Source organism: Stegostoma tigrinum, chromosome 5 (assembly GCF_030684315.1).
Source record: "Stegostoma tigrinum isolate sSteTig4 chromosome 5, sSteTig4.hap1, whole genome shotgun sequence".
In the NCBI taxonomy this organism is placed as follows: domain Eukaryota; kingdom Metazoa; phylum Chordata; class Chondrichthyes; order Orectolobiformes; family Stegostomatidae; genus Stegostoma; species Stegostoma tigrinum.
This window is the reverse complement of record NC_081358.1, coordinates 101,383,776-101,517,041: the sequence shown is the minus strand read 5'-3', so window position 1 is coordinate 101,517,041 and position 133,266 is coordinate 101,383,776. Positions and strand designations below refer to the sequence as shown.

General features: G+C 40.2%; 1 protein-coding gene across 3 annotated transcripts; it reads right to left on the bottom strand.

Annotated features, from left to right (window-relative positions):
• Window positions 1–11,573: 11,573 nt before the first annotated feature.
• Window positions 11,574–116,228, bottom strand: LOC125451906 (DNA topoisomerase 1-like). Of its 3 annotated transcripts, XM_048529642.2 has the most exons (25): window positions 116,113–116,228; window positions 115,952–115,991; window positions 94,376–94,532; window positions 93,978–94,077; window positions 88,931–88,980; window positions 84,401–84,509; window positions 78,971–79,026; window positions 74,856–74,957; window positions 70,729–70,797; window positions 69,094–69,186; window positions 60,035–60,095; window positions 51,641–51,810; window positions 44,238–44,353; window positions 41,489–41,610; window positions 39,678–39,800; window positions 34,863–35,050; window positions 33,623–33,767; window positions 30,144–30,287; window positions 27,470–27,655; window positions 20,423–20,491; window positions 20,206–20,320; window positions 17,498–17,625; window positions 14,782–14,876; window positions 13,486–13,635; window positions 11,574–13,136 (listed from the first exon to the last, which is right to left on the bottom strand). In XM_048529642.2, exons 1-25 carry the CDS (start codon window positions 116,146–116,148, stop codon window positions 13,034–13,036), a joined length of 2,727 nt encoding a protein of 908 aa, XP_048385599.1. In that variant the 5' UTR covers window positions 116,149–116,228; the 3' UTR covers window positions 11,574–13,033. The 3 variants fall into 3 exon arrangements, with proteins under 3 accessions (XP_048385599.1, XP_048385600.1, XP_048385601.1); XM_048529643.1 differs by lacking the exons at window positions 51,641–51,810; window positions 60,035–60,095; window positions 69,094–69,186; ... (7 more) ...; window positions 115,952–115,991; window positions 116,113–116,228 and adding an exon at window positions 45,774–46,015 and having other exon boundaries at window positions 11,582–13,136; XM_048529644.2 differs by lacking the exons at window positions 51,641–51,810; window positions 60,035–60,095; window positions 69,094–69,186; ... (7 more) ...; window positions 115,952–115,991; window positions 116,113–116,228 and adding an exon at window positions 45,971–46,005 and having other exon boundaries at window positions 11,582–13,136.
• Between the last annotated feature and the right edge of the window lie 17,038 nt (window positions 116,229–133,266).

Below are 133,266 nucleotides of genomic sequence, written 5' to 3'. Positions count from 1 at the left end.
ATCAGTTGTATGAACCTGCCATAAAACCTAAAAGAAAGGAACAAAATCAGAAAGATCAACTGATCACTAGAAATGAAAAATGGCAAGCTCTGACCTGTTGAACCTGAAATGCCCTTTTTCCTCAGTTCCAAGGGCTTACGCCAAAATTGGGAGAGTCTAGTCAAATAATGTGTGATACAGTCACACTCATAGAATCATGCCTTTCTGATGAAACATCAAACATCACCATCACCATCCCTGGTTATCTCCCACAGTAAAATGATTTAAATGAAGTGGCAGAATGATGATTGATAAATTTGGCAACAGCACACAGATGAGTAGCACATTAAGTTATGAAGAGGACACCAGCAGATTACAAAAATGCATTGATACTTTAAGTAAATGGGCAAAGATATGGCAAATGGTGTATAATATGGGAAAATATGCCCATTTTGGAAGGAAGAATAAAAAAGCTACAGGGGTTCTGCTATAACTTATGTTCTGGCTAAGCAAATTGGTTATAATGTGATTGACAAATGGGGAAACACCATTTCTAAAATGCGAACTTGCGTTGGCTGTAATGTGGGATTCTATTGAGTACGTGTTGACATCGCATGCTTTGTCAAAGGGAATTTTTTTTATCTCTGTAAATGGTATAAATGCTCAGAGTAAGTCATAACGAGCTCATTCAAAAAAGGTAATTGGATTGAATGTCATAAACAAAAAATCACACAGAGAACAACAGTCTTATTCAGAAAATATGTGAAGTCATAGTTTAAAGAGTTTACGCTGAACACATTAAATGCAAAAAGTTTAAAATAAGCGCTGTTAAAACATGCACCTTTGTGTGTAGTAATATTTTTGCCTGGATTTTGTTACATATTTATCATGTACGAACTTTTGAACCAAATCAATGCCAAAAGTTGTATGTGCTATAACCCACTCTTTCCCAGCACTATTTTGAACACAATGTTACTCAGGTTTACAACACATTTTAATCCTACAATTAACTTCAATGCCAATGGGCTACATAGGAAAGAAAGGTCAGATTCCTCTGGTTCACTTGTCTGAAAATCTGCCCAGAAGCCTGTGCCGATGGAACGGCAGGTCAGATCTGCAATGGTCTAGGCTGTGATTCAAATAATGTTGCAGGTAAACAGATTTTATTTGATTATATGTGTTAAAGCTCACACAAGTGACGCGCATGGTGTCAGTACTTACAGGAGAGTGGCGAGGAAGAATTTTCAGTGATTTTGAGTGATTTTTTTGGGTGGTCTCCCCTAAACCCCGCTTTTCCCATAGGCCCTGTTATTTCTGCAGCAAGATTTTCTATAACATGTTGTTGCACAGGAATGCAACAATTGCATTATAGTAGAACCCCCTGTACATAAAATCTAAAAGGTGAAAAGATTGCTGAGCTCTGAGATTCACAGGGATCTGGGTATCCTTGTGCATGAATAGTACTGGTATGTTGGAACAGAAAATAGTTAGTAGAGCTAATAAAATGTTATCATTTTTCAAGAAGGGAAATGAATAGAAAGTAGGAAGGTTATGATTTATCTACACAGGGCACTCATGGGATCATATCTCGAGTACTGTGCACAGTATTGGTCACTTTATTTAATGAAGAATCGAAATATGCTGGAGGCAATTCAGAGAAAATTTGCTTGAGTAATAACCGGAATTGGCAGGTCATCAAAATTAGTGAAGGCTAAGTCTTTAAGTTTATTGAAGGCTAAGTGATTTTTGATAAGTACGGGAGTTAAGGCATATGGGGCTCAGATGGGAAAGTGCAGCTGAGACCACAACCAGATGAGCTATGATTTTATTAAATGATGAAGCAGGCTCAGAGAGCCATATGTGATGCTTCTGCTTCCAAGTCGTTTGTTCATATGGTGGAGACAGATTCAATTGTGGCTCTGAAAAGGGGAATTGGGTGACAATCTGAGGAAGAAGAATTGACAGGTCAAAGGGAAAGTCTGCATCACCGGTGATCACTGCATGGCTTTTTGGCCATGCTGTTCTATACAGTTGACAGCGTTAGCTGCAGATGTGTGGGAGGAGGCTAATGTGAAGTATAACCACTGGCACAGATTTATTGGGTTGAAGAATGGCTTGTTTATGTTTGTTACATTCTATGTCATTTATTATTAGAATGTAATAAACTCATCTTCATTTGATTAAGAGGAAGATCTGCAGCAACTAAGCACTTTATCCTTGAAAGGCAGTGTCTGAGAGGATAAATTTAAACTAGGATATTAAAGCAGCGAATGAAGTGAAGTGGGTAGTGAGTCCAGATAATGGTTGCTGGTGAGGGATTCAGCCCAGCTTAGGGGACAGCATGACCTTGTGGGGAAAGTCCAGGACTGTAACATTGAATTTTTAACTTATTTATTTATTTTCCCTTTTTGTACCAAAGTACCTTTGTACCTAAAATGGCACTGGAAGTGTTGACTTTGTACACCTTTCACTGTATTCCTGTACTTGATTACACATGACAATAAACCTAATTCGAATTCGAGTTCGAATCTGAAGTGTTGCTTCAGGATTTTGAGGACATGGAAATATGGATTAAAACTTGTGAAAAAGGAGTTTAGGCTTGACCCAAGGGTGCCCCAAGGAACTTTCAAACCACTGAAGTTTATTTTGAAACTAGTCATTGCTAATTGTGGGATCCTGCAAATTTACTACATAATGACCAAGCAATTTATTTTCAAAGAATTCATCGAGTATTTTGAGAATAGTACACCCACATCAATATGTTGTGGACCCAACCAGGAATCAGGCAATTTCACATCTGATAATGTGTAATGAGGCAGACTTAAGAGATGAGCTCACATAAAAGACCACCGGGGAACAGTGACCATAATATTATAGAATTTAGCATTTCTTTGAGAATTCGGTTGGAAACAACTGCTGAACTTAAATTAGGATATTACATGGGACTAAAGATAGAGGTGTCTGGGGTGGACTGCACTGGCAAAGATTTGAGCAGAAATGTTGAGGAACAGTGACAGACATTTAAGGAAACAGTTGACAGCTCACAGCAAAGAAATATCCAACTGAGGAAAAAGGATGCTCGGAAGAGGATAAACTGACAGTGGTTGACCAGCAAAGTTAAAGATAATATCAAATTGAAAGAAATTTGGCAAGGTCTATTAGTTAAAGCCAACAGAAGACGACAGAAAAGAAAGTGCAGAAACTAACCTAAATACTGCAATCTAGCAAGTACCATAAAAGTAGGCAGTAAGAGCTTCTTTAAATAGAGAAGAAAAAGGGTAGAGAGAGAGGGGCAACTGTGAGCATGGGGTCCTTAGAAAGAGTGTCTGAAGAAATAATAGTGGGGAGCTAGGAGATGACGGAAGAGCTAAAAAGTAATAACGTGTAGAGCTGCATGAAAACAGGAGGCCAAGCAGCATCATAGGAGCAGGAAGGCTGACGTTTCAGGCCTAGACCCTTCATCCGAAATGGTCTAGGTCCGAAACGTCAGCCTTCCTGTTCCTATAATGCTGCTTGGCCTGCTGTGTTCATCCAGCTCTACACCATCTTATCGCAGATTTTCCAGCATCTGCAGTTCCTATTATAGCTAAGAAGTAATCTTCACTGCAGCTGACACTGACAGCATTTCAAAATTACCAAATAATCGAGGAAGGGGGTGGAAATAAACATAATAACTATCACTAAAACAAAAACTAGGGAAATTAATGGGACAAAAAACATAAACATCCTTTGATCTGAAGGTTGCATCCTAGGAATTTAAACAACATAGCTGTAGAGATAGTGAATATGCTGGCAATAAAATAATCTTTAGATTCTGGAAAAATCCTGGATGATTTTCATAAGGCAAACAAGGCAGAACTTAGACAGGTAATCATAAGGATCTGAGCAGTGTTGTTGAATAGAGAGACATAGGGTTTCAGGTACAGAGTTCTTTGAAATTTGCGTCACAGGTAGACAGAATGATTAAGAAGGCATTTAGCACCCTTGCTTTCATTGCTCAGACCACTAAGTATAGGAGTTAGGTTGTTATGTTGTGATTGCTATGGTCACTTTTGGAGTACTGTGTACAGTTCTGGTTGCCCTGCCAAAGAAAGGATATTACTAAATTAGAGAGGGTGCAGAAACGATTTAGCAATGTGTTGTTGGGGCGGAAAGATTTAAGTATAAGGAGAAGCTGGGACTGTTTTCACTGGAGTGCAGCATAAGAGGTTGAGGTGCGACTTATTAGTTAAAGCCAACAGAAGACGACAGAAAAGAAGGTGCAGAAACTAACCTAATACTGCAATCTAGCAAGTACCATAAAAGTAGACAGTAAGAGCTTCTTTAAATAGAGAAGAAAAAGGGTAGAGAGATTTATAAAATCATGAGGAGTATAGAAAAGGTAAATAGCAAAGGCCTTTTATCTAGGTAGGGAAGTTCAAAACTAAAGAACACGGGCTTAAGGTGAGAGGGGAAACATTTAAAAATGACCTGAGGGGCAACTGTTTCACACAGAGGGTGGTTTGTACGTGCCAGAGGAAGTGGTAGATGCAGGCACAGTTACAACAGGTACATGAACAGACAGTGTTTAGAGGGATATGGGCCAAACACATGCAAATGGGACTAATTTAGTTTGGGAAACTTGGTTGGCAACAATGGTTTGGACCGAAGAATCTGTTTCCATGCTGTATGACTCCATGACTCTTATGAGGAAAGGTCAGACATGCTAGGCTTGTATCTACTGGAATATAAAAGAGCAACAGATGACTTGATTGAAACGTATAAAATCCAAGGCAGACATGGAGAGAATATTTCCTCTTACACATGAACCTACAGTACAGGTCACTGTTGGCAAATCAGGGCTTGCTCATTTAAAATCCAGAATCATTCGTCAAAACTTTTTCTGTCAGAGAATGTTGAGTCTTTGAAGCTCTCTTCCTGAAAAGGTGATGGAAGCAGTGTCCTTGAGTATTGTTAAGGCAGAGGTAGATAGATTCTTAATAAAAACCAAAAGAACTGTGGATGCAGTAAATCAGAAACTAAGGAAAGTTTCAGAAACAATGGGGAGAATTTCTCACACTTTTCAGCACATTTGCAGTTGCACAGTTAAATTTTGCAATGGGAAAATTGGGCAAAGCCATAATTTATACATTAATCATTCTCTTCATGTCTTACCATTGTTTGGTCATTCCTGGGATCCATCTGCTGAATCACAAATCTCCTCATTTGTATTGTTTTTCATTCTTTCATGCGATGTGGGTGGCGGTGCCGAGCCAGCATTGACTGCTCACCCTTAATTACCCTTCGGAAGGTGGCAGTGAACTACCATCGGGAAGTGCTACTGCCCAGGTGATGGAGGTACATCCACAACGGCGTTAGGGTGATTTTGACCCAGCACGGTGACAGGTGATTTTGTTCTAAATTGGAAAGGTGCACGGTTTGGAGTGGAACTTAGAAGCCATGGTGTTCCTGGGTGTCCTTCCAAGTGTAGTAGTAAAGAGTTTGGAAAGAAGGAGACATAATGAGGTACTGCATGTTGTATATTGCTACCACTGTGCACTGGTGGTGGGAGACATGAATATTAACTGTGTTTGATTAGACACCAATCAAGTAGGCTGCTTTATCCTGGATGATGCCAAGCTATTTGAGTATTTTAGAGACTGGAGCCATTCAGGCAGGTGGAGTGTATTCTATCAGACAAGAATTGTCCCTTGTAGAACATTAGATAGATTCTGGGGAATCAGGGGGGTGAGTTATTTGTTGTAGAATTCCTAGTCTCTGTTTTGTTCATATGTAATATTTATGATTTGCCCAGTTCAGGTTATGGTCAATGGTAACCCCACAAATCACAGTGGTAATAAAACGATGGTTCGCTTCTCTCTTGTTATACAAGCCTGTAGCTCGTATAGTGCAAATGTTGCTTGCTGCTAAACAGCTCAAGCCTGAATTCTTTTATCTCTTGCTGCTTCTGGACATGCAAATTTCAAAGTCTGATGCTGCTACCTAAGGGGGCCTATGCTCTGATGCCACTAATTCATCCTGTCACGTTACAGAATACCAAGTCTAATTTTCTTTGCAGGATGTGGCCATTACTGGCAAGTCCTGCATTTATTATCTAATTGCTCAGAGGGTAGTTAAGAATCAACCACATTGCTGTGGGTCTGGAGTCAAATGTAGACCAGACCCACAGCTTCCTTCCCTGACAAATAACAAGTTTCATGGTCATCATTAGGCTCTTAATTCCAGATTATTTTTAATATCAAAGTCAAATTTCACCGCATGTCATGGCAGGATTTGAACCTGAGTCTCCAGAACATTAAATAAAATCTGAAGAACTGCAGATGCTGTAACTCAGAAACAAAATTAGAAGTTACTGGAAAAGCTTGGCAGGTCTGGCCACATCTGTGAAGAGAACTCAGGGTTAGCGTTTTGGGTCCAGTGACCCTTCCTCACAACTCTGACTTCTCTTCACAGATGCTGCCAGACCACTGAGCTTTTCCAGCAACTTCTGTTTTTGTTTCTGGTACATTACATGAGTCTCTGGATTAATAGTCTAGAGACAATACCACTACGTCATCAACTTAACTACAGCTGGCTTTCTGGTGTAGAGCTGGATGAATGCAGCAGGCCAAGCAGCATCAGAGGAGCAGGAAAGCTGAGGTTTTGAGTTGGGGCCCTTCTCCAGAAGTTGAATTTGAATCAGAAATTGAAGTTGAATGCTTTGGTACCACTGAAGAGTCCAAGATGTCTTAAATTGTTGTCCTAGGTCTGGTTCATTGTTTGTTTTGAGCTAAGGCGTGAAGAGGATTTCTAACTGAACAATTGTTCCAGACAGCTATCTCCATGATTGTGTATTCCAGATCATAGTCTAGCTGCCTCAGAGATAATGGGAACTGCAGATGCTGGAGAATCCAAGATAACAAAGTGTGAAGCTGGCTGAACACAGCAGGCCAAGCAGCATCTCAGGAGCACAAAAGCTGACGTTTCGGGCCTAGACACTTCATCAGAGAGGCTCTGCTAATGTGTGACACCTCTCTGAGCACGATATCCATGTAATGCTCAGCCTCACGGATGTACAACTGTGCAGCTACTCCTGCATGTTGCTCATCTACGACACTGGTACGGTTCATGACTTCATACATATTGCAGGCCACTTATTCCATGCATCAACTTGTGCTGCAATGCCTTAAACGTAAACTTACTTACTTGTGTACTTACTCAGTCTTAAATGTATTTAGTTTCGCTTTCCTCTACTTCCCTAGCCCCACTTTGTCCCACTGTGCTAACTTATTCCAAGGCTCTCTGATGAAGGGTCTAGGCCCGAAACATCAGCTTTTGTGCTCCTGAGATGCTGCTTGGCCTGCTGTGTTCAGCCAGCTTCACACTTTATTATCATAGTCTAGCTGCCTTTTTGTTTTATAAGTTATGTTAAAAACACAAGATTTTTGATCCGGTATTCTAAATTACAGGGATTTTTGCTCACTCCTACAGGGAAAGCATCCAATTAAAGGGTTAAAAAAAAATAACATTATAGAGAAGTTATAGTTTGATTAGTTAGTAATTAGAAATGTGTATTTTTTTCAAAAGAAAACATTAATTAAGAAAGCAGAAATAAGAGAATGTCAGGGCCAAATAATATTGGAATAAGTTAGCAAAGTGGGGCTAGGGAAGTAGAGGAAAGCGAAACCAAATACGTTTAAGACTGAGTAAGTACACAAATAAGTAAGTTTACGTTTAAGGCATTGCAGCACAAGTTGATGCATGGAATAAGCGGCCTGCAATATGTATGAATTCATGAACCGTACCAGTGTCGTAGATGAGCAACAAGCAGGAGTAGCTGCACTGTTGTACATCCATGAGGCTGAGAATTACATGGATATCGTGTTCAGAGAGGTGTCACACATTAGCTTAAATGTCTGGAAGAAGGAACAGAATGGGGTGACCAGCACCAAGGGAAATAGACAAGTTTTTCAGGAATCTGCTACAGTCCTGCTCACAAAGCAGTTTTTCTGTTCTAGAAATTGATAAGGGCACAGGTTTGTCAAGGAAGTGCAGTCAGAACCATGTCTTTGACACTGAGTGGTCTAACTGCACAGCAGGGGAAAAAGAATAAAAGAGCAATTGTGATAGGTAGGGGAAGAGAGAGGCATTTCTGTGCTCGTCAACATGACTCCAGGATTTCTTGCTAAGATCAAATATACCAGAGAAGAGCTGCAGGATGTCTTCTGGGGAAGGGTATGCAGCCAGAATTTGTGGTCAATATTTGTCCTCACGACTTTAGTCCTGAAATCAGAATTTCGGGCACCAAATAGAAAATTTGAAAGCAGACATCGAAAGTAGTAATCAAGCAGTCAACATTTTTCATCAAAGGGATTACATTTAATTACATTAGCAGAATCCTTTAAGGAAGGACAAAATTAAATTATTACAGACCTTTGAGGAAGTACCAGACAAAATGGATAAATCAAACATATAGATGTGATATATTTGGATTTCCAAAGGGCAGTTGACAAGATACCATACCAAAGTTGATTACACAGTATCTCAGGCGTAGGGTGTAACATACTGGCATGGATAGATAATTTAACAGGAAAACAAACCATTGTCACAAATGGGACATTTTCCAGTTACTAAGATGTAACAAATGGAGTGACTCAGGGTCCACTGCTGGGTTCTCAATCATTAACAATCTGTATTCCAAAAGAAAACTTGTATAGTGGGAGCCTAAAATGTAACCGCTAAATTTGCTGTTGACAAAAGATGCTGTTAAGTTTTTAAAGGAGAATATTGGGAATCTGCAGGCTAGTAGGCAAAATTTTGGCAGATGTAGTAGTAGAAGTTGTCCATTTTGGGAAGAATAAAAAAAAATTTACTTTTAAAAGCAGGAGATCTGGATGTGTTTGTATATGGATCACAAAAAAGGTTTGTTCCAATTCTGCAGGGCATTGATAAGACTGCATTTTCGGTTTCCTTTATTCTAAAATAAAGTTAGTTGCATTTGGTGCAATACAGAAAAGACTAGTGCAACTGGTTTTTGAGATAAAGGGATTAGAATAGGAGGAAAAATTTGACAAGGTTAGCCTATAGCCACTGGTGTTTTGAAGAATGACACATGGCCGAATTGAGATGTACAAGATCCTGAGAAAATTTGACAGGATAGATGCTGAAATGATGTTTCTCTTTGCAAGACAGGCTACAGTTCAGGACATTGCTTAAAAAGTTGATCTAGATCAACATGGCAAAAGGAATAATACTTTCTCTCAATGCATCATAAATCTATGGATTCTTTTCTCCATAGGGCATTATACGAAGGGTCATTGGATACTTTTAAAGTTGATATTAACTTCTTGATTGACAATGGAGTCAAACGATGACGAGCACAGGGAGTGACCACAAACTGATCAGCCACAATCTTATCGAATAGCAGAGCAAAGTCAAGGAGTCCATTTGGCCTGCTCCTAATTGATATGTTCATACTTCTGTTTCCTTGCTTTTCCTCCAATTCCGCCATTAGTATTCCAATTTAAAGTACTGGTATGGAAACATGAAAAGCCTGTGGGGGAGTGCTTTACAGTGATGAAACCTGCAGACTGCTGCAGCTACGTCAGTAATAAAAATGCCTCCTAGTTGAATAGTGAGGATCTGCATCACAACCACACGCTTTTGTCCAATTCCTCGTCATTAACATCACCTTTTATGCTCAAAAAGTGTTGTGGGTGCTTTACACATTTAAAATTCACTTGTAAATAATTTAATTGCATTGATCTTATGTTATTAATATGCATCACTTATTTGTTGACAATATCTTAAAGCTAAATGCACTGGCAGACCTCTTGCCTGACATACAGTAATGATTATAGACATACAGAAGCCATTTTCATTATTGTGCAAAAAACGTTTGTTCCCGCTTCACTGAATGTTCATGTTAATGTAAAGTGTTGTATTTACCCTCTGTGGGACATGGCTGAACTGGCAGGCTCAGCTAACATTGTGCAGGACATTACTTATCTGAGGTAGTTTCAGCAAACTGTAGGTAATGTCAAAGCCTGCAAAGGACTTTGCCAACAAACAGATTGAGATGGACCTACACGTAGATGCTGATTTTTAGGTACCGTACTTTCTTACCTTAAACTGCTGTTACCGTATCCAGCGCTCTAGATCCTTCCCACTTCATTCCTCCATATTTACAATATTACCCTTTAGCTCGTCAGGTAGATCTCTTTTACTCCACAATTCTCCAATGTCATTGCACCACTAGTTATCCTTGTGTTACCTGAGCTTGCCTGCAAACCTCAATTGTACTGTGCCCCTGCCTTGCGTCAGAAATCTCAACAAGGAAAACCACTGATGCCATCTGGTCTACACTACCCCATAACAAATATAAGCCAGAGGGCTTTGAGGGAAGGAAACAAACACAAGTTGAGCTGGAAAAACAGCTGAGAAGAAAATACAAGTCAATGTTGAAGAGTGAATGGATATTTACACAAAGATTTGAACTTAAACAACACCTTTGACAATCTCAGAACATCCCAATGAAGTAATATTTGAAATATACTCTTGTAATATATGGAATATTACATGGAATATCCAGACTTAAGAGATTTACTCGAGGTTCATGAGGCCTTAGTGAATAGGTTTTTAAAAAGGACTCGTACAGAGCCATTAAAGATTTTAATTTACATAAAGTCAGATTCAGAACTCAATGCAATGAAATGAAATTCACAATTAATGCTAAACTGAGAAAAAGACAACGACGCAAGCAGAATTAATTGAATTAAAATAAGTAACCAGGAAAGTGGGTGCGATTAAATGCAAACATACTAAATATACAAGTATACTGAATATTGAAATAAACAAGTATAATAAAGGTCTTAGTATTAGGAAATACAATAAATAAACCAATGTGGATTAGTCATCCATTGGATGTCAAACTGTATAACCAAAACAGTTGTCAGTGGAGATAGTAATCAAACATTTTCAGACTCTTAAAAACCAAAAGAACTGCAGATGCTGTAAACCAGGAACAAAAACTAACAGTCCCCATTAACAACCGTTCACCCTCCCAGCCTCATCGTTAGCAATTCTTTGTTGGTCCAACTCTCTTTGGACTCTATTCTATTGTTTACTCCCTAGCACACCCAGGTCCCTATTTTCTGCATATAAACTGAGATTTCCCCAGCCACCATCAGTTCTGCGGAAGGGTCACCGGACCCAAAATGTTAACTCTTTTCTCCTCCACAGATGCTGCCAGAACTGCTGAGCATTTCCAGCAACTGTTTCTCGTACTCTTGCCAGATGACAGCTTGAACATAGCATCCAGTCCTGAATGAATGAATGATGAAACAAATGAGTTCCCTCCTCTCCAATGATTGTTAATCTGAATTATTTTAGGAATATGTGTGGTGAAATGTTGAAAACATTTGGTTGATGCTGATTGAGACAATTCTGAATTTATTTGTGGCTGGTCTGCCCTTTGAAGATTGCCATAACAGATTTGATTGCATCTATTAATTGAACTACATTTCATTGCCCTTAGTTAACTGCAATAGATGCTGGACCCAAAACCTTGTTTATACTTCTTAAGGGCACCTAGCTCATCCATGGTATGCTGGACTGAGTATCACATCCTTCTCGTGAAGCAAATTTGGTCAAATCACACCTAACAAACTCTGCACACAACTATTTCTTGGAGGCTCTATTGGATTTTTTTATTCATTCTATGGTGGAACATTTGTCATGCAAGCAACTATTACAGTACTACATTACAAGAGAGTAAAAAGTAAATTCAAGTAAGGGAAACAAACTTACAATGGAGAACAGATTGTAATGTCTATCAATAAATGAAAGAAATATGCCCTTGGCATTGTGGCCACGATGACAGGGTTGGAGAGATCAAGATTTGAGATTCATTTAGCTGCTTGCTGGCTTCTTTTTGCATAGGTCTAATATTTTCTTGTGTTAGTTCTTCAGATTTATCTGATACTTAGATGGTGTCGGGAAGAAGAATACACTTGTCATAAATTCTTATTCTAGGAACTAGATTTAGTATGAGGACAGACTTTTGATATTTTCTCTTTTGACTGTTGCCTTTCCCGTTAGCCCTTAAACGTGTTATTTCTTGTCCAGTCGAGTCCAACACTGGCACCTCCACAGCAAATGGAAAGATTCTGAGTACATGATTTTCTTTAAACAAGTAAGTTCGTCACGATATTTTCAAACATTCTCTTTTTGTTTCAAGTGACTTTATTACATAACATTACATATATAACACCATATATAAGCATAATATTTTTAGAATATTCTCCTGTGTACCATTCTTAATATACAATTAATTTGGTTCCCTTGGTCACTTTCTTAGGCCTAAAAAGATAAGGATTAATTGACCCTAATCCTTGACGAGTACTCATCTATAAACAACAGTGCTAGATGCTTGAATTTTCTAACCTTCTTTAAAGGGTATTGTTTCCTTACAATGTTTTGTAATGTTCACTTTGTTTTTGCTCTATGCTTTTCTCTCCTAATAGCTTGAGCTAGACAGATACTGCATTTTTTTTATTTAAGCGACATTCACCCACAATTGCAATGATTGTGTACTTTACAGGCAACTATCATCTCTTCTGGGCTTCGCTGAAAGTCCTGCGTTCCAACTCAGACCACACAAAGATCAACTGTACAAAACAAGGGACATACATTTAAACCAAACTGCCCACAACTTTTAAAACAAAAGTTTAGAGGGAACTTGCAGGTTAACATTAACAACTTTTAGATGATAACGAGATGTACTAAGGCACCATTTAATTGCATGCTTACTCTCAACTGGCCCATCACTTCCCAATATGTGCTTATCAAAGCATGCTGCGATACAGCACCATTATGCCAAAACTTTTACATATTTCAAAACTTTCATCTTAATTCTTTCCGATTTAACATTTTCTATCAACTGTGCAACATAGCAACTGAAAAAAATTTCAACATATTGAAAGGAACAAATTCAATGAAGTGTTTAAGTACAGATGATTTTTTTCCCCAATCCCTGAGATACTGTGCAATTGTTTTCTTCAATGAAGAATTTCTTTTAGAATTCAAAATTTTCATCAGTCATATCGATGGCCCAAGCAAATTTCTCTCGCTGTGTCTTATTGTAGATCTTCTCAATAGGAACATGCCATTTCTTGCACCTTCAAAGACAACATGTAAAGGGATATGCATATTACATTTAGCCAGCAATTCTATGGTCATTTCATAAGGAAAGCCTATTCAAATATTTAATACATTAACAAGAGTTAATTGGTTTTATTAAATTCTGGACGAGGTAACATGAAATATCAGGGTACACGGTAAAGGAAAGAAAGAATGGAAAAAAAAAAGTGTTCTCTCTAATGCTAACTGCTTGGCACACAATTATCATGCTTGAACAACTTAATTTCTTCTAGCTTAGATTATGCAGGATATTAAATTACGTCAATCCAAAACTCAACCGAGGTTCAGGTAATACTGAATGTTAAAAGCTGTCAGGTTCTTACTGACCAAGCAATGGTGATTCTGGGATCAAGATAGTTGAGCTTGGACGTGCCCAATGCAATCTGTTTATTCTCCTCTCTGTCTGTTGCTTGAACTTCCAATTTCATCAGTTGTTCTTCTATCCTCTGTAACAGCTTTTTCTTCTTCTCTACAATCCTGTATAAAGAAATTTCATTAGAGTTCTTTAAGAATAGGATATCCTAATGTGCTATTTTCCATTACTAGTCTCCTTGCTTCAACAGTACAAGTAGATCATTTCATGTTTCTTTAAGAAATAATAGCAAACTTAAGAGGTCTTAATTTCAGGCTAAACCTTAACCTCCGTTTTATCACCTCCATCTCAAGACATTTACTTTTTTAAACTGACAAGGACACAATTCATAACTTCTTTCCCTCCCCTTCATTACTGCCACAAAAAGGGAGGGTGACGGCCTAGCAGCATTATTACTGGACTATTAATCCAGATACCCAGGTAATATCCCAAGGATCTGGACTTGAATCCTGCCATGATGGAGTCTAATAATGACCATGAATCCATTGTCAGTGGTCAGTAAAAACCGATCAACTGGTTTACTAAGATCATTTAGGGAAGGACATCTGCCACCTTTATCTGGTCTGGCCTACAAGCAACTCCAGACCCACAGCTATGCAATTGACTTAAATTGCCCTCTGGACAATCAAGGAAGGGTAATAAATGCTGGCCCAGTCAGTGATCCCCTCCTCCCATGAATTTTTTTTAGAAACGGCTTTCATTCATCAATTGTTTTCACTCGAAATCTCATACAATAAAGAGAAGCTCAGTCAACGGAGGTAATTCAGATAATGGGGTATAATAAAAGAAACAGAGCTAGGACATTCAGGGATAATGGCAGGAATCATTCTTTTATGGGAAGGGTAATGGAAATTTAGAACTCTCATCTGGTGACAAGTGAAAATATCAAAACAGGGTGTGTTAGGGAAGACTATTGAGGGCTATGGGTGCAATGCTAGTAGATCTTGTTAAAATTTACATCAGTTACAGTTTCATTAAACAGAAGATCTGGATGGAGGGGGCTGAATGGGCTAGGAATCAAAGGTAGCCACTGATGCTGGGTCAGCTCTTTATTACATATTTAACCAACTGAGCAAAGTGCGTGAAACTTTTATATATTCACATATTGTGTTTTAAAGCAAACAACTATTTGCAGCCAGTTAAAACAACAAAACCTGACATTAACACATTTTATTCCATCCATTGAAGGTCATTGTTTTAACTAGTGGATACTTAATTAATTGGAGAGATCCTATTCAGGAAATACTCACTGTTTTGATTTTTCATCTTTTTTAACTTTGTAATCCACCTTGGCATTTTTCAAATCTTTCTTTGCTACTGCAAGTTGTTCCTTTTTCGTTTCAATCTACGAATTGAAAGTATAAATTCTTTAAAAAAAAAAATTTGTTATTGTTGCATTTAGAAACCACCATTCCCATCATTGATTCATATGTTTATCTGTCAGACAGGAATACCACAAACAGTCTCCCTTTCTGCTTCCAAAAGAACGTTCATCTTTAGCCACTCACAAATGAACATTTCCCTAGTGTGAGGCTTAATATATCAATCACCTTTAGTAACCTTCAACAAATTCTCATTAAATGCACTGGAGACTAGTCGGTGTCAGAATTCTGGCTAAGTGGCACTGAGGCAGATTACTGTATCCCACTGCTAATGCCAATGCTGGCAGCTAAAGCTGGAAGAGCATTCCAGTGCAGTTCCATATTATAGCAGTAGGTGGTGTTGAATCTCTTTGTTCAGAGATGAGACAGATCTTTGGAACAAGCAGGTCTTGAATGTGGGTTTCCTACAACTACCTGGGCTATACATGTCAACCACTGCATCCTGTGAAGACTCCATTCCATTTTCCCAGTTCTTCAGTCTCCGCTGCATATTTTCCGACAAGCCAACTTTGACAAGGGACCCTCTGAAATGTCCACCTTCTTCCTCAACTGAAGATTTCCCAGCAGGGTTGTCAACAGGAGCCTCATCAGGTATGACCCATCTCTTGCACTTCTGCCCTCACCCCCTCTCTTCCTGCCCGCAACAGCGACAATGTTCCCCTTGTCCATATGCACCATCCCACCAGTATCCATAATCAGAAAGTCATCAACCTCTATTTCTGCCACCTACAGCAAGATGCTACCACCAGACACGCATTCTCCTCCTCCTCCCATGTCCACTTACCACAGGCACCATTTCCTCCAGGAAACCCTGGTCCACACCCAACATTACAGCCCCATGGCACCTTCCCCTGCAGCCACCACAGGTGTAACACCTGCCCATTTACTTCCTCAGTATCTGTGGGCCCAACCATATCTTCCACATGAAGCAGCACTTCTTACAATCTTGTCTACTGCATTCATTGCGCACAATGTGGTCTTCTCCATGTTGGGGAAAACAAAGCATAGACTAGGTGACCAATTTGCAGAACATCACATTCTATCCATTTAAATAAAAAGACCCTGAGCTTCTATCAGCCTGACATTTTAACAAACAACTCTGTTCCACAAGCCAACACCTCTGCAGCAGGCCTGCTGCAGTGTTCCAGTGAAGCTCATTGCAAGCAGGAAAAATAACACCTTTATTTTCCGCTGGAGGCCCCTGCAGCTCTCTGGACTCAATGTCAAGTTGAATAATTTTAGTGCCTGAACTCTATGTCCTTGCCCCCTATTCCATACACCTGGCCTTGTTGTCACAGTTTGCCATTACACACAACTGTTAGCCACCAGAAGTCTCCATTAACAGCTATTCACCCTTCCAGCCAGATTGATATCTACTCCTTTGTCTGTCTAACTGCTGTTCTTTTTCGGGCTCTATCCCTGCCTATTGTTTACTCCTTACCCCTCACCCACCTGACCACCATCCTATCTTCTCCATTCAAACTGACGTCTTCCTAGCTACCACCAGTTCTGAGGAAGAGTCACTGGACCTGAAATGTTAACCATGATTACTCTTTACAGATGTTGCCAGCCTACTGAGCTTTTTCATCAACTTCTGTTTTGTTTCTGATTTACAGCATACGCATTTCTTGTTTTTATTTTGAAAATACTCAATTAAGGAGTAAAGCATGTTTCAAGTATCCAACATGCATCCAGTAACAGTTGAGTTGACTTTTATATTATTTTACTTCAAAACAAATATAGCTACATGCAGATAGTTACAAGTACCGTGTCATCCGAGCTGTAATCTGTGCAGGGCTCTCAATTAATTGTCGGGAAATGCGTTCTTAATTTTGTCATTGAATAATTCAAATCTTTCAACATATTTCTTTCTCCCAAAATACACAATTTGTGACCCATAACACCATGTCAAAAAAAGGAACAAATCTGCTAAGAATAGCAGGTAGTGGCACGTAGACTATAAGGGGCTCCAAAAAGTTATGGCACAATATCTCAAACTGAATCAAAAGCATCATGTTCAATTTAAGAGATGACTTAATTGATGTTCTAAGGAAAATGGGTTGTTCATTACAGTGAGACTTTGAATAAAAATTAATAACTAAATTAATAGTATTAATAAGATTATTTTCTCTGTAGAGAAGTTTGGTGAAATATTTCAAAAAAATATTGTGGAATGAGCAGTGGAAGGCCCTTCAACAAGATTGTAGAAATGGAATTCAAACAGTACAGTGGCTCAGCAGTTAGCATTGCTGCCTCACAGCTCTAGGGACCCGGGTTCAATTCCACTCTCAGATACTCATCTGTGCGAAGTCTGCACGCATCTCCCCATGGTTGTGCAGGTTTCCTCCTACAGTCCAAAGATGTACAGGTTAGGTGGACTGGCCCTGCCAAATTGCCATTGGTATCCAGGATGTGTTGCTAGATGGATTAGCCTTGGGAAATGCAGGATAACAGGGAAATGGTGGGGTGGCAGGTCTGGGTGGGATGATCTTTAGAGAGTTGGTGTGGGACCCCCATCCACATCCCCATTTCCACTGCAATGGAAATAAACATTTGTTTGGTTGTGTTTATTTCTGAAACTTACCTTGGCCTGAATGTTTTTCATGGCTTTCTCGTAAGTTTTTGGGGGTGTCCTCTGGTGGTTACAAAGAATAGCCACTGCTCTGTTAGCTCGATTGTAGGACAGGATTTTTTCTGCGATACTTTCTTCAGCTGAAAAGAAGAAAAAGTAGTAAGCAATCATTGTAAAACTAAGTTATTTCAGATAAGATTTTAAAAACACCAGCTATCACATAGCTATGTCACGTTGTGAAAAATCATGGATTACTCAGTCACTTGAGCATTCAATTACATCATGGCTGAATTGGGTCTCAAATCCACTTTTCCACATTTCATCTTGCCTGATACAGAAAATAGATTTTTGTTGGACTAATGCAAGTCTGGCAACATCTGTGAAGGAAAAAACAGAGTTAGCGTTTCGGGTCCGGTGACCCTTCCTCAAAACTGACCCGAAACATTAACTGTGATAACGGGAACTGCAGAAGCTGGAGAATCCAAGATAATAAAATGTGAGGCTGGATGAACACAGCAGGCCAAGCAGCATCTCAGGAGCACAAAAGCTGACGTTTCGGGCCTAGACCCTTCAGAGAGGGGGATGGGGAGAGGGAACTGGAATAAATAGGGAGAGAGGGGGAGGCGGACCGAAGATGGAGAGAAGAGAAGATAGGTAGCAGTGGGAGAGAGATTCCCTGACGTTGGTCCGGAGGGAGGAGGGTGACTTCTTCAGGTTAGGCATCCTTGGAAGAGGCTTCGCAGTGAGGTTAAAATTGTATCAATGATAATGGGAACTGCAGATGCTGGAGAATCCAAGATAACAAAGTGTGGATCTGAAACATTAACTGTTTTTGGCTTCACAGATGCTGCCAGACTTGCTGAGCTTTTCCAGCAACTTTGCTTTTGTTCCTGATTTACAGCATCCACAGTTCTTTTGGTTTTTAATTAAAAATCTACTTGCCCTGTCTTCAGAGCTTCAATTGTTTTCAGCATCCACAGTCTTTCAGTGGGGGGAAAACAGTTCCAGATTTACACTACACTTGGGAGATAAATTGCTTCTCAATTCCATTGCTTTAATTCTGCAATGTAATGATAACCAAAATTCTCTTTGGGATGTTGATGAAAGGATCAATAGAAGTCACAACAGAGGAAGCAAGTCCCCTGCTCCTTACTGAAAAAGCTCTTTTATGTCCCAGATGAACTGAAGCTCAGCTCAATGTTTCATCTGAAAGATAGGGCCTCAGAGTTACTCAGTACTTCACTAGAGTGTCAGCCAAAGCTTCAGTGCTCAAGCATTGCAATAAGAAATAGGACTATAACAACACTTCTCCATAGCATTATCACAGTCTATCACACCAAAATGAACAATTTATAAATGAATGAAGGTTTTGGAAAAGGAACACTGGACCAGAGGATTTCATTTTTGATGCTACAGGTTTAAAGAGAACTCACTTCCACTGTGGACACGGACATAAGCCCTACACGCCTAAAACGTTCACTTGCTTTAAGAATAGGCTGTGTTTGTTGACACTGCAGGCTACAGCAGACACTGAGGTTGCAGTGGTGGTCGTGTCACTGTCAGTGACAGAACACTATTTTTGATACCTGCCAATTGCTGCCCTGCTCTCAATCTCTCAGCCTCACTGGCCTACCTGCCACTCGCTGTCCCATCGGTCAACCCTCTTGTGAGCCAGCACCCAAACATTTGTGTCCTCTGAGTGAATGGTTGCACCACATGCAAACTTCCCTTGCTGCATTGAATGAGATGACAGCTACTAGGGCATGATGATAGCAGCTGCACACATTTGCTGCTCCAGTAAGATCGCAGGAAATGCAGAAATGGATCTTTTGAGCAGTGACTACCGAATTACTGCCATGTTTATAAAATCAATGACGTGCGGCACTCTGCATTTTATCAGATTCCTAAAAGCCCAATTTTCACAGTAAAGTCCACTGGGGGACTGTCACAGCAGGGATGAGAGTTTGTGGAAGAAATAACACATCGTTTCGTACTACATTCGCTGCCATACGGAAAACTTAAAAGGTCCCAGGTTTAATGTTATGAGAAAGATAGTTCAGGTTAGGGGAAAGCACATAGGTCATATTTCACGGTCAAGTATGTAGTCCAGATGTTAGACTAGGTTTTAATCTGCAATGTTTCATGGGTGGCTACCCAGATAAGTACTGTAGATCTATCTGAAGTCTCCGATTCTAGCTCCATCTGAGGCATTTGCAGAGGGTCACAGAACAGAGGAATTGCTCATGGGAAATTGAAACATTTGCACATATTGTCTAACAGGACCACTTTAAAGTCCCTGTGTGCATCTCCAGTTATAAGTCTGGTCTCAAGAGACCTGATCATTTGGCCCAAAATGTTTTAAATATAGATATTGTTATAATGCACTCAACATGGAAACCATCTCCCAGAAAAAGTGTTTTATGCTGTGATGTTCATTGTGGATAAGATTTGGCTAGTTCACTAGGGAGATTTCTCTTGATCTTCTTTGAAATGATGCCATGGAACGTTTTACACCCACCAGAGCAGTCAGATGGGACTCATTAGAAATTTGACAATGCTGCATTTCCTCAGTGCCATACTGGACTGTTATCCTTGGCATTTGGGTTGAAGCCACAGAATTGAATTTGAATTTGAAAATTTGAATTTCTAACTCAAGGGGTGACAGTGCTACCCACCCACGTGAACATAAAGGTTCACTGTTAGCATAACTATTCACTTACGATCAGTCAATTCAGCCAATTGTTCTTGCAACGTGATGGAAGCATTGTATGTTCGAAACACTTTGGCAGTGAGCCCCTCCATTAACTCCTGAAGGTGTTTGTTCAGATCAGAAGTCTAAAAGAAAATACATTACTTTCATATAGATATAGTGAAAAGTTGATGAAACTGCATATTTGTCAAACTCACTCAATGTAGATACATCTAAATACAACATACATTCAATCTGTCAAACAGATCATCTGTAGGATCCTTATTCTCCATGAACAATTTTAGATTCTTGAACACCTGGTTAGAAAGAAATACAAACAAACATCACTCTGGAATTGTATATATTGTACAAAAGAAAGAAATAAAGAATTTTACACAGAGCCTTTCATGAGTTCAGGGTGTCCCAAACATTTCACACCCAATAACAATTATTCCTGAATTGTACTCATGGTTACAATACAGGAAATGTGGAAGACAAATTATATACACAATTGATTCAAGTCAGCAATGAGATATACGGCCAAACAAATTTACCTAATTAAGACGGGTTGAGGATTAATGTCAGTCAAGACAGACAAGAACTCTATTGCTCTTTTTCAAGAATCCCACAGAATATTGTGTCCAGTTGATGCAACAGACAATCTCAATTTTAACATCTGATTTCACTGTCACAACCCTAAAACGCGCAGCCAAGGAAGTGTAAACGTGGACTCAGAATTCTAGAGAGTGGTTTGAACGCAATCTACTGACCAAGAAGGGGAAAATACCAACTAAGCCATGGCTGACATTGAGGTACAGCTGTAGTACTGCTGGGGCTATTCTATACAGCCAGCACGGACTCTAGATAGACTGAATAGCCACCTTCAACGCTGTAAATGACCCTAAAGTAGAAAGACAATGTGATCACGACTATTTCATCATAATTCAGGATTAGCAACACACAACTTTAAGCCTGCTATTCCATTCTGATCAAAATGCCAGTCACTCCTTAGATTTTAGTGAAGTTTAATGAAAAGGCAAATAAAAAGTTCAGTGTCTACTTGAAATACAATGAAGTATTCAGAATTGATATTTTCTTCCAAATTTAGGAGATGAATTTGGACAGTATGTCGTGGAGTCAACAAGAATGGTTATAATAGACATGTGCAATAAAATAGGATCGATGATGATCTTGGATTGAGCACACTGGGTACCAGCGACCACAATCTGGTTGAATTTCACAGTTTGAGGGAGAAAAAAAAATTGTGTCCAGGACTTGAACTTCCGTTAGGGCATGAAAACAGAACCAGATAAAGTGAACTGACAAAACAGGTCAAGATACAGGTCAGTGAAGATGCAGTGGCAAACATTTAAGGGATATTTTCCTCCTAATTCACACACTGGATACATTACATAGGGAAAGAAAAGTTCCAAGGAGAGGACTTATAATCTGGGGTTAGCTGCAAAGTTTACTATAGTACCAAATTTAAAGGGTGGCAAGTCAGAAGATTGGTTATAAGATTTAAAAAATGTACTAACAACAAAAAAAAACAAAGATTAGAGTATGGGAGTATATTATCTAGAAATTTAAAACAAATAGTAACAGTTTCTTTAGGTACAAGTAAGGAATTTCTCATCCAAAAATCTTGGAACTAACTGTCCTTCAGATGAAGGATACTTTTTTGGTTTTTGGACAGTTATCCTATCGGTCCATTTGAGTCCTTTGTAAAAAACAAAATTTTTAAAAAATCTCTTTGCCAGACCTGCAGACACCTGGAGTTCAGACCAGCTGAAAACACTTTGCTTTTTAGGTCGAATTGGTCCAAGTGAAGTTCTTTTCCAAACAGCGTAAAGTCAGCATGTCTACAGGTCTGTTCGGGTCCACTTTTGAAAAAGACCTTCAGTTGCTAGGTCTTTTTGATTTTTTGACACACGGGCAAAGAATACTCAAACTATATTTTAAACAAGTTAACAGAAAGAGCAGTGGTAAATAGTGGAGGATTAATAATAGAAAAAAAATGTCAAATGAATTGAACCAGTATTTTGCATCAGGTTTCACTAAAGAAAAGTAACATTATAGAAACAGCAGTAAATCAAGAAATGGAAGGGAGGGAGGAATTCAAGAACATTAGAATCACCCAGGGAAGAAGTAATCAGAATATTGTTGGTGCTGGAGCAGACCAGTCAATGGGTCCTGCTAGAATTCATCATAGGGGATTAAAAGAAACAGCTGAAAAATTTATGCATTGGTTTTAATTATTCTAAATTCTCCAGAAAAGCTGAATTAGAAGGAAAATAGTGAGTATAGCTTCTTTAAGGAGGGAGGGAGACATAAAGCAGGAAATTACAAGCCCTCTGTCAGAGGGAAAATATTAGACAGTATGAATATATGAAATGCAGCACTATAAGTAGGTCATTCAGCCTTGCAAACATGTTCCATCATTCAAAAAGCTCATGGTTGAGCCATTTATGATCTGCATTTCATATTCCCATTTATCCCCTCGCCTGACAAAAATCTAATTGCCTTTATTAAAAATATTCCATGACCCTATTGCCACTACCTTTTAGGAGAGGGAGCTCAAAAGTCACAAAATCTTGAAAGAAAAGACTGCCCAACTGTTCCACAAGAATAACCCATAATTTAAAAGGCATGTCTTTTAGTTCTGGACTTGCCCACAGCAGGGAAATATCATTGCATGCCTAGCTCAGTTTTCAAAATCTTTAAATCAACCCACTTGAATGATCCCTTGCTCTTCTCAACTCCACTGGAAACACTTTTAGCCTGTCTAATTTAGTCAAACAAGAATACCCACTCATTCCAGGTATCAGCACAGGAAATGTCCTCTGAATTACCTCCAATGCAGTTTTTTTTTTAAAAGAAAAGATATAAAGAGACCAATTTAAACATCCATTTTGAGATGTGCTCACCAATGCCATGTATAACCAAACCACAATATCTTCACTTTTATGTTCTGCCCAAATTGTAAGGATGGCATCCCATTATAGCCTTATCCATTGTGTTAAATCTGCATACTAACTTGCGACTCGTGCACTAAATCACAGATCCATCTGCACCTCAACAGTCTACAAATGAAAAATTTCAGGTAATATATGGAGGACCCTGATTTTAGAACATCTGATTTAGATACCTAGCAATGCAATTGCATCTAGGAGTGTAGTGTAATTTTAAATAAAAACACATGAACATTTCCTGTACTTAAGACTGACAACTTTATATTATCGTGCAGTGTTCTGACGTGTACTAATTGACTTATGAACAGACTCGGGTACAGAACCAATTCACAAATTCTATCAAAGTAAACAGCTTCACAATTTGCGACATTCTATTCCATCTGCCAGATGTTTGCTCACTGATTCAAGCTATCTATATCCATGCATACACAGTCAAATAACACAAATAGTCCAACCCGTCCATGCTGACCAGGTATGCCAAACTTAAATAGTCCCAATTTGCCTGCATTTGATTCCTCTAAACCATTCCTATTCACGCATGTGTTCATATGTCTTTTAAACGTTGTAATTGTACCAGTCTCTACCACTTCCTCTGGGAACTCATTCGATTTTTACACACAGGGTGGTGTGTATATGGAATGAGTTGCCAGAGGAAAAGTTGCCCCTTAGGTCCCTTCATAATCATTCCCCTTTCACTTTAAACCTATGCCCTCTAGTGTTTGACTTCCCTATTCTAGGGAAAAGACCTTGGGTGTACACGCTCTAAGCCCCTCATGATTTTATAAGTCTTTATAAAGACCACACAACTCAGCCTCTGACGCTCTAAGGAAAAAAGACCCAGCCTATCCAGCCACTCCGTACAACTCAAACCCTCCAGTCCAGCAAAATCCTTGTAAAGTAATTTCTAATACCTTTTTCAGTTTAACATCTTTCCTGGAGCAGAGCAACCAGATCGTATGCAGTATTCCACAAGTGCCCTCACCACTATCAACAGGATAGAGCTGAAAGAGAAAGACAGTTGGGCAGATAAAGGAGTTGGTAACGATAGCAACTCCTTTGTCTGTCCATCTGTCTCTCTCTCTCTCTCTTTGGGCTCAATTTTAATCGGTTACTCCTTACCCAACCCACCTCCCTACTTTCTCCACATAAACTGACGTTTTCAAAGCCACCAACAGTTCTGAGGAAGGGTCACCAGACCTGAAACATTAACTGCTTTTTCCTTCACAGATGCTGCCAGACCTGCTGAGATTCTCCAGCAACTTTGTTCTTGTGCAAAGATTAACTTCTGCTTACAACCAGTTAATTTTCGATCTGTGTTAACATGTTAACCCCTACATGAGCTTTTGATTTCCACAGTAACTGCTTTTTGTGACTGCTTATGAAATATCTAATGGAAGCGTAGAATATCTATAGGTTCACCTTTAATCATTACATGTTACTCCTTCAAAAAAAACTTGAATTATCTAGTTAAATTAGATTTCCCTTTCATGAAACCGTGCCCACTCTTGTGGATTACCTTGAGTTTTCTAAGTGTTTTAATGACTAATGCCAATACTTTACCCAGGCATCAAGCCAACTGGCCTACAGTAGTCTGCTTTCTTCCCTACTTGAATTAAATGCCTTATGTATGATACTTTCCAATCAGATTTCTGAATCTATGGAATTTTGGAAAATTAACATTAATGCATCCACCACCTCATTAACCACTTCTTTTAAGGCCCTAGGATAACAAGTGAACCTGGAGGCTTGTCAGCTCGTGGCTCTATCAGCTGTGATCTTATTAGGCCATAAAATACAGGAGCAGAATTAGGCCAGTCAGCCCATCGAGTCTGTTCTGCCATTTGAGCATGATTGATAGATTTCTCAATCCAGTTCTTCTGCCTTCTCCCCACAACCTTTGATCCCCTTGCTAATTAAGAACCTATCACTGTCTTAAACTTAATGACATGGCCTTTTATAGCAATGAGTTCCACACAATCACCACCCTCTGGCTGAAGAAATTCCTCATCTCAGATCGAAAGAGTTGTTCCTTCACTGCGACTGTTTCCCTCGATCCTTGTCTCAAATCTTCCCCATATCCTTCTAAACTCCATCAAGGACAGACCCAGCATCAACTGCTTCTCATATGACAAGATCTGCATCCTCAAGATCATTCTTGTGAATTGCCTCTGAATGCCCTCAAATTGCAATACATCTCTTTCTATATAGGACCCAAAACTGCTTACAATATTCTAAATATGTCCTAAGCAAAGCCTTCCACAACCTCAGAAGTACATCTCTGCTCTAGTTTTCTAGTTCTCTTGGAATGATTGCCAATATTGCATGTGTCCCTAATTGCCAAGTGAAGCTGCATGTTCACCTCAAGAGAATCCTGAACAAGGTCTCCCAAGTCACTGTCTACTTCAGATGCCTGAAGCCTTTTCCTCTTTGGTGGAGCATGTTGAAGGAGCTGAGTGACCTACTGCTGTTCCTAATTTCTATATTCATATTTTGAGGAAAATATTACTGAGATGCTGTTGGAAGTATCCTACAGTAGAAGCAGTTGATGAAATAAGAGCACCTTACCCAATGGCTCAGGGGATTTAACCAGGGTAGAAAACATACTTTTCTCTACAGTATAGCCTTGCACATTTCCCCTTCAGGTGAGGCAGCTGGCCACATTGCATTCAAGTCCTAACTGTAGGAATTGCACATGCTGGGAACCTGAGATAGCAAGGTGTAGAGCTGGATGAACACAGCAGGCCAAGCAGCATCAGAGGAGCAGGAAGACTGACGTTTTGGGCCTAGACCCTTCTTCAGAAAAATTATCCTTTTTCTGAAGAAGGGTCTAGGCTCGAAACATCAGCCTTCCTGCTCGGCCTGCTGTGTTCATCCAGCTCTACGCCTTGGTATCCCGACTGACATGCTGCTTTTTGGCTGCTGCTCATTCATTTAAGTGCTCAATCAGCATTCCAATTCTATTTTGCAGAAGTCTCTACAGATAACCCCAAGTTTCATGCACCCTAATTTGTGAACCACTATAGTCGAGAAATTAACACCACAGTGGTATAATCTAGGCTGTACTTTTGCTCATGCCTTATCGCAAGTTCATAATCTCATTTGTCATGAATGGCAGATGCTTGCTGCTTGAGTAGGTTAACTGTTGCAGCAACAAGTCACGCAGACCTGGAAGATCTTAGCTTTGAATTGTACTGTCAATTTAAGTAAATGCAATTGGAACAGCACAAGGAATTAAATGTTAGGATTTGAATCTTCGCATTTGGAGGAGCAAGAACACTATAATCCTGTAAATCAGGACCAAAAACAGAAGTTGCTGGAAGCTCAGCAGGTCTGAAAGCATCTGTGAAGAAAAAAAAAAAAATCAGTTAATGTTTCAGGTCCAGTGACCCTTCCTCAATCCTGCAAATGTCTTATTCGTAATCATTTTCCAGTGACTGTACATGCAGGATTTACTTTTGATTATTCCTTTCAAAATGTTCCCATGAACACCTGTGATACTTGGCAGTCTGGTTGTCGTATTCCACTGATCAAGGAACCAATGAGCAAAAACTGTCTCACGTGAATTCATGCTTATTAAAATGTGGTCACTGGTACATCATCTGCAATTCTTAATGCTCATCAATCCACGAAAACAGAGCCAGATTTTAACCATACCCATGAAAAGGACAGGAGCTGATAACATCTGAGTTAATGCGAGTAAATTATGAATTATTCAGCAACCTCATGGTAGTCCACTCAATTTGATTCCATATAGGGTGCAAGTTCTTTTAGAAGATTTGTTCATAGAATATGCATGTTCCTTGCTGGGCCAACATTTATCGCTATCCCTAATATCCCTTGAATGGAGTGGCTTTCTTGGTCATATCAGGGAACAGTTTTAACACATTGCTGAGGGTGTGAAATCAGATATATGTCACATCAGGTTTTTTTTTCCCCTCTAAAAGGGACACTAGTAAACCAGATGGGGTTTGTGAGGATTCATGATGTCACAATTAGGCTAGCTTTTTCTAATTAAATAGTTTTGTTCAATTCAAATTTTATTTGTCTTGGGTGGAATCTGAACCCATATACCCCAGAACATTCATCTTAACATCTGAATTACTAGTCTAGTGACATTAGCACTACGCTATTGCCTCTCCCATGCTTATCTGCATAACTTAGTATTACACTAGATCACTCAAAGAATTTGTAGAGATTTTAAGCTATCATACTTTAGACCAAACAATCATACTTAAGTAACTGAATCAAATCACATTAAAGCAAGTTAAAAATGATAGATATTATGTCATGCAGCGCATTGTTCACTGGAAATGAACTCTGTACCTGTTTTTCCACTGGAACCTTATTATAGTATCTAATAGAGTCCTTTCCAAGGAAGTCAAATTCTACCACACACTGCTGTCCATTATCATTTTCATGCAACTTAATGTGTTCAACACGGAGTGAGCAGCAACCAACTGTGTCAGCAGTCTCTCCTTCTTCCTTTTCATTCCCAGCTCTTAGTGCTAACTATAAAAGCATAAAAAATAAAACGTTATTTAATTAAAGGCACAATTTAAAGCAGCCATATACAGAGTTAAATTTTCTAAACATTGCAAGTACATTGCCATTTGAAGGAATTTCTCCAGTTTGCCATTAGTGTAATGACTATAGTTTGAATACTGCAGTTATAATGACTGTAGGATTGTTAATATTCACTATTACTGTGAAGCACAGAGAAATCTCTGTCATCTGTGTACATACAATTAAACAATCAAACCTCAAATAAACAGTGAAGAAGGATGACAACATCTGGATGACTCTAACACTACATGATAGCCAGAAACAGGAAGATGGTGCTGGCAAACTCAAGGCAGATGATTTTGTGATCCAGGAGGGAGGCTTGAGACACCTAGGATGCTTAGAAAGACCTGTACTAGCCAGGAAGATTGTGTGTGAACAGGGTGGTTACAAACGTACGTGCTAGATGGTTAATTACAGATCTTGCAAAGAGTTCAAACTAATTTGGATGGGCACCAAGACACAGCACTGGATAGAAAGACATGGTGTATAATCCAACAACCACTGAAGAATACGTAGGCAGTACAGGAAGTAAAATGGAGAAAAAGGTAAAGTGGGCTAGCATGATGTTGTAATACACATTGATATTAAGTTTAAACTAAGGATGAGGAGCTACAGGCGCAACTTAATCACAGATAGGTGAATTATTCCTCTATTAATGGCTATAAATATCTTAGAAGGTGCGGGACACAAAAAGAATGAAAGGAAAGGTGGTAGTAGTATTGATCAAATATTACAGTTCTACAGAAGAAAGTGAAAATGGCCAAGTGGAAGACATTTGATTTTAGTGATTTGCGATCAAGATGGGGTGGGTTATAAAGATTTCCAAGCAAAAAATGATCATTGGGAGACTTTTAAAGACAGTGTTGGCTTGTACATAGGCCAAATATATATCCATCAGGGCAAATAAGATAGGGCATTAAAAGCTACGGCTCCCTAGATGACAAAGCAAAGAGATATTAAAATAAATAAAGTAGGAGACAAACATCAGCTATAGAATATAGAGAAATGGGATGAAAATGGCAACAAGGAGAGCAAAGAGAATGAGAAAATATTAGAGAAACAAAAGGGGGGGGGGGACATCAAATATATTTAAAAACATAGAAAAGCAAAGATTGTTAAAGACCAGGTGGATCCACTCAGGCTAAAAACTAGAAATCTTTTGGAGGCAGTGGATGTAACAGAGGAAGTAGTAAAAGAAAAAAAAAAGGAAAGTTAAATCACCTGTGGAGAGATCCACATGTGCAACTATGGTATTAGATCAATCTTGTTACCTCTGTCATTAGAGACAGCAAGCCAAATTAAATCCACCTCACGAAGACGACATAGTGAAATTAAAATATTCAGTGACACTCAAACTTGCCCAATTGTTCCTAACTAGATATTATGATTAACAACCTCAGAAACTAAGTTTAAATTAAAATAAACAATTTATTGTTGATATTGGTAGTTCAGCAAAGCAAACTTAAACAATGTAACCTACTTAAGGTGCACCACTGAGGTCCAACTTTCTTTGTTTTTAAGCCCACTCATACAGACACAGTTAAGAGATAAATTAGGAGGAAATTTAGAAAAATTTGTAATTTGCCTGTTTGACAACTATTTCAACAATAAGTACCAGACCTTTATGTAATCATTGAACAATGCACTGTATTACACGCACATGGAGCTGCATCTTGCTTTAACTCTAAAGTCACAAGTTGATGCAATCAGCTTCCAGCAGGGTCCAAGGAATATTCACTTATTCCATACAAACAGAAATTTTTTTCTCAAAGCATTCAACAATTCTTTAACCACATATAAAACTACAGAGCTTAAAACTCAAAACACAGGTTTCCAGTCCAGTAGCTCCCAAGCACACAGTCTTCTCCCTCAAACAACCCACTCAAAACCAGTTCTAAATGTTTTCTTTCTTTTCCAAAATTCTCGGTTGTTAGTCGGCCGGCCCTGGATTTTCCTTGATTGACCAATGCAACGTCCAGCCTGCTCCCAGTTACTGATAAAATCACCAGAACTACACTCCAATGTTCTAAAGGAGGTAGCAAAGATATTGTGGAGGCATTGGTTGTGATCTTGGAACTACTGGAGGGTCCCAGACGAGTGCAAAATAACTAATGCAACACTCCAGTTTAAGAGAAGGAGGAAGATGTCGTCAGGAAAGTTTTCCTCCTCCCTGTGAGGGGGTTTTATCTATACATCCTTTTTTGTCTTTAAGTGCATCCTCGTGAAGACTGATGCCATGTACTCAATTCTTCAACTAAACCCTCTGCCTTTAATCAGAAGATAATTTTGCTGATTACTTACTTGTACATTCTTGGCATTTTGGTGGAATTCAAACCTATATCTCTTAACACAACAATAGCCTCTGTCTGATCTACACCACGGTCTCTCCCCACCATAAAACAGTGTAAAAAAATACATTATAAAAATATCATACCTTGTCAATGAAATATAGTGCCACTGCTCGTTGCCGTGTTTTCATTTCCCTCGATTTCCAGTCTACACGATATTGATTCCTGATTGCATCAATTTTTTCTTTCAGGCGTCGAGCGACTTCATACTTCTGCCAGTCCTTCTCACCCTGAGAGTATTAATAGACATAAATACAAAGTCTGTTCTGTTCATCAATTAATTGTTCGATACACCATTGCATTGTATTCCAGAGTAAAAGAAAATGAGCTCCGAGCACGTCACCCTCCATGCTTCAATGATGGTCGTGGGACAAAAACAAAAAGCAATTCTCAAACTGAATCTCAAATTGCACTGGAAATAGCTAATCTAAGTCATATTTCTGTGAGAATATTACAAATCAGAATGCCTAAGCCATACACATGAGGGGAATAGCCATTTTTTGAGGCTGTCAATAGATTCCTGCTTTGAAATATGCAGGTTTAAGGAATCATCAGGCTTAGATTTGATGCTACTTGGTCAAAAGCCTTATAAATAAATAGTTTAGATTCACACAAAAAGATTATTATCTGCACAAATCAATCCCATTCTCCATCAATTATGAATCGGTCCCTATAGAAGGTACCTGGTAGCACCTATTGCCCTCAAACTGTATGGCTACTTCACTTCCCAACATATTAAATTATGAGGGGAGAAAAGAATCTAAAATCTGAACAGGAGGATAGAAGTGCAGTTTGATTTCACAAAAAGAAAATCTGTCAAAAGGATGGTGAGGAAAATGTGACTATAACAATTTTGCAGTTCCAAAACTGCAATTTTTTTTTAAAAAGGATTGAACAAGTGAAGATTATATTCTTGCTTTAAAATCTGTGACTTAGAATGCCTTTAAGTTTTCAAAATCATTTCCAGTTGGACAATACATAAAACCACCCCAATGAATTAAATTGTGCTATCTAAGCAATCAATCACAAAGGGAGACATTTGGAATTTGGTCAAAGCAATGAGTTCTAAAAAAAGTATGAATTTAAAGATTCTAACAACACAAAAGACATGAAATGATATTAAAGAAATTAAGTCATTTGCACGGTGGAAGTCATTTGAAGTGAAAAAACCACCCTTTTGCTTAAGCAATAAAAGATACAGAATCCCTAGAGCAAAAAGAAAAACTTTCAAGTACAAGTCCAGACACAACCACTGACCTAGTGATGAAGAAACATTTCAAGTGCTCAAAACCTGCCGGGGTCGACCCATGTACATCAAAAATAAGAGGAGTCTTTCAGCATACCTTACCAGTAAGGTAGATCAAGGCTAATCCAATTATTCCATGGTACCACCTAGCCCGACTAAGAGTTTGGTCATCAACAATTGACTTCCTCTGCCTCAAATATATTCAAGGACCTTGCTTCCAATGCCTTGAGGAACAGGATTCTAACGACTCATGGGGAGAAAAAAATCCACCTCAGACTGAAACATGAAGTTTTATTTTAAAGGGACTTTAGTTCTAGATTCTCTCAACATGGTGCATATGTGCAATACATCTTCACAGATGCTGTCAGACCTACTGAGCATTCCCAGCAACTTGTGTTTTTATTCCTTTTACGGAGGAAACCTGTCATCCAATCTGGTCCTCTTAAGACTCCTTAGAATGTTTTATGTTTCAAAACAAACAATTTGCTGCTTTTTCTACTGAACTCCAACACATTCTGGGCCAGGAGCAATGGCCTAGTGGCATCATCACTAGAGAATTAATCCAGAGGCACAGGGGACTCCGGTTCGAATCCCGCCATGCCAAAATGGTGGAGTTTGGATTCAATAAAAATCTGGAATTAAGAGTTTAATGATGACCATTGCCAGCTGTCAGGAAAATCTCTGATTCAAAATTGTCCTTTCAGGGAAGGTAATTGCATTCTATCCCGGGCTGATCCACATGTCATTTCAGAATCCACAGCAATATGGTTGAGTATTAACTATTCTGGGCAATTAAGAGCTGGACAATAACAGATTGGATGTAGTTGTTGCTGGCTAGGCAATGAATTTAAAAAAACCTGGCCAGTCTACCCTTTCCTTATGGGCAGACCAATCATTCCTGGATATTCTTCCAGCAAACATTTTCTGATCTCCAACATACACGGTGCTCTCATTTTATTTGACTGTTTTCAGATATTGGCTTACTCTTGTCACAAAACCGTATGAAGTTTTCTGATATTTATTTACCTCAGTCTGAAAAAAACAGCAAATATTGTTCCATGGATGAGAAACATCAATTTGAGAGGCTCGGACTGTTCTCAGTGGGGAGAAACAAAGCAGAGATATGATGCAAGTTTTTAAAATCATAGCAGGCATGGATAGAGTAGATAGGGGGAAACTGTTCCTCCTTGAAAGGAGGATTGAGGACAAAGAAGCACAAATTTAAAGTGATTTGCAAATGTAGTGAGGGAAAACATTTTCATGAGTGGTCTGGAATGCACTATCTGAAAGTGTGGTGGAGGTAAAGTTATGAGGCTATCAAAAGGGCATTAGGTGATTATGTGAATAAAAACAAGGTGCAAAGGTAGGTGGATAAAGCAGGGGAATAGCAACATGTTATAATGGTCATTGGAGAGATGAAGCTGACACAAATGAGCTGAATGGCCTCCTTCTAAATGGTAGCAATTCTGTAATATTGAATTTTGCTTCTATGACAGTTCTTAATAAGGCAACAGGATTTTCTAAGCAACCTACAGTAAGATAAATTCTCTTATACTTGTTATTCTGTGTGCTTTACTCATTAACACCGCCCTGCCTATTCATCATACTACAAATTTTCAATCTGGTCCCAAACCACAAGATAGATTAAGTAAACAGTAGTTGGCTTTTTAAAATTGATTTACAGGAAGAGGGTGTCACCGTCTCGGCCAGCATTTATTGCCCACTGACAACTGCACACAGAGCAGTTGAGAGTGAAGCACATTGTTGTGGGTCTGGAGTCACAAGTAGACCAGACCAGGTTAGAATGGCAGGTTTCCTCCATAAAAGGAACGGAAACACAAGTTGCTGGGAATGCTCAGTCGATCTGGCAGCAGCTGTGAAGGAAAAAAAGTTAACATTTCAAATCTGGGTGATCCTTCCCCAGAACTGAAAGACCTAAAGGCCATTAGTGAACCAGATGAGGTTTTCCAGCAAGCTACTGAACTTGTTTTTGAAAACCTCGGAGATAGTAAGAACTGCGTTCACTGGGGTCAGAGAGAACACAGAGTGGAGGTGGAGGAACACAGCAGGCCAGGCAGCAGAGGAGTAGGAAAGCTGATGTTTCTTTCCTGCTCCTCCGATGCTGCCTGGCCTGCTGTGTTCCTCCAACTCTATATGGTGTTGTTTTTGAAAACCTCCTTGTGTCAGGAAAGCAAGATGAAGGGAAATGATTCTATGCATTTCTGGTCAAGAAAGAACCAGTTAAAGAACAAGATCGAGCAATAAATCTTGAGCCTTTTACATCAAGAAGAAACTGACAGACATTCAGGGAATACAGACCTTAAGTTTGGAGCTTGGATTGAGCATGATGTATTTAAGTAACCCCTGAACATTTTCTGTCCACGATGCCAACCAGGTCACTTTATTATCAAACCGTATTTCCTTCCAATGGTGATTTTCTGGAGGTTTTGGAACATTGGAATCTCTGAATAAGACAAGATAATAACAACAGTCAAAAAAGACACGTTGAGCAACTTGGCTCATTTAATTTGAGATAGTCTAAAACCCACAGTGAAAACTCGGCAAACCAGTTACTATGCAAAAAAGTGACAGATCACCTCCTGCAATGTAAATTGGAATTATGGGCAGAAGGTCATTCAGCTGTTTACATTTGCTCCATCACTCGATAAGATAACGGCTGAACGGACTGCGGTCTTAAATCCACTTTCCTGCCATAGCTAATAATCCTTGACTACCAAAAATCAAACTTAGTCTTAAATAAATTCAGTAACATTCCCCTTGTTTCTCTTTGCAGCAGAGAACTCCCCATGACTGAAAAAAATTCTCATGTCTTAAAAAAAAAATTTTTTAAATTTTACTTGCACCATATCCTGAGTTAAGATGTTTTAAAGTTGCAAATAATCGTTTAATACCAGGCTGCTTTGACATAGAACTATAAAACCGTTATCTAGGAAGCATGGATGAACTATGTATGTAATCACTGGTTCAGACAACACTCATGAACCCAGTATTTAGAGATATTAAGAACCAGTCTGTCCCAAGTTGCATTGAAATCCAGCTTCAAATTGCCCAGTAACCCCTATCAGAAGCTTTGCAGTTTGATTCCATATTCACTTTGGCAATAACATTAAACTAATGTGCAACAATTAGACTTGATCGTACCCTTTATAATTAACATTTTGGGAGCATATGGTGAGTTGAGTTACCTTAATAGAAGGAGAGAGAAGGAAACAAGAAAACTAGAGACTATAAATATGTCATTACATCAAGCTGAGCTAAAAATAAACCAGAATGAAGCAATGCAACCGAGTCCCAGAGTCCCACCAATTCCCAAAGTTTTTCTTTTAAATCACCATAAGCAGGTGACCAAGGTTAGGTTTTGCTTCAGCAGGAAGGTTCTTGATTATTGTTAAATGCAAGCAGTTATCCCAAGAAAAACAAACTCAAAATATACTGGGGAAGAAGAAAATGTAACAGATTTATGAGGGAAGCTAAAGGATAGAAACCAGATCTGTTCACTCTTGATATTTCATTTCATACATCACGTGCACTTGTTTACCTGCTGCAATTGATAATGACATCTTCAGGTATGATCCTTTTCTTTAGTTTTCCCATCTTCGGATGGTCGCCACGTCCACGAAACAGTCCTGGAGGCTCAATCTTGAAGTTTGCAATTCTTTCCCGATGGCCATCCATTATACAGTAGCCGTACATCTCAGTGATTGCATCTTGTTCTAATTTTAGTTTCTGCAGGAAAAGACTGAATTTTACTCGATAGTTCAAAGTTCCAAACACCCATTTTCTTCCATTCCCGTGCCCATATGGATACACAGGCAAAGCTCAGCGTTTCCGTTATGTATGTTGGAGTAAAGACAAGTACTTCCAGAGTATTTGGTTGTGGGTGTGTCTGGACTCAAAAGTTATCCATTTCAAGTAAGGCAGTATTCACAGCAAAGACCGTGGATATTTTTCACTTTTATAGTCCTGGGTTGTACAGATTAATTGTAGTTTCCCTATTGCAGCAAGGCTATAGGAGCCTTGTGCTGGATTGTAATTTTCTAATGAATTTTTACATTTGAATGAATGAATGAAGTGATGACGTTAATTTCTGCTTTGTCGCCTTCATCTGATGTACCATAAATCTGGTCTGCTTTTCTTCATCAGGTACCATACAGGTCTACAGCACAGAAAACAGCCCTTCTATCGATTCTGCACCAGTCCAAAAAAAGTTAAATAAACTTATCCCATTGCCAAGTTTGCATTTGCAGCTCAAGTGTACACCTGTATATTTCTTAAATGTTATGAAGGTTGTTGCATATTTCACTCTTACAAGTAGCGAGTTCCAGATTCCCACCACTCATCTGCTCAGTCTCCTGCTCCATACCTTAACTTGTGCCATCTGGTCATTGTCCACACCATCAAGGAGAACAATTTATTTGTTAGCTACCCTATGGCCCATCATAATTTTGTTCCAAGGAGGACAAGCCCAGTCTATCCAATATCTCTTCATTGGAAACTCTCCAGCCCAGCCAGCATCCTGGTAAATTTCTGCAGTCACATCTCTCCATGATGATTTCAGAAGTGCACACAAAACTCTACTTGTTGCCAAATCAACCTTTTCTATATAGCCTCCCTGCCCTAAATTCTACCCTTCAGCTAATAATGACAAGTATCTCATGCTTTTTTTAACCACTTTATTTACCTACCCTGCTACCTTACGGAACCAGTGAACATTTGAATAGAATCCCTAGTGGGGAAAGAGGCCGCTTGCTCATCAAATCCACACCAGCCCTCTGAACAGCATCTCACCCACACCCTATCCCATCCCTGTAAGCTGCATTTCCCATGGCTAACCCACCTAGGCTGCACATCCCTGATTACTATGGGCAATTTAGCATGGCCACTCCACATAACCTACACATCTTTTGACATGGGAGAAGCTTGGAGTACCTGAAGGACGCAGACACAGGGGAAAACGTGCAAACTTTGCACACGGTCACCAGAGGCTGCATGTGAACCGGGGTCTCCTGTCTGAGGCAGTAGTGCTGCAAACGAGATGAACTTCAGAAGGAAGGCAAGAAATGACCGCTTGGAATTTCAAGGCAGCCTTGTCCAAATATGGCATCAAGTAGCCCCAATGAGAATAGGTATAAGCTGCAGTTCTAATGACATTCAAGAGGCTCGACACAATTGCAGGACAAAGTAGCCGCTTAATCTGAACACCATCCACTGATGCACAGTAGCAGCAGCAATCTATACAAAGAACCGAACAACTCTAGATTCCTTTGACAGCACCTTCCAATCAACGATCTCCACTATCCAGAAGGTCAAATGCAGATGCATCTGAACAGCAGCTACAAGTTCCACTGCAAGCCACATACCATCTTGACTTGGAACTACGCCACCCTTACTATGGTGATTACCAATTGGCAATAAATACTGTCCTAGACACTATATCCACAACCACGAATGAACAAAAACCTAAAACTGCATTTCCACGATTACCATGGAGTTCCATTTGCTCTCAAGGAACAACTTCAAGTCACATAATTGTGTCAGCAAGAAATTCAATCATCTTTACAATTCTTTCATCTAACTCAACAACATCAGTAATAACCCAGCATAAATTGAAGTGTGGTTTTTGAGCTGAACAGCAATTATGGTGATCAAATGATTCTTTAGACACTAAGCACTCAAAGTGAAAAAGCGGATGTATAGCTTGTTCCAGTAAACAATACTACAAACAGATCCCCCAAGAACATCCTACTGAACAATCAGTGCATAATATATTTTAATACCAAGTGTGGTCTGTACAGACATTCAGTGATCTCATTTCTACAAACGACAACACATTCCATCAAGGTATCCCTGGCTTGCAAGGTGATCTTTCTGTAGAGGATTTTAGCTCCTCTGTGACAGGGGCAAGTGGATGCTGTCTAGGGCTATTTGGTCATGACAATAACTTCCATTAGTAAAATTAGATTGCATGAAGGTGTTAACTTTGTGACATCCTAAATTCCAGTCCTCTTTTTTTCTTTAAATGGTTTCAGTCACATTTTGAGCGTAAAAACCTCAAAACTCTGTATTGTTGGAAGTTTACCAGTGGAGATTATCTTCCAAATGAAGTAAAATTGAGACTGCTTGATGTATGAACAAAAGACTCGGTAATCCAGTTGCCTGTTACTTCAACACACCATCCTGTTATCTGGCCAACATCTGTCTCAGGCTTGCTGCAATGCTCCAGTGAAACTCAGCGTAAGCCGGAAGGACTTCTGAAACTTTACAACTTTAGGCTTGAGCTCTCTCATATTCTTATGATCGCCAAACAGTGGGCCTTATTATAGTCCGCTATCACACACAACCCATCTTTAGCCACTAACCGTCTCCAACAGTAACTATTCACCCTGCTAGCCAGATCATTATCCACTCCCTTGTCTATCCAACTGTTCTTCTCTCCCTTTGGGCTCTATCCCCACCTATTGTTTACTCCTTCCCCACTCCCCCCCCTCCTCCCAACTTCTCCTACCCCCCCCTCCCCCCACCACCACCTTCTATATACAAATCAACACTTTCCTAGCTACCATCAATTCTGAGGAAGGGTCAATTTCTCCCCACAGATACTGCCAGACCTGCTAAGCTTTTCCAGCAATTTCTATTGTTGCACCCAGTGTTAAACAATGACTTAGAATATTTCACAACAATTTGCAGAGCAAGGATTCCTTGGATCTGCATCTCAAAGCAACCCCTAAAACTGGTATGACATTTTGGCATTGCTTACGCCAATCATTCGCTCAGGGAAATTCCCCTCCATGGAACTGGTGAATAATACTTGACGCTTGTTACAGCTTGTGATGTCAGCCTATGAAAAGAAGAGAACTGGGCTGAGAATACGCAAGTCTGACAGACTTTTAAAAACAAAGTCAAAGTCAACTAGGTAAAAAAATGGAAAGTGGTCTCCATCTCGAAGAATCTCCAAAACAAGATACTGAAATCCAACGTTTCATTTGCTGAACACTGCACATTTTTCACCAGTTCTGCATTCAGTTTGCTGAAGTGCAGTTTACTGCACAAGTTGACAACAGCAAAAATTAAGTATTAGAAAACTCAACAGATCTGACAGCACTGGTGCAGACAGAAAAAGTTAACATTTTGAGTCAAAAGATAATTCACCTTTAGAACTGAAAGGCAGATTGGAAAAGATGACAAGTCACCATCATTGTTCTTATGTGGCTGGTAAAAAGAGAACAGAGGTAATGGTGACGCTGCCCAGAGAAGAAGATAAAAGGGAATGCTAATGGTAGTAAAAGACAGACTGAGATGAAAATTGATTGTTACTGGTTGTGAATAGTAGAAATTGGGATAGCTATACTGCAAAATATCCTTCAGTGTTGCCAGGACAAAATCCTGGAAATCTCTCCCTAACAGCATTATGGCTCTACCTAGACATGGACTGCACTGGTTCAAGAAGGTAGCTCAGTACCATCTTCAAGGTTCTTTATGGATAGGCAATAACATCCACCTCCCACAAGTGAATAAAAAAGAAAATCCTTAGCCACAGAAACAATGTAAATATTAACCAGCTGTGGTTATACATTGGCAAGGATGGAGCATGGGTAGTTTAGGAAGAAATGTTTATTCATTAAAACTATGTCTTGTACAATACTTACTCTGAAATGAAGGAAATTCCAGTTTCCAGGAGGAAGCTGCCCTTTGGGTTTCATTATGCATCAAACTGCTTCAAAATTAATCCCTAGGAATACTGTGGAATTAGGAATAGGGGTCCCATACAAGCTCATAACAATAGAAGCAGCCATTTCACCCAGTGCTGGATTCTGGCAGAGGAATTCAAATAGATCTTACTAACATACTCTGTCCCCTTGCCTCTAAAGAGTTTTCCCACAACTGATCTTTACTAGTTAGACTTCTTTCTCTTGCTGTCTCTTCCAAGGAAAAGGTGTAATGTTGGTTCTTTTCCAATCATGGCACAAGTTCCATGGAAATAAGACTTTTGTCTTTAAGATCTGGACACTTGCCATTTTTTGGCTTTTTTAATCATTTTTTTAAAAAAAATTCTGGTTTTATAACCAAGATAGTACCAAAGAATGGCAGCTTTGTCAACTTTTCACTGTACTTGTGTATTCCTATCCTTGAGTACATGTGACAGTGAAAACTAATTCCAGTTTTAACAAAGGGCCAGGTTTGTGCTTAAAATGTTATTGTGAATAGTTTCTTGGTATTCACTATCTCTACTCTCAAATAATGGTTGATGATTTTGTTGAGCCACTAGTACCTGTTAGATTGTACTCTAGCGTGCAATGATTCGCGGGGACAAGAAATCAATTTAAAAAACCTTCTATTTAAAATATTTGCTCACCTGTTTCTCCTCCTTGGGCAATGCTTTCTTGGTCTCCGCTTTTTCAGTGAAGTATTGATGCAGTTGTGTGAAATCGCATTTATTTAGGTCAGTGATTATCATTTTCTCTTGCTCATTCATTTCCTGTACCCAAGAGGAAGGCCGCAATAGTGAATGGGTTAAGTTATATTAACACAATATATCGCTCATAGCGGTTCACAAACTTCCATTTTTTAGTGATATCAGAACTTATACGAAGCTGTACTTTCACATCAAATTATTCTGCATATGGTGGCACACAAAATTAGAGCTGTCAGCGAAAAATCTGAATATTTTGATGACAATCATCTGGAAAGTCTCTCTCCAATCCTGTCAGCTAAGTAAAAACATGAGAGGAGTCCATATTGGTTGCAAACAAAACCTTTTATTTTACACATAGAACCACAGGACACTGGAGCAGAATAGGCCAATCAATCAGTCCTTTCAGTCTGCTCTGTTTTGGTAACTCTTAAATCCAATTCTGGCCTTTTCCCCTATAACTCTTGATTCCATTACTGACTAAAATCTGTCTATCACAACTGTGAATATATTTAAAAACCTAGCCTTAACTATCCTCTGCAGTTAAGAATTCCACAGATTCATTATGCTCAGATGGAATTTCTCCTCGCTTGGTCTTCAATTTGCGGTCCCTTATTTTGACATTAAGCCATCTTCCATCTTTCTACATCTAGTGGGAGCAGTTACCAACACTCATCCAGGACAAAACAGTTCAGGAGCTAATATTCAAAATCCTATCATGCTACAAGCATTGCAATTTGGGTAGAATAGGTGCTAAAAATGTTGCACTACAACAATTTCTTAATCTCAATTTGACAGCGTTTCAAACCCTCAAACTTTAACACCAAAACTGTCAAATCATGGGAATGAACCTACTTGTAAAGTCCCTCTAATTCATATACCATTCCCACCTTCATTACTAGGTCAAAATGATGTTCACCATGGACAGAGGAAAAGAAGCAGGCCATAGCACCCTTGAACTTGTTCTACTATTCAATGAGATCACAGTTGATCAGTGACTAAACTCCACAACGCTATCTTTTATAGGAGATACCTTGATGACTTCATCAATAAAACCTTAAATTATTCAATTAAACCTGAGGTTACCTAAAATTGCCATCTGCAGAAGTGAATTCCAAATTCTGCTATCGTCACCTATCATTTATTACAGGATTATGTGCAGTGGCTTAGGAAGGCCTATAACTGTACCTACTCAAGTTAACCAGGTATGGACAATGAAAGCAGCTTACAGCCTTGTCTATATCCTAATAATAAATGATTTAAAAAAGTGTAAATTACTATTCATATTGTGGTTTATGCTGGACCAGCTCAGATTCAGTTCAGGGAGTGCTAAAATACACACAAGATGCATCAGCACTTACAGAAATAACCACAGGTGCAAAGCGAGCTGTGCAAAGTTCTGCTCAAGTTTCTGAACCTGCAGTGTTAATTTGCCTTTTCACTAATGCAACAGACTTACAGGATTTTCTGTTTTAATGTCACATATGCATTTCTTTTTTGTTGAATTACATTCATCCTGTTAAAAAGTTGATATTCAAGGAAATCGACTGTCATCAAATTAAGAATATGTAAATCACTTAGTTATTTCCATTTGGACTTTAAACTGCTGAACTCTCTCTTCATTCTTCTCTACTACAGTCTTTTAAAGTCCGAATTTTGCAATACCTAATTAATAATTTGTAAGTTAGTCATTAAACTTGATTCTGCTCTTCAATTTTAGGTTTTATCCTTTCTAAATTAAAAGTAACACAAACCTTCTGCCAGTCATGAAAAAAGTTTTGCCTGAAGACTTCCTTTGTAGTGTACTCATGATCCAGCATCTTAGCGTAGAAGGTAGCCACTTCTTCCGCTGCCAGGCTTAACTTCATAGGATTACCTACACAAACAAACCAAATTTATCAAACAAGCTATCAAATATAGAGAGGGTAAAGAGAACCTACAGCAAACCAACAAATTTAAATAAAATTGGGCTGGCTGCGTATTTTCATCAACATCAAAATATGGAAAAGGAAAATGGGGGTTACTGTTTATAAAAACGTTGCCAACACTACAAATTGTTTTTAATTAAGTTTTAAATAACCAAATTGCTAGAAATATTCAGGAAGTCCAACTGCATCTGTGGTGTTACTGACAAAAGGGGGCTCTGGTTTCCTCCCATAATCCAAAGATGTGCAGGCTAGGTGGATTGGCCATGCTAGATTGCCTGTAGTTTTCAGGGGTGTGTGGAGTATAGGGCGTTGGGTCTGGGTGGGATGCTCCAAAGGGCAGTGTGGACTTGTTGGGCCGAAGGGCCTGTTTCCGCACTGTAGGGAATCTAATCTAATCTGGAAATGCCAATTCCTTTTCTCTCTCAAATTGAAAAATGATACCTGACTCGTGCAGCGTTTTAAATATTTCCTGTTTCAATCTCTAGTTTCTATGACCTACAGTAGCCTGTTCTTAAACAGTTAACTTCTCTTTTCACGGATAGTAGGAACTGCCGATGCTGGAGAATCTGAGATAACACTGTGAAGCAGGATGAACACAGCAGGCCAAGCAGCAGAGGAGCAAAAGTTTGACGTTTCAGGTCGAGACCCTTCTTCAAAAATTGGGGAGAAACATCTGGATAACAAAGATACCAACTACTGAAGTGCTATATTTTAAGATGAGAAGTTAAATGAAGCATCCCTACTTTGTTACAATCTCAGTAGATAAAAAGATAGATGAATTCCCAGTGACCTATTTAAAAGGAATCACAAAACACTATTTCAAGTTAAATCTTTTACTACAACAAACTAAATTCAATATTAACTGAACATTATTTAATAGGCAACTAATACTCTAAACGGCAGAAAAATTATCCCTTATCAGATACTTAAAATTCCATTCAACATTTATAGATTCATTATACCACGCTCTCAGCAGAAATATACCCATTTGTAAAGTCTCAAATACTCTCGGCATTTCACCAGACTGTCTTCTCCCTATTGCACTGGTGGGAATTTTCCAAACCAGCTTTAAAAACCGTTCATGGATTAACCAGGAGGTACATTGTCTACTGAAGACTTGAATGCTGCACACCTGGACAAGTGACACCAACATTAACAGGAAACCCAGATACAACCTTTGTAAGGCCATTAGAAATGCCAAGAACCAATACCAGACTAAGCTAGAGACCCAAACTATCCACACAGACACCTGCCATTTGTGTCAAGGCCGAGATGACCTAACGGGCTACGAAAGCAAGGAAAACAGAATAGCAGACAGCTAGGTACAGCAACTGCTCTGCCCAGGACCTTAAGAAACTACGAAGAGTTGATAACACTGCCCAGTCATCACACAAGCCAACCTTCCATCCACTGACTTCATCTATATTTCTCACGGCCTCAGGAAGGCAGCAAATATAATCAAAGATCCTCATACCAGAAGATACAAATGCACCAACAGATCCAAGTTCAGAGATAACAAGGTTTAGAGCGCGATGAACACATCAGGCCAAGCAGCATTAGAGGAGCAGGATTCTTCCCCACTTTTTGGATTTTTAAATGAACCTCTCATTTTAAATTAAATATTGATGTCACTGTGTGCTTTCTCTGCAGCCGTAACACACTATTCCTCCCTCTGCATTTTGTATGCTATGATCTGCCTGAACTGCATGCAAAACAAAAAAACACTTTTCATTTTACCGAGGCACAAGTGGCAATAATAAAATTAAATCAATTCCTTGCAATGAATCCTCCCTAACATAATCTACAAGGAACCGACTAACAACTAATGTTTATAAATTTCTGCAAAGGTCACCTCTTCATAATGGAAACCTGTTCCTGCCAGTGTTCTGCTTCCAAGCCCTAATTACACAGCATTTTGCATTCACACTATTATTTTTTTGACAGCTAGATTCAGAGATCCTCAGAAAACCTGTAAGTCTTTGCATTGTGAAGTCATCTTCCCTGTTCTAGTTAAAACTAGCACATGACCTTCCATAAAATTCAATTCTGGTACCATGTTCCAATGGTACCTCGGTCACATACACTTAGAAACAAAAACAGAAATTGCTGGAAAGAGCTCAGATCTGGAAGCACTTGTGGAGAGGAAGCAGAGTTAATGTTTTGGATCCAGTGAGCCTTCAGAATTGATCGTAACGAGGAAGAGATTGGCATGTGTGGCGAAGATCAAGTATAAATGAGAGGTGGAGAAGGAGCCCAGAGACAAAAAAGGGCAGTAGTGTGGCTCAGTGGTCAGCACTGCTGCCCCACAGCACCAGGGTTCTGGGTTGGACTCCACCTGCAGATGATTGTGGAGCTTGCACATTTTCCATGTCTGTGTGGGTTTTCGGTTTCCTCTCAGTCCGAAGATTGAGATTAAATGGCTGGTTCACCTGGAAGATGTGTCTGGTGCCTTGAATAGTGAGGAGGGAGGAATTAAACAGCAAGCGTTGCAACTTTATAACAAAAATGTTATAATTTCTGATAATTTCTAGAAACATTGGGAGAAAAAAAAAACAGTACCAACACTAATACTTACCATCGTAATAAAAATGAATACCATCAGGAAGTGGCTCATATTCAGGTGCAAACAGCGGACCTTGGTGTTCAAGAAACATCCATTTTACACCATCCTCATAGTGTTCTTCTTCCCACCTGGTGAAGTTAAAGGAAAAGCAAATACAGAAGAGATCGATGCAAAATATTTGATAATGACTGATATTTAAACAGAAAGAAAATACTACTGATACACATTGCATTCTTTAAATCAAAGGTATCCTTCAAGATACCAGGGCAAAGTTCGTATTTTTTGTAAATTTTTATCCAGTAAAAAAGGTCACAGGAAAAAATAATTTTATGTTTGCATGAAAGTGGTCAACAATTTAATTCTTATAATGTTGGATCATGTGACAAACCCTTCCCCAGCCATTTTAGATTATCTCAAGCACTCCATCTTCACATTGTCAACAGTTCAAACTTAAAGTGGGTCATTTCCAAACTTCAGTGAGTAGTGTGTCAACAGTTTGAGGAACTTTTGATGTTATTGCCATTCAAGTTGATTTTTTATCCTCTCATTCCCCTCCTCCTCCCCCACCCACCTATCCCTTATGCAGCTGGAATCAATGTTAATTGAATTGACTATTTTTACCTTCCCTTGTGGAAGCACTTTCGAGATAATAACTCTATCCTTAGAAAAAATTCTTTACCTGATGGATCTTTTGCCAATTATCTTAAAATATGCTCTCTTTGCAAGCTGATTCTTCTGTGGAAGAACTTTCTCACTGTGTATCCTACCAGAGAGCTCTATTTTAAGCACATTATTTCAGAATAAACCACAACGGTTACACAGTGTTGAAGTCTATTCAGCCCATCATGTCTGCACCAGGTCACCAAACTACTGTCCTACCTTCTTTGCCTCACGTTACACATTCTTCTTCAAAATAACTGCCTAACACCCTTCTGGAAGACTTGATTGAACATGCTTCCACCACACATTGCGGCAGCACAGGCTAGAACGTAAGCCTTGGTTCTGTATATTAAAACTCTCAATATCTGCTCATGAACAATCCACTCATCTCTAGTCTTTTTAAGTTTTAACATATTTATAAGCCTGCGATACAACCTTCATTCACCAGTGCTCTGACCAGTTTTCTGGAGAATCCAACTTCAGTTGTTCGATTGCTGATCTTGTGGAAAATGGAATTTTGTTTAATAGGTCCATAGTGCAATTAAAGTTGTTTTTGCTAACAACAGGCAGTTAATTAAATCTCCAGTATTTTTTAAACCTTGTTTTTAAATAGGGGAATGGTGAACTCTGATTCTAAATATCTCTTTACAATCCACCCTACACATTTTTAATTCCTGTCAATTAATCTCACGTAAAAGAAACGTAAAACCTATGATAACATTATATCACCTCAGACGAAATAAGACGGTGAGGGTTAACTAAAATGAAAAACTCAAAACATTATAAACACAAAAATTAGGAGATCATTTCCTTTGTGAAAGCAAGTCTCCTCTTTCCATGAATTCCTACCCTGTCTCAGCTTATTAAAAAATTAAGGTTGCAGCCTACCTCTTTCTTGCAAACCGTACCCTCTGAACAATAGGAATAGTGCATCTTAAAGTCCTAGCAACTGAATTGCTGCACTTCAAGTTCATATTGCTAAAGGCTATTTTTATCACAGTAGCCCCACATCTGAACATAACAAAATATGTGCCAGAGGGGAATTTGATTCAAAACATGTGACACTGAAAAAGAAACTGTCCTACACGAAAGACTTGATTCACTCATTTTTACTTCTTGAACTTTCAACCCGGTAACACTTCCTGTGGTCCTGCTAATTTCCCTTCCCACGGACAACAAACTTCTGTATGTGGGATATGATTCACATCAGCATAATCCTCATTTAAACCAGAGTGAGATATTCAATTTTTATTTGCAAGAGCAGAGGGAAAAGCAAATTAAGATAACAGAAAAGAGAATGGATAATCCTCACTTGTTAGTGATTATGTCAAAGTAGGAAAATACTTTTCAACTATGACAACTGGGTTAAATTGAGCATTTTTGTTCCTTTCTAAATCAGCTCACAGACAATTTCTTGCCAAAAAAAATCTAATTTGGCAAGAATTCAAGGCAATAATGTTAAATATGTTTTCTTTTTGAAGAACTGATACAAAATCATAAGATAATAAAGAGTGTGAAGCTGGATGAACACAGCAGGCCAAGCAGCATCTCAGGAGCACAAAAGCTGACGTTTCGGGCCTAGACCCTCTAGCTTTTGTGCTCCTGAGATGCTGCTTGGCCTGCTGTGTTCATCCAGCTTTACACTTTTTATTATCTTGGATTCTCCAGCATCTGCAGTCCCCATTATCACTGATACAAAATCAAAAGAACTTGATTAATATTTCAAAATATTAATATTAACAGGTCCAATGTTAGTGATATCATTGACTCAAGTTTATCAAATCAGAAACTGGCTGATGGAATTTTACACCAATTTTGATCATGAAGAGGGGTGTTTTTGCAGGGATATTTTCCCAGCGTCCTGCACAATATTTATTCTTTAATGTACAAATCTAGCCCAATAATCACCTCAACGTTTGTTTCACTTGTCTGTGGAATACTGCTGCACGCAAATTGGCTTGCTTTTTGGGTTTAAAACAGAACTGGCTAGAAAGTACTGTTGATCACCTTGATGTCATAAATGTAGTAGGATCCTCTTTTAAAGAGGGTCAAGTGTTGTATGGATGGTGATGTGCCACAGCAGAGGGTGTCATAATTGCAGGTAATAAATTGGAGCTAAGGCCCAGATTAGTTATGGGTTTTCACAGAACATACAGTTAAGATGAGGTCCTTTAGCCTATCAGGTATGTACCATCAAAAATACAATAAGTCAAAACTAATCCCACTTTCCAGCACATGCCTATAGCTTTGAACGTTATGACAGTTAAAATGCTCAAAGTGCTTTTAAAAGGCTTGAGGCTGGCCTCCTCAACTAGCCTCTCAGGCAGTCTGTTTCAGCCACCCACCGCACTCTGGGAGAAAAATATATTTCAAGTTCCCTCTAAACCTCTTACACTTTAACTTAAAATTACCCCCTTGTTATTGACTTTCAACAAAGGAGTCAGCTGTTTTCTGACTGGACCCTTATTATGTCTCTCATAATCTTATACATCTTTATCAGATCACCTCACCAATCAGCCTTCTGGGCTAAAGAAAACAATCCGAGTTTATCCATCCAATCTTCATAGCTATGATGCTCCATCCCAGGCAACATCCTGGGTGAATCTCCTCTGCAGTGAAATAACATTCTTCCTATAGGTCGTGATCAGAACTGCACTGAGTACTATGGCTGTGGCCTAAACAAAGTCCTGAACATCTCCAACGCAAGTTCCTTGCATTTATACTCAATGCCATGACTAAAAATCTTATTGCCTTCTTAACTACCCTATAATACCTGCCTTATCGCTCTCCAGGATCTGTGGACAATCACCCCAAGATCGCTCTGTTCACAAGAGGTTTCTAAAGCCATACTATTCATTGAATACTCCTTGGTCTTGTTACTTCATCCAAAGTACATTAGCCTAATTTCAGGATTAAATTCCATCTGCCACTGATCCGATCATCTCACCAATCTGTATATGTATTCCTGGAAGCCAAGGCCTTCTTTCTCATTGTGCATGACACAAAGATTGACAAACATACTTATTGTACCCCCCTGCCACATTCTCAACATGTATTTCACTTGTGGGATACTGCTGCCTGGAAAATAGCCTGCTTTTCTTAGATTTTAAAAGCATTAACTGGCTAGAAAGTACTTGGGATCACCTTGATGGTATGAAGGGGGTAGGACGTGAAATAACACCACAGAGACCAGTATCCCATCACAAGTCACCCTTTATTTACAAGTGGCAAGTCCTGGACACTGATCCAGCTTCCTCATGAGCCAGCTCTGAAAGAGAACAAGATGTCTGACACAACACAGTGTGCAGCTGGAGGAACACGGTAGGCTGGCAGCAGAGAGCAGGAAAGCTAAAGTTTCAGATCAGGACCCTTCTGAAGTTCTCAGACTCCAGAATCAGCAGTTCTTACTATCTCCAAGATGTCTAACACTCCTGCTTAGCTGTCAGATTAGTAGCCCCAATCAGGGACCCCATAATTGTGAGGTCCACCTGGCTGACCACGTTACATTAAAAGAGGCCTGGTGGTGGTTGTAAGGGTCAAGAGATGTAGGAGTGGCGATGGTGTGCCACAACAAGCTGTTGTCATGATTCCATTCTCATTCCCATTGTTTATATATAATATATCACAAGCAATACAGTACTGCTTCCTATGCTACACCATTAGAAACCAGCCCCCAGTCACAAAAACAGCTTTCAATCATCACCATTTCCCGTCACTATGCCACTACCACTGCCACTGGATGGCAAAGCAGGAGTGGCCTCTAGAGGTCAAAAGGCATACTTGGCACCTATTTCCACTGTTCTTAAACCAAAAACCTAATCAAAGATTGTTTAGAAGTCAGTTAGGAAAAAGAAGCAGGGAAGAGACAAAGAATGGAAATCTTATTATTCTCCCTCTCTACTTTTTCACACTTTAGCTTATTAAAATTCAAATATTAAAAATGCCCTCAACATATTATAAGGAGGTTCAGCTTTATTCATCAATTCCACTTATTTCTGAAGACTGCATATTGATGTAAATTTACAAAAAAAAAGGATTTGATTAAAAGAAATATAATTGTAAGAAAAAAGATAACATTATGGCTTTGGAAATCGTGTCTCACTTACTTAGTTACTTCTTCAAAAAAAACTCAGTTAAGTGGATTGATTAGGGCAGAGTGGTGGACATTATCTATGTGGCCTTCAGTAAGGTGTTCAACAAGGTTCCTTATGGTAGGCTGGTTAGCAAGGTTAGATCAGGAATACAGGGAGAACTAGCCATTTGGCTACAGAACTGGTTTGAACATAGAAGACAGAAGGTGGTGGTGGAGGGTTGCTTTTTAGTCCGGAAGCTTATGACCAGTGGTGTGCCACAAGGATCAGATGACACAAAAATTGTAGGGTGTAGTGAACAGTGAAGAAGGTTACCTCAGAATACAACAGGATCTCGATCATTTGGGCTGATGGGCCAGAGTGGCAGATGGAGTTTAATTCAGGTAAAAGTGAGGTGCTGCATTTTGGAAAGGCAAACCAGGGCAAGGCTTCATGAAAGGTCCTGGGAATGCTGCAGAACAAAGACTTCTGTGACCTTGGAGTGAAGGTTCATAGTTCCCCAAAAGTGGAATCGCAGGTAGATAGAATAGTGAAGGCGGCAATTGGTATTTCCACTCCGCCCTTACTTTTGCCTGGTCAATCTCGATTCCTCCCTCCCCCGACATCCTTGTTTCCATTTCTGGGGCCACACTGACTCCCATAGCTACCTGGACTATACATCCTCACACCCTGTTTCCTGTAAAGACTCCATCCCATTCTCTCAGTTCCTCCATCTCCGTCACATATGTTCAGATGAGGCCAACTTCGACAAGGAAACTTCAAATCTCCACCTTCTCCCTCAGAGTATTCCCCAGCACCGTAGACAACAGGGCCCTCAAACTGGGTTCAACCCATCTCCTGCACTTCCCTCACACCTTCTCTTCCCTCCCACAACAGCAATAGGGTTCCCCTTGTCCTTACCTACCATCATCCACATCAAGATGATCATCATTTCTGCCACCTCCAGCAGGATGCCACCACAAGACACATATTACCCTCCCCTCCCCTCCCTTGTTCGCCTTCTGTAGGGACTACTTCCTCTGGGACACCCTGGTCCACTCTTCCTTCACCTACCCACAGCCCCACAGCACCTACCCCTGCATCCAGTAAAGGTATATCACCTGTCCATTTACCTCCACGCTCCTCATCATCCAAGGGCCCAAACATACTTTCCCAGAATGTAGTCTACTGCATTCATAGCTCACAATGTGGTCTCCTCTACATCGGAGAAATGAAGTGTAGACTTGGTGACAAGTTTACAGAGCATTTACGTTTTGCTCGCAAAATAGACCCTGGGCTGTCTCTTACCTGCCACTTTAAGACACTACCCTGTTCCCTGGCCAACATCGGTGTCGGACTTGCTGCAGTGTTCCAGTAAAACTCAACACAAGCTGGAAGAACTACACCTCATTTTCTGTTTGGGGACCCTGAGCCCGCCAGACTCAATATATAGAGTTCAATAATCTTAGGGGCTAAAGTCTCCCATGTCCTAGCCCCCTACCAAACACACCAGGCCTGGTTATCATTATAGCCTGCATGACATACAACTTATTGTTAGTCACTAGCGGTCCCATTAACAACTATTCACCCTCCTAGCCAGGTTGTTGTCAACCTTTTTGTCTATCCAACTGCTCTTCTCTCTCTCTCTCTCTCTCTCTCTCTCTCTCTCTCTCTCTCTTTGGGCTCTACTCTTTCTTCCCCACACCACATAATCTGTGTACAAACTGACATTTTCCCAACTGCCATCAGTTCTGAGGAAGGGTCACCACATCCGAAATGTTAACTCTTGATATTTTCCTCAGACGCTGCTAGGCCTGCCGAGCTTCCAGCAACTTCTGTTTTTGTTCCTGATTTACAGCATCCACAGTTCTTTCAGTTCTTAGTAAGGCATTTGGTATGCTTGCCTTTATTGGATGTGCACTGAGTATAGGAGTTGCCTGTACAGGACATCAGTTATGCCACTTTTGGAATTCTGCATGTAATTCTAGCTATAGGTTACAGGCAAGATGCTGCAAAACTTGAAAGGGCTTAGAACAGATTTAATAGATGGGGCAAGGGTGGAGGGTTTGAGAGGCTAAAAAGGCTAGGGCTATTTCCCTGGAGCACTGAAGGCTGAGGGGCTACCTTATAGAAGTTCATAAAATCATGAGGGGCATGGATAAGGTAAATAGATAACGTCTTTTTCACCACAGTGGGGGAGTCCAAAACCAGAGGACATAGGTTTAAGGTGAGAGGGGCAAAATTTGAAAGAGACCTAAGGGGCAACTTTTTCACTCGAGAGGGTAGCGTGTGTGTGTATGAAAATGAGTTTCCAGAAGAAGTGGAGAGTGGTACAATTAAAACAGTTAAAAGACATTTAGATGGGTACATGAATAGGAAGTGTTTAGATGGACAGGAACCGAAAGAACTGTGGACGCTGTAAATGAGGAACAAAAGCAAACTTGCTGGACCAGAAATGTTAACTCTTTTTTTTTTCCTTCACAGATGCTGCCAGACCTGCTGAGCTTTTCCAGCAACTTCTGTTTTTGTTTAGATAGATAGGGGCTGGTAAATCAGAATAGATTTATTTCACAAATCTGGTTGGCACAGACGAGCTGGACCAAAGGGGCTGTTTCCGTTTCGTACATCTCTATGACTCTTTTATTAAGCAATGTTTATTCTCCATCCTAAAGCTATTAACCTCACCATTTCCATTTCTCTGCATCTTTTTTCTTCTCTTCCTCCTCCTTCAATTGAGTCTTGCTTTTTACCTCCTTCGTCAGTTTCTGTTTTCCCTCCTTTTCTTTGCTTGTGGTCTTTGATTTCTTCTTCAGGTTCTCAGAAGTACTTCTTGCTGCCTCACTTGCAGATGATGTCTGTTTTGAAATTAGAAGTATAAATGTTTCCTTGATTAAAACATTGAGCATGTCAGCACGTTATTCAAAAAAAAGTTACTGTTGCGCAATTTAGTTGGTTGCTTTTCCAGAAAGAAGTCGAAAAACTGCCGCAGCTAACTCCTGGCTGCTAAGAAGACATTTACGTTTTTTTTCCAAGGAAAGAATTATGGAAAGTGGATGTCAATCAGCAAAACTAATTTGTTTAGCCACCTAAGTCAAAAGCCTATTTCATAAAGTAATTTATTCAATATTCACACATAGAGTCTGCTTGTGGTATTGTGGTCGTGTCCCTACCATTGAACCAGAGCCTCCTGGTCGAAGTCCCACTTGCTCCAGAGGCATGCAAGAACATCTCAAAACAGGTTGATTAAAAATATTGAATGCTTATATGAACAGCCAGCCAGCACTAAGGGGCAGTTATTAAGAATGGCTTCATCAGCACTGCAGCAAGCAATAAACAGACCCTCACCATTTCATTCTAGTTTTAGCGCACTTATATTTAAAAGAAAGACAATAAGTCACAGGAGTAGAAGTAGGCCATTTGACCCATCAAGTATGATCCACCATTCAACAAGACCATGGTTGAATTGATAATCCTTAATTCCATTTTCCTGCCTTTTGCCTGTAACGTATGTAGTTGGGAGTTGTTGCCCTTCGAGAGCTAGTCAGGTGACTGGGAGGCGGAGTTTGGGTCTGGTCCAGAATCAGTTGTGGAGATGAGCTTCATAAATAAAATGTTCTTGTTCAGATTTACCATTTGCCTACCTGGTATATAATTCCTGGTTCCAAAGGAACATAACAATGCTTATACCCATTCATTTCCTTACTGATTACAAGTCTGCTTATTTTAACCTTAAATATACATAATGAACCAGCATCTCAACTCTATGTTAAAGTATGGCACACTCACTACCATCAAAATAAGCTCCTCCTCATCGGTCTTAAATGGTGAGCCCTCATTCTGAGGTTTATGCCCCCCCGAGCGTAGATGCTCTCAAAAGGTGAAACAGCTTCTGTTCCTCTATTCTTCCTGCCTAAGTTCATAATTTCCTATTTTCCAATATTCTATTGACCATTATTGTCCACTCACTTAAAATCAGTTTATATCCTTCCATAGACTTTGCATCATCTTTGCAGTAACCCTACAGTATTGGAAAGAGGCCATTTGGCACATTGGACAACCACTGACCCTTCGAAGTCCATCCAACCCAGACTCTTGCCCCTACCCTATAGTAGTGACCCTGCATTCACCCTAGGTAATCCACTTAGCCGACACATTCCTCAACATATAGGCAATTTAACACAGCCAATCCTACTAACCTACACGACACTGGACTAAGAGGGGAAACTTGAATATCTGGCAGAAACTCACATTGACAGGGAGAATGTGCAAACTCCACACATAGTCACCTGAGGTTGGAATTAAACCTGGATCCCTGGTGCTGAGAGGCGGTAGAGTTAGAGTTAAAGAGTTAGCAACTGTGCTGTGCCCCCACTTGCCTTCCTACTTATTTTTCAGTCATTTGCAAACTTGGCAGTGGTGCATTCTTTTCCATCATCTAAACATATATACTGTATTATTTTGACCCCAGCACTGATCTTTGTGGCATCCCACTACTTACTGGGTGCTATCCTGAAAATGTCCCTTTCTCCCAACTCTGTCTTCAATTAATTAGCCAAGCTTCAGATTATGTTATCATCCCAACACTTTGGATTCTTATTTTATTAAGCATGCTAATGTGCAGTATGTTATCAAACACCTTTTGGAAAATCTAAATATAACTTAACTGTTGGATGGCCTTTATTTATGCTGCTTGTTACCTCCTCAAAACGATTCTAACAAATCTGACAGGAATGATTTGGCCCTCATGAAACTAAGCTGACTCTACTTGTAAGAGGAAAATCAGGAATGGGCATTCAACCACAGTGGGCAGCTAGTGTGGGGGTGCTAGTGTGAAGGAGCGTGCAACTGGCATGATCTATCTCCTGTTTCTTATAGTCCTCACTCGATGATATTTCTAAATCTACCTTTTCTTTCAATATTTTTTGATCTAGCATTCATAGCTCTACGGGATAGAGAATTCTAAATGCCCCCTTATTTTGTAACTACATCGCCTTCTCAGATTATTTCACAAGTGAAAGCTGCTCAGCATTTACCTGGACAAGCTTCGTCAAGATCTTCCATATTTCAATAAAATCACCCTTAATCCAAGGTCTAGGGAATAAAGGGCTAACCTGCTTAGCTGTCTTTGGTAATTCAATCCCCTCATCTCAAGTGATTCAATGGGCTGATTCCTTTCAACTACCTCTAATGCTTCAACCCCTTTGCAATAAAATTTTAGTTGCTATAACTACTTTCTCCATCTACAGGCTAACTTTATGTTTCACGCAACAGAACATCTATATCCTTTAGCACTGCACTTTTTTGGAGTAAACTCCATTTAAATAAGAATATTCAAAAGGAAGATTCAGTATTGTTACGAACATACATGATCTCACATTTTCTGACATAAAACTCCAACTGTCAATTTCTGCCCTACTTAAGTTCAGGATTTTGACCCAGACAGCCAATCCAGTATTCACATTAATATATTATCCAATACCATCTTGTGGAGTGGCATTTTATGTGGCACCTTTTGAATGTCTTTTGGGATTCTAAATATGCGTTCCTTTCTAAAAACAAACCTGCTTGCTTGTTATAACCTCAAGAGTTCAAAAATGTGTTAAACATGATTTTCCTTTCACACAAACCATGCTGCCTCTGCTTAGTTCAGTTAGGATTTCTACTACTTCCTTAATAACAGATTCCAGCATTTTCCCCAATGGCATACATTAGGCCTCTAGTTTCCGGTTTTCTAAATTTGAAATATTGACTTCAGTGACAGACAGAGAAATGCCTATGGATGTGAATCGTATAGACTTCTAGAAGGTGTTTGATAAAGCCCTCATAAGACACCTAGAGTGATTGTGACAAGGTCAGCCAGATGGACCTCAGAATAGCAGCTAAGGTATTAGATCGCTCCCAATCACTAGGCCTGGCCTAGTAAGTAGAACTAATGCCACACAAGTGCTAGGCAAAACAAAAATTTTTAGTGACCAGTCTTTGAAATTCAATGCATTGTCAACAGTACCCCAGCTGCACATTCTGGGGAAATCACCATTGATCAGAAATTTGTCTCAAGCAACAAACAGATCACAGGCTAGGTGTTGACAGAGACTAACTCAGATTGCGACTTCCCAAAATATTTCCAAACTTAATGGCGTAAGTAAGGACTGTGATCACACATTCTCTATTTAATTGGATTAATGCAGCTCCAAACAACACAAAAGTACCTCAAAGAAATTTGTTATCAGATTCACTATTTCAAACATTCACTTCATCCACTAGCAATGGAATGTAGCTACATTTTAAAATAAAAACACTGCACCCACTGACCAAGGGTTCTTCAAAAGCACAGCCAAAATCCATAAGATCTAGAATCTAGAAGAACAAGGGGAACAAACACAAAAAGCACCACGACCCTCGATTACCCTTCCAAGAGATACACCATCCCGAGTATATTTCAAGAAATCTGGCCCCTCTCTTTACACTATGGCTATCCCATTCACTTTGAGAAAGTTTACATCCCCTAATTATCCTATTGTTGTTTTACACATTTCAATGTGTAGTCTACATATTACCTGGGGTTTGTTTGGGATCTATAATACTTTCAGTGCAATCTCGTGCAGGAGTCTTGTGTGAACTCCTAATCAAAACTCTCCCCCAGCTTATTAGATTTTCCAGCTCCATAAATAATTGTTCAAGATCGCAAATGCTCTCCGGTAATTTGTACTAGAAAACGTAAGTAAGTCAAAGGGTATACATAATAGCCTACAAATAAAATCTGTTTAATCATTCAGTGAACAACAGTATTAAGTACCTGTTCTTAATTACTCTCTTGAATGTGCAAGTCTGTTTCACTGAACTGTTGGAGCCTGGATAGTGAAGGCACTCTGCATTGAATAGGGAATCCTGGGACTGTGGCCAAATGATAAGGGAGTGCTGATAGTTATTCAAACATTTCCAAAAGGAATTGGGGTAGACATTGTATAAAATGGTTAGAGGGGTCAGGTTTCTTGAAATTTATCTGGGAGAGGTTTTGACATCAACATGTACAAGGACCAATAGAACACTACAGTGCTGGACCTAATCCTGGGTAACAAATTCAGACAGATATTTAAGGCGGGCAGTGAGAGATATTTAGTGATAGTATGTTTAGGCTTGTTACGGAAAAGGGAAAGATGATCCGCAAAAAGAAAAAAAAACCGCAGATTGGAGGAGAGCAGATTTTATTAAAATAAGGCAGGATTTGGCCAAAGCAGGCTGAATAGCTACTTCCAGGGTAACCTACAGAACAGTGGAGGGCATTCAAAATGGATTTGACAAGAGTACAGGCCAAACACACATTCTCTTTAGGGTGAAATATTGCAACAAATGACCACAGAACCCTAGATGTCTAGGATTATTCAGGGCTGGATAAGGAGGACAAGGGTGGGTTTTAACAGGTACAAATGGAACAATCAGCCAAGGATCTAGTGGGCTACAGAATGTGGAAGGGAGAACAGAAAAAAAAAAAAATCAACCAGAAAAGCAAAAAGGGGGGCATAAAAAACAAACAAACACAGGTGGGCCAGATTAGGGCAAATTCAAAAAGGTATCCTATGAGTACATCAAGGGGAAAAAGGATAACCAGGGAAAGAGTAGGGCTCATTAAGAACCTAGAGGGCAGTAGGTATGCGGAGCCAGAGGACATTTAAAAAGTACTTCACATCTGTCCTCATTGAGAGAAAGATGAAGGGTACAGAATTCAGGAAGAGGAACTGAGGTACTTGAGCAGCTTGATATAGGCAGTGCGAAGATATTGGATGTTTTTGGCAAGCTTATTAGCAGATAAATCCCTAGGTCTGGAAGAGTTGTAACCCAGGCTGCTGTTCAAGACGAAAGAGGAAATTACAGGGGTCTGATTCAAAATTTATAATTCCTCTCTGGCCTCAGAAGAGGTGCCAAGGGACTGGAGAACAGCTAATATGGGTCCACTTTTCAAGACTGGTGGTAGACATAAACAAGGGAAATAAAGATCAGTGAGTCTCATATCATAGACAGGGAAGCTGTTGGAGAAAATTCCAACGGAGAGGCAAAATTTATTGAGGGATTGGCAGCATTGCTTTGTCAGAGGACACCATGTGTAACAAATTTGGTTGAATTTTTTTTTGGAGGAGGCCACCAGATGTATAGATGAGAGTTGATGTGGTTCATGTGGATTTCAAAGGTTTGGCAAGGTCACGTGGGCTCCAGGGTAACTTGGAAATTTGGACCTAAAACTGGCTGTGTGATAGAAGACAGAGGGTGAAAGTAGAAGGATGTGTGTGACTGGAGGTGGGTGTCCTGTGGTATACCACAAGGCTCAGTACCAAGTCCCTTATTATTCGCGATACATATAAACGATACAGGAGAGGTTTTTTTGGGGGTGGAGGCAGGGGAAATCCCTTGAATGGCAGAACACTAGGAAGCTCAGAGGAACAAAGATCTTAGGATGCTTGCCCACAGATCCCTCCTGGTAGAAAGGGGACGTTCATGGGGTAGTTACCAAGTTCAAAATTAGGGAGCATATTTTTAAGGTGAAAGGAGGAAGCTTTCAAAGGACCTGAATGGCAAGATTTTCACACAGAGGATAGTTCGTACATGAAATGAACTGCCAGAGGAAGTGGTAGATGCAGGTACAGTTACAACATTTAAAAAGACACTTGGTCAAGTTCATGACTAGGAAAGCTTTAGAAGGATATGGGCCAAACACAGGTAAACGGGACTAGTTCAGTTTAGGAAAATTGCTCGGCACAGACAAATTGGACTGAAAGGTCTGCCTCCGTGTTGTATGACTCTATGACTTTATAGTTTTCAACAAAAGAATAAAAACTTACCTCAGCCCTTTGGAGAAGTAAGAGGTCCCATTTGGAGAGGTCCATGGGCAGCTTTGGAACACGTATATGTCAATGTGTGTTAAACACTGAATAAACTAATTGGAACAGTTGATGCATTCAACATCAAACTGTCATGGAATGTTTTTATAGCAAAAGATGGGTGGGGGGGCACAGGCAGGCATAAAATTGACTTATTGGCAATAAAAGCAAAAAATAATAAAAAAGTGTTGAGTAGAATAGGCTGACATGGACATGGCTGTGAGATGGCATGGAATAAAAGGTGTCAAAGATTGAGGAGGTGTGACAGTTGAGGGTTACAGACAAGGCACCATTTTTTTTTGCAAGTCCTGAAGCACTCAGACTGGCATTTTACACAACCACCTCTCTACCCAGTAACCACTGTGGCTGCCTCTATTCTTTTCAGGGAGCGATGGGCTGGCATCTATTAACAGCCACATCACCACACGCAAGAAAATCTGAATACATGGGGTAATTTCTCCCAAGTCAGGTTTGTGTAGTCAGAAATTTTGCAAAATTCAGGCCATAATCAGTCATGATTAATGACTGAAATCAGTCATTTAGGACTGAGATGAGTAAGAGTTTCTTCATTTGAGGAGTTGTCAATCTTTAAAATTCCATAAATCTATACCTAACAGGATAATGGATATTTAGCCAGGGTATTTTAAAGAAGGACCTGCATATGCTTAGGAAAGTAAAACCTCAGAACATCACAAAACATTTTACAGCTAATGAGGTGGTGTTTTTAAAAGGGCAGTCACTATTCTAACGTGAGAAATACAGCAGCCAATTTGCATACAACAATCCTTTTATAAAGTTGGAGATAAATACTGACCAGGACAAAGTAGCTTTTTCAAAATATGCCACGTTTCTCATATTTGCACTTGAGGGGACAGACAACATTGCTCTCACAGGACTGCATTAAATCGTCGGCTTTGACTTGAACACAAGTCCTGGAATATGACAAATCCACAATTTTCTGATTCAGAGATGAACGTTCTATTAACTGAGGTAAGGCTGAGATTGCTAAGGTTTTGAACTCAAATTTTATGAAAAAAAGTCAAGCGTCAAAATCAGGCAGGAAAGTGGAACTGAGATTGAAGATCACTATGACCTGAATGAATGGCAGAACAGGCTCCAAAAAGGGCTATAATCCTGCCCTACATATAGTCTTATGAGAATAGTAACATAGTTCAGGGTTACACAAGACTGACTAAAATAGGGAGCCACGTAAACGAGTTTAAAGTAGAAAATGTGAAGGAACATATTTTGATACGATAAATAAGACACAATGCATTCCAAACTAAACCATTTTGAAAGAAATGGAGAAATAGAGACCTGAGCATGGTTAAACAAATCTTTGAAAGCAGCTAAATTGAGAAGGCTGTTTATTTTGTTGCATTATTAGAGTTTGAGTTCAAAAACAAGGAGGTTATGCTAAACTTTCAGTACACACTGGCTATGCCCGAATATGGAGTATAATTACAGAAAAATGTTAAATTTTTAGACAGGAAGCAAAACAATAATAGAACTGTACTGGAGATGAGGAACTGTGGAGAAACTTGAAGCCAAGGTCATTCTTCTTATAAAAGAGGGTTAAGTAGAGATTTTTTTTGGGAGGTGTTCAAGAACATGAACAGTTCTGACAGAATAATGGGGTAATCATTTTGCATAGTAGATGGGTCAGGTGGATGATGCAATCAAGGAACCATAAGTGGTATTAATGCCAAATATATAATCAGCATTGTAATCAAGAAGGCATTGTTTGAAAGAGTGGTGGAAACTGATAACAGCATCTTTGAAAAGTAAACTGGAAAAATGTGTTGAAGGCAAAAAAAAATTCAAAATGACGGAGTGGAATTAATCAAATTGGCTTTTGTTAAAAACACAAAAAAAGCTAGCATAGACACACTGGTCCAACTTGGTCCTGCATCATTCCTTATTCCCCACTGAAGGCCAATAAATAAAATCTAGATGCAGTACTCATTAGGATCAGTTATTTCAAAACATACCTATATGATGGTCACCCAAATGGCATCTTTACCCAGAAACACCTTGTATTACATTGGAATGGTCCAAGCAGATTAACATCCTAGAAGTTGCATTATACAATAATAAATGGAGCTGCATGATTAGCCATGAGCAGAAAACAGACTAATGTAAAATTACATTTTTCTCAGATTACAAATGTGTGACTGGTAACAAATAGAAACCTATGAGGCCATACCTGAGGTAATTCGTCATCTTCACTTTTCTCTACTTTTGGTTTCTTGAGTTTTACATCTGAACTAAAAATAACAAAGAAGAAATGTATTTTCTAAAAATGTACATAGGTAATGACCAGAATATTTAAGCAATGTTGACCAATATTGTTGGAATCTAATCATTTAAATGCACAGGCATCTTCCATTTTGAGGTATCTAGATTCAACTCTACTTGACATTAATCCAGGAATCTGGTTCTAGTGGTTTAGTTAGATTTTAGACAAATGAATTATTTCATGACCTTAGATTTTGTTTTTATTATAACTTGATCACAATTTCCTTTTCATAAAGAAACTTCTGGTATTTTGATGTCTTTTGTTTAGCTGCTTAAATGTCTAAGTACTTTATGCACACCTAACCACTTTGAAGGAATATAAATAGGATGCTACAGTCATTTGCTGTTTATAGCATATTTCTATCTGCAAATGTGACAAATGCCCAATACATCTTTTTGCATCCAGCTATTCAAGTGTGCAATATTGACCAGACACTAAAACTGCGCATTCAAGTTGAGGCACTGAATCTTTAACATGCACCTCAAAAGGAGACAAGGGCCTGGTGTAACTCCCTCACTTTCTCAGTGTCAGAATGTTAACCTAGAATGAAGTTCAACTTAGAAATACCTATATTCAGAAGACAGAACTAAGCAAGCTGATACTTAGAACATACTCCTACAACATAGGTTAGTATCTGATCCCACAGCAACCAGGAGATTCCCACACAGGCAAAGCACAAGTTACTACATACACTACTGTGCAAAATAAATTTAAGGACAAGTTAGAATATTATCTTCAGTTTTGCTCCATGATCATAATGCAACAAAGTATTTTGTAAAAGTTCAATTGTAAGACCCCTATTCAAGTACACTGCTTATACAAAGAACGGTAAATTTTACTAGCATGCCTGGAATTTGCAGATGGAAAAACTTGCACTTACACAGTACTTTTAGCGAGTTGAAAAAAGGTGCCAGGCCAACTCACATAAACATTATAATTTGTTTTTAAAAAGTTACAGGAGGAGATAAAGGGAAGTTAGATTACCAAAAATTATACAGGGATTCCTTTAAAAAGGAGAAAGGAGAGTCAGAAGAGGATGGAAGGAATCAAGGGTGGTGGTGCAGGGAACTCCAGAGCTTAAACGTCTAAAGAACCGAGTGTATGGTAATCTTTTGTGGAGGGATCATAATCAGTGATACACATGAGGCCAGAATTAAAGGAGTGCAGAGAGAGATTACAGCGTAGAGGAGGGATTATCCATTACAGATTTGGAAAAATAAGGATGAGAATTTTAAAAATCAAGATGCTGCTTGACCAAGCACCAACATTGACTGGTGATTCAGAGCAATAATTAAACAGGATTTGGCATGATTTATAACGTGCAAATTTTTGGATCTCATGAAATTTATCATGATTTGAAAAGTGAACTAGCTAGGAATGCACTGGCATAGTCTACTCTGGAGGTAATAAATGCATGAATGAGGGCTTCAGCAGCAGATGAGCTGAAAACTGAGGTGATATCGGGTAACCGTCAGCCTTCCTGCTCCTAAGATGCTGCTTGGCCCGCTGTGTTGATCCAGCTCCACACCTTGTTATCATGGATTCTCCAGCATCTGCAGTTCTTATTATCTCTGATATCAGGTAATGTTATATTGATGGAAATTGGTGGTCTTTGTGATGGTATGAATACAGGGGGTCACAGTACATAGTCAAGAAATGACTCACCTTGTGTGAGAGACAAACTCAGATGTAAAAAGTTCAAAATCCTTATTTCACCCCCCCCACATCAATTGAACAAACCAACACCTTATTTTTGGTTTGAAAATCCTTCATGATCCACAGAAACATAGGAGGAGTAGGCCATTTAGCTTCTTAGTCTACTCCACCATTCAACATGCTCATGGCTGATCATCCAACTCAGTACCGCGTTCCCACTTTCTCCCCAAATGCTTTGATCCATTTTGCGCTAAAAACTATATCTGAATGCTTTCAAGGAGACATTAATGTTTCAGCCTCAACTGCTTTCTGCAGGAGACAGTTCCACAGTCTCACCACTCCCACCAAGGTAATTTCTCCTGATTTTAAATCCTTTAACTGTGTTCTTAAATTGTTAGCTGACAATCTGGGAAGGCTGGTCACTGCTGAATTCAGAACCATGGCCAGTAGCCAACGTCAGTTTAACGTTTAAGAACATTTGTAGCTCGGGTTGTGGAGGAAGTTGTACACATACCTACCGAGCCAGTGTGTTTTTGTTGCAGACATTTCATCACCCTGCTAGGTAATATGGGCAGTGCACCTCTGGCTTAGTCAGCAAGTCGCTAACCTCAGCTAATGTCAGTGTCAGCAGCTCCAAAAAACCCAATTTAGATTTTAATCTCCTGAAAGAATTACTTATGTAGATGTTAACCCCTTATTTTTGCCTAAAGACATGTATCAATGAATGTGGCTCTTACAACAGTATGTATGGTAAACGTCACCAAATTTGTAAACAAGGTTAAGGCTGGGACAGCAATGAAAGATAAAGCAAGAAGTTGAAAATATTAGCTTCAATGTGTCTGTCTAATAAAAGGAAATTTCTGCATATTCAATACTGGATGCCAATAAAACAGTCCAATAGTTTAGGACCAGCAGAGGGGTTGACACTAGTGATGTAGAGCTGGGTTATCTGGAGATGGCCGCGCAAATAACAGAAGTCTGAAAAGGTCCTGGATTCTAAAATCCAAGACTCCCAAGAGGTTTCAGCCACTGTTCAGGGTTTTCAGAAGCAAATCTTTAACTGGCAGAGATAATTTACCTAGATAATAAAATGTGAGGCTGGATGAACACAGCAGGCCAAGCAGCATCTCAGGAGCACAAAAGCTGACGTTTCGGGAAAACGTCAGCTTTTGTGCTCCTGAGATGCTGCTTGGCCTGCTGTGTTCATCCAGCCTCACATTTTATTATCTTGGAGTCTCCAGCATCTGCAGTTCCCATTATATCTGAGATAATTTACCTGTTTGATTTAGGACAGCAGACAGGTTTACAATTTGGGAGGCTCATTCTGAAATCTTTACCCAAGAGAGAGGAGCTATAGCCCACAGTAAATGGCAAGTAACTGAGAGAGTGTGCTACCACTCGTATCAACAATATAAAAATAAATGTTTGAACAATAAACAAAAAGATACACAGACCATTATTGAGGTTACCCATCCAGGGAGGCAAAGACAGCTGCGAGTTAGCCTAGAATAATGAATGATGCCTTCATTATTCTGCTTCCAGGTAGTTAAACTGTACCCTCATCCATCAGAGTTTTGTACCAGAGACCAACTAGAAAACCAAGGCTCCTAACAAACCTAACCGACTACCTTCCTTGTAGTGACAGGCAGCCCTACCACAAGATAAAAAGAAGAAAACACACTGGGTCAGGACATCTGTAGGCTGTTCTGGCTAAGTGAAGGCCTATAGTTCAGTCTGTTGTTGCAACTCAAGACCCACCTGCACATTTTTAAGGAACAGACAGCTGCTGTAATTGCAACTCAACATTCAATATCAATATAATAAAATCTGCCTAGAGCAGGACAGGTTCACTAACAATCCCCAATTGTACTTCAGGTCCTAAATTCATCAGATGCTCAATCTCAGGCATTTTCCTCAGAGAATGGCAGAGATTAGATAAAACATGCGATTAGCACATTCTGCAGCATTCCAATTTTTATTGTCCAGTCATTTCTGTACTCTTAACCATGACATCAGTATAAAATGGTCTTCATTATTACTACTTCAATAGTATTGAATTTCCTTTCTTCCATTTCAATGTTGATTTATGTATTTCTTTCTTAGCACCTACATCACTGTGAAATAAAGCACTTAACTAAGTTCTAAGCACCAAACGCTAAACCGCTTCATCCACTCTTGCCTCGGTTTCCTCCAAGTACATGTTGTGCACTCCAGTCATTCTGGAAGACTACTGGGTAAATTGCCAATGGAAACTGAAGTCAGATTCTCAAGTGTGACATCATTCAACCTCACAAAGAAGGGTTTGATTAAATCTTAAAAATTCTCAGGACTACTCTCCAAATTATTTAACGGAAAAGAAGCTGATGCAGGACCCAAATGGTTATGGTGCTGGATTGACAATACATGGGTCGCCAGTAAAAACTTACATAAAATTGTGAAAATGAAATCTAGAATCTAGTAGCAGGCAAAATGACTGCAAAGGCTAGAACCAACTGTCAACAGAAGCTTGAGCTGGTGTCAAATAGCTACTTATTGAAAATGAAATAAAAAAAAAATTCCAAGAACAAGAAGCACTGGGCTTTTGTGTACTTTTGTTACTCCAATATGATAAGGCAACAAAAGATTCAAACTATTTAACAACTTCACTTGGATACACTTAAATATAAAATGACGTGCATCAGGACTCAATCCGTTGCACAGGAGGCTGTATCTTCTGCTGTGAAGGCTTATGATAAGGCATCACACTGTGCAAATCAGTCCCCATGGAGGAATTGCACTTTTCTATGAGTGCACGTATTGAGGAGAGAAAGGAGAGTGGGGCAGGCAGTGTTTTTCTTTAAAAATGTTCATTCATAAGATGTAGATTCACTAGATGGGCCAGCGTTCATTACTCATCCCTAGTTACCCTTGTGAAGGAGATGGTGTGTTGCCTTCTTGAATCCTTATGTTTCATTCAAAATTGGGATATAGCAGTGCTGTTAGGGATGGAATTCTAGGATTTTAATCCAGAGATAAAAGGAACAGCAATATATTTAAAAGTCAGGATGGTGAGTAGCTAAGATAGAATCTTGCAAGTTCTAGTGCTCTTTGTGGATCTGCTGCACTTTTCCATACAGATGGTATGGGTGATAGGATTAGAAAGAGCTGTCTAAGAAGCTTTCATGATTTTTCGCAGAGTATTTTGTCTGTGTCAGTTATGGAGGGTGTGAACGTTTGTGGTTGTGGTATCAATCAAGAGGGCTGCTTTGTCTTGGATAGTGTCAAGCTTCTTCAGCGTTGTTACAGTTGCATTCATCCAGGCAAGTGGGGAGTATTCCTCAGAGTCCTGACCTATGCCTTGTATGGGTAGCGTCTGCGGAATCAGAAAGTGCAGAATTCCTGGAATCTGACCTGTTATTGTAGCCAAAGCATTAATTTGCCTAGCCCAGAACAGATTGTTTTGTGGTCAATGGTAATCCCCAGGATATTGAATAGATTGATTAGAAAACATCCCACTTGAAGAACTCTTGCACAGTGAAAAACAAATTTGAAGCATTTGCAATCACCTGTAGCGAGAGATGTCAAGTAGATGATCCATTTCTATCTCTGACTGAGGTGCCAAGATTTACTGGAGCTGAAATAATGGACCTCCAACAACCACAATGCTCTTTTTGTGCAAGGTATGACAACGACCAGGAGATAATCTTCCCTGATTCCGATGGATATCTTACAAAGCAGGGATCATTGAAACAATAAGGTCAAATGCAGCCATGATGTCACTCTCCCTTCCTCTCAAGAGATCTGATTTTTCGTCCATGTTTGACTGAAGGCTGTATGAGACATAAATTAAGTATTCACAGCACAACCCAAACTAAGAATCAGACAGCATGATATTGCTTCCATCCCTTGGGTGAAGAGTACACTATTGAGTAATAATTGCCCTGATTAGATTTGGCAAATTTTTGCTGTATGCAAAATAGAAGGGCACTTTTCCACATAGTCAGGTAAATATTAGTGTTGTAACTGTACTGGCTGAGTGGACAGCAAGTTCTGGAGTTCAAGCCTTCAAATTAAGGCCTGTAACCCTTGCTGTATCTAGTGTTTTTAGCCATTTCTTGATGACACAGGTCCCAAACATCACAGATGCTCCATAAGTAGGAGAAAGAGAAGAACCATTCACTATTCTGGCTGAAGACTATTGCAGATCCTTCATTTTTAAATTTTTGCACTGATATGCTGGGCCCTCCATTTACTGAGGATGGGAACAATCCCTCCCAACTATTGTGCTTCCACCTCTGGTGATTCTGCCAATTGGACAGGAGATGGCGACATTGTTGCCTGGAACATAGTCATTATCACAGAATTGTAACTGTTTCTTGACTAGAGTGAGCCAGGCCTCCCAATTTTGGCACTAGTTCCCATAAGTTATTAAGATGGATTTGCAGAGTTAGGTCTAGCTTTGTTGTTTCCGGTACCTAGGTCAGGTGTTCCATCCACTTCCTTTGTGGAGACCTCTTAGAGGCTTGATACAACTAAGTGGTTTGCTAGGCCATTTCAGAAGACAAGCATATTTGTGTGGGTCTGAATTCACACAGCCACCAGACAAGGTGAAGACAGCAAATTTCTTTTCCCAAAGGACACATGATAATTTACAGTTTCATAGTCATCATTAGACTTTTAAAATCCAGATTTTTCTAAAATGCACTGTGCCATATTGATACTCATATGCCAGGGTGTTCTCAGTTTCTGGATTACTGGTCTAGTGACAATAGCACAGTGCAATCATCTCTCCATTCTCTAAGTTATTTTGTGAGCAAATTCTGCTTGATAGCACCTTCCAACAGTTTGCCAGTGATCAAAAGTAGATAAATATATTGGACGATTAAATTTATTCTGCTTTTTTTGTGCAAGGGAAATAACTGTACTATCTTCTGACTTATTGGGTAATTAAAGCAAACAAATGTGTTCTGACAATCAACTGTTTCTTGAGATCATGTAAAGCGAACAGAATTAAATGAAGACTTGCTATTTGTCATGGAGGAGACCACAAGAAAATGCGGATATGAATTATTGAGTGCTTCTGGCTGAAGACAATTTCAAATGTCGTTGGTTCAGCTTTTATACTCTCACACTGCCGTCACTGAACATAAGAGTACTCACAAAACCTTCTCCTTGGGTTAGATATTTGTCTACCATGATTCATGACAGTAAACAGGACAGTGTGGAGAGGTATTTAGATGTATACTAATGATACCAAGGCATACAAGGTCATGAGCCAAGTGCTGGAAAACAGAATTGCATTGGTTAGGTGGTTACTTTTGAACCTCTATGTTGTAGGCCTCTATGATTTTATGGCTGCAGACCTTAGAGTTGACCCATTGATATGGGATCGCTTAACTGTCATTTCAAACTGCCGTGCTATTAACGAGCACATGGGTACCAATCAAATGGAGTTGTGAAACCTAACTTTCAGGTACTGACGTCGCTTCCAAAACAGATTCCAATACGCCTGAATGAATCTGGTCACTTGGCTGTATGGAAATGAGAGAATGAGGGATATGCTAGGTCGTAAGACTGTACATTGCAGTGGAATGCAGTTCTGCATTGTTGATGGTCTACAGAAAGTTGGATGTTGAATAGATGTCAATTTTTGAACTGCCAGATCTGTTGTGAGTCTATTCCATTTAGCATAGTGCTGGTATCACTCTAGATACTGTCATCAGCAAGAAGACAGTGAGAAGGGATGACATGGTGGCTCAGTGGTTAGCACTGCTGTCTCAGTGCCAGGGTTCCAAGGTTCAATTCCACGGTCAACTGTCTGTGTGGAGTCTGCACGTTTTCCTTGTGTCTACGTGGGTTTGCTCTGGATGCTGTGGTTTCCTCCCACAATCCAAAAAAATGTGCAAGCTAGGTGGATTGGCCATGCTGAACTGTCTGTAGTGTTGTGTTTCAGGGATGTGTAGGTTAGATGGATTCTAGGGGGATGGTCTGAGGCTTGGTGTGGACTTGAACTGAACTGTTGGGATTCTATGAAGACAAACTTAGCTTCCATAAGGACTCTAAGCATCCATTCCTACAAAACTTTCATGGATGGGCAGATTAATCTGTGCCAGAGAAGTTAAGACGACAAGATAAAGTAGTTGTTTAAATTATTTTGGTTCTCTCACCACTGGCTATCATTCCAGTTCAACAGGTATATCCTACAGGACCGTCTCAGTAGTGATGCCACTTTTAGTGCTGGATATTGAAGATCCCCATCCAGATACCACACTAGACCATTGCTAACTTTAGTGCTCCTTCCCAAAAAGAGGTTCAACACAGATGACTATTGATTAATCAGGTAGAGCATAGCATGTAGCAAATAGCATACTTCTTTGCTCATATTCATGAGAATTCACGCTTTTAGAATTAATGTTCATGGCACCAAAGGCCAAGTGCACTCCTCTTTGGTATAATGTCTTAGACTTGTCCTGCTAGTAGATCAGTACGTATCTAAGGATGGTGATGGACAAGTACAGGATATGGAGTATAACTATATCAGGCTGTTGCTTGGCTGATGTGACAAAGCTCTCCAAATTTACTAGCAAGGAAGACTTCGTAGGATCAAACGGTCTGTATCTAGTATCCAACTCGGTGCTGGATGATGTGTCTAGCGTCAAGACCATGGATCATACACCAGGTCACCCTTGAACAGATCAAACTTTAAGTACAAAAAGAGTTTTTCTTAAAAAGGACAATTGAAGTTCCTATTAAAAGGCTATTTCAACAAATTCACGTGATTGCTTGAACAGAATTATTTCTTAAATGGGAGAATCCAGAAGGAGCAGGCATGATCTTAAGATTGGAGTTAGGATTGTTTTAGGAAACAAACAAGTTAAAAAGTCTTCTTTGCTGCATAAAGAGTAATGGAAATCTAGAACACCTACAGATGATAGGAGTCATAGAATTAGAAGCTGTATCAATTGAAACTTCCAGGATCAAGATAAGTGGATTTTTGCTGAGGACAATAATCAAGGTATACAAAGCCAAAAAGTGAGATTGTTTAAAAAAGACACAGATTAACTATGCTCCATGCAAATAGTACAGCTGGGTCAAGCAGCTGAAGCTTTTCTCAAGCCAGCTTGATGGTCAGGAAAGAAAACATTGAATTAACACATCTTGTTTCAAACATTTATAGTAGATGGGATGGTTGAGAAGGGAAGTATCATTTTAAATAGAAAAGGAAATCAAAGAAACAACAATAGTGTTCAGCAAATCTTTGATTGTTAAGTGGCTTAATTAAACAAATCAAACTTCCAGTTATTATTTAATGACATCATTTAGACACTTACTGGCCAGAAGCTGTATTACAGTGGACCCTTTTCGCTTTCTTATTATTTTCAATAGGAATCCCATCTCCATTCAAATCTTGATCTTCACTCACCCTGCGACAAAAGGAAACAAACTTCAGATTGAACAGGCTTTGAAATTTATGTCACTGTCTCTCAGCGTTCTCATTTTGGTCTTCCCTTAATTTCACCATAAACCTTCAAATGCTTCTGGAAAATCTAATATTCTGCAGGTTCAGTGAAAACAGAAAATTATGAAAGCATCTGTGGAGGGAGTCACATTGAAATCAAACCATTAACTTTGTTTTTCTCTCTGCACCAGCCATTTCAGATTTTCAGCCTCTGCAGCATTTTGCTTTTGTTTTGTCGGATAGGCTGGTTAATGAACAATTATTCTTACTGCATTATAATACAAGTATTGTAACAATTTTTTATAGTCATTCCCTTAACTTCATAGATTACAACAAACTGGGCAGGAGATAAAATAGATAATGTGAATGCGTAGAAAGACGTTGAAGCGGAGTTTGATTAACTGAAACACAATGAAAATAACAAACAATCAAAAAAAGTGACACCGCAGTAGCTGGACATGAATCGAAGAAAGGAAAGCCATCTTAATAAAACTAGACTTGACGTTTTCTGCATCCAAACATTGTTTAACAGCAAATCGTGGAAATTGACAGTCAACCATCAGGATTTGGAATGAACTGCCTGGGAACACGGAAGAGGCAGATTCAATTATAGCATTCAAAACTGAAGTGGACCATTATAAAGGAGGGAATTTATGGAGTGATATACGGGAAAGGTAGGGAATGGCACTAAGTGCCTAGCTCTTGTACAGGGTTATACATACAAAAGCCAAAGGGCCTCTTATAATGCTATAACCATTCTTTGATTCTATAAACACTATGCTGAGCTCACTACCAATGGCAGCAAAAATACAATTCTGAAATCAGTGACTCAGTATTGCGCTCTGGTCAAATTACATATGAATAATACTATAATACAATTTAGAAAGATGACAACACCAATGGAAATGGTGCAGAGAAAGATACAACTAATAACTTGAGGCAGCGATATGAAGAAAGTTTGTAAAAACAGGGAGGAAAAATTCAGCTAGGCTTATTTTCAGGGGTACTTGGTTTCACTGAACCCATTTAGATCCTTGCCTCAGTGTGCTCACCAACACAAAATGTCCTAATTGCTGCACAATGGAGACAGGAAGAGCTGTGCACATGTGTGTGAATCAGAACCCCTACAGTGTGGAAACACACCCTTCAGCCCAACAAGTCCACACTGACCCTCAGAGCATCCCATCGAGACCCATCCCCCCTATAACCCATCTAAGCCTACACACCCCTGAACAGTATGGGCAATTTAGCATGGCCAATCCACCTAGCCTGCAAAGCTTTGGACTGTGGGAGGAAACCGGAGCACCAGGAGAAAACCCACACAGACATGGGGAGAACATGCAAACTCCACACAGACAGGCGCCTGAGGGTGGAATCGGACACAGGTCCCTGGTGCTGCAAGGCAGCATTGCAACAAAAAAAACAGGAATCATATTTGTTTTAGATCAAGCAAATACGATCAACTTTTCAAAACATGCTGAAAAAGATGGGTTTCAGCTTCACTCACCTTGTAGAAGAAACCTCATCCTTCTGCTTGCTTTCTTGATTTTCAGAATCTTCCTTGATGATCTGTAGCCTAGATATCACATTCAATTTAAGCCACTGTTATTTTTAAAATAAATCATATTTTTATATGGAGCATGTGAGGGGCATATTTATCACAATGTCTTTGCAAAACAATTTCCAACTGCACTGCAAGAGACAGGGGGAATGTCAGGACACTTTTCAATAGTTTAGTAAACTAACTAGACAGAAGATGTCCACTCAGTGAAATAAGGTCAAAAATCACACGGCATCAGGTTATGATTCAACAGGTTTATTTGATAACACAAGCTTTCGGAGCCTCAGTCCTTCTTCAGGCGTTAGTGAGACAGATTGCATCAGATACCAAATTTATAAACAAAAGATCAAAGGGCTCACACCACTGATGAGGTGGTGTTAAGCAAACCAAAGATGCTGTTAAAAACATTCAGTACCCATGAGGATGGCCTCAACCGGGATCTTCGGTTCACATCGCACTACATGTGACTCCACCACACCACACACGCTCACTCACGCACACTCACTCCACCCCCACATGGGCGTGCAGATATGTGAATCTAAGGGGTGAATCTGTATTTGCAGAAACATTTTACTTTGTTCAAAAAACACAATTTATCGACTGTCAGTTAATATGGCATTTTATAAATTCCTACTTTAGAAATAAAAGGCAGTCTAATTACAAACTGAAACTCAGTTTCTAAATAAGGCCTCATACCTAACCTGTACTGTCTGACCCAAAATGTCACCTCTTCTTTAGGCCGATAAAACATTTAGTTCTCTCAGAACCGTGACTTGCAAGTAATTTGGGGATTTACATACACATTAATCAATTAAAACCTTGTAAGTGATTAAGATTTAACAACATCTTAGGTTTCTTTATCACATCCTCAGTGGTGTGAACCTTTGAACTTTTACTTATCAATTGTGTGTCTAATACTACCTTCTTTCACTAAGACCTGAAGAGTGAGGCTCCAAAAGGGTGTGCTTTCAAATAAAGCTGTTGGACAATACCCTGGTGTTGTGTGATTTCTGACCTTGTCCACCTCAGTCCACAGAGGCACCTCCACATCAATGAAATAAGGCAAGAAGTTACAATCACGGATGTCAGTGTTGAAAATAGAACAAATGTTGCTTTTGTCAAATAACCAAGTTGGGTACTGTGGAAGGCTTGTCTCACTTTCAGTGATCAGTGAGACTAGATCACTGTCCCTCATGTGTGTAGCATGCAAGACGGTAGCTAGCACTTAAAAAGAAATCCAAATGAAAGTGATATCTTGTCCAAAGCTCGAGAAGCCTGTGGCTGAATTGAGAGACATAGAGCTGTCTTTTAAGTGACAAGGGCGTAGGGGTTTTTGAAAACATTTTCTTCATGGCATATGAGTATCAGCAGCCAGGCCAGATTTTGTTGCTCACTCCCAGCTTCCCTGGAGAGCCATGATCAGCCATCTTCTTGAACCACTGCAGTCTATATGGCGCAAGTACACTCACATTGCTGTTAGGAAGGAAGTAAGCTTCAGAATTATGACTCTTAACAGTGAAGGAACAGTGAAGGTACATGGAATTAGGGGCAGTATACCAACACGGATAAAAATCATGGTTGGCTGACAGGAAACAAACACTAAGAAGAAACAGTTCTCCATCTATGCCTCTCCACCCCAAGTAGTAGACAATAACTAGTGGGGTACTGCTGGGCTAAGTACTTGGACCCCAGCCATTCACAATGCATAGGAACAATTTGTTTGAAGGAACTAAATACAACATTTCCAAGTTTGCAAACAACAATGCTGGGCGAGAGTGAGCTGTGAAAAGGTTGCAGAGATGCTTCGGAGTAATTTGGATAAATTAAGTGAGGGTGTAAATGCATGGCAGATGAAATATATTGTGGGTAAAATGTGAGATTATCCACTTGGTTAGCAAAAACAGGAATTATCTGAATGGTAACAGGTTGGGAAAGGGGAGGTGCAATGAAACCTGAGTGTTGTCATAAGCCATTTGCGGAAAGCCTGTATGCAGGTAGAGTAGACAGTAAAGGCAGCTGATATGTTAGCTTTCATTGTGAGAGGAGGATTCAAGTACGTAAGCAGATATTTCTTCTCATGACTGCAGCGGCAAGGCAAAAATCTCACCTGGAGACCGGGTTCAGTTTTGGTCTCCTTATCTGAATATCGAGGTTTTGGTTACGGAGGGAGTGAAACAAAAGTTTACCAGACTGAATCCTGGGATTGCAGGGCCAATGTAGGCAGACAGGCTGGATTGTTAGGACTATATTCACTGGGGTTTAGGGCAAGTGGAGGGATAAACTCTGAAATCTACAAAATTCAACAGGACTACAAAAGATAACGCAGGAAGTTTGTTCTTGATGACCAGGGAACACAATTTAAGGAAATGGGATAGTCCGCTTTGGACACAATTTGAGAAATTTTTCACCCAGACAACGGTGAGCCCATTGAATTCTCTGCCACGGAAAGCAGTCGAGATAAAAGTACTGAATTTTTAAGTAGGAGTTGGATATTCTTAGGGCTAAAGGGATCAGAGATTACTTTGGAAAAACAAAAATCATGTACCGAGTTGGATGATCAGTCATAAACACACTGAATGGTGCAGCAGGCTTGGGCGGATGAATGGCCTCCTTCTGTTTTTATTTTCTAATGTTTTTATATACTTCCAAGTCTAACAGAGTGAGAGACTTGGAGGAGAACTTGTGGTTGAAAGCATTCCCATGCATCTACTGTCCTCATCATAAAGCGGTAGAGGGTTATATGATTTGGATTATATTGCAGCAGAAACCTTAGTGGGTTACTGCAGTGCATCCTGTAGACTGCATAGTCTGCTGACACTAAGTCAGTGGTGAAGGAAGTGAATGCTGAACTTGGCAGCTGGAGTGCTAATCAAACTGGCTGCTTGATTGAGTCTTATTGGAGCCACACCCATCCAAACAATTGAACAGTACTCCATTACATTCCTGAACTGTGCCTCGGAGGTAGTGGACAAACTTTGTGGAGTCAGTACATAAAACACTCCACCAAACTACCAGCATCTGGTGTTCCCGTAACCACGTTTACAGGCTAATCCAGTTCAGTTCACAGTGGTATTGCTCAAAAGATAGATGATGATTGGGAAGGTCTAGAGACACGAAGAATGATGGTCAACATTCAACTTGTGCTGTCAGTGAATATTGAAGCTATAACTAAAAGCAATTTTGACAGGCATTTGAGGGGAAAATTAACAAAATACAGTGTATTCAGATGTGTGGTCTGGAAAGATTACTTCTTTGTGCTGCCAACCAGTGTTGATTCCATCACAGGAAGCTTTGAAAAATAATCAGCATGTCTTCCTTTGGTTCTTTTGCTGAGGATTAACAAAGTAGAATGTCATAGGGAACAAGACTGTATGTTACCCACTGAATAAAGTATACAATTCACCTTTCTTGACAAAACAAGTGTTTTATACACTTTGTTTATATAAAAATATACCCTCTTTGCTTGTATAAAAAAAATGGTTTATGCTATAGAAGAGGTATTGAAGAGGAGACAAAATCTTCAGCGAATTTGAAATGAGAGAGAGAGAATAAAAAAAATCAGAGCTACAAAGAAAGATGGTTAACGTTTGCATCAGGACTGTACGCATTCTCTCTAAAGTGCAGAAAAAATAATGAATTTGTAGCGTTTGCTGTTTAGATTATAAAAGGAGTTAAAAAAATTGGTAATATGTAGATGGAGTCATCTTCTAAATGATGCAAAAAAAGGAGGAGATCTTGGAGTGATTGCTCCATTCTACGCGTTTCCTACTTCTCAATTTCACTCGAGAAGTGAAGAGTGGGGACTCCTTAAAGGGAAAACGCATGTGCCTGATGCAGAGTTTGACAGCAGCTGATGTTCACCTGCTTTTACGCATAAAGTCAAATTTTCATTCTCTGCCACAGAAGAGGAAAGACACTAGGTAGTGAGGCACACCTCAAGGCAAAAAAGTGCTCAAGAAATTATTTGACTAAAACTCAATTCCACAAACACTGTTTATCAATATCCTATGCCACAAAGTAATCCTCATTTCTAACAAAAGCACAAGCCGTGATTTAAACACTTCCCATCCTACCCCTCAGAATGCTCATCTTCCTTCTCTGGAATTTCTTTGCTTGTCAGTTTTTCAGTTGTCTCTCTAGAATCACCGTCGGTTGATTTCAGCTCTTCATTTAATCTAACATACAAGAAAAAGCATAGATCATCAAAAATCTTTCAATTAAATTGTAAAAAAATTTTACACACGATAGCCATGTCAATTAGATGGCAAGGTTCAAAACTGTCAGTATTAGGCGAGAGCACAGACTAGTTGCGATCTTCAAAAAAAAACATTGCTACTCAATAGAAAAACGACGGTTAACAAAATAAAATCATCCCTTAAGCAGAAACACTCATTAACACAAACTTCTACCTTGCTTGAAGGCTAACCTGTATTTACCAGTGAGCAGCATTCAAATGTTCAACAATTCTGTTCATCAGAATTTAAGTAACTGAACAAGGTTCTTAGAACGTCAGTTCTGGAATAAGCCAGATGAAACATGACTCAAGTTGGCTAGATAATAAAATGTGAGGCTGGATGAACACTGCAGGCCCAGCAGCATCTCAGGAGCACAAAAGCTGACGTTTCGGGCCTAGACCCTTCATCAGGTTGAGCAGTTTCAAGGCCGAAGAGATTACAAGAGAGTTGCAATGGGAGAGAGATTCCCTGAGGTTGGTCCGGAGGGAGGAGGGTAACTTCAGGTTAGGCATCCCTGGAAGAGGCTTCGCAGTAAGGTTAAAATTGTATCAGTGATAATGGGAACTGCAGATGCTGGAGAATCCAAGATAATAAAATGTGAGGCTGGATGAACACAGCAGGCCCAGCAGCATCTCAGGAGCACAAAAGCTGACGTTTCGGGCCTAGACCCTTCATCATCATCAAGTTGGCTAGAATTTCATTTGCAAATAAACAGTTTGAGAAAGAAAGATGAGTTTGAACTTGTACGCCAGAAAAAAAGTGAAAACAAGTATGAAAAACAAAAAGCTTAAGACAATATACAGTAAGAATCTGGCAGTTAAGAGGAAGTCTTAAAATGGCCACCCAAGTGGACAGGGTTGTTAAGAAAGCATATGGTGTTTTGGCTTTCATTAACAGGGGGATCGAGTTTAAGAGTCGAGAGATCTTGTTGCAGCTCTATAAAACATTGGTTAGACCGCACTTGGAATACTGCGTCCAGTTCTGGTCGCCCTATTATAGGAAAGATGTCGATGCTTTGGAGAGGGTTCAGAGGAGGTTTACCAGGATGCTGCCTGGACTGGAGGGCTTATCTTATGAAGAGAGGTTGACTGAGCTCGGTCTCTTTTCATTGGAGAAAAGGAGGAGGAGAGGGGACCTAATTGAGGTATACAAGATATTGAGAGGCATAGATAGAGTTGATAGCCAGAGACTATTTCCCAGGGCAGAAATGGCTAGCACGAGGGGTCATAGTTTTAAGCTGGTTGGTGGAAAGTATAGAGGGGATGTCAGAGGCGGGTTCTTCACACAGAGTTGAGAGAGCATGGAATGCGTTGCCAGCAGCAGTTGTGGAAGCAAGGTCATTGGGGGTCATTTAAGAGACTGCTCGACATGCATATGGTCACAGAAATTTGAGGGTGCATACATGAGGATCAATGGTCGGCATAACATTGTGGGCTGAAGGGCCTGTCCTGTGCTGTACTGTTCTATGTTCTACGTTCTAAGTCCTATTCAGAATTTAGATTAACACAAACATCTTTCTTTTGTTTCTAAATTTACAAAGATAGAGAGATCCTATTATTTAAGACAGTTGCTAAACATTTTAAGTGCGTAGAGGACTCATGGACTTAAATACTACTTAGTGTTCAGAAAAAGTAAACAAAAAACAGTAAAGTGATGAATAACAAGGTGTGGAGCTGGATGAACACAGCAGGCCAAGCAGCATCCTAAAAAAGTGTCGCGTGGGTTGGGGCTGGAGGGAAGCGTGGACCGGACAAGGGAGTCATGGAGAGAGTGGTCCTTCTGGAAAGCAGACAAGGGTGGGGAGGGAACCCTACAGCCCAATGCTATCAATGTGGATTTCACAAGCTTCAAAATCTCCCCTCCCACTGTTGCAGCCCAAAACCAGCCCAGCTTGTCCCCACCTCCCTAACCTGTTCTTCCTCTCACCCATCCCCTCCTCCCACCTCACTCCGCAGCCCCATTTCCTCCCTAACCTCGTCCCACCCCCTTGACCTGTCCATCCTCCCTACCTCCCCACCTACACTCACCTTTACTGGCTCCATCCCTGCCTCTGACCTGTGTCTCCTCTCCACCTATCTTCTCCTCTATTCATCTTCAATCTGCCTCCTGCTCTCTCCCTATTTATTTCAGAACCATCTTTCCCTCCCCCAATTCTGAAGAAGGGTCTCAGCCCAGAACATCAGCTTTCCCGCTCCTCTGATGCTGCTTGGCCTGCTGTGTTCATGCAGCTCCACACCTTGTTATCTCGGATTCTCCAGCATCTGCAGTTCCTATTATCTCCGAGTAAAGTGATGGATGTTCATTCTAGATTTTCAAAAGAACAATTCTCAGAATTGCTGACTGTTAGTTGCCCATAACTGAACAGCACAAAACGGCTGACAGCTGCCCATGGCTAATGCAAAACAAGGCTGACAGTAACATCAAGGTTGCTGAATGTGCACAAGGACAGAGAGAGACAATAACAATTAACATTTGATTAATATAGTAGAGCAATAGCAGCTCGATAAGACAGATAGCAACAACTAACATTTGACTTTGAGTCTCACTAATTAGTTGTTTAATAAATAATTATAATAAATTCAGATTAGTTATGGAAAAGCATTAAAGGAAAAGATTCAAACCAGTTTCAGACAGTCAAAAACTCCTCTTTATCACCATAGGGAGGAATGAACGCAGAGATTAGCAGACATTGGAATGCAGATTGAATGAACACGTTAAGACACAACTTGTTAGCTAAAGAACTCTAACATTAGGTGTAACCACTTAACTTTGTTGAAAATGGTCAAAACAAAAATCAATATTACTCCCTGGAATTAGAGAGATTTAAAAAAGATTCTGAAGTAATAGGCAAATATCCAATTAATTGGTAGTTAACACAGTGCAACTGTCAAATGTTACTTTAATACGGTAGAAGCCTCAAGAAAGTAGGTAAGAGTCTGGAAGACATCAAGGAGGATCAGGAATAGACCACAAGCATGTCTCTTTGGCATGTTGTTGAAGCAAGCTTACATTGTATCAGATACTGTACCAGGGAGCCAATTACAGATGAACAACTTGGCGTTGCTGACCAAGAGTGATCTGGGGATGGGGGTGCATGCGCGCGTGTGCGGAGGGGGGGGGGGGGGGTGGTGCGAATGGGCTCTATGGGTAAACTGTATAAGTTAAGATGATCTGAAGCTTTTTGGGTGCTGTAACTGACAGGTAAATCACCATTAAAAAAAGGTCAGCAGATTTTTGCATGCCTTATTGTTGCGTGATCTAACTGTGCTGCAAATTGCAATAAAAACGTCACCTGAATCTGAACCACAACACAGATTCACTGAAAATACAAAAACCAACACCTACCATTTAAGGCTTACGTCGGTAGAAGGCAAAATGTTGTCAGACATTTGTGCAATTCATGGGAGGGGACGGAAAAAGAAGTGTAATAGTTTTGCTCATTTAAGTTAGAGCGAATGTTTTGAAAACATGAAGGAGATCATAAGGATTAGTAAATTCAGGAATAGCATTTAGATAACAATCAAGCCCTAATTGGTTGAGTGTCAGGTATCTAAGGTCAACGTGACAGTAGCTTCATTTTGTCAACACAGCCACATGTTTGTAGAAATGTTCATATCATAATTTGGAGTCTAATCAAAGATATCATCTTGCATCTTGTACCCAGTATTGGCCATATTCCCCTTCTAATTTCTAGTCCAATCCAGTCACCAATTTAGAGTTTTACAGAAAGTGTCGTCAAATTCATCCAGGATAAATTGCATTATTTTACACAGAATAGAAGAAAGATATCCTCCGTTGACAGACAATCTACAAAATTCATTTCTTAGATTCAAAGGTAAAAATGGTTATGAGGCGATAGATACTAAAGTATCAGAACATGAAAAATCAAAAGTACAAGAAAAGCCATGGTGGAATAAAATGAATCAAAACTCATCCTAGCAAAAAAAAATTACCTGCTAAGGTTACTTTCTTCCTTCCCTTGTTGTTTATTGGCGATATTACTTTTTTCCTGCAAAGTATAATGTAAATACTAAATAATACTTGCAAGTAAATAAATGTACTCAGCATTGTAATATCTCTCATTTTTCAATGTATTCATCTTCAGGTGTTGTAAATGATAATGTTATGAAGGTGAAGGACAAGATATCATGCATTGGGAAAATAAACCAAAAGCTTTACAACAGCTAGTACATACATAAATACTACATGGTCTACAAGAGATATAAAATTCTAAGGCATAAGCATACAAATAGCAAGGTAAATCAACTGTGATTAAAGGAAACATTTAAGAAATGCAATAAAACAGAGGAAGTGGATTATAAGGAAGCTTGATATAAAAGTGGTTAACTTGAGGATGAGGAACATTTTAGAATCCAAAAGGACAGGAAAGAAACCGATCAAAAAAGGCAAAAAGAATGGGATGCAAACTAGCAAATACCGTAAAAGCAGATTAAAAAGCTTTTGCAATGTGAAAAAGAAAAAAGAATAACTAGGACAAAAGTCGATCCATTACAACAGAATCTGTAGTAGAGAAGCTAAACAACTGTTCTGCATCCTTTCCCACAGAAAGGAGAGAAAATTGCTCAGAAATACTAAGCTTTCAGAATTTAAAAAACACTGCAAAGGTGCCCACAGACTGATGGTAGCATATGTAACACCACTACTTAAAGGGAGGAAGAGGGAGTGGAGAATCTTTTATAAAAAGGTATAGCTGTACATTTTAAGTGTAAACATGGACAGTTTCAACCTGGATTTCTGAAACATAAATCACATTTGACATGTTTAAGCATATTACTAGCACGATAAAGGAGAACTAGTGAGTCCGGTGTATTTGAATTTTCAGAGATGTTTGTTAAAGTGCCATGTAGGTTAGTGAGTAAAATTAGAGTATGGGATAAGACAGAACATACCAGTATGGATTAGGAATTGCTTGAGAGACAGAACACAGTAGAAACAGACAGATCATTGTCCAGCGTGGCAGGCACATACTAATGGTGTACCGCAACACTCAGTGGTGAGCAGCTGGGTCCTTAGCAATGTTCTTGATGTTGGTTTGGGGGGGGGGGGGGGGGGGGGGGGGGTGGTGGTGGTTTGAAAGTTACAGTATTTCCAAATCTACTGGTGACACCAGTAGATTCTACTGGGTGGGAACATAAGTTGTGAGAAGGGTACAAGGACGGCAAGAACAACTTAAGCACGAGCTAGAACATGGGAGGCTGAATAGAACGGGAATGTGAATAAGTGAGATTGTAAAGAAGGCAGCTGATCACCACCTTTCAAAGGGCAACTAGGCACAGGTATTAAAAGGTGGATGGGGCCAGAAATGCCCATATCCAAGAGTGTGAAGTTAATCACTTTGAATGAAAAATAATTTATTCTATTTATAAACTGGAGGGGGGCTGGAAAGTGCAGGTGTACAAATGGAATTGGGTATTCTTGTTCACGAGATTCACCAGATTAATCTCTGGGATGGCAATGTTATCTAATTAGGAGAAATCTGTACTCCCAGAGTAGTGAGCAGTCGCAGAGCTCAGATGCAGGGAGATCTTGGTGTCTTAATGCATGAATCACAGAAGGGAGCTATGTAATCCAACAAGTTAATAGAACATTGGTTTATTGAAAAGGGGATTGAATGCAAGTGTAGTGCGGTAATGCTTCAGTTATACAGGGCATTGGTGAGATTGCAATGTGGAGTACTGTATTTCCAGAAGGATGGTACTGTTTTAGAATCAGTTAAAGAAGTTCACTCGACTAACACCTAAAATAAGTGTGAAGCTGGATGAACGCAGCAGGCCAAGCAGCATCTCAGGAGCACAAAAGCTAACGTTTCGGGCCTAGACCCTTCTGATGTTTTTGGCCTAGAGGAAGGGTCTAGGCCCGAAACGTTAGCTTTTGTGCTCCTGAGATGCTGCTTGGCCTGCTGCGTTCATCCAGCTTCACACTGTTATCTTGGGTTCTCCAGCATCTGCAGTTCCCATTATCTCTGACCTAAAATAAGCAAACTACACTACAAGGAAAGGCTAAACAGCCTGGGGCTATATCCTCTGCAGTTTGAGAGTTGGAGGTGACATGATTAAAAATATAAGGTTATGAGGGTAAGAAAATGAGAGGCTGGATGAACACAGCAGGCCCAGCAGCATCCCAGGAGCACAAAAGGTGACGTTTCGGGCCTAGACCCTTCATCAGATGATGATGAAGGGTCTAGGCCCGAAACGTCAGCTTTTGTGCTCCTGGGCCTGCTGTGTTCATCCAGCCTCACATCTTATTATCTTGGATTCTCCAGCATCTGCAGTTCCCATTATCACTGATACATGTTATGAGGGTACTTTACCAAGCAGATTTGGAAAAAGAGCCTTTTTCTTATGGGACAGAGTTTAGAACTAGGGTCATATTTCAAAATTAAAGGGGTTGCCCATTTAAAAACAGATGAGGGGATAGTAAGATCTGCTGATGCTGGAGTCAGAGATAACACAGCAGGACAGGCAGCGTCAGTGCAGCAGGAATTTTGACGTTTTGCGTTGGGGTCGTTTTTTTCTGAAGGAGGATCCTGGCCTGAAATGTCAACTTTCCTACTCCTCTGATGCTGCCTGGCTTGCTGTGTTCTTCCAGCTCCACACTGTTACATCTAAAACATATGAGGATTTTCTTTTCCTCTCAGCACATTGAGAGCCTTTGGAATTCCCTGCGTCAAAAGAAAGGCAGTGGATGTAGAATCTTTGACCAATTTTAAGGTAGAGTAGATAGATTCTAGAGTTCCAAAGACATAAAAGATTATCAGGGGCTTGCAGGAATGAAATCAGATCTTATTGATAGTAGAGCAGGCTTCAAGAGCCAAGTGGCCTACTCTTGTAGCCTTGATATATTCATTTATTCTTTTGCCTAAGTCAGAGTTGAACCATGTCTTTCAGAAGGATTTCCACTCCAAGGTCAAACTTGTTTTCCCATCATATCTTATGAAGTTCACCACATTAATTACCTGATCCATTCCTATAGCTTCTCACATTTGAATCCAGCCCCATATTAACCAGTCCCAGGAAAACTTGGCGCTCACGGATATCTTGGAATTCACAAGCCTCACTGAGCTGCTTTTCTTCCCTTTCAAAAAAAAAACAATTGTGCATTTGGACAGGTGCTGTCAGTCTGGAGCTGCCTGGCACTATTTCTAATATTTGCCCCAGACATGGTAGACAGGGGTACAACTGGCACCCTTTGTGCAGGGAGGGACCTGAAGGTTCGTCTGGATAGGATAGCACAGCACAGGAATGAGACTACCTCTTCCTAAAGAACCAGGAGTGGAGACCACAACAACACCATACCAGCTTGGTCAGAAGTTGTAACTTAGATTAAAGCAATCTTGGGCGTTTGGAAGAACACACAGCAATGTTGAAATTTAAAAAGGTCAATGACCTTCTCTGCCTGTTTAAGTGCCATTGTCTTCTCTCAGACATCTCTCACTAACTCCACTATTGCACCCACCTCTTACAAAGGCTAATTTATTAGTTGGATAAAGATTGGGTAACCAAGAGAAAACGGAGACTTAAGAAAAATGGTTGTTTTATGGTTGACAAGATGTAACTAGTGGGATGCCACAGGATTTGATCCTTGGGTTCCAAATATTTACAATCTATATTAAAGATACTGATGCAGGGATAGAAAGTAAAGTACTGTTGCTAATTTTGCTAATGATACTAAAATAGGTGGTAAGGTAAGTTGCAAGGAAGTAATAAGAAATTTATAAATGGATATGGATAGGTTCATTAAATGGGCCAAAATCATGCTGATGAAATTTTACATGGATAAATGAGAGGTTATAATTTTGGTTGGGCAAATAGAAAGGCAACTTATTATTTAAATTGACAGAAACGTCAGATGTTTTGGTGCAGAGGGGTTTGGAAGTTTGAATTGGAGGCAGCTCAGAGGAGGCTCAAGAGATTGAGTCAAGAGAGGAGGGATTTGTCTTATGAAGAAATTGAGCAGTTTAGAGGCATACTGCTTAGGAGTGTAGAAGAATGAAATTTGATTTGATTTATTATTGTCACATGTACCTAGATACAGTGAAAAGTACTGGACAGCATGCCAACCAGACAAATCATACCTTTTGCAAGTATACTAGGATAATTGAACAGAATGCTGAATATAGTGTTAAAGGGTGCAGAGAAAAATCAACTTGTATCCCTCTCTATCCCTATCCCCCTCTCTCTGTATGAGAGATCTGTTTACAATCTGTTGACATGTGTCTTCAAGCTTTGCTATCTTCTCCCCAATGGAAGAGGATGCAAGAGAGTATAACCAGAGTGGGAGGGGTCTTTGATTATGTTGGCTGCTTTCCTGAGTCAGCAGAAATGTAGACAGAGTCAATGGAAGGAAGGCTGGTTTTCGTGATGGACAGGGCTGCATTCTTGAGCTATAAGATGCGAAAGGGAATTGACCAAGTAAATGTAGAGAGGATGTTCCCTGTTATTGGGCATTTACAATGAGAAGTCATTGAGGATAAGGGGTAGCAGACTTAAATGCAGAGACGAGGAACAACAACTTCTCTCAATGGGTCACAAAACTGTGAAATTCACTATCCCAGCATGTGATGCATGCTGGTACAATGACTAAATCCGAGGATACAGATAGGTTTTTAATTAACATCTGGATGAATTATGGATAGCAGGCAGGAAAGTGGAGTAGAGTCCAAGCTGAGATCAGCTATGACCATACTGAATTGCTTAGCCCTAGTTCTTGTGCAGCTTAATTCAGAATTTTAAATATTTGTGTGCAAATAGTTTCTATCTTCCTGCAAAGTACTGTATTATGTTTGTGGTTCACTAGAACGATAAATATAAAAATGAGGCAGGTGGAAGGTAAGCTTGAGCACTGAATACAGTACTGTGCACCTCACAGCTCCACAGTCAGTCTTAGAACTGCCCCAAAGTCACCTTACCCATTCTGAAAAGGACAACACATACAGGGCCCTGTATATGAAGATATCTAACCACCATCGCACTGAGCCCAAATGACAGTCCTAAATTGGTTATTCCTGCAATGCTTTGCAATTTCAGGATTAGTTATGAAATGGTCAATTGCAGAATCATATCAAATGCTGAACAGAACATCCTGAGTTCTGCAGTAGCTTAGCAATTAAAATAATCAGTTAACTGATTCACCAATCAGTTCACTTGCTAACCAATCAGCAGCACTCCATATTACAAGAGTCATTAATAGATTAGCTTGATTTCTTTTATTATTCCTTCATAGGTAAAGGAGAACCATAACATTAACTGAAGCAGTAATAGTATTTGGATGGAAGATCCAGGCATGAATTATATATAGTTGATAACTGGAATATATTTGATTGAAAATAGCTCCAAATTTTATCTAAAACTATGCATAATTACTCTTTCTTTATGCTTCCTGTCCTTATTCTTCTGCTTCCTGGCACAGAATTCTTTGAGCTGTTCATCCATGCCCATCAGCATGTCTTCAAAGGATTCCTGATACGTCGATCTATGAAAAACAAAAAAATTTGCGATCCATAAAACTCAAGTACCACCAACTGACTTGTTCATTTACAAAACTCTGTAGTCCTTCTACATTCTGTCATGGATGGTGATAGAAAATTAAACACAACAGGTGGCAGCCACTCCACAAATATCCCCATCCTTAATGATGGGAGAGTCCAGCATAGAACATAGAACAGTACAGCACAGAACAGGTCCTTCGGCCCACGATACTAGTGTAAAATACAGACTGGACACTTGCATTATCATGACCATCTCATCCACTTTCCAAGATGTCCATTATAATGATGACACACTTCAGTCATTTCAGTTAACTCTACATGATAAAGAAATGGTTGAATGAATTGGATTCTGCAAAGGCTATGGGTTCCTCAAAATATTCTGGCAATATTACTGAAGACATGCTCCCAAACCAGCTGTGCCCCTAGTCAAGCTGCTCCAGTAGAATCTGAACATTAATCTACCAGACAATGTGAAAAATTAACCAGGTAGGCCCTGTCCAAAAAAAATGCAGGACAAAGTCAACTGGCAATCACAACCTGATCAGACTACTCTTCAAAAGGACCTCTTCTGCACTGTATGATTCTATGAACCTTGTCCCTTTATATTATATTTATGAACCATGGTATCAATCCATTATGGGAAGCAGCTTTTCATGTTCAACCCAGGCCATTCAGCCCCTTTAACTAACCCTGACATAAACATTATCATGTCTGATCATCGAACCTTTCGTTAATCCTGCCTTTCCCTATATCCTTTGAACTATTTATCCATGAGAGTTACATCCAACTTCTACTTGAAATCATACAATATTTTGGGCTCAATTGCACTCTGTGCTAGCGATTTCACAGTATCACCACTGAGTGAAGAATTTTTCCTCATCTCAGTCCTAAATAATTTATCTTGTATCATTAAACCACACCATCAGGAACATCTTTCCTTCTTTTAGCCTGTCTAATCCTATTAGAATTTTATAGATTTATAACAGATCTACTCTCATTCTTCTGAATATCTGTAAATATATAATCTCTAACAGATTACCACTGCTCAGTGTCACCATTCCAGAACTGTGTCTGATTGACATTTGCTGCACTTCCTTTATAGCAGAATATTCTTCCAGTGATAAGATTAAAACACAATAATCCAGGTGTAGCCTCACCAAAGCCCCGTGTAATTACAGCAAGGTGTTCCTGCCACTACCAAATGCCTTCTTTATTGTCTGCATCATCAACAACTGATGTATGAGGACACCTAGGTCTCATTGCACATTTCCCCTCAATTTTACAATTATTCAGATAATAACTTGCCTTCATTTTTGCTACAAAAGTGGATAACCTCACATTTGTTCACAGTACACTGCATCTGCCGTGCATTTGACCATTCAGTGACCTTGTCCTTAAAGCACTAAAGGATGTCTGCAGGGAAAATGAGGAAACTTGTTTTTAACCCATTTAGGAACAGGGATTTTGCAAATCACTACTTACAAAGGGTGGTAGGTATAGAATCCCTCAAAACAGCCATTAGAGACATGGGGAACTGAATCCTGAAGAGGACAGAGCTACAGAAAGGACAGAGGCTAGTAAAAACAAAAAGGTAGAGGTTGAAGTCTCCGCCTAGGATGACCGGCCTGGACGTAGCCAGCAGGGGTGGAAGCCGCTGCAGGACAGCCAACCGCTCACTCCGTACCGCTGGGGCGTACACATTGATCAGCCTCAGGGGAGCGTTCCTGTAGGTGATGTCAGCCACTAGGAGGCGCCCCACCACCACCTCCTGAACTTGAGAGATGGTGAAGTTGCGCCCCCGCAGCAGAATAGCCAGGCCCGAGGAGCGACAGTCGTTACCCCCGACCAGATTGAAGGCCCACAGGTCCAGGCGCCGGACCATTTCCTGTACCTGCCGAGGTGCGGTATCCCGCACTCCTGCAGAAACAGGAGGTCCGCCTTGATGGTGGTCAGGTAGGCCAGCGTGGACACACGTCTTGCGTTTGACTTAACGCTGCGCACATTAATGCTTGCAACTCGTACCCCCATTGTGGGCAGTGACCGCAGTACCCTCCCCAAGTCCAAGGTCCAGCCCCTCCATCTGTCCCTTCATGCCCATTGCCCGGGCTAACTGCTGGACGCTCTCCGGGCTCAGAAAACCTTCCGTGCTGCCTTCTGGGTGGCATCCCCCCGTCAGGGGTGCGGAGGCAGGAGGGTCCGGCTCTGGGTCAGGCTGGGGACGCGCTGTTTCCTCCTTCCCGCCTGGAAGTTGCGGGGGGCCCTCCAGTGCTCCAGCGGCACTTGACTGGGTGTCAGAGGGAGCCTCAGGATGCCTCCCGTCACCTGGAAGCGGGGTGCTGCTTTCCTTCCCCCTAGAGATCTTTAACTTCTGCTTCGGGTGGGCCCTCTCCGAATCCCCCTCGTCAGAGGAGCTCCTATAGCCCCCCTGTAGCTGCCTCTTCCCGCCTGATGGTTGCGGTTCCTGGGCCCGTCGACGCACCTTCCTCCTCGCTTTCCGGACTGTTGTCCGCTCCCCTGGGTCGCCTGTCACCGCCTCCATCGACTCCGGGTTGTCAAGGGGGAATCGGAGCCTGCAGGGGTGCTTTGCTGGCCTCGGGCCCATCCTGAGGGGCTGGGCCCTCCTGCACAGCCTGGCCCTCCTGCACATTAGTGGGGTCCTTGCTGGGCCCTGGTGCCTTCCTCTCCTCTGGGGGGGCTGGCCCCGCATTGCCCCTGCCGGCGACCTGGCGTAGGTGGTCCCCCGCGGTGGGCATGCCTTGTAGAGGTGGCCTGCATCCCCGCAAAGGTTGCGGCTTTTCTCTCGTGGGCAATCCTTTGCAAGGTGTCCCTCCTCCCTGCAGATGGTGGCTTTGCAGTCGGCCGCCACGTGACCTGACCTACCACAGGCATGGCAGACTTTAGGTTGCCCTGCATAGGTCAGGCAGCCCCTGCTCCCGCCGATCGCGAAGCTGGACGGTGGGTGTACGACATTCCCATCTGCGCCCATCCTCAGCGTCACCTTGACCTGCCTCTTACTTGTCCAGATGCAAAAGGGGTCCACGATGTCAGTTAGGTCCCCTTCCACCTTCACATACCTTCCGAGGAAGGTCAGGACATCAACTGCTGGCACATGCGGGTTGTACATATGTACAGTCACCATACGGCTCCTCTGTGCTGGCATCACAAACAGCGGGACAGCGGTCAATACATAGAGGGCACCCTCAGCTCCTTTCTCCTTGAAAACCTCCAGGAAGCGCTCGCAAAGCTTGGCACTCCTGAAGGTCACGTCGTAAAAACCTCCTCCGGGGAAATCCTGCAGGCAGTAAATGTCCGCAGCAGCGAACCCACAACAGTCTAATAGGACCCTCTTCACGAAGAAGGTGCGGTCCACAGGTGCACCTTCATCCACCTTCTTTACAGAAACACGGATGGTGTTCCGGACCTGGGGCACGAGCACTTGCCACAGCCATCGCTGCGGGTTGGCTGCTCCCCTGAACCAGCGTTAGGCCGAAGCCAGCATTAAGATCCACTGGTCGCAAGGGTGCACAGCCAACCCGACGTCCTCCTTTGACCTCTAAGACAGCACTCTCCTCCTCTCAGTCCACAAGAGAGTGGGTCTTTATTGTGTTCCAGATGTAAGCTAGTTCACTGAGCTTGCCGGTTTGTTCCCAGATGTTTCATCACCATTCTAGGTAACATCAGTGATCCTCTGATGAAGCGCTGGTGTTATGTCCCGCTTTCAATTTATCTGGTTAGGTTTCCTTGGGTTAGTGATGTCATTTCCTGCATTGGTGATGTCATTTCCTGCTCTTTTTCTCAGAGGATTGGCTCCAAATCAATCTACCATCCTCTGAGAAAAAGAGCAGGAAATGACATCACTAACCCAAGGAAACCTAACCAGATAAATAGAAAGCGGGACATAACACCAGCGCTTCAGAGGATCTCTGATGATGTTACCTAGAATGGTGATGAAACGTCTGAAAACTAACCTTCCAGCTCAGCGAGCAAACTCACATCCAGAACCTCAACCTGAGCTACAGATCTTCTCAAAACTCACTAACACACAAACATTACTTGTAACTGAAAGACCATTAACTCACCTAATTAACCTGCACACCTCTTCTCTATTCCTGCCCCTCCACTACACACCACTATCATCTTCAGCATAAATATCATCTTGTCACAGGTACTATCAGTTCTGATGAAGAATCGCCAGATTCAAAACGTTAACTGTTTTCTCCCTGCAGATGCTGCCAGACATGCTGAGTTTTTCCAGCAATTTTGGTTTTTCATTCAAATCACCAGTTTTGTTTTATTTTAATGCATTTGAGCAGATAGTTCAGAGCTGACAAGAACAAAATGAGGTAAACATATTAAAAGCCATTTTATTAACTCTTCAAAATAAATTAAACAATTATTAATTTACCTCTTCAATAGGCTTTCTTTGACTTTCTTTTCCGTAGTATCATAGCTCTCCTGTAACGAATAAGCTATATTGTTAACATCATACAGAGATTGAGACATTATAAAACTCCAAGAAAATGGATCTTCAAAATCTAAAATACTTAAAAGCATGAAGCAGCAGAGGAGTGAGGGGGACTACAAAGGACATGATGGTAGCAGGTGGGGAAGGAGATGGGGCAAAGTGGACGGGGAAAAGAGAGGGATGGCAAAGTCGAGGGGAGAAGAGCAGCAATAAGCCTTTAATTGAAGCAGTAGCGTAATTTATGAACATTATGGTTGCAATGATCACTGTCAATTTGATTTTATCTTAATATCTTCAGTGTTAAAAGATGAATCTGGGTTTTCAAATTGCAAAGGAGATTAAAAAGGTGTGGACACGCATTGCCAAATGAGGCCAGATGGACCGAGTTCAGGATGAAAAAATAAAAAAAGTGTCCTGTAGACTGCCAAATAGTGGGACAGAGTTCAAGAAACAACTATGTAGGCAAGTTTCCGAGTGCAAAAACAACAGTCGGGGTTTTAACTACCTGAATATCAACTGGTACAAAACAGCGTGAAAGATACAGACCTCACAAAATTCTTAAACAATATTCAAGAGAACAATTTTTAGCTAGCATACAATCATTCAGTAAATTACAATGCAATTTCAGACATTGTCTTAGGAAATGAAATAAAGCAGGCATTAGTAGTAGTAGGTCACCATTTGAGATGGTTATCATAATACAGGCAGATTTAGCATCATTAAGGAATAAAGACAAAAGATTGAGCAAGAAGCAGATTTCATTTTAAAAAGCTAATTTGGCATAAGTGTACCTGAAAAAGCTATTTAAAAGAATGTCAGTGGCAAATCATTGTAGGGCACACGAAAATGAGATTCTGTGTAGATGTAACCCCCGAAGTTTAAACAAAAAAAAAGTGGTACTGCCAAATAAAGAGCCCCTGGTTATTCAAGTAATATAGAGGGCAAAATAAAGCCAAAAAGAGAGACCTTATAACAAGCTTAAAAAAGCAGAATACTTTAGGAAGGTTTGAAGGCATAGAAAGTACGGGGTAAGGCAAGAAAGGAAATTAGGAAAGCAAAGGAGCATTCATAGTTCAATCATTAAGATAACTTTTAATTACAGTTTTAAAACTGTATCAAATTTCATGATTTGCATTGACCGTGCCCCGTCACATTATCTTGAGGTTCTAGATTGCTAATCTATTAACATTAACACTCGCAGCACAGGCTACCAGGAATGACCAGCTTGAAGGTGGATAAATCGCAAGGACCGGAGGAACTGTATAGCAGGCAACTAACAGGAAGCCAGGAAGAAAATAGCAGATCCTTTATTTGTTCAGTGGAAGAGGGCAATGCTCACTCGACCAGCATTTATTGCCCAGAGGGCAATTATGAGTCAACCACATTGTTGCGGGCGTAGAGTCACATGTCAGGCAGACCAGGTAAGGATGGCAGTTTCCTTCCCTAAACCACATTAGTGAACCAGATGGGCTTTTCCAACAATCAGCAATGGATTCGCAGTCATCATTAGACTCTTAAATTGCAGATATTTACTGAATACAAATTCCACCATCTGCCCTGGCAGGATTTGAACTCAGGTCCCCAGGATATTACCTGGGTCTTTAGATTAACAGTCTAGCAATAATACCAGTAGGCCATTGCTGTGGATCCTTTTCCAATTCTAATTAGATTAGATTAGATTAGATTCCCTACATCATGGAAACAGGCCCTTTGGCCCAACAAGTCCACACTACCCCTTGAAGCATCCCATCCAGACCCATCCCCCTACAACCCACACACCCCTAAACATTATGGACAATTTAGCATGGCCGATCCACCTAGCCAGCACATCTTTGGACAGTGGGAGGAAACCGGAGCACCTGAAGGAAACCCATGCAGACAAGGGGAGAATGTGCAAACTCCACGCAGTCACCCAAGGCTGGAATCGAACCTGGGTCCCTGGTGCTGTGAGGCTGCAGTGCTAACCACTGAGCCACTGTGCCGCCATAAGGGAGGTACCAGAAGACTGGAGGTCTGTGAACATTTGTACCACTTTTGAGAAATGGTACTGAGATAGGCCATATAATTAGAGGCTGATCAGTTTAACCTCAATCGTGGACAAATTACTAGAATTAATGGTAAGATGAGACGTACTGTTTGTTATTATTAATTCATATCTTCCAAAGGATAGTCAGTTTGCTTTTGTTAAAGGAAGATCATTTTCTAACTTCAAATTATGATAGTTATGAGGACGATTGACAAGGTTTGTGCAATGGAGGTTGTCTACAGGAATCCACATGAATGTCTAGTCAGATGGAAGCAGAAAGGACACAAAGGAATGTGGCATGTTGGACCAAAAACTGGCTTAATAATAGGAAACAAAGAGTTATTATTTATGCAAGACTTTGCAAATGGAAAGTGGCTTGCAGTGGTTATACACGGGATGAAGCAGTAACAGGTCCTTTGCTAACTGTGGTTTACGTTGATGATTTAGAATTGAACATGGCAGACATGAATAATAAATATGCTGACAACTCAAAAGTTGGCTGCATCGTTTGAATCCATCTGTTATTTGCATGACCATATTAATGGTTTGGTTGATTAGGGCAGAAAAGCAGCAATTGGAATTCAATCCTAAGAAGTGGATTTCAAGCAGCCTAAAAGTTATGCACAATAAATGGGAGGATGTGGAGAGGGGTTGAAGTAGTGAGAGACCCTTGGAATGACTGTTCACAGGTCAATATGATGGTAAGGCAGCATACGGATGATCTACTTCATTGGGTGAAATGTAATGTGATATAGAAGTAGCATTGAATAGGTGGAACTATCCAAGACACTGGTTAGGCCACAACTGGTTTGTTTACCATATTGTAAGACTGACATTATTACTCCAAGGAAGAGGGGAAAAAACGGGTTTAAAAGAACATTGCTAGGGCTTAAAATGCAGCTAATTAAAGACTGTTTTCCTTAGGAGGGCAACTTAATTGCTGCATTTAAAACAATGAGGGGCTGGAAAAGAGTATATGGGACTGACCAGATTCTTCAGTCAATTTCCCAGGGACACAGATTTAAGATAAATGATAGGAAGGTTAGAGAGGACATAGGGAAAAGCTTTTTCACTCAGAGGGAGGTGGATGTATGAAATTCAGAAGCAGAAATCCACAATTTCTTAAAAGGAATCTGGAACTACACCTGAACAGAATTATAACTTGCAAGGTCACAGACTACGTGCTAGTGAACAGGATTACAATGGTGGCTACGGTGGATGGTTTTTGTTTCTGTGATTTCACCTTTCTATGGTTCTGAAGTGTCTGAAATATCATTATTTACTTGAAGTGTAATTGCTGTGGGAGACAAAATGCAACCACTCAGCTTTGAGCCCAATGGTTGCTCTAGAAATTTTATATATGTTGATAGCTTTTTGTGTACAAGTATGTCTGCTTTTGTTTAAAGAAATAACTAATAATCGTTTGCTATCTTATGCTTGTTACCTCACGCCAATTTAAATACTGTGGTATCTTGAAATTCGTGGTTGCTTTGCATCATGGCTTTAGGTTTAATACAACGGTGAGATTTACTGACAATATTGTTGAATTCTCTTAATTATGCTGGCGTACAGTCTAAGTATCCAGTATGTCAACACAAATACAGGCTGCACTACTGCTATCATCACCTAATAAATGAGAATGAAAAAGAAAAATTGAAAACCAAGAGAAATCCTCAAGGGGAGCCATAAGTTCATAAGATGTCACAGCAGAAGTAAGCCACTCAGAGAGCTCTCTGAAGGAGGGTCTAGGCCCGAAACATCAGCGTTTGTGCTCCTGAGATGCTGCTTGGTTTGCTGTGTTCATCCAGCTCCACACTTTGGCAAAAAGTCCATTTGCCTTCCCTAATATTTAATGAACATGTATACTGGCTTCAAAAACAAAAGTTGCTGAAAAAGCTCAGCAGGTCTGGCAGCATCTGTGGAGGAGAAAACAGAGTTAATGTTTCGGGTCCAGTGACCCTTCCTCAGAACTGATTGTGGCTGGGAAAACATCAGTTTTCTGATAGCCTGCCACTACACTCCTCCTGTTATTAGTCACTGACAGTCCCCATTAACAACTATTCACCCTCCCAGCCTGATCATTAGCAATTCCTTTGTCTGTCGAACCGTCTCTCTCTTTGGGCTCCATCCTATTGTTAACTCCCTATCCACCCACCTCCTTATTTTCTGCATATAAACTGACGTTTTCCCCGCCACCAGCAGTTCTGAGGAAGGGTCACTGAACCGGAAACGTTGACTGTTTTCTCCTCCAGATGCTGCCAGGCCAGCTGAGCTTTTCCAGCAACTTTGTTTTTGTTCCTGATTTACAGCATCTGCAGCCCTTTTGATTTTTACGTATATTGGCTTTTTGAGATTTATGCATGATGGCCCCCAAATCCAACTGTAGTCTTCCTCCATTTAAAATATTCTCCCTACCAAAATGCTTTATATTTTCCTCACAGATATTCTATCTGCCAAATTTTACCCACTCAATCCGTCAACATTCCTCTGTAGACTATCATCTTCCCGATTTGCCTTCTCACCTACTTTATGTCATCCACAAACTGGGACATGGTTCCTTCACTTCCATCACCAAAGGCATGAAATCCTCCAGGCGTGCGGGGGTGTAATACAATTTTGACCCCTATACTATAAAGCTATTTGATGAAATATATTGTTATTCTTTGATCCTAAAACAAGCAGACTAGCTGACGAAGTTGTCTTACATTTCCTCCACTAGAAAAACTTTGCTATAAAAATTGCACATCAACTACTCAAAAAAACACTTTTATGCTGAGTTTGATTCAAACAACATTTCCAGGGGTCTCCTAATTACTCCTGACCAAGAAAAATCTCAGGTTTGAAATGATGCATCATAAAACTGCACACCTACAAACAGCAGAATGGTCAGGAAACAAGAGGATGACATTGGGAAACTGGAACAATAAACGCCTGTAAAGTCTAATTTCATGAGCAATTTACCTTCTGTTCGATTTTTACTTCTCTGTTGATTTGTATCTCTGAGGAGTCTTCCTTGTGCTTTTTTATCAGGTTTTTTTCTACCAGATTATTCTTGCGTTTTCTGTAAATGTATATTTTTAAAAAAAAGGATGAGAAAGGAGAACATATAAATCAGTTTCATCATCCACGGCCAAAAAGTTTCGGTCATTGCACAATTAGACTGCCAAGTTCAAGAAAGGTCATTGGACCCAAAACATTAACTCTGCGTTCCCTCTACAGGTGCTGCAAGACCTGTAGTTAAGTTTCCCCTGCAATTTCTGGGTTTGTTTTTGATTTCCAGCATCCTTAGTTCATTGGGATTTTTTTGTCAATTAAGTTCTTCTGTGTTAACATCATTACATATTCTATTCATTTGTTACCTGTTACTTGGTTCTTTCTCACTCTTGAGCCAAGGTGGTGAATCACGTTTTGAGCTTTTGTTTTTCTCATCATTGTTTTTTATCTCCTTGCTGTCCTTTTTAGATTTTGAGACATTTTTCTCCTTCTCCTCATTCTTTGGAATGGCATTGTTCAGGCCTGAAATAAAAGGATTAAAATTGACGAATGCTAAGTAAGCATGCACTATATGCAAGTGCAAAATATTACAGTTGCTGGAAATTCTGGCACAGGTGATCAGGCAATAACTCGAAATATTTCAAAATAGACAATACTCGAGAGGTTGAATCTAATAGCTTGCACATGTACCCCACCATGAAAATTAAGCTTATTTAACTCTTGTTTTCCAAGCAAATTGTATAAGTTGATGGGGTTGTAAAGAAGGCATATGGTGTGTTGGCTTTTATTGGCAGAGGAATTGAGTTTAAGAGCAATGAGGTTATGCTGCAGTTCTATAAAGCTCTAATTAGACCACACTTGGCATATTGTGTTCAGTTCTGGTCACCTCATTCTCGGAAAGATGTGGAAGTTTTAGAGAAGGTGCAGAGGAGATTGACCAGGGTGCTGCCTGGACTGGAGGGCAGGTCCTAAGAAAGTCTGAGGGAGCTAGGGCTTTTTTCATTGGAGCAGAGAAGAGGTGACTTGATAGAAGTTTACATGATGATGAGGCATAGATAAAGTGGATAGTCACAGATTGTTTCCCAGGGCAGAAAATGACTATTACGAGGGAGCAGAATTTTAAAAGGTGATTGGAGGAAGGTATAGGGGAGATGTCAGAAGTAGGTTCTTCACACAGCGTGGTGGGCATGTGGAATGCACTGCCAGCAGTGGTAGTGGAGTCAGATGCTTTAGAAACTTTTAAGGAACTCTTAGATAGGCACATGGAGGATAGTAAAATATAGGGTATGTCGAATAGATTGATCTTAGTAGGATAATAGGTCGGCACAACATCATGGGCCGAAGGGCCTGTCCTGTTCGATGTTCTTAAGATCGTCAATAGAGAATCATTGAAAATTTCTTCACAGAATTTGGCATAAAGGGATAACTTGTTGAGAGGAGACAAGTTTAAAGACAATTTTTAAAAAGAATTCTTAAAAAGGGGAAAGATGTGAGGTGGAGGAGCTTAGGGATGAGATTGGACCTATTTGACTGAAATCAGTGACAATATTGGAGGGAAAGGGGAGATTATGGTATATTTTAGAGGCCAGAGACAAAAATATAAAAAAGGAGAGAAACAATTGTGTGTGCGTGCGTGCACATATGTCTGTAGTGACTCTTTTTCTGAACTGCTTCCGATTTCAATACAAGTGTTCCATAAGGGAACAAAACCATACACATCTCACCAGTCCCTGCAAGTTGGAGCTGTCATGTTCCTCCTCCAAAAAAAACCAACCATTCCATTACCTGCTAATTACGTGCCACACACCTTAAATTTTTTTTGATTAATCTACAAGGAAATGTAAATCCCTCTGTTACAATATTTTGATTTTCTACATTCCGCTACTCCCTCCTTAAGGAATTCTACCATTTTCCCAATGACAGACATCAAATGAACTGGGCTATACTTATCAGCTTACAACCTCCTTCCTTACTTGAATAGTGGTATTACATTTGTGGATTTCCAGCACTTAGGGACTCTTAGTTTACAACGTGCATCTACTACGTGTGCACTAGGATGAAGGCCATCAGTGCAGGCAACATAATCAGCCTTTGTCTAATTAGTTTTCTTAGAACTACTAACAGAGAGCACGTGCTTTTTTTTAATTTTTAAAAAAGAACTTTTGTTCATAAGGATAATCGTTTAAATCAAACCAACTGATTTTGAAATTCCATTATCACCGATTTCATTATCTGGGACATCAAATGGATTGAAATAGTCTTTTTAAAAATAAAACAATACTACTTAAAATGACCAGTAATCAGTCTATACACAGCTCCCAATAGTAATCACTTTCCTTTGATATTTTTGATTTCATCCAAACTGGTTTGATTTTGATACTTCGCACCAAGACAATTATCCATAACTGTAACAGATTGTCATTTTTTGACAAAGCTATCTTATCTCCTTTTCTCCCCATCCTTCCCAAACAAAAAATTCAACCGTGCTATATAAAGTGCTTTTGAAGTGTCATCACTGTTGTAATTAATTGTTGCATAGCAAGGTTCCACAAGTAGCAATGTGATGCACAAACTTAAAATAACCTGTGTGACATTGGCTTTGGAATAAACTAAAACTGGCCAAATTTTCTTGGGAAAGCTCCTTTTCAGTTGAAGTGTAAAATCTTGTATCAATGTAGCCTCATTCATGCCCCTAATATTTAGGGTTGCACCATTTTTATTTTGTTCACTTTTACAACAGAAGTTGTAGAAGCAGCTTTGATGTTGCACTTTCAAAAAAAAGAACATTTGCTAATTTTGGCTAGAACGCACAGAACAACAGGTTACAGTCCTGCGGTTTTATTTGCAATCGTAAGCTTTTGGATGCCTGCTGCTTTGTCAGGCAGAGGATTTATAGGCACAGTGATCATTGCAAGATAATTCTAGGCAATTAACAGCATCAAAAGGTAGTACAAATCGCATGAGTTGATTGTTGACAGGCTGAATAACAAGGCTTTGCAGGTTGTCAAAAGTGTCAACAGCTGAACAGCAATTGAAGGGATGATCTGTATCTGATTAATTAAGGCTCAGAGTTAATTACAAAAAAAAAGCAAAAATAAGATGGTGCTAGAGGCAAACCAAATGGCTGGAACAACATGATCAGTATAAGAGTCACATGATGATGGTATAACCAAAGTAACATGTAATCCAAAGCTGTACAAACTAATTAAAAAGGTAGAGATCATAACAAGTTAAAGGCAATGGTGTTAAAACAGAACAGCAAGGAGGATTTTACAAACACAGAACTATGATGGGGTTACATATAGCATGACATGAAGCCAAGGCCATGGTTGAGGCCATTTTCATGGGTACAGAACTTGGCTCAGTTTCTGCTCAGTGATTCTGTGTTGTGCATTCAGGGCACCTTGGAGGGTGCTTACCTGGAGATTAGAGGCTAAATGTTTTTAACTGAAGTGTTCTTCGACTGGGAGGGCACAGTCCTGTCCGGTGATTGTTGTATAGAGTCCATTCATCTGTTGTCGTAGCGTGTGCATTGCCTTACCTCAGTGTATCCTTTCCTTCAGTGTATGGGGTAGACAATATTAGCTGTGTCACAGGAGTATGTACCATGTAGGTGGGTAGGTAGTGCTCCCGCATGCAATAGTAGCATCCATATCGATGATCTGGCACGTGCAGTAGAGGTTGTCGTGGCAGACCTGCTTCTGTTAACCATGTTTAGGTTCCACCACGGCCACTTAGCCTCTGAACTCATTACAGCCTTCATCCAATTATGGACAATAAAGCTGAACTCTTGGGGTGTTCAAAAGTAACCTCCCTTGACATCAATGCAGCATTTGACAAAATGTGGCATCAAGGAGCCCTACAAAACCTGAAGTCAGATGGGAAACAGGGCAAAAAAGTTCCCTACTAGTTGGGACCGTATCTAGCATATAGAAAGATGGCTGTGGCTGCTGCAAGTTAATTATCTTAGCCACAGGACATTACAGGGGTATCTGTCAGGATAGCTTGGTACGCTCAACCAACTTCAGCTGCTTTAATGACATCACCTCTGTCATAAATGGTCAGAAGTGGGGTTATTAGTGGTGAGGATTGCATAATGTTCAGCATCAATTGCTACTGCAGGTACTGAAGCTGTCTGTTCACGTACAGCAAGTTACAGACATCATCAGGCTTGAGACAATAGATATGATGTGAGTTAGATTTGAATTAGTAAAAGAACAAGTAGAAAATCCTTTATGTTGGGGGGAAAAGAGATTTTGGAGAGTGCTTAGTGTAAACAAAGCTATAGCTTTCATGTCACCAAGACCAGTGCTTTCCTCAAAAGAAAAAAATTGCAAAGTATAGAACTTAGGTATGAAATTAGACCAGTACATTGAGAAATAATCCATTGGAAACTGAAGGGATGCGTAGATGTCCGTTAGTCCTAAATTGTATAGAATTATTGATGTTTTAAAAAACCTTCAAACTAGATATTAGAAATGTCTTGAGCCTACTCTCTGATAAAAGAAGAAAATGCACCAAAATAGATGAAAATATACAAGTAGCATAGCAATTTCCAACTTGTAAATAATTGGAAATAATTCTATAATACAGTCAAAGCACAAGGTGAGCCCAAGGCTCAATGAGGCAGAAGTGGAAAACAGTTTGGAGAGAGTGTCTGGTAATTTGCTTTTTAAAAAAGTAAAGCAATCCTTCAACAATAATTGGCTTTTCATCATAGACAGTGTGGAAACAGGCCCTTTAGCCCTTTAAGACAACACCAACTCTTAGAACATCCCATCCAGACCCATCCCACTATAACCCACCTAATCTACACATAGCTGAACACTACGGGCAATTTAGCATGGCCAATCCACCTAGCCTGCACATCTTGAACTGTGGGAAGGAACAGGAGCACCCAAAAGAAACCCACAAGACATAGGGAGAACATGCAAATTCCACACAGATAGTCACCCGAGGGTGGAACCAAACCAAGGTCCCTAGGGCTGAGGCAGCAGTGTCAACCACTGTGCGTAGGGGTGGGATCTGAGGATTTAAGGGGAGATAGATTCTTGATCAGTAAGAGAATCAAGGATTACAGGGAAAGGACAGGAAAATAGACATGAGGAGTGTCAGATCAGTCCTGATCCCACTGAATGGCAGGATGTCTGCCATTGTTCAACAGTCTTTTCTGCTCTGCTGTTTTCACAGTCCACTCCAGCTATCTCTACCCTCAGTCCCTGGTACTAAAAACTTAAGAATAATTACACAGTCATTTCCAACCCAAGTGCCAAACTCTCAAACTGAATGCTAAATTCTACCATAATCCTCACGGATATTTTACTTCAACATCATCTATTAAAACTGCCTCATTACCAGTTCAAAAAAGCCTGATCCTGGCTGGAGCCACAACATATCATCTTATAGATTCTGCTTTTTGATGTAGCTTCTTACTATTCAAATTATATCAGTAGAACCTCCTTTCTTGCCCCAATGTCTTGGTGCCACCATGAATGGTGACAACTGATCTTCCCCTCCTAGTCTAAATTCCTTTCCCGCCCTGGGAGATCCTCAACTCCGACACCAAGATAACAGAGTCTTTGAAGTCATGCACAAAGCTGTAGAAAACAGTGGTCATCCCCTTGGATTTACAGTCCACCACTACTAGTAAATTCCTAGTGCCTTCCATAGTCCTTGTTCTCAATCACATGGCTTGCAAGAAGCTCATAAATGCTGGGTAGTTTCCCTAGCTGCTAAACGTTCTGAAGCAATGTCACTTGATTTAACTCTGCTCTCTCCTCACAGATGGTGCCAGACCTGTGGATTTTCACCAGGAATGTGTTTTTGGCTCAAATCTCCAGCATCCACAATTTGTTTTATTTAAAAGGATAGCACTTAATTTCTGTGGGTACCTCACTTGTTTGATAAAATAGCATATTTGAAGCATGGTGGGGCAAACAGCAGATTTGGGCAGATGTAATTACCTGCACATTTATTGCCTTCTCCTCGCTCTTAGAACATTTTTCTCCAGACAGGAGGGCTAAAATCAGGATTCAATGTGATGTAAAGTAGAAGATCAAGGGATCAGGCAACTGAATGAAGCACCAAGAAGCTTGAATACAACTATTCAAAGGGAATAAATATCAAATGGATACAGTCATACCTTACCCGTGGTATAACAGTTCTGATCGCAGGAGGTCAATCATCTGGCTGCAGGTGGGCCCTTAGCTCAACTATCTTCAGTTGCTTCATGGCTTTCCAACTATGACTAAGGTGAGAAATGGGGCTGTCTGGTGTAAGTTACTATTCATCTCCATCTGCAATTTCTCAGATACTAAAAGCAGTCTATATTTGCCAGCAACAAGAAACAGGCAACAGCTAGACTTTGCTCATTTTAAAAGGCCATTTCCAAAACATGGTCATCATTTGACTGGATTCCATACTTCCATTGAATTCAAATTTCACCATCTGCTCTGGCAGGATTCAAACTCGGGTCCCAAGATGTCGATAACACTCATTGGGAGGTGATGAGGGTAATAGCCTAGTGGTATTATCACTGGACTGTAAATCTACAGATCGAGGTATTGTTCTTGGAACCATTTCCCCTTCACATCGAAGGGCAATACCATCAAGATCACTACCAATATTCAACACTGCCATTAGTCATAATTTCGAATATTCAAGTTACATAAATTCTGTGGTTACAAGAGCACAAAGGCCGCATTTTCTGAGGTGCGAGACTCACTTCCCAGTTTCCCAAGGCCTTTTACCATCCACAAGGCTCAACTCGGGACAAAGCAATCCTCTTGAATAAGGCATCGCCTGCTAGCCAAAACATTCACACAGTCTCCAGTGTCACACAAACCAGGTGCAAATGACCACTAATACATTTAAAGTTTCCTTTTACACTGAGCACTGTCCAAACATTTGCACTTTTGACATTCTATAGTTTCAAAATTCTGGGACTTAACTTCATTGTAGCATGGTGAGAGTGCATTCACAATGCCAACTATAGTAATCCTCCACAATTCAGCACCAAATACAAAGAACAAAAGAAACCTACAGCACAGGAACAGGCCCTTCGGCCCTCCAAGCCTGCACCGATCAAGATCCTCTGTCTAACCTGTCATCCATTTTCTAACAGTCTGTGTCCGTGTCCATTTGCTCCCTGCCCAAAATATATCTTAAAAAGACGCTAACGTGTCTGCGTCTACCACCTCCGCTGGCAACGCGTTCCAGGCACCCACCACCCTCTGTGTAAAGAACTTTCCTCGCATATCTCCCAAAACTTTCATCCTCTCACTTTGAACTCATGACCCCCAGTAATGGAGTCCCCCACTCTGGGAAAAAGCTTTTTGCTATCCACCCTGTCTATACTCCTCATGATTTTGTAGACATGTAGACTCGTATCTAAAGAATTAAAGTGATAAAATTCTCAACTGGACGTGCATTGCAGTACAGAGTTTTGATCAGTTAGCCTAAAGACAGCTTAATTGTTTATCTTTGTAGTGCGGGGAACCTTATACAATGGCTTCATTAGAACAGTGCTCCTTCTTATGGTATGTTTGAGCGGCAACAACTTGATAACAGGTCACTGGATTTTAGGTTGCTGTAGTGCACAGCGCCTCATGGAGATGTAGATTTGGCTAAGCTGTGTTACATTTCGGTGGAAAATGTCTCCACTGTCTTTACAAGGACTATTCATATTCACAACGTTACTGCAGACAGAGAGTCTGCACAATTATTTTGTTAGAATAAAATTATGCAAATTGTTCCACGATGTGGATCCTCTCATTAACTCCCAAAAGGGTATTGTCACTGGATTGTAAATCTACAGATCAAATTCTGTTCTTGGGACCCAAATTCAAATCCTGTCACAGCAGATGGTGACATTTAAATTCAATGTAAGTATGGGATTAAGAGTCAAAATGACCACAAATCCAAAGTCAACTGTCAGAAAAACCTATCTAGTTCACTAATGTCCTTTAGGGACCGAAACCGCTATCCTTATCTAGTCTGGCCTACAAATGACACCAGAGCGACAGCACTATGGTTGACTCTTAACTCGCCTCTGGGGGATTTGGGATGGCCACTCAATGCTGGCCTAGCTGGCAACACCCTCATTCCAAGAATTAAAAAACCCAAGGCAGAACTAGTCTGACTGTTCAATTCAGATTGAACCACCGAACAACCAATAATCAAATCATAATTGATGTTGGTAAATATCAATTGAGTCTCAACTGATAAACAATGGAAATCCATTATCTGGAGCATATTTTGTAAACTTCCTTCCCTCAGGGTTTCCTTCAAGTGATGTTCAACTTGAGCGAGGATTCTCTCCCCCCCACAGTTGAACATATGTAGTAACTGGATCAATAATAAAGCTAATTCAATTTAAATTCAAATTCACTGGGCTTTGTTTTTGCTGAAGACAAAGTGACTCAAAATGGTGTTGAATACTTGTTTACCTGACTGCATGTCCCTGTGATTAAATGGATATTCTTTCAGAATGGATATAAAATAGAGGCAGACGCCTGCAACTGAGTGTTAATTCTTGAAATTTCAAAATTTTAATGTTATTTATTTATATTTTTACATACATATAACAAAACTTTATTAAAAAAATCAAGTTAGAGAATAAACCCAAGTGCATCAATTTTAAGAAAATACTTCTGCATTTACCTGTTTGAGGAATTCCTGCAGTATTCATTGTTAAAACATTTATCCTGCTTAGTTCAACAATTAGACTAAACACAAGGCTGTTACTTTAACTTCAAAACAGGCTGCAAGATCCTAGTTCATAAAAACAATCTTTTAATTCAGATAAGCACAATCACCTCAGCAGAAGTAACTTTTAAACTGTGATGCGCCCATGTTGAGAGACAGTACACATATGTCTCAACTATCCAAAACAAACACTGAGTCCATCAGAATTGAGAAAGGTTCATACCAGCAGACTCAAAGGAACTGTGCAACTATCGCCTCCACGGAGGAGGAACTGGGAGAAGTCAGCTAAGTTAAAAACTTGTTAAGTTAGGAGTAAAACTTCTTTGAAATTGAGGACCTGACAGTGTGCAACTTTGGCCCAGATTTTGCGATGGCCAGAAAGATACATGCCATATCCAAAATACATGGGTGTTGTGCATTGGAACCATGTAGAGACCCAGCATAGAAGACTCTGAAATAATTGCTTGGGAAGTTGAAGATTCCAGTAGACAATTCAGCATTGCCTGGAACATCCATTTAATCTCCATTTAAATTGGAAAATTGCAAGGATTCTGCTTAGGTAAATAGGTACTCAGGAAAGGATTAGGCTATTAAACAGGTTTATCAATTTCTGCATAACTATTCAACTCACCCACATACCAACTTCACACCTCCCTAAGGCCCTGGCCTGACATACTTCGGGCACGACACCTTAGTCACCCGCTTGGGACACGATTCACTCCCCTCCTGTTCCTGATTCAAATCTCCACCACTGCAAACTACACTTCCTTAGCTCCAGGCTGGATCCTTCTTCACACCCACCACAGGAGCCTGTTTCACCCACTATGTACCTGCTCTCCTGTTTCTGGACTTGCCCATGCACACAGTCATAAACATGCAGACCACTCCCCTGAGAGTTCACTCCAAGCTGGAATCATAATAGACTACATCACTATCCAACAAGAATATACCATATGGGAACAGTCTGATTCTTGCTGATAGCAGAGCTATCAAATTAGCCCCATTTCAACATAGTTGTGTTCAACAACATACTAGCGATGTACATGCTGTAAAGTAGGGATTGTAAAAATCAATGTCAATAATGTGATAAAGCACAATCAACTTGGCTTTATAGGGGATAATCATGCCTAGCAAATTCTGAGGATGTAAGAAGCAGTAGAGGTAATAAATGCTTTCTGAAAATCCAAATGCAAGTTTCCACTCATTAGATTACTTAATAAGTTAAATCAGGAGGGCAAAAGCAGAACATGAGATAGCTTTGGCAAATAGAGTTGAGGAGGATCCAAATGGATTCTATAAATACATTAAAAAGGGGCCATAGGGAAAGAACAGGTTCCTTTAAAGATCAAAAAGGATGCCTATATGCGGAACTGCAGGAGATGGGTGATACTAAATGAGTATTTAGTGTCAGTATTTACCACGGATAAGAATATGGAAGATAGTGAAGTTGTGGAAATAGCAATATTGCAAAAAAAAATTGTCCATATTATCGAGAACGTGGTGCTGGATGTCCTAAAACATGAAGATGGATAAATCCCTAGAACCTGATCATGTGTATCCCAGAGCTTTGTGGGAAGCGATTGCTACGCCCCTTGCAGAGATATTTGTATCATGGATAGCATGGTTATTGTGTCAAAAGACTAGAGGGTGGCTAATGTCATGCCAATATTTAAGAAGGGCACTAAGGAAAAGCCAGGGAACTACAGACCAGAGAGCCTGATGTCAGTGGTGGGTAAGTTGTTGAGACAATTCTGAGGGAAAGGATTTACAGGTATTTTCAGAGGCAAAGACTGTTTAGGGATAGTCAATATGGCTTGGTGTGGGGCAAATCATGTCCCACTAACTTGATTGAGTATTTTTTTGAAGAAGTGAAGATGAGGATTGAGGAGGCAGAGCAGTGGAGATTGTCCATAAGGGCTTCAGTAAAGCATTTGACAAGGTTTCACATGGTGGACTGGTTAATAAGGTTAGATCACATGGTATCCAGGGAGAGCAAGTCATTTGGTTACAAAATTGACTTGAAGGTAGGAGATAGAGGTAGTGGAGGGCTGTTTTTTGGACTGGAGCTCTGTGACCAGCAGTGTGCCACAAGGATCGATGCTGGATTCGCTACTTTTTGTCATTCATATCAATGATTTGGAAGTAAACATAACAGATACGGTTAGCAAGTTTGCAGATGACACCAAAATTGATGGTGCAGTGGACAGTGAAGGTGGTTATCGCAGAGTACAATGGGACCTTGATCAAATGGGCCAATGGGCTGAGGAAGTTTAGTTTAGATAAAGGTGAGGTGTCGCATTTTGGTAAGGCAAATCAGGTCTTATCCTATACACTTAATGGTAGGATCCTGAGATTGTTTCTGAACGAAGAGACCTTGGGGTGTAGGTTCACAGTTCATTGAAGGTGGAGTCATAAGTAGCCAGGGTGGTGAAGGCAGCATTTGATATGCTTGCCTTCATTGGTTAGCGTATTGACTAGAGGAATTAGGATGATATGTTGCGACTGTACAGGACATTAGTTAGGCTACTTTTGGAAAACTGTTCAATTCTTGTCTCCCTGCTTATAGGAAAAGATGTAGTGAAACTTGAAAGGGTTCAGAAAAGATTTACAAGGATGTTACCAGGGTTAAAAAGTTTGAGCTACAGGGAGAGCTGAATAGGCTGGGGATGTTTTATCTGGAGTATCAGAGGCTGAGATGTGATCTTATAGACGTTTATAAAATAGTGAGGTGCATGGATAGGGTGAATTATCAAAGTCTTTCCCCCCCCCCCCCCCCCCCCCCAGAGTCAGGGAGTTCACAACTAGAGGTGTAAGGTGAGAGGGAAGAAATTTAAAAGGGACTTGAGGGGCAACTTTTTCATGTAAGGGTATGCTTTGTATAGAACTATCTGCCAGAGGAAGTGGTGGAAGCATCTGAATGGATACATGAATAGTAAGTGTTTAGAAGAATATGGACCAAATGGGACGAGATTAATTTAGGATATCTGGTTGGCATCGCCGAGATGGACCAAAGGAACTTTTTCAATACTGTATAACTCTATGACTCTAACAGTCCATAATATTGGAGGCAGTAGTTAGCATGGATAGAGGATTGGCGCCAAATGTAGAAGACAGAATTAGGAAAAGGGGTCATTTTCTATGGCTAGTGGTGTGCCATAGGAATTGTATGAGTGACAATTATTTACAAAAAAAAATTTAGATGAGGAATATGAATGTCCTACAGCCAAGAATGCAGTTGAAACAAAAAGTAGTGGAAAGCTAAGTGGTAAGGAAGACACAATGTCCGTAGAGGGATACAGAAAGGTTATGCAAGTGGCCAACAAGTTTGCAAATGGATTGTGATGGAGAAAAATGAGATTATGTACTTGGCAACAAGAGTAGCTGAACATTATTTCATTGGAGAAAGACTGTAGAAAATCCATGGAAGAATCATTTTGGAGTCTTTGTCATGAATCACAAAAAAGTTAGCATCCACATTCAGTAGGCAATACAAGAGGCAAATGTTGGTCTTTATTTCAAAAGGGAACGGAGTATAGAAGTATGGAGGTTTTCCGAAAACTAGTTAAGGCTCTAGTCAGATAGTAGGAACTGCTGATGCTGGAGAATCTGAGATAACACGGTGTGAAGCTGAACGAACACAGCAAGCCAAGCAGCAGAGGAGCAGGAAAGGTTGACATTTCGGGTTGAGACTCTTCTTCAGAAAAAAGGCACTAGTCAAGTCACATCTGGAATACTGAAAAGTTTCGGACCCCAGTCTAAGAAAAATATATACTAGCACTGAAGACACTCCAAAGAAGGCTCACCAACTTGGTATCTGGTATAGCGAGATCATCTTATGAAGAAAGGTTACATACATAGGGTCTGTATTCATTGGAATATGAAAAACAACTTTATTGAAAAAACAAAAGATTCTTAGGGGACTTGACAGCTTAGGAAAAAAAAAGGCTGTTTACCTTTGGAAAGTCTAAGAGGTATAACCTCAGAATAAGGGCTTGCACGTTTAAGACAGAGATAAGATTTCTTCTCACTTCCTCCTCCTGCCTCCAGCCACCCCCACCCTGCCAGTGAATGGCAGAGCAGACTCAATGGCTGATTGGCCTAATTTTGCTCCTGTGTCTAACCATCTGAAGAAACCTGGTTTTCAAGAAGGTAACAGGTAAAAGCATTGTTTTGTTGAATTAACATTCTTTAATTTAATGTATTTAAGCTTGAAAAAAATATTCTGGATACTCTTCATACCAAATGACAAAAAGACTATTCAAATTACATTATTAGATCACAATTATAAGACTCCACTGTAAAAAAAACTATCAAAGAGTCAGCAACTTACCTGAAGTGTTGAAGCATAGCTTCTTGAGCCAAGTACAAGTCACTGAAATTATACTTTAGTATGAATCACTATATTCACAAGACAAAATTTTTATTATAAGAATCATGCATTTATCCCAAGGTAAATGAAATGTATTACTTCAGTGATGCAATATAACCATATTATCCAAATAACCGCTGATCAATTTCATTTCTAAATACTTTCTCAATGCTTCAGTCACTCCCTTGCATTTTTCAGTAGAAGCAAAGAGATCACTCAAGCTAGCTATATTAAAAAGTGGTGACAGTGTCACAATGCCTCAGGTTAATAAGTGTACATCAAGAACAGAGTTTCAGCATGTAATTCTCAGCTAACCAGAATGTTGTGTATTCAAGTATTGCAACTGACAGCTAGACTTGTGTTCATATCAGTAAATTACAGATTACTTTGTAGGACTACAGTGAGGGAGGATGGATAACATAATTTTAGAAATGACAGCAATAGGTTTTGAAAAATTAAGCTCAGAAAGAATACTAGGAAAAAAACAACAGATAAATCTCAAGTGATTAAAGTGGTTAGATTGTCTTTAGCAGGTCAATATGATGCACATCACGTGACTGAAAGGCTGATTGTGTCTGGGTTTTGTTCTCCTTTGCAGCTGGCACTGCTGGCTAGCAAAGAATGTCAACAGTGCAAAAAGCGCTCCCATCAGTATAAAGCCTCTCCACTAGAGAAGTCGTCAGCTGTTGCCTCATGGTGACAGACAGAAACTGGGCCATCATGTTACTTAAGTTTCATAGGAGGTTACAAATTTGGCTTCCAGACTCCCACGGCACAAGCCAATGGCATTGCAGACCTGCCTTGGGAGATAAAGGGCCAAGCTAACAGATATGGGCAAATAGTTTGCCTGGTTTGTGTATGCTTTGAAAGCATCGGAGAGTGTCCAGAAACAGGTTTGCAAAGTTGACTCGCGGCGTGGAAGGATTTTCTTATGAGGAGAAGTGGAGTTGGCTGTGTTTATAGTCAGAGTTTAGAAAAATGAGGAAGTCCTTAATGAAATATAGAAGATTTTTAGGAGGATTGACTCTAAACATAGGGAGGGTGTTTCCCCTTGTGGGAGAATCTAGGATCATAGTGCATAATCAGAATAAGGGGTTGCCCATGTAAGACAATGATGAGGAATTTCGTGTCTCAAAAGGGAGTAAGTCTGTAGAGTTTGTCACTGCAGGAGATGTTTAGATTGCGTGAGTAGGTATATTCAAAGGCCAGGACAGAAAAATTTGGGGAGAAAAGGCAGGAAAGTGGAGTTAAGGATAATCAGATCAGCAATAATCATTTGGATTGCTCTGCCATTCAATACGAGTCCAACTGTCTATTGCAATGTTATCGTCTAAGGGAACAAACCCTGGGAAAGTATCTGAATAGAGTCCAAGGCAGACAGATATTCTCTGAAATTCCTGCAGGCAAGCTGATACTGAATGCTGTGCTTTGCATTAGTTTAGCCTCATGTAGGGAGGTCAATACCAGGACCCTGAAATTCAGGCAGCATAGGAACCCTAAAGTTTGGAATGGACTTCTGCCCTAAAGCAGTCACTCCCAGTTTCCCAATTCAACAGACAGCAGTAATGAGTGATAAACCCAATCTGAATAGAATAGGGAGAAGTATAGGCTGTCTCAGTGGGAGGATTCATCATATCACAGCAACTAGGCACTACGCACAAATTTATGCAAGTATGGTGCTCAACTACCAAAGAACATCTGCTTCAATGGATGCTTAGAGCTTAGAGCCTCTGAACAAAGCTGCAATACATTGTAACTGGCAAATAAAATGAAATAGTAAAACAATGATGGACTCTGGCAAGCTCCAACACTAAGATGTCATATATAGGTAACTTGCACACAACTGGTCAAAATGCCTCAAAAAACTAATTGTCATGAAAATTGATAGGCTGAACATCAGCATAGTTACAAGATGTGTTGATACAATAGACAGTAGAGAACTATAAGTGAAACATTACATGTTCACCTTATGGAAAGAGTTGAAGAAACACGTGAGTAAGGTTGTTTCAATGCAAGGAACTCATTACTTTCTATGATAGAACCATTTTTCTCTTCTCCATCTCCCATCTATTGCACAAAGAAATAGTTCAGATAGACAGTTTGTCTCCATCTGTCTCAACCTCGACAGGCCCAGGCAACCTGTCAAGTATTTATGCTACAACATTCTACTCCATTACACAGACATGAAGGGCTTGACACTATCAGCAGAATGCCTATATCAGAACATCTTTAACTCTTGTCTCAGAAACCTGACCTGAGAATACTAAACAAGATAACTTAGTTGGCTTTTTTTCATACCATGGGATTTGTAGGCCTAACACTGTCTTGGTAGTGTAGATGAGCAGAGCGATCTCTGTGTCCACGTACACAGATCCTTCAAAGTTGCCACCCATGTCGACAGGGTTGTTCAGCAGGCATACAGTGTTTCAGCTTTTATTAATAGAGGGATCGAGTTCTGGAACCATGAGGTTATGCTGCAGCTGTCCAAAACTCTGGTGCGGCTGCACTTGGAGTATTGCGTACAGTTCTGGTTACCGCATTATAAAGGAGGATGTGGACGCTTTGCAAACGGTGCAGAGGAGATTTACTAGGATGTTGCCTGGTATGGAGGGAAGGTCTTACAAGGAAAGGCTGAGGGACTTGAGGCTGTTTGTTAGAGAGAAGGTTGAGAGATTACTCAATTGAGACATATAAGATAAATCAGAGGGTTAGATAGGGAGAGCCTTTTTCTTAGGATGGTGACAGCGAGCACGAGGGGGCATAGCTTTAAATTGAAGGGTGAAAGGTAAAGGACAGATGTCAGAGGTAGTTTTTTTTTAAACTCAGTAGTAAGGTTATGGAATGCTTTGTCTGCAACGGTAGTAGATTTGCCAACTTTAGGTACATTTAAGTCATCATTGGACAAGCATATGGACATACATGGAATAGTGTAGGTTAGATGGGGTTCAGATTGGCATGACAGGTCGGCACAACATCGAGGGCCGAAGGGCCTGTATTGTGCTGTAGTGTTCTATGTTCCAGAATAAACCATACCACCACTTATACTGAGACGAACAAGATCAGGCAATTACCAGACAGGACTCTGAATAGCATTCATAACACAAAGAACCATGATAGCGCTGACTGCAATAACACATTCACTTCTCAGCGTGAACTATGGTAAAGGTGCAAACTTTTGAAAGCTTTTCCATTCAAAGCAGAAATTCCATCTGCATATCAATACCAGAAGCCTTTGAGATCGAGAATGGGTCAAACAGCATCATGTTCTGGCATTGACTGTCTCTGGTAACATATTCTGCTGCTAAGTATCTTCAGGTCATCTATGGAGGTTATTTTCTGCACACCAGAACTTCCATGCTGCTTGCTTGAAAACTAAGACAAAACGAATTGTACACTGTCACATGCACATTAACATCCCATTCTGATGACTGCCAGCAGCAGACAGAAACTCTTTCAAACCTGTAGAGTTGTTTAATAATCAGTATCATGAAAACAAGTGTCAAAATGCATATGTTGCCATACTATCATTTATTTGCACAGATAAAAAGGTATATTAGAAGTTATGATAGCTTCACATATTTAAATTCTACAATACCAGCTAACTGCCATTTAAATGCTGAAATCAACCCTCACATGCAAATACTGCAGCTGTTATGAGCCTAAGGATTCACTCAGCTTGGACAGAACCAGAGCTGAGTACGGCCTGCAAGTCTACTCCAGTCTTTACTGAGACTATGGCTAATCAAGAATCCTCAACTCCACTTTCCTGCCTTTCCCTATAAGTCTTGAATTCTTTACAAATTAAAAAGCTGACTAACTCAACATTAAATTCACTTCTCAGTTCAGCCTTTATTGCCACTGCACTTAAAAAAAATCCACAGATTCACTGCCCTGAGAGAAGAAATTACAGTTCAACAAATCTTAAATTGGCAACTGAGCACTCAGAGGTCATGCCCTCTGATCCAAATCTCTCTCGCATCAAGAATCAAACTCTTGCATGTACCCGGTCAAGCACCCAAGAATCCTGTAATGTTTCAATAAAGTCACCTCCCATTCTTCAAAGCCACAATGAGCAAAAAACTCAACCCACTCAACTTGTCCTGATAAGAAAATACCCTCCCACACACAGAATCAACCTAGTGAACCTTACCTCTGAGGACCAACTGTTCATTATATTCCAGGTATAATCTGCACTGGTCAGATCATAAACTTTAACAAGACCTCCCTGCCTTTATACTTTATTCTCTTTGAAACAAAGGCCAACACGCCAACTGCCTTCTCTATTACCTGCTGAACTTGGATATTAGCTTTTTGTGATTTGTACACAAGGATTGCCAAGCTCCCCTGAACTGTAGCCTTTTTCCATTTAATATTCAGCTCTTACACTTCCAAATTACTTAATTTTTCATTTATCCCCACAAGATTCTATATGCCAAAAATTTTTTGCCCAGTCGCTTAATCTCTATCACCCTCACAACTAGCATTCCCACCTATTTTTATGTCATCCACAAACTTGGCAACATTAGTCAACTTGTTAACCCTATGAAAAAGAAAACAGCCTCACTGTGAATATCAAACACTGTTTCTGAATCTTCAACACTGCTCTCTAGCTGAGGGAAGCTCAGTATACATAAAAGGCAGTGGAAAAATGTGAACAACTGGCACCTTTTGCTGTCTGAGAAAGGTATTCCTACTTTTTTGGGGGGGGGGGGGCAGGAAATGGAGGTGGAATGTTGCCAGCCAGCGGTTCTAGAACATGCTAATTATATCAGTTGACACTCAATACTAAGCCACTAGGCCAATGACGTATGCATGGATTCTCCATGTTCAGATAACAGATTTCTAATCCAAAAACCTCTCTAGGTGAACCAGTTCATTACCACAACAATCAGGCAAGGACAGACAAGCCAGAGCAGGGCTCTTCAGCCACACAATTTGATGTTTAACAGTTCATTATTACGGTGTAAAGCATTGTCACATAGAAGGCTGCCATCACCTCAGACAGTGAAGGAATGCTTCATTGTGAAAAACTAGTATTTTTCACCATTTTCATAAATTCACTCATGGGGCGTGAAAGGCAGTTGTACAATGCATTAGATCTTTAATTTTGAGAATACAAGTTTTGAGCTCAAATATTCAATAGCTAAACTTCAGAAAATATTTTTAACAGTCCCTCAAGACTTTTTATACTTCAGTTGTAGGAGGATGAGATTATAGGTTGGATTAGATAGTTCATAGAAATGCATAAGACATCCAATATTAGCAAGGATAATTAGACAAACAACATTTAAGATCAACTTATGGGTCATGCAGTTGATTGTATACATTGCTGACCCTAAAAGCGGCATTGAGAGTACAATGTCAGTTAACACACAAGATTTATGAGGCAGAGATAATGGGAACTGCAGATGCTGGAGATTCCAAGATAATAAAATGTGAGGCTGGATGAACACAGCAGGCCAAGCAGCATCTCAGGAGCACAAAAGCCGACGCTTCGGGCCTAGACTCTGATGAGGGGTCTAGGCCCGAAGCGTCAGATTTATGAGGCAATAAGGTTTGAGAAGTTTTCTCCAAAGTGATTTACTAACCTATAAATCCCTTCAATATGAAATGCATTTTTATAAAAGAACACGATCATACATTTGCAGGTTATGTGAATACAACAATGTAGTACTGCAGGCATTTAAGAAAATCAAGAAAAAGAAGAGCTGGTCAGCTTACCCTGGCCACTATCTAGAGCTTCCAATGTCACGTATTCTTGCTCTCAATTACAGATAACATTACACAACATTAAACTCATTACATCGAAAAACATTCAGCCAAATGATGATTTTGTTTTATTCATTCATGGAACATGAATGCCGTTGGCTGATCAATTTTATTGCTGGCTGGCCAGCATTTATTATGGTCAGTGGCTATAGGTATCTTCCTCTGAAGTTCAAGCTGGAGGAAATATGAACTTTGTGTATCAAGCTAAAGTAGAATAAATTTTGATTTAGTGAGCCATACTACAAACACAAATAGATTGAGTTAGAATGTAAAATTTATTTGTTACAGGTACTTGTCTTCAAAGTTTTCCCATTTAACATTCATTAATGATATATACAGTAATAGATTGTTATTGCTAACATGAGATTATACAAAGGCCTGCAGCACTTTTTTTTCTGATGTTCGTCGACTGTTTGCTGACGTTGGCAATATATTCAGAGATACAGTTCCATGGGTACCAACCATGCTTCAATATATCATCCAAACAATCATTCTTCACAGATGGATGATGAGTGTTGGCAGTCTTGACGATCTTAACTCAATGTGATCTATCCTCAGCAGATATTTATTTACACACTTTTGACTGTGATAAAAAGTTATCAGTGCACATGTATTCCCCTGCATCTCCTCACCAATTTCAGGCAAGGTAAGCTATCCGAATTGTTTCATCTGCAATCCAATTCAAATAGGTTTGCATGCCTGAGGTACTTACACTGAATTTGTGCTAAAATGACAATTTGCCGGTCTCTGTTGATCCAGAAAAATAAGTTTAAAGAATTTTAAAAATATTTAAAAATAAATACAGTAATAAATTATGATAGCCAAGATAAGCCAGATTATAGACCTCAAAAAGGATGAACAAGTGAAACATTTTGTGAAAATACTGAATAGCCAAATGAGCACTAAAATGAGACAAAATAAAAACTGAAAAGAACCGTGAATGCTGTAAATCAGGAACAAAAACAGAAGTTGCGGGGAAAGCCGAGCAGGTCAGGCAGCACGTGTAAAGAGAAAATAATCAGAGATAAGGTTTTGGGCCTAGTGACTCAAAGGAAGGACGCAAAACGTTAATTCTGACTTTTGTCTTCATAGATGCTGCCAGACCTGCTCAGCTTTCCAGCAACTTCTGTTTTTGTTACTAAAATGAGACAACTACTGTTAAGTTTCATGATATATGAAAAGGTTTGGAGATCTGCACTTGACCAAGCTGAATGAAACTAGGTGAAAATGATACTATATATTCTCCTTTGGCTTCTTGTTTCCTTCTAATTATAAACTCACCTGCAATAAACTTTTGCAACAAAACCTCAGGAAAGAAAATAATTTAAATAGAAACGTTGCAACCAATACGAAAATCCTGGGATTTGGTAAAGTCAGCCATTATTAAAGATTTCTAGGCAGTGAATGAAAGTCACCAAAAAAAAACACAACCTTAAAGTTCCTTTCTTACTAAAGGTGCAAAATACAATTGGTTCTTTTTTGATGAAAAAGCATATTAATTCAATTTCTTGAAGACCATACATGCAACTATTTTTCAGCATACCAGAAATAAAGGGACCCAATACTGTTCTCTACACTAGAGTTACAACAGTCTCAACATTACACCTTTTTGCAACAGTCCTCAATCTTTGAACCATAACTACAAAGGGACAATAGCTTATGTCATTATTAATCTTGATCAATGTAATGTGTTCTTTCTTTTGGCAACATCATGTATTGATAAAGATAGTGATCACAATACTGCATTTCATTTCAATTTGATCTTATGGATAACTATAGTATAGAAGTATCCATACTTACCTAAAGTTATTAGACGTACAAAGTTATATTATGATCAAGATGGATATTTCCAATTTTACGCTTTGCCTCTGCTGAAAAGCTCAACAATATCATAACATGGAGCATTCTTTGTAGTAAAAGGATTTCTTCAGAAAGAGTGCCACAACACAGTAAGAAAAACCTCAACAGCACTGCATAAAAAATTAAGGAATGTTTAATTTTTTTTAAATATAAAGTTTTGGTGAAGCCACAACTACAGTATAGCAGCCTGTTCTGATAACACTTCAAGAACCATGTGGAGGCACTTGAAGAGAGTGCAGTGGGAATATACAAGACTGCTACGAGGATGTGAAATTTTACAAGATAGGGTTAGAGGAATTGCAATACAAACAGTACAGGTCTGCTAACAGCTATGGAGAGAGAAACAGTTCACATGTCAAGTCTAGTCACAGGTAAGAGTCATATTGGACTCAAAACATTAACTCTTGTTTCTCTTGCCACAGATTTGACAGACCTGAGTTTCCCAGAACTTTTCATTTCTATTTCAGATCTGCTGTATTCACAGTACATTGCTTTTATTTCACTGGAGATAAGAGGTTGTTGGAGCAAAAGAATGTTTGATATAAGTATACAAGCTTATGACCAGTTTAGTTCGGTAAGATAGTCAAAGGAAAGTTGTTCCTATTAACAAATAGTATACAGATTTAAATTTTGCACGCGATATAGTGGAAATATGAAAAACAACGATCTGAACAGCAAGTGACAACACAGAATTTACCGTCTAGGAAACTGGTGGAAGCAGTGGCAATGAATTACTTCCAAAGGAAATTCATGGGAGGGAGTGAAGAGAGAAAGAGAACTGAACTGGAATTGTTAACAGAAATGCAGTTCGCTCCGGATGGACCGAATGGTCTCCTTTCAGCCGTTATGATTCTGGGCAGATGGAAGAGAAGTGGAGGAAGAAATTTCAGCGTTTTGGAGGGAGGAAGCAAGAGGAGGAAGGGGGTGGGGGTGGTAGCAGAAAGGAAAAAGTGAGGTGGTAGCGAAGGGCACAGAAGTCGGATGGACTAAAGCTCCCGGTGGGTGGTGGGGGGGCAGTTAGCGCATGCACAGGTGAAGAGGGTCAGTTCACGCGCCCCAGATTGTCGGTTTTGGCGAAAGGAGCGGGTCAGTCGGGGGGGGGGGGGGGCAAGAACCGGGTGCAAACATGAAGCTAAGGGCCGGGGGGTGGGAACTGTAGCGACCTCCTTCGCCCCCTACCCCTCAAAAAAAAGCCTGGCGGCACCAGCTTCACCGAGAGAAATATCTATCTACTCACCACTTGATGAGGAGCCTGTCTCTTGAGGTAAACTCTCTCCCTGCGGCAAAGACACTGATGTCAAACTTTAGAAGTAAATTATGTATGTAAACAAAATTTAAAATATAAAGGGGTCGGAGAAATGTCGCACTGTGCGCCCTCTTTCACTTAAATTCACTCACCTCTGTTGAAGTTAAATTCACGGCTCCGTTCATCATGTTTGATGATAAAGCCGTCAATTTGATTTTTAAATTGAAGCCAAACCGTCGTCTCCTTGCTTTCGCTCTGTCTCTTATAATCTGCACTAAGTGCCGAATGGCGCTCACTGCGCATGCTCCTCCCGTATCATCACTGTGCGCAAAGTTTATACAGCAGCAAGGTTTTTGTTTTTTATTCAATCGTGGGCGTTGTTGGCTGGACAACATTTATTACTTGTCCCTATTTGTCCTTGATATACTACAATGTATCCTTGCTGCCATCAGGAAGCTGGTGTTGCTTTCACAATTTATGATATTGGCCACCATTGTTTTAGTGATAAGTTTCAACGCATCATCCTCCAACACTTCCGCCATCTACAATCCGACCCCACCACTAAAGACATTTTTCCCACCCCACCCTTGTATGTCTTCTGGAGAGACTCCCTTGTCCGCTCCACACTCCCCTCCAACCCCACCACACCTGGCACTTTCCCCTGCAACCGCAGGAAGTGCTACACCTGCCCCACACCACATCCCTCACCCCCATCCGAGGCTCCAAGATGACTTTCCACATCAAGCAGATGTTCACCTGCACATTCGCCAATGTGGTATACTGCATCTGCTGTACACGGTGTGACTCCCTCTACATTGGGGAAACCAAGCAGAGTTTTGGGGACCACTTTGCAGAACGCCAATGCTCGATTTGCAGTAAATAACTGCACCTCGCAGTCACAAACCATTTCAACTCCCCCTCCCATTCCTTAGACGACATGTCCATCCTGGGCCTCATGCAGTGCAACAATGATGCCACCCGATGTGTTGCAGGAACAGCAACTGATATTCCACTTGGGAACCCTGCAGCCGAATGGTATCAATGTGGATTTCACCAGCTTCAAAATCTCCCCTCCCCCCACTGCATCCCAAAACCAGCCCAGCTCCTCCTCGCCTGCCGAACCTGTTCTTTCTCTCATCTATCCCCTCCTCCCACCTCAAGCCGCACCTCCATTTCCTACCTACTAACCTCAACCCGCCCCCTTGACCTGTCCAGCCTCCGTGGACTGACCTATCCCCTCCGTACCTCCTCACCCATACTCTCCTCTCCACCTATCTTCTCCTCTATCCATCTTCAGTCTGCCTCCCCCCTCTCTCTATTTATATCAGAATCCTCTCCACATCTCCCTTTTCTGATGAAGGGTCTAGGTCAGAAACGTCAGCTTTTGTGCTCCTGAGATGCTGCTTGGCCTGTTGTGTTCATCCAGCCCCACACTTTGTTATCCCAGAGTTAATAAAGTTAACACTGTCAGATCACACTTAAAGTTGGGTTGAAGGAGAACTGAAGTATTATTATATTCGAATTGGAGTTCTGATAAGGAAGTGGATACACCCGCATACAGCTGCAGATAAGGAAAGACCAGGATAACAAAGTGTGAAGCTGGATGAACACAGCAGGCCAAGCAGCATCTCAGGAGCACAAAAGCTTTTGTGCTCCTGAAATGCTGCTTGGCCTGCTGTGTTCATCCAGCTTCACACTTTGTTATCCTGGATTCTCCAGCATCTGCAGTTATTTCTGATAAGGAAAGACTATTTGTCATCAGTTCATGTCACTGCCTGAAATCATTGGATATTACAAGTAGCACAGGACATGTATGGATATTGAAAATGGACATTTTCCCTGGTCAAGACTTCATGAGGACATAGTGCAGTTCTGTAACACAGACTATCTATGTCAAGTAGTAGGAAAGCCTAAAGATGTAATCAAACTTGCACTTTTAATATCCATATCAGCTTCTGAAGAATTATTCAGTCCAAGTTAATAGATTGTTTAGGACCATTATGAAAAATGCATATTACCAATATGGCCATACAATTTAGGATGTAACAACGCAATTTCCAGAAATTACAGCTAAAGTAGAAACATTAACTCAGTTATGTCTTGACTTGCTTTGGATACCAATTAAAATACAATTAGATAAATCTCAGTTATTAGGTCTAAAATTTTACATCTAAAATGTTTCAGGCCAAAAGAAAGCATTTTGATATAAAACAGTTGAAGTCCATTTTCTATCACCTGTAAACGCAGGAAGCTTTGGAGAAATACTACTTTTAAAGCAATAATTGAAATGTATTGTCACCAGTGCTCATAGGATTGGGGAAAAGGATTAGAATTCTTAGTACTTGCTACTAGAGATTCCTGGAATTAATTTCCTGGGTTTCGACCATTCAAACTGATCGATGGTCATGAGATAAGAGGTCTGTTAAAATCAATTGAGGAGAAGTTTAGAAACACCGACTTTAAAAACTCCTCAGGCAAAGTAGACAAATATTTCAAATGGGAAACAAATTGTTAGTGTTACACCTTTACAAAGTGAGCCTCTGAAACTTATTCAGCGATCGGTACAAGTTAATTAGGTGGTTTAGTACAGAATCTGGTAGATACTCCTGGTCAGAGGAGGATGAAATACTTAGGTCACACAAATATGTTGAAGCAATATTATTGTAGGGAGGAAGATAAGAAAGAGCAAGTATTTCAAATGGTAAGAGTAGTAGAGGATTTAAGGGAGACGAAGGTAGAAGATAGTTTACAAAACAAACCTCCTCCAATTCACTAGCTTATACTGTAGTTAAATACTGAAACAATTAATATATTTTCATACTTAAGGAACAGTAATGGGGAGATCTAATAAGGTTATTATGAAATATTAGGATATTTCTAGAGCTATAACTGGATGTACTATGGCAACCATATCCCGGGTGACATTCCCCAAAATGTTTAAATTCCCATCAGGACACTCTAAACTGTTAAATTCTCAACTGAGTCTCTTCTTCTTTACTCAATTTAAGATGGCACCGACACAGGACAACTCTTTGTGTGCTCTCTACAGCAGATCTTGTTCTCACATTTCTTACAATTGTTCTGCATTCTTAAACCTCACCTTGTTTGCAGCCATAAATTTGAATTTCTCGGTCTGTTCTATCGCCTTATGATCCACAGTGTAATTTGCCTATACTGTGTGCAAAACAAAATTTTTCACCGTACCTAGATACATGTGACAATAATAAATCAAATCAACCATTTTCTTATTTTGCAGCAAGGTTAATATAAAGAGCATTCCTTTTATACACCTTTCTCCAGACCATACGAACTTAGGTTTTAAAAAGATGCAATTTAACCAAAATGTTTTGATGTAATAACAAGAGTCAGTTTGCTACTTACTGTATGTAAGAAGAATACTAATACACTGCACATGATTAGAAGTGAGTGGCAAGTCCAACAAGATAATAACTTTAAAAAAAGTTATATAGACCAGACGCTGAGTTATTCACAAAGAGCAGATAGCTGAACATTGTGGGTGTTGTGAGGTTACTGGTAGCAGTCATGTAGGTAGTTGAACAGTTGGTTTCAAGATCCTTAGTTTTGCAAGTTGGTTGAAATTCAGTGCTTGTAATTATTTTTGACACTGGTTGAATTCCAGCACTCAGAGTGAGAGGGAGTTCTTTTGTTGTTGCATTTCTTTTGTGTGGTTTGCAAAACTCTGGGATGGCCTTTACCTGAAATACAAGGGTGACTAAGGTGTAGTTCTTCAACTATGACCTTCACAGTATGCTTACAATCAATCATAGGCTAGTACAGTGAGAATATTTAGTCCCACATACCAGTAGAGTTGAAAATTTAGAGGGAATATCACAAAACGTGTCTGCAGTTTCGGACCTAATCTGTTGATCCAAGGGTCATCAGTAGCCCCTTGTTTGTATTTGTAGTCAGAAAAGATCATAGTGAAATCTTTTTGACTTGCTTCTTCCTCTCTTTTGAAGGGCTACTATTTTAAGTTCCCTCCATATCTTTTGGTGTGAATTTCTGTGCATTTCTCCCTTCAAACAGCCACTTAATTTCTATCCACAATCATTTTGTATCACTTCTTATACTTTTCCACAAAAGTTGATAGCTAATCATTTATTTAAAACTTGGCGCCTCTGTGTCTATTTTGGACAACTGTTTGTAAGCCAGTAATAAACCAAGGGTATCCTTCTCTTCTGTAAAGTACAATCTCTTATGGTTGTTTGTTTTTTTTCAGAAGTACCTGATTGATATATTTATTCCTGATTTGTCTTCCTGAAGAAGACTAGCTCTTACACCGATATCACTTGCATCAATAGCTATTTTAAATACTTACTTAAAGCTTGGAGCTGCAAGCTCAAACTCACTTGTTAAAATGGCCTTCAGATTTTTAAGAGCAGTTCGACATTTTTCAAGCCATACGACTTTTGCATTTTTTCTGTAGTAGTTCTGAAAATGATTCAGCTACAGCACTGAAGTTTGTTTCAAGTCTTTGCTACAAACCACACATTCCCAGTAACCTCACGATTTCCTATTTTGTTATGGTAATGAGGAACTGTATTATTGATCCTATCTTTGGGGCATCAGGCAGCACTTGTCCATGTGCTAGGTAGGTTATTTGTTAGCTAACTGTATTTTCCAGAAAAGGACTTCCATTTGCTTCAATGCGTTTCCCAGGTGTCGCCATACGATGAGTATTTGTCTAACTGGACTACACAATTCTGTGTGCCTCATTTGTCTGTTCCATCAGCCTATGAAAAATGACAGGAACACTTGAGATTGAATGACATAATTCGGCACTGGTATTGCCTGTGTAGAGTTACAAAAGTGGAGATTTCCTTTAGAGGAGCAGTCAAGGATACTACAGCTAACCTTTAAGTAACTTTTGTTGATAATGTAGATGACGTTTCCTATCCTATATATCAGCAATCATCAAGCAGAGGAATTGGGTAGAAATTGTCCCTGGTCACTATTAACATTTTAGTCAGCAGAGATTTGTGGAGCTGTTGGCTTGAGTATGTGCACAATCAACTACTGCTGCTAGATTCCAACATGTCGTTGATCTTCTCCCAAGCCAGCTTTTCTGGGCCTAACTGAAATATGTAGTTTTATGGACAATGCCTCTCTCACAACCACATTATGTAGAGCTGGATGGTGGAGCCAGACTTGACTCTACATATGTCTTTAAATGAGGTTAGCAACCCCATTAAGTCTGTTCACTGTTTTGCACCTGGTTTAGGGAATAAGGAGTCGATATTTCAGTATTGGTTATCTAGGTTACAGGGACTTTAGTGTGGGCCTCATACACATGTCCCTCTAGTTCATGCAGTTACCCTACATCCTCTAAGTTAGTAGCTATGGACAAGACAATACCTGTTTGTCCCCTTCTTGGTGTGATATTGCTTTATCATGTTGTATTTGATATCTTTCCCACCTTACCTGGGGTCTCAGTCAAGTAATTCACTTCCCTTAGTTTCTTTGATACACAATAGAAGACACTAAACCAGGATAATAAGCATCCAATCTATGTTAGTATGAGTACCAACATAATTTTGTGGATGACAGGTTTAGGTCATGGCATGTTTATTTGCTTTGCATTTCATCACTGTTTGTAAGAGTTGCAAGTATTCTTGGGATACTTCACAGGATGGGAAGAGTCACTTTTGGAAGGTCAATATGGAGACTTCCTCCTTCTAGAAAGCTCTGCTAATTAATTTCAGAGACCCTTGCACATGGTGGCCATAAACTGATTCAAATAGAGTAAACTCAGTGGACACATTGGCTGAGTACTTCATAGCAAACACAAGAATATATAATAGTTTATCCTAGTTGTGGGGGTTCTCATTGGCAGTATGCCTTGATCATTAGTTTTGTGGTCTGGTGGTACAATTCTGGTGCCCCTGTGACTGCTGATCATACACTAAAGATTTCAGCTGAGTCGTACCAAAGCATTTTGCAATATTTTGCACGTGACGTTTCACACCTGGTCCAACAGCATCTTGATGGGCAGACTAAACTGGGTGAAGAATTGAGTTAATTCCCTCTTCTCTGTTTTGATGGTTATGGTTCTCAGCTGAACAGCCTCTGGAAAGTGGTTAGCCAAGTCCATGATGGTAAGATTTTACAACTAAACCGTTTTGTTTTGGACAGGTGACCCACACAGTTTACTAACACCTTGCTGAATGGTTCCCTAAAAGATGGTTTGCGAACCATAAGTGTGGTGCAGGTCTTATTTTAGTTTAGGTTTTTCCCACAAACTGGCAAGTGTGACAAGTCTTTATAATATCCTCATAGAGTTGTGACCAGTAAAAATGCTGACTGATGCAAGTTTGGGTTTTAAGTGAAATGGTATACTGAAACATAGGGCTTTTGTGTGCTAGATGTATTTCACCTCAGTACTTTGGTAGTACGACTACCTAGTGGATCACTGCTCTGGCCTCATTTGCAGGTCTGTGACGGTGGTTTCCATATCTTCATTAGCGCCCACTTTCTAATATAATAGCATTCAGGAAATGCCTCTGCCTCAGCTGCAACATGAACAGTCGAAGATCTTGTTTTTAATAATTGATCAGCTTGTTGGGCTGCTTCAAAAAAAGAAGCTTTTTAAATTATGTCATTGCAAGTTCAGATTCCTTAAAGAAAAGTTTCAGATAACTGGACTGGTTGGTCTCCTGCTTGCAGTAGACTCATCCTACTGACTGAACTTGTGCGGCTGTACAATTTGTGATCACATAGCCAGGGAAAATGCCAGACATTTTCTCAAGCAAATGTTTGGCCTCCCTGGTGTTAATTAGCTCCCCAGAGATGCCTGGGGATGCTAATATCTTTGATTCGAGCAGGCCATTGCCGAGAAATAGATTGAACATGTCCAAAATCAAAATGAGATCAAGCCCACAGTCACTGGCCCTGACATAAGGTCGCACTCCAGATGTTCCCTGTTTAAAAACTGTACCATTCTTATTTTTCTATAATTTTGACTTTTGACTGAAATTAGAAAATAACTGGTGTGGGGAATTAACTCAAAGGGTAGTGTTCGCCTAGCATGTGAGAGGTGTTGTAATCAACATTCTGTACTTTGGTTTGGGTTGGCACAGTGGTTAGCATTGCTGCCTCACAGCACCAGGGTTCGATTCTTGTATTTGATTCCATCCTCGAGTGACTGTCTGTGTGGAGCTTGCATGTTCTCCCTGTGTCTGTGTGGGTTTCCTCGGTGCTTCTGATTCTTCCCACAGTCCAAAGATGTGCAGGCTAGGTGGATTGGCTATGCAAAATTGCTCGTAGTGTTCAGGGATGTGTCGATTAGGTGGGTTATAGTGGGATGGGTCTGGGTGGGATGCTCTGAGGGTTGGTGTGAACTTGTTGGGCTGAAGGGCCTGTTTCCACACTGTAGGGATTCTATCATTAACGATGAGAAGCCAATGATTGTTGGAGGATTGCTATACTTTTTAAAAGCACGTTACCAGACTCTCAATATAGGTGCTGTTTACACAACTATTTGTTCAAGTAGTAGGGAAAGCCTAGTTATAGATTAGCTGGAGCCACAAGTGGAGATTGGGTGAACAAATAAGTAGCTGATTGGTTCTTATCTGTGACAATGACTTCCTGCTTGACAACGATGAGTGATTGGATCCTAGCTGAATAGCTTGGAGATTTTTTTTGGGTTAGAGGCCATCAGCCCTCTGGAAGCAAAGGAACTATTTCTGCTCAAGTTAAAAAACACCTCAAACCTGAAGATAATAAAATGTGAGGCTGGATGAACACAGCAGGCCAAGCAGCATCTCAGGAGCACAAAAGCTGACGTTTCGGGCCTAGACCCTTCATCTGATGAAGGGTCTAGGCCCGAAACGTCAGCTTTTGTGCTCCTGAGATGCTGCTTGGCCTGCTGTGTTCATCCAGCCTCACATTTTATTATCTTGGAATCTCCAGCATCTGCAGTTCCCATTATCTCTCAAACCTGAAGATAGCAGTTTATTTTCTATCAGCAGTTACTGTAAGTCATGAATTTTAATTAATAAGTCAGAGACTTTTATTCATACAAGATAAAGTGGGTTCAATACCTAACACCTACCACTTTAAATTTAGGAACTAAATGAGCAAACCGAGTAGCCTCTAGCTCAGGTCTTTTTTTTAAATTCACTCATGGGATATGAATGCTACCTATTTTATTATCTACCCCAGCAGCCCTTGCAGGTGGTAATGATATTCACTGGTTGTTACTTAATGTGTGAATCTTGATTTGCACAATTTGATCACAATACATACTTGTTGTGGCTAATTTCCACAGAAACAACAGGAAGGCTCTGATATGCAAGTTAACTTCATGTTTATTCATAGAGTTTCAGAAAGAGAATCTTATTGTAGGCTGAGAAGTCTGACTCTGCACCACCTCTTGCCAATACATTACAGAAATCCATTGACATTTATGCACTGTGATCATGTATGCATATGTCACTTATAGTTTGTTCTTCTACAATAAACAGAGATCTTCCACTCTATGTTTTTTCTCTTATCCTAACTACTGGAATCTACTTGCACCCTGCTCTTAATGCTGATTCAGGTTCCTCTCCAGTCATTGCTGACTTGAACTCTTCAAAGCTCATGTCTGCTAAAATGTGCCTTACAGTACTAACTTGTAAGGTGTTCACTTGCTCTTGTTGTAACCCTTATTTAAAAATTCATAATTTAATTACCATATGCCCAGGCCCTTGGCCTAATCCAGGGTAGCCAATTTGACTGATTTGAATCTTTTTTATTTATGCTCTGCCACCTGTTGATTGTGACCAGATGTCCAGTTTGGGTTTGCGAAGATACTGAGTGAAACCATCTATACTAATGGGCTCACAGTTTATGCCCTTGGTCTATTGCCTTATTTGTTTCCTATTGTACAAGTTTGGTGATTTAATTTTTTGATTATATATTGCAGATTACACTCTAAAGCATCTGAAACTATTAATACTTAAGATTTGAGTGGCTATTAAACATAAAGCCAATGTCCTTCAACAAAAGTGTGTGACTGATTTTGTACCTAAGATACTTTTTTGTAAATGTTGCATCTGATTGTTCTTGCTTTATAGACCTTCTGTCTCCCTGCTCAACTTTCCTTTTCTTTTAAAATTATTCCACATTTAAACATGATGATGAAGTTTTTGATGTGGTTTTTTGAGTATAGTCTTGGCAATGTTGTTGGACTAACCGATTTTGGAAGTGGTCAATTAATTTCTTCCAAAGTAATCTTTCACTTTTTTTAATCGAAATTAAAACAAGTTATTTTATTGATTCTAATTTCAGAAACAATTATGCCTAAACTTGGTGGTTTACCCAGTGATTGATCATTCTTGTATTTGCTATGACTAATGTCTGAAAGTTCAAATTATGATGTCCAAATTCTTGAATTTGTAAGCTTCCTGGGTTTCTTGCTGTACAAACTGGCTTTCAAGATCTGTTTTAAAAACTTAAAAATAATATCCATTGTGGCTTTGATGAGCAGCCCAATGTGTTATTCATGTCCCATATCTGAATTCAAATTGAATGTCTTCAAAGTTTTGGCTTGTTTGTATGTTTTGGGAGCATTTTTTCCCATGTCAATTCCTTTTGTTTTACCAACATTTAAAAATGTGGTTTTTTTTAAATTTAGATGCGTACTATTCAAGAGTAATTTTTAAAATTCTTCCATTTAAATTAATTATTGAATTTGGACATTTGCTTGAGTGTTGTCTTCACTCAATGTAAGGTATGCTCTCATAATCCAGTTTTTACTAAGGCCTCTTTAACTTGACTGGAGGAAAATGACTTTTCCAGGACTGAAATCTTTTTCTCTAACTGCGCTAGAGATCTTTGCTCATCAGCCTTGTTCTGGGTCACGTTGTATGCCAGCTTCATCTCACTACAGAAATGTTGGTGAATTCCTGAGATTACTTACTTTGTTCTGCAGAATAGCAGTCATAGCTGCTGTCCACAGATTTCTTCATGACGTTTTGATTTTAGATAAATGAGGGGAAAAATCCTTTCCGTAATCAGTCTGTAAATCAATATCCAGTTGCAGCATTCAGTCTAAACACAGTCGTATGTTGTCTAATGCATTATTTGGTATATTACTTTCCTGCTGGTCATAATGTTTATCATGCAGCTCTTTAGTTTCTTTATCTAGCTGTATGGCTCACGAATGTGCACTGTAGACTAACTTACTCCGGACTATTTCTAACTCAATTGTTCCTTTTGGTGCACACGTAATTGCTTTGCATATTTCTACAGTCTCAAGTATACCTCTGGCTTCTGATGATCCTATCCTTTTCTGCTTTGCTATTGATCAATTTTGTTCTAAATTATGCCAATGCCATTGTAAAGACAATAAAAGACTGCTGCTTCTCAAGTTCAAAACTTCAACCGTGAGAAATAGTAACAGGAACAGGCCATTTGGCCCCTCGAGCCTGCTCAGTCATTCAATGGAATCATGGTGATCCGACATTCCTCACATCCGCTTTCCTGCATTTTCCGTGTAAACCTTGATTTCTCTGCTGATCAAAAAACTATCTCAGTCTTAAACATGCACACGTACTCTGCCTCCACACATCTCTGTGGAAAGGAGTTCCAATAACTCTTAGCCCTTTGAGAGAAGAAATTCCTCCTCATCTCAGTGTTAAATTAGTATCACTATATTCTGAGACAATGCCCTTTTGATCCTAGACTCTCCCATGAGGGAAACATTCTCTCAGCATTTACCATGTCATGCCCCTTAATAATCCTATATTCCAATGAGATTACCTCTCACTCTTCTAAACTCCAGTATCTAGAGCCCCACTTGTTTAGTGTTTGCTCATACAGCAATCCCTCCATATTCGGGATCATCCTAGTGAACCTTCTTTGAACTGTCTCAAATGAAATGATATCTTTCCTTAATTAAGGGGACTAAAACTACTCTTAGGATTCCAGATGTGGTCATACTTCTTTTAGCCAATTGCAGTAAAATTTCCCTGCACTTATACTCCAAACCCTTGAAATAAGGACCAAAATTCCAGGACTGAAGTTGAGTGTGACATCCTGTTCCACTCTCCACCACTATTAACAGAAATTTGCATGTGCAGAGTAGCATAATATCCAAGGTTCTAGGAGGGTCCTGACATCCTTGGAGGTGAACTCTAACGTTACCTCACATCTTCGAGGGATGAACAAGAAAAATAGAAACAGAAAGGCACCATTGGTCGAACACAAACACCAGTATTTGAGGAAGAGGCTTTCTCTACTGCCTAGACGTGAAATCAATAGTCTATATTTTAATGATGGGTGCCTGACAGCTTGGTCAGTGGGGTTGCTGCTAAGGACAACAATTTCTGTCCCTATTGGAAAGAGATTGTGCTGTTTGCTGCTTCATTCCTATTAGCACTTGCTGCTCACTCATGTTAAATCCAAAATGGCATATCTAGGTAAGTGTTTGGAAAAGGTAAAATAGCATTATTGTGATTGTGAGTGTATCAGATGGGGAATGGTCTATCAGGAGATACCAGGTTTTTCATTGAATGTTTTGTACTGTGAGCACCTCTGAGCAATGTCTTAGACAAACTGTATAACATTAATTTAAAGCCTGGAGGCTTAATTGTTTAAGATAACAAAATGTGAGGCTGGATGAACACAGGCCCAGCAGCATCTCAGGAGCACAAAAGCCGACGTTTCGGGCCTAGACCCTCTTTCAGAAAGGGGGAGGGGAAGGGGGTTCTGAAATAAATAGGGAGAGCGGGTGAGGTGGATAGAAGCTGGATAGAGGAGAAGCTAGGTGGAGAGGAGACAGATAGGTCAAAGAGGTGGGGATGGAGCCAGTAAAGGTGAGTGTGGGAGGGGATAGGTCAGTCCAGGGAGGATGGGCATGTCAAGGGGTTGGGATGAGGTTAGTAAGTGGCAGAAGTGGGTGGGGCCTGAGGTGAGAGGAGGGGATAGGTGGGAGGAAGGACAGGTTAGAGAGGCGGGGACAAGCGCTGGTTTTGGGATGCGGTGGTGGGGGGTGTGCAGATGTTGAAGCTGGTGAAGTTCAAATTGATACCATTGGGCTGCAGGGTTCCCAAGCGGAATATGAGTTGCTATTCCAGCAACCTTTGGGTGGCATCGTTGTGGCACTGCAGGAGGCCCAGGATGGACATGTCATCTGAGGAATGGGAGGAGGAGTTGAAATAGTTCGCTACTGGGAGGCGCAGTTGTTCAGTGTGACCTGAGAGTAGGTGTTCCATAAAGTGGTCCCCAGGCCTCCGCTTGGTTTTCCCCATGTAGAGGAGGCCACAACGGGAACAGCGGATACAGTATACTGCATTAGCAGATGTGCAGGTGAACATCTGCTTGATGTGGAAAGTCTTCTCAGGGCCTGAGATGGGGGTGAGGCGAGAGATCGACCACATGGCCTCTTCTCACTGTATGATTCTCAGATTCTCCAGTATTTGCAGTTCCTACTATCCCTTCAGAAACACATGAGTTTGCTCTGAAATTAAAGTAATAGAATGTTGAATTTGATATAGGTGTCCCAGGGAGAGATACCAGCTGACGAAAAAGCATCTAGTCCTTGTCAGAAGGAAACCTATTACGACTGAAAAGTGAGCAAAAAGACATAGTGTGAAACAAGTGATACATTTTCGTTGGGGTTTTGGTGTTTGTAAGGATATCACTGGAATAAAGGATATAGAACATAGAAAGTTACAGCACAGTACAGGCCCTTCGGCCCACGATGTTGTGCCGTGGAATAATCCTGATCCAAAAATAAAATAACCTAACCTACATTCCCCTCAATTCAATGCTGTCCATGTGCATGTCCAGCAGTCGCTTAAATGTCACTAATGACTCTGCTTCCACGACTACCACTGGTAAACTATTCCATGCGCTCACAACTCTCTGACGTCTCCTTTATACCTTCCTCCTAACACGTTAAAACTATGACCCCTCGTGGCAGTCAATCCTGCCCTGGAGAAAAGTCTCTGGCTATCGACTCTATCCATGCCTCTCATTACCTTGTACACCTCGATCAAGTCTCCTCTCTTCCTCCTTCTCTCTAGAGAGAAAAGTCCGAGCTCAGTCAACCTCTCCTCGTAAGACAAGCCCTCCAGTCCAGGCAGCATCCTGGTAAACCTCCTTTTCACCCTCTCCAAAGCCTCCATCTTTCCTATAATAGGGCAACCAGAACTGGATACAATATTCCAAGTGTGGTCTACCAGGGTTTTGTAGAGCTGCAGCATAACCTCACGGCTCTTAAACTTGATCCCCCTGTTAATGAAAGCCAAAACACCATATGCTTTCTTAACAACCTTATCCACCTGGGTGGCAACTTTGAGGGAGCTATGCACTTGAACACCAAGGTTCCGCTGTTCCTCCGCACTGCCGAGAATCCTGCCTTTAATCCTATATTCAGCATTTAAGTTCGACCTTCCAAAATGCATCACTTCGCATTTATCCAGGTTGAACTCCATCTGCCATTTCTCAGCCCAGCTCTGCATTCTGCCAATGTCTCGCTGAAGCCTGCAATAGCCCTCGATACTATCAACGGCACCTCCAACCTTTGTGTCATCAGCAAACATACTAACCCACCCCTCAACTTCCTCATCCAAGTCATTTATAAAACTACAAAGAGCAGAGGCCCAAGAACAGAGCCCTGTGGGACATCACTCAGCACTGACCTCCAGGCAGAATACTTACCATCTACAACTGCTCTCTGCCTCCTGTCAGCCAACCAATTCTGAATCCAGACAGCCAAATCACCCTGTATCCCATACCTCATGACTTTATGAATGAGCCTGACATGGGGAACCTTATCAAATCCTTTGCTGAAGTCCACGTACACCACATGCCCTCATCAACCTCTCTCGTGACCTCCTCAAAGAACTCAGTAAGATTTGTGAGGCATGACTTGCCCCTCACAAAGCCATGCTGACTCCCTTTAATCACGCTATGCTTTTCCAAATAGTCATAAATCCTATCCCTCAGAATTCTTTCCAAAACCTTGCTGACCACAGACGTAAGACTGACTGGTCTGTAATTTCCAGGGATTTCCCTATTCCCTCTCTTGAAAAGAGGAACATTTGCCTCCCTCCAATCTTCCGGTACGACTCCCGTGGAGAGTGAGGAAACAAAGATCTTCACCAGCGGCTTAACAACCTCCTTTCTCACTTCCCGGAGCAACCCAGGATAAATCTGGTCTGGCCCTGGGGACTTATCAATCTTCATGTTTGCCAAAATTTCCAGCACATCAACTTCCTCAATCTTGATCTGTTCAAGCCTGTTTTCCTCCTTAAAGTTCTCATTCACAACAAGGTCCCTTTCTTTAGTGAAAACCAAAGCAAAAAACTCATTTAGGGCTTCCCCTATCTGCTCAGACTCCACACACAAGTTCCCTACGCCATCCCTGATCGGCCCTACCCTCTCCCTGATCATTCTCTAATTCCTCACGTATGAGTAAAATGCCTTCAAGTTCTCCCTAATCCTTCCTGCCAAGCCTTTTTCGTGCCCCCTCCTGGCCCTCCTCAGTCCACTTTTGAGCTCCTTCCAAGCAAGCCTGTAATACTCTAAAGTTGTGCTAGACCCTTGCTTCCTCCACCTTACATACACTGCCTTTTTCGTTTTGACAAGAAACACCTCTGTACCCGTCATCCAAGGCTCCTTAATCTTACCCCTTTTTATCTGTCTCAGAGGAACAAATTTATACATCACTCGCAACAACTGCTCCTTAAACAGCTTCCACATGTCTGCTGTGCCCTTTCTGTGGAACAATTGCTCCCAATCTGTACTTCCCAACTCCTGTCTGATAGCATCATAGTTTCTTTTACCCCAGTTAAATATCTTCCCTGCGTAACTGCTCCTTTCCCTTTCCATGGCTATGGTAAATGTGAGGCTGTTGTGGTCACTGTCGCCAAAGTGTTCTCCCACCACGAGATCTGACGCCTGCCCTGGCTCATTGCTGAGCACCAAATCCAAAATGGCCTCCCCCCTCGTTGGCCTGTCCACATACTGAGTAAGGAAACCCTCCTGAACACACCTGACAAAAATGGATCCATCCAAACCACCTGCACTAAGGAGGTTCCAATCAATATTGGGAAAGTTGAAGTCACCCATAACAACAACCCTGCTATGTTTGCACATTTCAACAATCTGCCGGCCAATGAGTTCTTCGATCTCCCTACTGCTATTTGGGGGTCTGTAGAAAACCCCCAGTGAGGTGACTGCTCCCTTGCTGTTCCTAACTTCCACTCATAAAGTGTGAGTTTAAATCCTTTTGCGTTTGAACTGCAAATTTTCCAATTTTTTCTCATGCAATATAGTTCAAGTTTTTTTTTGTTGAATAAATATGTTATTCCATGTCTTTAAAAGCACACCAGTGGACTCGTGTGAATGTGCCCTTGTAAATGATCTCCACAGTTAAATAAAAACAGTTAGGACTATCAAGCAAGTGCAGGATTGAAATTGGCAAACATTTTTTAAATCAAAAGCCTGTGATTTCTTTGAGAAACAAGAATGTGAAGGTGCTAGCATTGGAATATGAGTTGCTGTGAAGTATATTTCAGTGGTTGAAATTTTCAAATGGTTTTTGCTGTTGCTTGGACTTTTCTGGGACGCACAAACTGTATCAAGGACTTATTTGCAATTTTTGACTGATATGAAACTGAAAGACTTTGTGGGTGAATTGAAGATAGAAATAAATGCAGATCTTGCAAAGGTGATATGGTTGAAGTCATACCCAGCGTTTAGAACCAAAAGGAAACAAACCTTAAATTGATGTATCACAGCTCGAAGTAACTCAGGTTCGGGTAATTGGCGGGGGGGGGAAAGATTCTTTAATTGGAGGAAAAGAAAGAAATGAAAAAAATGTATTTTTTTTTTACTACTTTCTTTCCAATGCACAACAGCAGAAGCAAATCTGAATTTATAAAGAATTGGCAAGGGAGAGGAAAGTAAAGGAAAATGAAATAGATTGAAAAGCTGAAAATGGAAGACAAATGGAAATGTGAAAATTTGAAATCCACAAAGAAAAGTTGGACAATGGATTTGGCTAAAGAAAAGTATGTAAGAAGTGGAGATAGTAATTTGATTTAGCTAAAAGTCTGCATTTAATGCATCAATTTACAGAGGATGGACTTGAATGATAGCTGAATGTTGAAATGGCTGGACTTTAGCATTACATAGTGTTCTGATAGTTATAGCTATGAACGTGTACACCAGTTAGCAGATTGTGAAGCTGTGAAAGGGCAATGCTCATACGCTTGTCCTGGATTTAAAATTTAAGACTGTAAAAAGAAACGTAATCAGACATCTGTTGAATTTGTGAAAGAAAATTAAATATTGTATGATGAGTGGCTTTATTCACTGACGTTAGAACAAAAAGAGAATGAAGGGAAATAATGATTGTGAAAGATTTCCAAAGGTATTTCATTAAGACCCTGGCCAAGGATCCCCGCTTTGTTACATTTCTAATTGGGATGCCACAAAGTGTTAGACTCATGGGTGAGGGGGGATGTACTGGTTCCCATTCTTTATTCCATCCTTATTTCATTGCAAAAGATAACTTAAAAGGATCCCTTTCCTTGTGGATACCTTCTCATTGCAACTTAACCTCCATTAAAAATGGTTGTAAACAGTAACAGTGCACTATCATTGGTAGTTGTACAGTTAATTTTTGAACTTATTGTTTTGTAGGCTGATTGAAGTTCCTTTGTAATAATTACTTTTTCTTTAAAAGCTTGTTTGTAGTTCTTAAAGTGAGAGGGTCTTCCTTTTTGCCTGGCTGCTGAATAGTTGACTTCTAGCACTCAACATGAGAGCAGTTCTTTAGCTGATAGAGGTAAGTAGGGAATAATTCTTCAACTGTGACCTTCATAGCAAGTTAATGCTCAAACCTGGTTGGTATACTCAAGAAATTTCAGTTCTGCTCCAGAAAATTCCCTGGTAGTTGAAACTGGCTCTTTAACCTATGTGTGTTTTTTGCTTTGAAGGACACGCAGATGTATTTGTAATTTAGGACATCATCTGTAGAAGGTGGTTTGCTGTTGACCAGGGAGTTGTCAGCCTCTCATTATCTATGTATTCGCAAGAGATCACAGTTTGAAATTCCCATTAGCCCAATATATTTTTAACACCAATTATTTTGTTTCTGTAGTAGTCTTCTTTCAGAAAACATGTTTCTGTAATTTAGTAGTCCTCTTTCAGAAAACATGTTTCTAAATATTTCCATACATTTTTTTTAAACACAATTAACCTGCCAACTGGTTGTCGTTAAGCTCAGTGATACAGACTGTATGCCTAAAGTACACTGATTTTCCTGTAGGTGGCAATGTTATACTGGG

Excerpts from the sequence above, each read along its gene's own strand:
- LOC125451906 (XM_048529642.2), bottom strand. The coding sequence starts at position 116,148 with ATGATGAACGGAGCCGTGAATTTAACTTCAACAGAG. Across the intron at positions 74,958-78,970 it reads GAAGAAAGTAACCTTAGCAG|ATTAAATGAAGAGCTGAAAT; the intron begins GTAATTTTTTTT and ends CTTGTATGTTAG. Across the intron at positions 39,801-41,488 it reads TTTTTCATGACTGGCAGAAG|GAAATGAATGAGCAAGAGAA; the intron begins GTTTGTGTTACT and ends TCTTGGGTACAG.